Genomic DNA, 108,354 nt, shown 5'->3' on the forward strand with positions numbered 1-108,354 from the left:
TCCACTCATCACAGAAGGCTGAGGCTGGAGGCACCTGAAGGGGCAGAGAGAATAGTGACCACTCGAAATTACTCATGGTCATTTATGAGTCATTTACTCTCAGCTCAGACGAATGTGAGGGCTTTCTAGAGAGCCACTTGGCAATACCTGTGAAAATTGTAATTCATTGTACCCTCTGATCTAGCAATTCTATTTTCATATTAACCTGTAAAAATAGTTGAACTCAGGTATATTGGCATGCCTACAAGAGTGTTATAATAATCTTTATAGTAATGAGAAACTAAACAACTATAAATAGAGCAGAGGTTAAATTTTAAAGTGAGACACCCATATCATGCAATACTATGCAGCCCCCAAAAATGAAAGTGTAGGACTTGCATTTCTGGTAGGATGGAGTATTTTGTAGCTGAAAGATTCTCCCCGTGAGAACAACTAGAAAAGCTAGTGGAACTGGTGATTTTTATGGCTTAAAGGAGTTGCAGAAGCAACAGTAACCCAAGGAAGTGAAGATTATAGAGAGGCTGGTGCAGCTACTGTGGAAAACTATGGAGTTTCCTTAAAAAATTAAATATGGAATTGCCATTTGACCCAGTGGTCCCACTTCTAGGAATATATCCTAAGAAACCCGAAACACTCATCAGAGAGGATACATGCACCCCTATGTTCACAGCAGCACAGTTTACAATAGCTAAGACTTGGAAACAGCCTAAGTGCCCATCAGCAGACGAGTGGATTAAAAAACTGTGGTACATTTACGCCATGGAATATTATGTGACAATAAAAACAATGAACTCTTACCATTTGCTACAGCATGGAAGGACCTGGAGGGAATGATGCAGAATGAAATAAGCCAGTCAGAGAAAGGTAAGTATCACATGGTCTCACTTATATGTGGAATCTAATGAACCCAATAAACTGATGGTCAAAAATAGACCCAGACACATAGAAGCATGAATAGACTGTTGAACCTCAGAGGGAAGGCAGGGGAGGCTGGTTGGGAGGAGAGAAACCAATGAACTTTATGCATATATACATAAGCCCTGGCCACAGTGGGGTGGTGAGGGCCTGGGGGGTGAGGGGGCGGGAGTGGGCTGGAAGAGGGTAATGCGGGGGGTGGGGGGGAGGACCTATGTAATACTTTCAACAATGACGATTTTTTTTATATATATATTTTATTGATTTTTTACAGAGAGGAAGGGAGAGGGATAGAGAGTTAGAAACATCGATGAGAGAGAAACATCGATCAGCTGCCTCCTGCACACCCCCCACTGGGGATGTGCCCGCAACCCAGGTACATGCCCCTGACCGGAATCGAACCTGGGACCTTCCAGTCCGCAGGCCGACGCTCTATCCACTGAGCCAAACCGGTTTCGGCACAACAATGAAGATTTTTAAAAAAAGAAAAGATTGCAGAGAGGAGAGAACCATGGAGAGGCAAGTTGACAATCTGCAGCCACTTGCATTTGCCAATTCTGGCAGGAGGCCAAGGATCCAGGTTTTCCCCAGGCACAAGCCTTCAGGTGGAACAAGAGAAATTAACAGTTTTTAAAGTCTTGCAGCCTAGAGTGACAAAACTGAAGGCTTCTGGGACCTTAAAAATAGGTTCAGGTCTCTCTCCATTTACTGAAGTCTGAAATATTACAAGATGCTCCTACAAAGCTAAAGCCGAACTTTTGTAAAGCAGGCCAGAATTTTGCAGAATCAGTGCCAAGAAGATAAAGATCAGAGCTCAGGACTGCTCAAAAGGAGACTCCTAGTGGATACACCAGGATTTCAGTTGAAAGCCCTAAAGAACCAAACCCTAGGGACCATTTGACAACCACCATAGTAATAACTGCTCAGGTGAAAAGCATCAATAGGCAATAAAAACTCGGTAAACGTTTTGGGGTGTGGTGTGTGTGTGTGTGTGTGTGTGTGTGTGTGTGTGTGTGTGTGTGATGGGAACAGGGTACTCAAATATTCTCAAAGCACCTCCCCCAAAATTAGTTATCTATATATATATATAGAAAAAAAAGGAGTAACTTATGGAGAAACTTGGCTGGCCCAGCCTAACCATATAGAATGGGACAAATAGACGTTATGTGCCCTGTGCTAGAATACATTAAGGACACAACATCCCTTTTGTGGTAATCCTGTCAAAAATGCATAGCCTGAATCTAATCATGAGGAAACACCAGACAAGCCCAACCTGAGGGACATTCTATAAAATAATTGGCCTGCATTCCATCATGAAAGATAAAGTCTATGAAACTGTTCCTGATGGAAGGAAACTTAAAGAGACGTGATAACTAAATGCAGTGTGTGAGCATGGACTGGATCATGGACCAGAAATTGTTTTTAAATCTTGCTCTAAAGAATATTGGTGGGAGAATTGGTGAAATTTGAATAAGATTTATAGATTAAATAATATTTTATTGTTCATTTCCTGATTTTGATCATTGTACTGTGTTAAGCTAAGACTGATGTTTGTTTGATTTCCCATCAGAAATGATGGAAGGCCGTAGCTGGTTTGGCTCAGTGGATAGAGTATCAGCCTGCGGACTGAAGGGTCCCAGGTTCGATTCCAGCCAAGGGCACATGCCTGGGTTGCAGGCTCCACCCCGACTGGGGGGCGTGCAGGAGGCAGCCATCAATGATTCTCTCTCATCATTGATGTTTCTATCACTCCATCCCTCTCCCTTCCTCTCTAAAATCAATAAAAATATTTAAAAAAAAAAAAAAGAAATGATGGAAGCCAGAAGACGATGAAACAACATATTGTGGTGTGTAAAAACTGACAATGTAGAATTTTTTTACCTAATGAAAATAGCCTTTAAAATAAAGGTGTTTTCAGATAAGAGCTGAAAGAATTTGTCACCATCAGTCTTGTACAAAAAGAATCCTAAACAAAAATCCAGGGAAAGGAGAAATTATCCTAGTTGAAAATATGGAAATACATGAAGAGTACTAGAAAGGGTAGTGGTTAAACAAAAATAAATATCTATACAAAGATATAGAAATGTCTTTTTAAATATATATATATATGTTATTGATTTCAGAGAGGAAGGAAGAAGGAGAGAGAAAAGGGGGAAAAAAGGAGAGAGAGAAACATCAATGATGAGAATCATTGATCAGCTGCCTCCTGCACCCCCCGCCCCCCTCGACTGGGGATCGAGCCCACAACCCGGGCATGTGCCCTTGACCAGAATCAAACTCGAGACCCTTCAGTCTGCAGGCCAACGCTCTATCCACTAAGCCAAACAGACTAGGGCAACATTTTTTAAATAATCCAAAAGAAGACAAGAAATAAGAGAAAAAGGAACAAGAAACAAGTAATACAGTAGGTATAAACATAAATATATTAGTAATTACACTAAATGTAAGTGGACTAGATTCTACAATTAAAAGACCAAGATAGTTAGAATGGATTAAAAATTTTAAATATATTCTGCAGTTATTTATTAGCCTTGGAGATGAGAAACTAGACTATGGATTAAAATGTAACAACTTTAGGCCACTAACAAAAGACACATTTTAAATATTAGCATATCAGAAGATTGTAAGTAAAAATATGAGTATAATTAGTGTAGCTAACTAAAATCAGACTTAGTAGACTTTAAGGCAAGAAACATTACTATAGATAAAGATGTACACTTAATGATGTAAAGGCGAATCTATAGGAAGACATAAACCTAACCATACCAATGATCATATTAAAAGTAAATTATCTAAATGCCTCCAAAAGGTCTGGTTGGGTTTTAAAAAAAAGGATCCAACTGTATTTCACCCACAAGAAACTCAAAGACAAAAATAGTTGAGAAAAAGGATGGAAATGCTATACCATGCTACTATGAATTTTTTAAAAAAACTGAAATGGCAGTATCAAAATCAAATAAAGTAGCTTTCAAGGCAAAGAATATTACTGACTATAAAAAGGTTTGTTTCATGTTAAAAGAGTTCAATTAATCAATAAAATGTAATAATCCGAAATACTTATGTACATAACAAGAGTTTCAAAATAAAAGAAGCCGAAGTAATAGAACTGTGTGAAAAGACAGATTAATCTAAAATAACAACCAGCGATTTCAGTACCCATCTTTCAATATTTGATAGAAGTAGACAGAAAATCACCGAGCACACAGGTGACTTTAATAATACTATTAGTTGCCCTGACCGGTTTGGCTCAGTGGATAGAGCGTCGGCCTGCGGACTGAAGGGTCCCAGGTTCGATTCTGGTCAAGGGCATGTACCTTGGTTGCAGGCACATCCCCAGTAGGGAGTGTGCAGGAGGTGGCTGATCGATGTTTCTCTCTCATCGATGTTTCTAACTCTCTATCCCTCTCCCTTCCTCTCTGTAAGAAATCAATAAAATATATTTTAAAAATAAAAATAAAAAAAATAATACTATTAGCCAATTTGTACTAAGTGGTACTTATAGAACACTCCACCCAACAACTGTCAAATGTACTTGGCTTTTCAAGTGCCCATGGACATTTATCAACTTAGACAATACTCTAAGCCATAAAACAAGTCTCAATACATTTGAAAAGATTCAATTCACACAACTATGTTCTTTGTTTATGATGAAATTAAATTAGAAGTCAATAGCAAAGATATTTGGAAAATAAATAGCATACTTCTAAATAACCTATGGGCCAAAGAATCGATCAGGAAGTAAATTGGTATTTTGACCTGAATGAAAATAACACGGTGTGTCAGAAAATGTGTGGATGCTGCTGAGGCTGTCTCTGTAAACAGGCACAGGGATATTATCCACGTGATAAACTGTTCTAACTAGATTATGGTGATAGTTGCACAATTTGGTAAATTTACTAAAAACAAATTGTACACTTAAAATTAGTGAATTTTATGCCTTTTATATTTCTTTATTTTTCTTTATTGATTAAGGCATTACATATGAGTCCTTATCGCCCCATTGTTCCCCCCACCTCCCCACTCATGCCCTCACCCCCCTGGTGTCTGTGTCCATTGGTTAGGCTTATATGCATGTATACAAGTCCTTTGGTTGATCTCTCCCCCTTACCCTCACCCTCCCCTACCATCCCTCTGAGGTTTGACGGTCTGATCAATGCTTCTCTGTCTCTGGATCTGTTTTTGTTCATCAGTTTATGTTGTTCATTATCTTCCACAAATGAGTGAGGTCATGTGATATTTATCTTTCTCTGACTGGCTTATTTCACTTAGCATAATGCTCTCCAGTTCCATCCATGCTGTTGCAAATGGTAAGAATTCCTTCTTTTTCTTTTTTTACAGCAGCATAGTATTCCATTGTGTAGATGTACCACAGTTTTTTAATCCACTCATCTACTGATAGGCACTTAGGGTGTTTCCAAATCTTGGCTATGGTGAATTGTGCTGCTATGAACATAGGGGTGCATATATCCTTTCTGATTGGTGTTTCTAGTTTCTTGGGATATAGTCCTAGAAGTGGGATCACTGGGTCAAATGGGAGTTCAATTTTTAACTTTTTGAGGAAACTCCATACTGTTCTCCACAGTGGTTGCACCAGTCTGCATTCCCACCAGCAGTGCACGAGGGTTCCTTTTTCTCCGCATCCTCGCCAGCACTTGTCATTTGTTGATTTGTTGATGATAGCCATTCTGACAGGTGAGATGGTACCTCACAGTCGTTTTGATTTGCATCTCTCAGGTGATTTGTGACTTTGAGCATGTTTTCATATGTCTCTTGGCTTTCTGAAATGTCCTCTTTTGAAAAGTATCTATTAGGTCTGTTGCCCATTTTTTGATTGGGTTGTTTATCTTCCTTTTGTTCAGTTGTATGAGTTCCCTATAAATGTTGGAGATTTAACCCTTATCGGTGATAACATTGGCAAATATGTTCTCCCAGGCAGTGGGCTTTCTTGTTGTTTTGTCGATGGTTTCTTTTGCTGTGCAGAAGCTTTTTATTTTGATGTAGTCCCATTTGTTTATTTTCTCTTTAGTTTCCATTGCCCCGGGAGCTGTATTGGTAAAGATACTGCTTTGGCATATGTCTGAGATTTTGCTGCCTGTGGATTCCTCTAATATTTTTATGGTTTCCCGTCTTACGTTTAAGTCTTTTATCCATTTTTAGTTTATTTTTGTGTAGGGTGTAAGTTGGTGGTCTAGTTTCATTTTTTTGCATGTATCTGTCCAATTTTCCCAACACCATTTATTGAATAGACTGTCTTAACTTCATTGTATGCTCTTGCCCCCTTTGTCGAATATTAATTGAGCATAGTGCTTTGGGTTGATTTCTGGGTTCTCTATTCTATTCTATTGGTCTATATGTCTGTTCTTGTGCCAGTACCAGGCAGTTTTGAGAACTGTGGCTTTGTAACAGCTTGATATCTGGTATTGAGATCCCTCCTACTTTGGTCTTCTTTCTCAGGATTGCTGCAGCTATTCGGGGTCTTTTTTTATTCCAGATGAATTTTTGGAGCGTTCATTCTAGGTCTGTGAAATATGCTGTTGGTATTTTGATAAGGAGTGCATTGAATGTATAGATTGCTTTGGGTAATATGGACATTTTAATGATGTTGATTCTACCAATCCGTGAACACGGTATGTTCTTCCATCTATTTATGTCTTCTTCTATCTCTTTTTTTCAGTGTCCTGTAGTTTTCTGAGTACAGGTCTTTTACCTCCTTATTTAAGTTTATTCCTAGGTATCTTAATTTTTTTGGTGCAATGGTAAATGGGATTATTTCTTTAATCTCTCTTTCTGTAAGTTCACTATTGGTGTATTAAAATGCCATAGATTTCTTGTATGCCTTTTATATTTCAAAAAAGGTTGTTTTTAAAAACACATACTACTAGAAAGAAAGAAAACTTTCATTATTTATAGACAACCTGATGGTGTATGTATAGTAAATTTTAAAATGGATCAACTGGCTTTGAACAACTACTTCAAAAGTGAAACTAAAACACGGAACGGACATCACCCAGAACCACAGGAACGCTGGCTGAGTGGAAGTCCTACAACTAGGAGGAAAGAGAAACGCATACGGACACTCAGAGGAGGCGCAGTGCTGAAGTCAAATTCTGAGGTGCGGAGTGCGCGGAGCGGGCTGGCGGCGGAGGGCGCGGTTGGCGTTTTCAATCGGGAGGGAGTCGCAGACTCTGAGCTCCAGATCCGGGCGAGTCTTTAGGGACCCAGACTCAAACGGGAGAAGCGGGACTGTCTGGCTTCGGTCAGAGCGAGTGCAGCTTTCTCTCCCAGCTTTGCAGCGGGTGCTGGGACTCAGAGAGGCAGAGCCCCTGGGGACAGGACTGAGAGCCGCCATAACTGCTCTCTCTGGCCCACCCTGTTGATCCTGTGCGACCCGCCCTGCCCACGCCCTGCACAGAGGCATTTGCCGGATAGCCTCAGGCAAAGGCTAGATTAGCACCTCCCTAGAGGACAGAAGTTCTCTCACTGCTGACACAGCTGATTCTCATAGCCACTTGGCCTGGAGGTCAAACCCTCCCTGGAATTAGCTACAACAATCAAGATTTATCTATAAGACTGCGAACAAAGACCACTAGGGGGTGCACCAAGGAAGCATAACAAAATGCGGAGACAAAGAAACAGGACAAAATTGTCAATGGAAGAAATAGAGTTCAGAACCACACTTTTAAGGTCTCTCAAGAACTGTTTAGAAGCTGCCGATAAACTTAATGAGATCTACACGAAAACTAATAAGACCCTCGATCTTATATTGGGGAACCAACTAGAAATTAAGCACACACAGACTGAAATAACGAATATTATACAGACGCCCGACAGCAGACCAGAGGAGCGCAAGAATCAAGTCAATGATTTGAAATGCGAGGAAGCAAAAAACATCCAACCGGAAAAGCAAAATGAAAAAAGAATCCAAAAATGCGAGGATAGTGTAAGGAGCCTCTGGGACAGCTTCAAGCGTACCAACATCAGAATTATAGGGGTGCCAGAAGATGAGAGAGAGCAAGATATTGAAAACCTATTTGAAGAAATAATGACAGAAAACTTCCCCCACCTGGTGAAAGAAATGGACTTACAGGTCCAAGAAGCGCGGAGAACCCCAAACAAAAGGAATCCAAAGAGGACCACACCAAGACACATCATAATTAAAATGCCAAGAGCAAAAGATAAAGAGAGAATCTTAAAAACAGCAAGAGAAAGAAACTCAGTTACCTACAAGGGAATACCCATACGACTGTCAGCTGATTTCTCAACAGAAACTTTACAGGCCAGAAGGGAGTGGCAAGAAATATTCAAAGTGATGAATACCAAGAACCTACAACCAAGATTACTTTATCCAGCAAAGCTATCATTCAGAATTGAAGGTCAGATAAAGAGCTTCACAGATAAGGAAAAGCTAAAGGAGTTCATCACCACCAAACCAGGATTATGTGAAATGCTGAAAGGTATCCTTTAAGAAGAGGAAGAGGAAGAAAAAGGTAAAGATACAAATTATGAACAACAAATATGCATCTATCAACAAGTGAATCTAAGAATCAAGTGAATAAATAATCTGATGAAAAGAATGAACTGTTGATTATAATAGAATCAGGGACATAGAAAGGGAATGGACTGACTATTCTTGGTGGGGAAAGGGGTGTGGGAGATGTGGGAAGAGACTGGACAATAATCGTGCACCTATGGATGAGGACAGTGGGTGGGGAGTGAGGGCGGAGGGTGGGGCGGGAACTGGGAGGAGGGGAGTTATGGGGGGGAAAAAAGGGAACAAATGTAATAATCTGAACAATAAAGATTTAATTAAAAATAAATAAATAAATAAAATGGATCAACTATTAGAATTAATAAATGAGTTTTCAAGCTCACTGGATATTGAAAATAAATTGTATTTCTGCATATCATCTACAAATAGACAAAACAAAAATATCATTCATGATAGCATCAAAAAATGTCAAATACCTAGAGATAAATCTAACAAAATATATGGAAATCCTCCATAATGAAATCTATATAACATTATTGAAACAAATTAAAGAAAATGTAAATAAATGGGGGGGATATACTATATGCATGCATTAGAAAATCAGTATTTTTTAAAATATATTTTTATTGATTTCAGAGAGGAAGGGAGAGAGAGAGATAGAAACATCAGTGGTTTCGCACTGACCTATGAACCAGGAGGTTGCGGTTCCATTCCAGGTAGGGGCACATGCCCTGGTTACGGGCTCAATCCCTGGTGTGGGGCATCCAGGAGGCAGTCGATCAATGATTCTCTCTCATCATTGATGTTTCTGTCTCTCCCTCTCCTTTCCTCTCTAACATCAATAAAATATATATGTTTTGTTTAAAAATAACAGGTTACTCAGGAGAACAAGACTGGAGGGTGACTTTTCAATGTATATTTTTTTAATTTAATTTTTTCTGTATTATCTCAATTGTTTCAAACTAAAATTAAGCAGAAATTGACCAACCAGGACAGACTTTCTCTGGGACACAGTGCGGATTGAGAGCCAGTGGTGAGGGAAGGGAGAGTGTTGTGGTGGTATTGGAGTCTTCCTGAAGAGGTCAGTGCAGCCCCTTAGCGGAGCATGGTAAGAGACACAGGAAACAGAGACAGAATCCCCCTCTACCTCTGACGTCAGAGCTCCGTGTGGGCTTCCCGAGAGACACCGTGAAGAAAGCAAACACAAGCTAAGGAGAGAGGCCTCGCCACAGACCAACCCTGACAACGCCTTGATCCTGGACATCTAGCTTCCACAACTGTGAAAAAATAAATTTCTGCTGTTTGAAGCCAAAAAAAAAAAGCTCAGTGTAGGGCATCTGGTTGTCTGGTGAGGGCGGAACAGATTGTGTTCGATGACACAGCATCAGCATAACCCTTGAAGGGCCCAAAGCACTCACAGGAGCAGCAGTGCACTGGATTCGATTACACTTTGAAGGGAAAAGAAGATTCTGAGAAGTGAGCACTGCCGGGTGTGGCACCGGAAACCACAGCCAGGACGGCTGTTCTAACTGACCCACCGCAGATAACAGCCAGTGGCTTCACCTCAACACCCCATCACAGGCTGTCATTAGAGAGCGTCAACCCTGACCCCCAGGAAAGGCGGGGAGGAAAAGCAAGAGATTTTATCTTTTAAAAGGGCAAAATGTAAAAGCATTACTTTAAAGATAAAGCACGTTGGGGCTGTGTGGCCAGACTGCTACACTCAGCCCCATCACTCAGGGCAGCTCACGGGGTCATCGTGCTCCTCGAAACAATCAAGTGAACCTTGAGTGACTGGTAACAACACAGGTGCGTGGTTTCCTGTGTCCCTTGCACCTGCTATTCTGCCCCCACACCGAGCCCCAGCGACAATGGATCCGCTTTTCCTGCCCCTCTAGGGGGTCTGTGTTAACATGGCTGCTGCGAGTAATCTTTACATTCGGTTCCCCCGTCGCACCGTACTGTGATCTGTCATGAAGAGAATCTGTAATGGACGTAAAGCCCACCCCTACCAGTGTCCGGCTTTGGGTCTGCATTAAACGTGTAATCCATGTTCACGTGAAAACAAAGAGTAAAGCACACCCCGGCCGGCGTGGCTCAGGGGTTGAGCGTCGACCTAGGAACCAGGAGGTCACGGTTCAGTTGCTGGTCCTGACACAGGCCCGGGTTGCGGGCTTCATCCCCAGAGTAGATCCTCATTGATGTTTCTCTCTCTCTTCCTTCCTCTCTGAAATCTACAATAATAAAAGTGTAATATGCTAATAGTTCGGACATCCTTCCGGACGAAGCCAGGGCTGCGAGGGAAGCCCAGGTCCCAGGTGCCAGAGGGAAGCCGGTGCTGGCAGTCGGCAGCCGGGGGAAGGAAGGCCTACTCTTGCAGGAATTTCATGCATCGGGCCTCTAGTCAATAATAAAAATATATATTTTTAAAAAATAATAGAGCACACATATATGTCACTATGTCCTCAAAAAATTGTATAAAAAAGGAAATGGGCCCTGACCGGTTTGGCTCAGTGGATAGAGCATCAGCCTTCGGACTGAAAGGTCCCAGGTTCGATTCCGGTCAAGGGCATGTACCTTGGTTGCAGGCACATCCCCAGTAGGGGGTGTGCAGGAGGCAGCTGATTGATGCTTCTCTCTCACCTGATGTTTCTAACTCTCTATCCCTCTCCCTTCCTCTCTGTAAAAATCAATAAAATATATTTTTTAAAAAAAAGGAAATGGAACATGCATGTTTTTCATTATAAGTAAATTTTACCAAAAGAGAAAAAACACCTTTAAATAAACATCGAACTCTAGCTAATGCTACATAAGCAGAATTATTTGGGGCTGGTTGGCGGGCGGGGCGGGGGTGGTGGTGGTCATCTTCCATTATGGAGGAGAAAGCGCCTAACATGAATCTTTCCACAAATAACCATTATACACTTCGGATAAAATACAGAAAACCACCACCTGAGAGCTCTGGAGGCTGAACAAAAGCAGGCAGTTTGGGATTATCTCCTCAGGGGAGGTTTGATTAGTCTGACATAGGTTTGTAATTAACCCTGACATCCTGCACACCCTAGGAGGGGCCTGTGAACCCAGGAAACCTTAATTCATATGCCACAGCGCCACCTACTGGTCAGTTGACATGGCCAAAGGCATTAAATAAATCCTATTTGATCACTAGGGCCTTAGCCCCATTTCACAGATGAGCTTTTGCTTTCCACTTTTTCCAATTCATTTGATAACCTAAAAATAAAAAATGCCTTTCAAAATGAGAGGCAACAAACATTTTTTTAAATAAAATTTTTTTAAATAAAAAAGAATAACTATTTGGGATACACTGATTCAGGCAGACGCTCTAAGTTTTCTTTTTAGGAAGCAAAGGCAATGTGTATTTATGAGAAGGGGAAGGGGAATAATTACATCAATAGATGACAGAAATTTTTATGGTGCAGATAACATAACAGTGATATTCATTCTAAATAACGTCTTAAATTTACAGTCCACTAGTCTTCATGACTGCTTTCTTGTTATGTTTACAAACAAATATTTGGAAAACAAGGTTACTTTAGGCCCAGTCCAAAGGTTACTTTGCCCTGTTTTAACATTCCAAGTTTTGTTTTGTTAATCCTCACCTGAGGATATTTTTTCCATTGGTTTTTAGAGAGAGTGGAAGAGAGGGAGGAAAGGAGAGGGAGAGAGAGAAACATTGATGTGAGAGGGATACATTGATTGGTTGTCTCCCACATATACCCCAGGGTCAGGATCAAACCTGCAACCCAGGTACATGCCCTTGACCGGGAATTATACCTGTGACTCTTCGGTGCATGGGCAGACATGCTAACCACCTGGGCAGACATGCTAACCACCTAGCCACACTGAGCTTTGAGACATAAGACATGCCATGTAGTTCCTCTAGCATGACAGGATGTCAAATCCAGTGGCAACAGTGGTAACTTAAGAAGAAGGAACAGAGGCTTTCTCTCTCCACCCAGGCCACCACTGCATAATGCCTGTATCTACTTTATCTAGGTTTCCAAATTCTCTTTTACACTCAGTAACACAAGTTTTTTTTTTTTAATATATTTTTATTGATTTCAGAGAGGAAGGGAGAGGGAGAGATAGAAACATCAATGATGAGAGAGAATCACTGATTGGTTGCCTCCTGCACACCGCCTATTGGGGATTGAGCCCACAACCCAGGCATATGCCCTTGCCTGGAATTGAACCTGGGACCCTTCAGTCTGCAGGCCGACGCTCTCTCCACTGAGCCATACTGGTTAGGGCAACACAAGTTTTATATATTATGTCTATCTTTTGTGATGGCAAACACATACAGATGAATATTTCATGGACATGGTAAGAGTAATTAAAGTGTCTGTTTATTCGTTTATAAACCTGGTAATATGAAAAGAAAAACTTAACTGAAGTCCGGCTTGATAGAAATACAGTGCACAACGTTGATACCGTGTTCATGGAGGCAGAAAGGCTCGGTCACCCTGTGCCTGTCACCAGGGCCCTTGAGAGAAGATCCCCTTTACCTAAGTGCCTCAGATGGCTTCAGGACCACATGCTAACGCTACACACCAAAGGGACAGGAAGGGGCGGGACAGACTGCACAGTTATAGATGCGGATAGTGAGCTAATGCACTTGACAGTCATTGCAGTGGCGCTTTGACACATCCTGAGAGTTGACCGCTTTGACACATTCTGAGAGTTGACCGGAGAGGAAGGTGTGAGTGTGCTGCTGGGGAACCCTCACTGAGACGAGCTGGGGCAGCCTCTACCCACACCCACCTGCTCTGGGGAAGGAGAGGTGAGCGGGTGAAGGAACCCTCAGCCTAAAATGGAGTTACCTTTGCCTCCCTCCTGTCTCCACCCACCACCGGACACTGGAGTGTAAGGCACGAGAACTGGGGTGGAGAAAAGATGTGCTCCAAGCCCCAGTTCTTGGTGTGCAAAGGGATTCCTGGCTTAGATCTTTTGAAACAGGTGCTAAAAATATCCTTCCCACCTCTCGTAATTTCTCTCCTTAAGAGACAGAAAAGAGAAGGCAGAAGGATTGCAAAGGACAAAAATAACTACATCTAAATACCATGAGAAAAATGGCCCATGAGAAATGTGTAATTTTGCTCTGGGAAGTCAAGAATCACCCAAGGAATAATTCTGACATTTTATGGAAAAAGAAAAGCCTAAAACACTCATCTTCTTGGAAAAAAACAGAGCACTGGTGCTTATGGGAGCCTACAAAGTACAAGTCAACAATGACAAGGAAAGGAGCTTTTGGCCTTAGCATTTTATTTTTTTTTAAATATATTTTATTGATTTTTTACAGAGAGGAAGGGAGAGATAGAGAGCCAGAAACATCGATGAGAGAGAAACATCGATCAGCCGCCTCCCGCACATCTCCCACTGGGGACATGCCCGCAACCCAGGTACATGCCCCTGACCAGAATCGAACCTGGGACCTTTCAGTCCGCAGGCCGACGCTCTATCCACTGAGCCAAACCGGTTTCGGCTGGCCTTAGCATTTTAAAGTGGGGGCCCAAAAGGTGACAGGCAAGGAAGCAGGCAGAAATCTATACAGTTTGTTCACAGCCTTCTGCATGCAAACAGAATGTAATTAGCACATGAAATATCACTTCATTTCACCCACCATTTCCGACAGCCAGGTTTTCCCCAGATTCCTGTGCATGGAAATGGCATGGGCCAGATGACTGATTCATCAAGAAAACCTGTGAAGTTCTTTTTTACTGAAATGGCCACATCTGGGCATCAGGAAAGGCTTCCCCAAGAATATACCTCAGATCTGTAAACTTAACACCTCTTCTTTTTTGGGGGGCCAGGTAGGTGACCCCAACCTTTAAGTCTTTAGCTAAAGTGCATATAAAGTATGCAGGTTGTGGGCTGGCATGGTACACAGGGGTCCTGGAACTGTACTGCCACTCCCTAAAGGCAGAAGCCCTGTTTCTTGTGCACTGCTGAACCCTGTCTCCCAACAGCGCACCTGGCCGCAAGATGACATCGATAAAACAAGACTGGCTTGCGGGGAGATGGGCTTGACTCCAAAGCACTGAACTTGTGTGTATGGCCCAATACTCAGGGTCAGCTACCCATTCAGTCAAGCTGGTTAGGTTCAGTGGATAGAGCATCAACCTGCGGATTGAAGAGTCCTGGGTTCGATTCTGGTCAAAGGCACAAGCCCAGGTTGCAAGCTCCATCCCTAATTGGGGGCGTGCAGGAGGCAGCCGATCAATGATTCTCTCTCATCATTGATGTTTCTATCTCTCTCTTTCCTCTCTGAAATCAATAAAAAAATATTTTTTAAAAATGCTATCCATTCAAAGAAATATTTACTGGGCAATGGCCCAAACACTGTTCTAAATGTTGAGAATACCGCCGTGCATTAGATTAAGGTTCTGCCGTGAGAGGGCAGGGCTTGCACGCAGCGGGAAATACAATCAGCAAACACAGATATTGTACATCCTAAGTAATACAAACATAATATGCTAAGTGTCCAACTGATTGGTCCACTGCTCAACCAGTCGCCATGACATGCACTGACCACCAGGGGGCAGACACTCCCATCGTAGGTTAGCTTGCTGCTGGGGTCTGGCAGATCCGGACTGGGCGAGATGGCCCCAATCGGCGCCCATTGCTGGCCAGGCCGAGGCACCCCACCCCTGCAGGAATTCCTGCACGGGCCTCTAGTAGTTCTATAAAGGGAAGAAATGGGGCCACGTGATAGTAAGGAGCAGTAGGTGGGGTCCTTCTCAGAAGATCCTGTGGTAATGGATCCCTTTTCCTCTGGCCCAGACAGGCTGGATCGGTGCAGATAACATGTGGCCTGGGCCCTAGCTGGTTTGGCTCAATGGGTAGAGCGTCAGCTTGCGGGCTGAGGGGTTCTGGGTTCGATTCTGGCCAAGGGCACATGCCTGGGTTGTGGGCTTGATCCCCAGTGGGGGGGTGGGGGGGCGCGTGCAGGAGGCAGCCAATCAACGATTCTCTCTCATCATTGATGTTTCTCTCTCCCCCTCCTTTCCTCTCTAAAATCAATAAAATATATTTAATAAATAAATAAAATGCGGCCTGGAACTCGGGTCCTCTGATGCTGCCTTCCAGGGAGTCAGCACAGAAAACCAGATTTCCGATCAGCTCAGCTAGAGCCTCGCCCTGGAAGACCCGAAAGACTTCCAAGAAAAAAGGCGACTGTCAAACCAAGAAGCCTCTTTAACGCCTTGGATTAGAGTGGTTTGGGGTTCCAGACCCACAAGGGGCCAGACCTATACACACCCTCGAGGGTGGAGAGAACCCCGCCACCTCGGCGTCCGGGTTGCACTTGCAGAAATTAACAGCGTCTGAGGCTGCGGTTCCAAAGGGGCCTGGAGAGGAGACGCCACCAGACCGCCTTCACCTGGGCTGAGGCAGAGGCCGGGCACAGCGAGGCCCAACAGGCCCACGTGCAGGGGCGGGGCCGCGGCGGTGACGTCATGGCGCGCGTGCGTGGAGGAGGTCACGCGCGGCGTCCCCTCGCTCGGGGCCGTAAAGCGCGGAAGGTCGCGGCCCGCTTCCCAGGAGCCCCTCACGCCCTCTGCCCCACCCCCTCCCGTTCCCGGCCCCCTGCCCCCTTCCCGGCCCCGAACCGGTGACCGTGGAGGCCGCTGCCGGTCCCCCGCCGGGTGCTGCTGAGCGCGGAGCCCGTGGGGCCCGTGAGGTGAGGAGACGGCGGCGGGCGCTCTGACGTCCCCGTCCGCGCGGCCTGAGCCCCCGGCACCCCGGCGCCCCTCTTTCCGCTCTGGTCTGGCTCAGGGCCGTTCCCCGCGGCCCCTCGTTTCCCGTCGGTTCTGCCGGGTTCTCCCGGGAAGCCGCGGGCCCGGGCGAGAGTGGTCCGCCTGGTCTCGCTCGGTCTCCGCGGCGGTGCTCGGGCCGGCGGAGCTTGTCCCGGCCTCGGGGACCCGGCAGCGGCTGCCGCGCACCCGCTCCCCGCGTGCGGGGTGACCTCGCTGCTGGCTCCCCGCCTCGGGCTCGCACAGCCCCGCAGCGCAGAGGAGGCGTCCCGCCCGGTCTCCCCGCTGCAGGTGGCGGCGTGGTCCCGCGTGGGACGTGCGGTCCCCTGGGCTTGGCTCTGAGGTCGGACTCCGCCGCGCCCTGCGGGGCAGGCACCTGGGGACGCCGAGGCCGGGCGGCGGCTCCTGTCGGCCCCTCGGGTCTGATGCGGGTGGCACTCGGGTTTGATCCCCGAATCTGCAAGTCCATGTTGCCCAGGCCTGTGAGCCCGGCGCTGAGGAGGCAGCGGGGCTCGGAGGTGGGGTGAGGCGGCCCAAGGGGCACCCTTTTCCGGTGCCAGGGATTTATACTCATTTCTTAAACGTGCCTGATCACCTGGCACACTCGTTTGAAGAAAACAGCATCCTGTACCAGGAGGCTCAGACCCCCCAGAAGGGGAGCGGGGTGTGTGTGTGAGTGTGAGTGAGTGTGTGAAGGAGTGTCCCAGGCGGCTCCTGTGCGGAGGCAGGTGTGGGACATGCTCCCCGGGCCTCCGGGGGGCCCGCAGCGCCGTGTACGCGAGGCTGTGTCCCAGGAACAGCTCCGGGGGTTGGAGCTCCCTGGCTCCTCTGGCTCTTGTTGGTGTGAGCAGATCTGAACCAGCCCAGCACTGAAGTTGTTTAGCGGAAATTACTTCTCTCAGCAGAAAATATTATACAGTCAGTTTATATTGTAGTGTAACTTATTTTAAAGTTGAGTATATGTTTTATTTACCTTCAGTTTCTTCTCTACTGGCCTTACCTCCTTTGCTATCAAGCTTTCCTACCAAACCTACTAGAATAGACTCTGGTACCTTCCTTTCCTCACAGTCGTGTCCACGTTAAATAAATTTTTATTTTCACCTCATTACTGACTTGTTTTTGTAATTTTTTTTTTTGTTTTTTAAACATATTTTTATTGATTTCAGAGAGGAGGGGAGAGGGAGAGAGAGAGAGAAACAGCAGTGATGACAGAATCACTGATGGGCTGCCTCCTGCACGCCCCACACTGGGGATCAAGCCCGCAACCCGGGCATGTGCCCTGACGGGGAATCGAACCCTGACCTCCTGGTTTGTAGGTGGACACTCAACCACTGAGCCACACTGGCTGGGCACTGACTTGTGTGTTTTTTTAACAGACCCACGAGGGGCAAGACCTGTACACACCCTCGAGGGTGGAGAGAACCCCGCCTCCCGCACTCCAGCGGGGCTGCAGCCACCTCGGCCGTCCGGGTTGCACTTGCAGAAATTAACAGCATCTGAGGCTGCGGTTCCAAAGGGGCCTGGAGAGGAGACGCCTCCAAACCGCCTTCACCTGGGCGGAGGCAGAGGCGGGGCACAGCGAGGCCCAACAAGCCCCACCTGTATATTATATTAGTTTCGGATTAGACATGTAACTTACTAAGTGATTACCTCAGTAAGTCTAGTACCCATGTGATACCATGCATAATTATTACAGTATTATTGACTATATTCCCTGTGCTGTACTTTACATCCCTGTGACAATTTTTATTATTGGCAATTTGTACTTCTTAATCACTTTCCCTTTTTAAAAAAATATATTTTTATTGATTTCAGAGAGGAAGGGCCAGAGGGAGAGATAGAAACATCAATGATGAGAGGGAACCATTGATTGGCTGCCCCACACTGGGAATCGAGCCCGCAACCCAGGCCTGGGCCCCTTCATTCCTAGGCCCACGCTCTATCCACTGAGCCAAACCAGCCAGGGCAATCACTTCCCCTTTTTTACCCATCCTCCTCTCCCCCAACCTTTCTGCCATCTGGCAACTATCAATTTGTATCTGTGAGTTTATTTCTGTTTTATTTTTGTAGGTTCCACATATAAGTGAAATCATATGGTATTTGATTTCTGACTTATTTTACTTAGCATAATATCCTCTAGGTCCATTCATGTTGCAATGACAAGATTTCATTTTTTTAATCCACTTACCTATCGATGGACACTTGGGTTGCTTCCATATCTTGGCTATTGTAAATAATGCTGCAATGAACATGGGGGGGGGGGAATCTTTTCAAATTAGTATTTGGGATTTCTTTGTATAAAAACCCCAAAGTGGAATTGTTGGGTAATGTGGTAATTCTAGTTTCAAATTTTTGAGGACCTTCCATACTGTTTCCCATTGTGGCTGCACCAAGTTACAAGCCCACCAACAGTACGAGAGGGTTCCCTTTTCTCCACATCCTGGCCAAAACTTGTTCGTTGTTTTATTGATTATTGCCTTTCTGGCGTGTGAAGTGATATCTATTTGCAGTTTTAATTTGCATTTCCCTGATGATTAGTGATGTTGAGCATCTTCCCATATGCCTTTTGGCCAGCTGTATGTCCTCTTTTGAGGAATGTCTATTGAGGTCCTCTGCCCATTTTTAAATCAGATTGTTTGTTTTGTTCTTTTTGGTGTTAAGTTGTGTAAGTCCCTTATGTATTTTGGATAGTAACCCTTTATCAGATGGATCATAAACAAATATCTTCTCTTAATCAGTAGGGTGTCTTTTCATTTTGTTGATGGTTTCTTTTGCTGTGCTAAAACATTTTCTTTCGCAGTAGTCCCATTTGTTTATTTTTTCTTTTATTTCCCTTGCCTGAGGAGACATATTTAAAAACATACTATTAAGCCCTGGCCGGTTTGGCTCAGTGGATACGAGTGTCGGCCTGCAAAGTGAAGGGTCCTGGGATTGACTCCGGTCAAGGGCACATGCTCAGGTTGCAGGCTCAATCCCTAGTGTGGGGTGTTTAGGAGGCAGCTGACCAATGATTCTTTCATTGATGTTTCTATCTCTCTCTCCCTCTCCCTTCCTCTCTGAAATCAATAAAAATATATTTTAAAAAATAAATCTATATTGTTGAAAGTATTACATATGTCTCCTTCTACCCAGTAATCCCACTTCTAGGAATATATCCTAAGAAACCCAAAACACCAATCAGAAAGAACGTATGCACCCCTATGTTCATAGCAGCACAATTCAAAATCACTGATCTACTGATGGACACTTGGGCTGTTTCCAGATCTTAGCTACTGTAAATTGTGCTGCTATGAACATAGGGGTGCATACGTTCTTTCTGATTGGTGTTTTGGGTTTCTTAGGATATATTCCTAGAAGTGGGATTACTGGGTCAAATGACAGTTCCATATTAATTTTTTGCGGAAACTCCATACTGTTTTCCATAATGGCTGCACCAGTCTGTATTCCCACTAGCAGTGTATTAGGGTTCCCTTTTCTCCACGTCCTCGCCAGCACTTGTCATTTGTTGATTTGTTGATGGTAGCCATTCTGACAGATGTGAGGTGATACCTCATTGTCATTTTAATTTGCATCTCTGATGATCAGTGATTTTGAGCACTTTTCAATGTGTCTTGGCCATCTGTACACTTTGGAGAAGTGTCTATGTAGGTCCTTTGCCCATTTTTTAATTGAATTATTTATCTTCCTTTTGTTAAGTTGTATGACTTCCTTATATACTTTGGATATTAACCCTTTATCAGATATATCATTGCCAAATATGTTCTCCCATACAGTGGGCTCCCTTTTCATTTTGTGGATGGTTTCATTTGTTGTGCAGAAGCTTTTATGATGCAGTGCCTTTTGTTTATTTTTTCTTTAGTTTCCTTTGCCTTAGAAGATGTATTCGTGAATATATTGTTTCAAGAGGTGCCCGAGATTTTGCTGCCTATAGTTTCTTCTATGATTTTTATGGTTTCCCGACTTACATTTAAGTCTCTTATCCATTTTGGGTTTATTCTTGTGTAGGGTGTAAGTTGGTGGGTCTAGTTTCCTTTTTTGCATGTACCTATCCAATTTTCCCAACACCATTTATGGAAGAGACTGTCTATGCTCCATTGTATGTTCTTGCCTCCTTTGTCAAATATTAATTGAGCATAGTGGCTTGGGTCAATTACTGAGTTCTCTGTCCTGTTCCATTGATCTACCAGTATATGCGTGTTCTTGTGTCAGTACCAGACTGTTTTGAATACAGTGGCTTTGTAGTAAACTTGATATTTGGTATTGTGATCCCTTCAACTTTGTTCTTCTTTTTCAAGATTGCTGTGGCTATTCAGGGTCTTTTTTTATTCCATATAAGTTTTTGGAGTATTTGCTCTAGATCTGTAAAATATGTCATTGGCTTTTTTAAAAAATATATTTTTATTGATTTCAGAGAGGAAAGGAGAGGGAGAGAGAGATAGAAGCATCAACGATGAGAGAGTATCATTCATCAGCTGCCTCCTGCATGCCCCACACTGGGGATCAAGCCTGCAATTCAGGCATGTGCCCTTGACTAGAATCAAACCCAGGACCCTTCAGTCCACAGGCCGACGCTCTGTCCACTGAGCCAAACCGGCTAGGACTGTCATTGGTATTTTAATAGGGATTGTATTGAATCTGTAGATTACTTTGGATAGTATGGACATTTTAATGATGTTTAATCCTACCAATCCATGAGCACGGTATATTCTTCCACCTGTTTCTATCTTTCTCTTTTTTTTTTTCCAATGTGCTATACTTTTTTGAGTATAAGTCTTTTACCTCCTTGGTTAGGTTTATTCCTACGTACCTTAATTTTTTGTTGGCAATGGTAAGTAGAATTGTTTATTTAGTTTCTCTTTCTGAGAATTCATTATTGGTGTATAAAAATGCCATCAATTTCTGGGTGTTAATTTTGTATCCTGCTACATTGCTAAATTCATTTATTAAATCTAATAGCTTTTTGAGTTTTCTATGTACAATATCATGTCATCTGCAGATACTGAGAGTTTTACTTCCTACATTACAATTTGGATGCCTTTTATTCCTTCTTTTTGTCTGATCACCGTAAGTAGGAATTCCAGTACTATGTTGACAAAGAGTGGTGAAAGCGGACATCCCTTTCTTGTTCCTGTTCTTAGGGGCAATAGTTTTAGGTTTTTTTAAAAAATATATTTTTTTGATTTTTTACAGAAAGGAAGGGAGAGAGATAGAGAGTTAAAAACATTGATGAGAGAGAAACATCCATCAGCTGCCTCCTGCACATCTCCCACCGGGGATGTGCCCGCAACCCAGGTACATGCCCTTGACCGGAATCGAACCTGGGACCCTTCAGTCCGCAAGCCGACACTCTATACACTGAGCCAAACCGGTTTCGGCAATAGTTTTAGTTTTTGCCCACTGAGTATGATGCTGGCTGTAGGTTTGTCATATGTGGCCTTTATTATGTCGAAATATGATCCCTCTATTCCCACTTTGCTAAGAATTTTTATCAAAAATGGGTGTTGGATTTTGTTGAATGCTTTTTCTGTGTCTATTGATAGGATCATGTGATTTTTGTCTTTCAATTTGTTTATGTGATATATCATGTTTATTGATTTGGGAATATTGTACCAGCTTTGCATCTTGGAATAAATGCCACTTGATCATGGTGTATGATATTTTTAATATATTGCTGGGTCTGATTTGCTAATGTTTTGTTGGGGATTTTAGCATCTATGTTCATCAGGGATATTGGCCTGTAGTTCTTTTTCTTTGTAGTGTCTTTATCTGGTTTTAGAATTAGGATAATGCTGGCCTCATAAAAAGAACTTGGAAGGGTTCCTTCCTCTTGGACTTTTTGGAATAGTTTGAAGAGGATAGGTGTTAGTTGTGAAATATTCTTAACAGCTCCCATCTTTAAAAAAACAACCAGCTAGGCTCTAGCCAGTTTGGTTCAGTGGATACAGCATTGGCCTGCGGACTGAGGGTTTGATTCTGGTCAAGGGCACATGTCCAGGTTGCAGGCTCCATCCCCAGTGGGAGGCGCGCAGGAAGCAGCCGATCAATGATTTTCTCTCATCATTGATGTTTCTGTCTCTCCCTCTCCCTTCCTCTCTGAAATCAATAAAAATATTTTTTTAAAAATAAACCACCGCCGAGGCCGGTTTGGCTCAGTGGATAGAGCGTCGGCCTGCGGACTGAAAGGTCCCAGGTTCGATTCCGGTCAAGGGCATGTACCTTGGTTGCGGGAACATCCCCAGTGGGAGATGTGCAGGAGGCAGCTGATCGATGTTTCTCTCATCGATGTTTCTAACTATCTCTCTCCCTTCCTCTCTGTAAAAAATTAATAAAATATATTTTAAAAATAAAAATAAAAAAAATAAACCACCACCACCAACAAAAAAACCCCAGGTAGCTCAGCCAGAGTGGCTCAGTGGATGAGCATTCACCTGTGAACCAGGAGGTTCTTGTCAGGGCACATGCCTGGTTGTGGGCCCCGTCCCCAGTGTGGGGCATGCAGGAGGCCACCAGTGATTCTCATCATTATGCTTCTATCTCTCTCTCCCTCTCCCTTCCTCTCTGAAATTAATAAAAATATATTTTAAGCCCTAGCTGGTTTGGCTCAATGGATAGAGCCTGCGGACTGAAGGGTCCCAGGTTCGATTTCGGCCAAGGGTACATGCCTGGGTTGTGGGCTCAATCCCCAGTAGGGGGCGTGCAAGAGGCAGCCAATCAATGATTCCCTCTCATAATTGATGTTTCTATCTCTCTCTTCCTCTCCCTTCCTCTCTAAAATCAATAAAATATATTGGGGGAAAAAGAATTTAAAAAAATATGTATATATTTCAACACACAAGTAAAAAACCAGCTAGCCGTCTCTGGCCAGTGTGATTCAGTTGCTTGGGTGGTGTCCCAAGCACTGTGGTGGGGGAGGCAGGGGCATGCAAGAAGCAGCTGATCAGTGTTACTCTCTCACATCCATGTTTCTTGCTTTTCCCTTCCTCTCTCCAAAAATCAGTAAACTATTCTTAAAGCACAAAACAGCCAGCTAACCTTGCTGTACCCCACATTCTCCCCACGCTTCTGCTCTGCTTTTCTGCTCCCCATAAGAGCAAACTGTAAGAGTTGTCCCCACTCCCACATCTCGCTTATTTCCAATTTGCTCTTGTCTGTATTTCCTACCTTCCTCTCCCTGAAAATGTTCCTCTTGAGGACATCAGGACCTCCGAGCTGTCAGATCCCAGTGGACACTCTGCCACCTGCTCCACCCTCAGCACTGTCTGTAGTTCCCCACTTTTTGCAACACTTCCCTCTCTTGGCTTCTGTTTTACCTCTGCCTGGGTTTCCTTCTACCTTACTAACAATTGCTCCTTCTTCGTCTCTTTAGCCACTTGCCTTTGTCTGTACACTCTGATTCTGCCACTGCGTCCAGTGCTGTCTCTAGTCTTGTCTTTCTCTTCTCAGTCTGAATGCTGGGGAGCCTCAGAGTTCTTGTTCCTCGAAATGTTAGGGCTTTCAACACCGTGCATATGCTAATGACTCCCAGCCTACTTCCCATTTCAGACTTGTGTATCCAGCCGCTGCTTACTGTTTCCACGTGGATGCAGATGGGTATATTGTACTTAACTCTAAAAGTTGAACGTTCAAATGTATTCTCTTTCTCTTTGTCTCTCTCTTACCCTCAGCATCCCAGCTTCTTTCCCTGTTCCTTCCTGCTCCTTCACACTATAGTAAGTGGCCTCAGTTGCTTAACTCAGACACATAGGCATCGTCCTTAATTCTCCCTCTTTGCATGTACATCCAGTTTGTTGGCAAGTACGTTCTGTCATTTCTACTTCCAAAACGGTCTAGTCATGTCTCTGACTCCACTGCCCCCTCCTTGTCTAAGCCACCATGACGTCCCCTGGAATACCGCTATAGTTTACCAACCCATTGCTGCTATTCCTTCATTCTGCAATCCAGTCTCCACCATGGAGCCACACTGATCTTGGAAAATAGATCAGATCATTTCGTTCTCTCCTTTAGTATTTTCCTGGGCACTTAGAATAAAATCCCCACATCCAAGGGCGGTGTGTAGTGGCTTTCTGCCTGCCTCCAGTTTTCCCTTAGATCCTGGCCCCCTTGCTCCTCACGCTGGGGTCAGGCTGGCTTTCTCTCTGTGCTTGGGCTCATCAAGGTCTGTCTCCCATCAGGGCCGTAGACACTTGTTCCTCTGTCTGGAACACTCTGGTAGCTGCTTCCATTTTGTCCATCACGTCTTTTCACAATGTCACCTTCTTTCCTGACCACGGTATTAAAATTAGTTACTCTTTGTGACTTGCTTTGTTTATTGCCGCCACTTTCGCATACACACTCACACAGTCTCATCCTCTCTCAGATGTAAGTTACTAAAGGCTGGGACCTCCTCGTTATTGCTCGCTGCCGTATCGAAGTTAGCACAATGTATGGGACTCAGTCAGTCTTCACCTACTTGCTAAATGAACAGCGATTGTTTTTATTTCATCCTCTTTTCTCACGAATCGTATGCACTCAGCACAGTAGAATGAAATATGTTTGGTTTTTCTGTCTAGGTCAAGTGCTTGGGAACTCCTCCTGACTGAGTGAGCGTACGCCTCCCGTTGCTGACAGACGTGATATTTTACCGGTTGCTATCGGTGGTCCAAAGACAAAGAACCCAGCCGAGGATGGCAGAACTGGCCCTCAGCCAGAAGCGGTGCATCAGCAGCCGAGGCGCATTCTGTCGCCCTGCCTGCCCAGGCGCAGGTGGTCATCTGTGGCGGGGGAATCATGGGCACATCCGTGGCCTATCACCTGTCCAAGATGGGGTGGAAGGACATTGTCCTTTTGGAGCAGGGCAGGTAAGGATCCACTGGGCATGACTCCCTCCCTCCCTCTCCTCCTTTTGGTGATCCTGTCTCACCACTAGCTAATCAGTGTTGCTAGGAGCATGAGAAAAATCACAGGTGGAAATCCTGTACTGGGCTTTGTTTGGTGATGCTTAAAACTCATGTTTCCTGGTTTTGGAGAGCTGGCAGAGTCCCGCAAACCAAGTGTCTGAAGCATGTGTTTATTCACGTTCAGAGCACATCTTGGCATCTGTTCTCCTTCTCATAGTCAGGCAGCAACACAAATCCGGGCCAAGAGCTCCCTCTAGGAGTCAGAATGAAATTGCCTGCATCCTGCTCTATTTGTTTTTGTTTTTCATTTAAGTAACTTGTTTTGAAAGAGTTTTAGATTTACAGAACAATTGAGAAGACAGGAGGAAGTTCCCATAACTTACCTCCAGTTTTACTTATTATTAACATCCCAGTATTAATGTTACTGTCTCACTAATGAACCAACATTGACACGTTATTGTTAACTATAGTTCATAGTGATTTTGTGTGTATTTTAAAAATATCTTTATTGATTTCAGAGAGAAAGGAAGAGGGGGAGAGAGATAGAAACATCAGTGATGACAGAGGATCATTGATTGGCTGCCTCCTGCATGCCCCACACTGGAGTTCGAGCCCGCAACCTGGGCATGAGCCCTGACTGGGAGTCGAACCATGACCTCTTGGTTCACAGGTCGATGCCCAACCACCGAGCCACGTCAGCCAGGCAGTTCATAGATTTTTTGAAATTCTTCATTTTACCACTAGTGTTCTTACCTGTTTCAGGCTTTTGCCTATAACAAATTGGACATTTAAAGGAATTTATTATTTCTTGAAAGGCAGTAGATTCACATGAGTCAGAATAGAAAATTCTGTAAGTGTCCAGGGAAAATTTCTCCCCCATCTCTGACCTCTGGCCTCAAGTTTCCCTCACTGGAGGCAAGTTAAGTTCCTGGTGTATTCAGATGCTTTCTCCACATAGAAACAGACGTGTGTTCGTCAGTATGTACTGGTGTAAATGGGTGTTCATTCATTTATACAAGCAGTAACATTCCTTACTGTTCCTTGCCTTTTCTCAATAGGATTATTCCACATTGTAGCACATAAACTTTCTCATTCCCTATTTTTAAAAAATGTTTTTAATTTTTTGGTTGTTGTTGTTGTTAATCTTCAACAACATTTGAGGGCATTTTTCCATTGATTTTAGGGAGAGTGGAAGAGAGGGAAAGACGGAGAGAAACATCTATGTGAGAGAGATACATCAATTGGTTGCCTCCTGCACCAGGACCCCAGGCTGGGGAGGAGCCTGCAACCAAGGTACCTGCCCTTGACCGGAATTGAACCCGGAACCTTTTGGTCTGCAGGCTGACTCTCCACTGAGCCAAACCGGGTAGGGTGCTCATTCCTTTTTCATGGCTGTATACTATCCCACTGTGTAGGTGAACTCCAAAATTTGAAATCAGTGTCATGTCGACGGACATGTAGGTGTTTCCATCTTTCGACAGACAGAACAGTGCTGCAGTTGGGACTTGAACTGGCTGCATTCATAGGTATGAGTCCACCTAACAGCCTTTGTGATCCATCCTACAGGCTGGCTGCTGGCTCTACGAGGTTCTGTGCAGGCATCATAAGCACTGCCAGGCACTTGGGCATTGAGCAGAAGATGGCAGACTATTCAAACAAACTGTACCAGCAGCTAGAGCAAGAAACAGGGATCCAAACAGGTAAGCAGGGGTCTGCCATTTTCTGCTGTGCCCGTCCTCAGACTCTGTTCCTGGGACTGTGTGTGGTCCCCAGGAGCTGGCCTGGTGAGTGGTCATTCAGACCTGAGTTGTAGTTTGGGCTCTGCCACTAGTCAGAGTATTACTTTGGGCAAGTCATTTTGCTTATGAGCCGTCTTTGTTTCCCTATTTTTATTTTATTTTAAAAATGTTTTATTGATTTCAGAGAGGGAGGGATAGGGAGAGATAAAACATCAATGATGAGAGAAAATCACTGATTGGCTGCCTCCTGTACACCCCCTACTAGGGATTGAACCCACAACCCTGGCATGTGCCGAGACCAGGAATTGAACCTTGACCTCCTGGTTCATGGGTTGAATGATCAACCACTGAGCCACACCGGCCAAGCTTTGTTTTCCTGTTTTTAAAATGAGGAGATTTAATCATCATTCCAGATCCTTTTCAGATGGTATAATTCTTGTGATATTAAGGTTTTCCTGGGCCATTTCCTGTCTATTTCACTTGAAGTGTAGTAAGTGGCAGCATTGGCTCCACAGGGGGGGAGGAGGAATTGAAGTGAGGTGCTTGGAAGCTAAATCAGAGTTTGACCCATTGAAGTACCAGTCACTAGTAAGGATGTTCCTGACTCTACAGCATTCACACGTTTCTCCTTACCTGTGTAGTTTGGGGAGAAGGACTAGCTAGCTAGCTCTGAAGTGAGTAGGAACTGTCCCAGGAAGAGGAGGACCCATCTACACGATGGTCCCATACGATCGAAGGCAGAAAGAATGGCTGTCAGTTTGTTGTAAGGTGACGGATTAGCAGAAGCCCAGCCTGGAGCCTGCTCTGGTGGCTGATGAGACTGTGGTGAGCGCACTAATCATCGTGAGTGGGTAGCGAGGCCCAGTGATGAAATTCCAGACACTTGCCTATGTCAGGGTCGTTCTTTTGAAGACATTGCATAAAATGAATCAGATAATTCGAGACTAATCCTGACAGAGGGTGGTAGCTTTATCTTTTGCCAGCTGCAGTGGCTCTGCCATGTGATCAGTAGCAGATTATTCAAACAATAGCCTAAGCACAGTGTGTGGTTTACCTCGCCAGCCCTTTTAGAAATCATGTGACCGCTGACAACATTTTCATTAGGGAAAGGGAGATTTGAAATTTTGATCACAAGTAAGGGTTTATCACATTTCCATTTTATATAGTTCATACTGTCAAGAAGTGTAACTTCCTCTGTAAATTGTAGAGGAAGACTGATTGTCTAGTAACTAGGATTTGATAGCCGTGGAAGGAGAGAGATGCCACGAGAGGATCCAGAGGCCTGGAAGAAGAGGCTGTGTATTCTCGGGCACATGGCAGGGCCAGGCCTGGGTGAGACCAGTATGCATCCTGGGTGACCCTGCAGTCAGCGCTGAGTGGGTGCCCCTCACACGGTGTGCCCCGGGCGCCTGGACCCCATGGTGTCATTGCATTTGGCCAGGCCTCCTGTTGAAGGGCAGGGCTCTCCGGTGAACGTGGTAAGAGTCCTTCCTGCTGCCGCACAGTCTCTGGCTTTTACTAGGGAAGATGCTGCTATAGGCAGGACAGGCAGGAAGCAGTCCTTTCGTTGGGTTTAATGATGGCAACAGGTACTTGAATCAGACATTAACTGGGTTTGAGTCAGAATAGGGTCCACATAATGGGCTCCTGTTCCACTGGGCCAGATACTAGTGCATTGCCCGGCCTTGCATCACTCAGGTGGTGCGATTCCACAGGAATCAGGGTTACAGGTTCTTTTCTGCAAAGTGAGTGAGCTTAGCTTGCTTTCTGGATCACCATCTGGAACCTTACAGGCGCGACTTCTCCTTGGCACTTGTGGGCAGTGAGGAAGCCAGGCAAGCGAGAGAAGGGGATCAGCCTCAGCCCCACGCCCGTGGTCGTTCACCATGGCGCAGGGAAAGGTGACGGGGCCCGAGGAGGAGAGGCCTCCTGTCCCGCGTTGTGCAGGTGCCTGCCGTGGTCACTTCACTCATGGACTGCTGGTGGGCCATGAAATAAGGATGCAGTGACATACGTGCACCTAGATTTAAGGGGAGGTATTATCTGCTTCTCCTCTGAAAACAGTCCCTTTACTCGAGATGTTCGTTCACTACCTGCTAGTCAGACTCAGCAGATGACCCCGAGTCCTCATCCCCGACTGTGGTGTTAGTGTCGGCAGTGCTTCAATCTCAGTGTGACTTTTGTCAAGTGAATGAGAGAGGTAATGTAATGGCTTTTATAATCTTTGGAAAGTATTCCATATAGTCCTTGACCTTATAATAAGGGTCATTCTTTTACAGCTGAAGAAACCTAGATTCAGGGAGTGGAGTTGTTTTTCCAAGTCAGTGATCATTCATTTATAAAAAATTATTTAGTGGGATAAAAGGAACATATATACAGTGGTACTCTGCTCTGTGTAATCTATGGTAGTGAGTAGAAAATGACTTCTGAACCTTTTTCTGAAATTCAGGCTGTGTTAGCCACAAGTCATTGGACTACTCTGGTAAACATACTATATTTAAACACCAATCTCTAAAATTTCAGTTCTCCACACTGAGACATTCTTTTGTCAGTGAAGGGTATATTTATATGATGATTTCTAAAGAAACTAAGAAAACAAATTATTCTCATTAATACTTCCTTTGAAAGGATAACTGATTCAACTCTTTCTTCATAAGAACTAAGAGATGGTATTTTAGGGGACTTGAAATTCACCTAGATGTAATAAGGTGGTGTCTGGTATGTTGATTTCAAATAACAGAGAATGACTCTGGCTGCAGTGGGCACAAGGAGTTTGTGGAAGGCTGTTGGGTGCCTATAGATTTGTCAGGAGGTTGCCAGAGGCAGCGTGGAGGCCAGGACATGAGTTCCCACAGCCGGCAGGGCCTCAGCTGGAACAGGAGCCATCTGGCCTGGATGCTCTGCATCCGAGATGAGTGACCTCCAGCCATTCACCTACTTGCTCAAGACCGAATATCCAGGGGGTTACATGCCCCCCAACTCTGGGGAGAAAATCTAAACAGAGTGAAGAATATGAGTCTGGGTTATCTCCACCTGCCCCCCAAGTATTTTTTAGCCGTGGCATCTTTCATTTTTATTTTATGAGTGATTTCATGTGCATTAAAATCTCATTTCATCTTCACAAAACTTTGAGCCAAGAATGTTTGGATGGTGGCAGTGCCAGGACTTACCGCAGGTCTTCTCACTTATAACCCCGGGGGCTTGCCTCTTTGCCACCCCACGCTTGTCCTGGGTGGTCTCAGTCCGGCTGATTGTTCTTACAGGTTACATTCGGACAGGCTCCATCTTTCTGGCCCAGACGCAGGACCGGCTGATCTCCCTGAAGCGCATCAACTCCAGGCTGAAGTACGTGTGAGGCTAGAAGCCTGTGCTGGCTGTACTGCCCCCGCCCTCTGTCAGAGGCCAGTGACGTCATTGTCCCCTTTGTTCCGTGGCAGTGTGATAGGCATCCCTTCTGAGATCATCTCCCCCAAGAAAGTGGCCGAGCTGCACCCTCTGCTCAACGTGCATGACCTGGCGGGGGCCATGCACGTCCCCGAGGACGCGGTGGTGTCCTCTGCTGATGTGGCTCTTGCCCTGGCAAGTGCTGCCTCCCAAAATGGTAAGCAGACTGGGGACAAGGGAGGAAGAGGTTGTCGAAGAAATTGTCTCACAATAGGCAACAACACCAACTCAGCTACTGTGTTGTACACTGGCTCTTTTATTTTTAAATATATTTTTATTGATTTCAGAGAGGAAGGGAGAGGGAGAGGGAGAGAGAGATAGAAACATCAATGATGAGAGAGAATCATTGACCAGCTGCCTCCTGCACGCCCCACACTGGGGGCCGAGCCCACAACCCAGGCCTGTGTCCTGACTGGGAATAGAACCACGACCTCCTGGTTCAAGGTCGACGCTCAAGCACTGAGCCATGCCAGCTGGGCTACACTGGCTCTTTTTGTTTTAATACACTATCTGTTACTATTTTTCCTCGGGGCCACATTTTTCTTATTGAAGTCCTGAGGAACCCTGGTTTAGTGCTGACTTAGTACCCTTCAGACTTCAGGGACTCCTTCCCCACCAAACTGAGAGGCTCCAAGGTTAGTACACACGTTGGGATTTAATCCACAGCTTGGATCATGTCCCAGGTTTGAGTGAACGAGGGGAGGAAACCTCAGTGTCCATGGTGTTATGCACTTTGAATGAACTGATTCATCATGTGGGTAGATAGGATGTAAGCTGTCCTATTTGAACTTTTCTCCCCTGCCCCTTTTATGATTCCTGGAATTGAACTGTGCACTGAATTCCCTTATTAAATTTGCCCGCCATTTTTAACCTTGGGAAAGTCTCATTTACAGTCTCAGGGTGTGGTCCTTAGGGGTGTTTTGTTTTTTAAAATTAAAGCTTTGTGGTACATCTACACGATGGAATACTATGCTGCTCTAAAAAGGAAGGAACTCTTACCATTTGCAACGGCATGGATGGAACTGGAGAGCATTATGCTAAGTGAAATAAGCCAGTCAGTGAAGGAAAAATACCACATGATCTCACTCATTCATGGATAATAGAGACCATTATAAACTTTTGAACAATAATAGATACAGAGGCAGAGCTGCCTCAAACAGATTGTCAAACTGCAGTGGGAAGGCCGGGGAGGGTTGTGGGGCAGGAGGTAGGGGGGTAAGAGATCAACTAAAGGACTTGTATGCATGCATATAAGCATAACCAATGGACATAAGACACTGGGGGATAAGGGAGGCTAGGGGACTGTCTAGGGCGGGGGGGAAAAATGGACACATATGTAATACCCTTTGTAATACTTTAAGCAATAAATAAATAAATAAATAAATAAATAAATAAATAAATAAAAATTAAAGCTTTGACCTGGCCTTTTCAGTATTTCTTATGAGTTGAGAATCTGCTGCAGCTGCCTTAATTGTGGACCATCTGAGGGTCGATGCCCAACTCTTTCTTTACCTTGAACAGGTGTTCAGATCTATGACCGGACAAGTGTTGTTCATGTGATGATCAAAAAAGGTGAAGTTACTGGCGTGGAGACAGATAAAGGACAGATCGAATGCCAGTATTTTGTCAATTGTGCTGGTCAGGTAAGTTAGCAACAATAGCGGGATCTCTGGTTTTCTTATTTACCTTTTATTTCCAGGACTTTTTGGTGTAGAGACTTAAGATTATTTAGGGACAAAGTAAAGGGATGCAGGGGCACACTGAGGGCTGGAACTCGGGGCTCTTGTGCTCGAACTCGGAAACCTGCACTGCTCCCCTGTGGAGCTGCAGTGCCTCCTCCTCCTCCCTGGTGAACTGGTGCTCCCCTGTCCGGGCCCTGGAAGCACTTGTGCATTGACATAAATCCCTGGCATTGGATCTTCCTGTGGTGGTTTGTTTCATTGGACAACCTAGCAGGTAAAGTATTAGGCTGTTCTGTTGTGTCAGGAGCATAGATTCAGTTTCCAGAACACTAAGCTGCTTGTGCTTTGAAGACAAATTGGTCCTTTCTGTCCGCTCTACAGTTTAAGGTGACCTAGGGGTACTTCCCGTTCTGTGAAGCTCATTTATGATGGTGCTTGGGGTTTGTCTTGAAGCCAGGCATTTCGTTATAAGGCCTCCTTGGCTCCCCATGAGCTCCTTTTACTATGGGAAATCTGCCTTCTTTTGATCTAAAAGTAAGTTTTATGACTTAAAACGTCTAGTGTTGTTCCCCATTCAAATAATTAACCTAAAGCAGGCTGAGTCTTGGCTTCCCTCACTGACATTGTTGCAAGAGCGCACACAGGCCACTTGAAATTAAACTGTTTTCAAGCGGTGGAACTTGCTCATGTGTCTTTCTGTTCCTCTTCCACCCACAATCAATCTGTCCATTTGTAGTGGGCATACGAGCTGGGTCTGTCCAACGAGGAGCCGATTAGTATCCCGTTACATGCCTGCGAACACTTCTACCTCCTGACTCGCCCCTTGGAGACCCCTCTGCAGAGCAACACACCAAGTGAGGACCTGCACTTTGTTTTTAATCTTGTTTCCTTGCCACTGTTCTGTCCTTTGAAAGAAGACTCTCTGCGAAGGACAGACTGTGTCCGAAAGAGCTTTTCCTTTCTAGAGCATGTTACAGGGAGGTGGCCCAGTTCTGACTTTTCTTTAAGAACTCTTTATGAAAGGATGGTCAAACGGGCATTCTACTTAAGCAGTTTTTCTGCAAGCTAATTGTAGTCCCAGACAGAGGTCTAAATTGACAATATTTGGAATATAGCCTGGAGTTTTTGACCTGAATGCTATAAACTCAGGGTATTCTGTGACCCCGAGTGCTGTGGAGAGGGCTGATTTCACGTTGAAGGTCTGAATCCCTGCAGTGGGCTCGGCAGTGCCCCCTTTCCGTAGGCTTTATGTGGCACAGTGGCAGTTACGTAGTTTGGTTGTGAGGACTAGTCAAAGCTTCTACGTAACTGATGGGGTAAAGGGTAATCAGAGAAAGTCTCTATTGTGAATCTGCGAGGGGAGACCTCCCGGATGGCCTGGAAAGGTATTTTAAAGCTGATGTGTTCATTAGCAAAGCCAACAGCGAGCGGGTGTTTCTGCTTTGCGTTTCTCTGTCCATTTAGAAAGCTGGCTTATATCTAACCCCTGCTCTTCTCTTCCACTCCCCACTCCCTTATTGTTCCTCTCCTCAGATATTGTGGACGCAGATGGCAGGATTTATATTCGCAACTGGCAGGGCGGCATCTTGTCTGGGGGCTTTGAGAAAACCCCGAAACCAATTTTCACTGAGGGCAAGAACCAGCTGGAGATTCACAACCTACAGGAAGACTGGGACCACTTTGGTGTGTGAACTGTATCTATAATAATAAAAGTGTAATATGCTAATTAGACCAGACAGCCAAATGACCTTCTGGACTTCCTTCCGGACGAAGCCGCTGTGGCGGGGGCCAAGGCAGAGGCGGTTAGGGGCGATCAGGCAGGCAGGCAGGCAGAGTGGTTAGGGGCGATCAGGCAGACAGGCAGGCAAGCAGGGGCATGAGGCAGGCAGGTAGAGTGGTTAGGGGCGATCAGGCAGGCAGGTGAGCACTTAGGGGCGATCAGGCAGGCAGGCAAGCAGTTAGGGGCATGAGGCAGGCAGGCAAGCAGTTAGGGGCGATTAGGCAGGCAGGCAAGCAGTTAGGGGCAATCAGGCAGGCAGGCAAGCAGGGGCATGAGGCAGGCAGGCAGAGTTGTTAGGGGCAATCAGGCAGTCAGGTGAGCAGTTAGGGACGATCTGGCAGTCAGGCGAGCAATTAGGGGTGATCAGGCAGGCAGGCAAGCGGTTAGGGGCAATCAGGCAGGCAAGCAGAGGGGTTAAAGGCAATCAGGCAGGCAGGCAGAGAGTTAGGTGTGATCAGACAGGCAGGCAAGTGGTTAGGGGCAGTCAGGCCAGCGGTTAGGAGCCAGCAGTTCCAGCAGTCAGACATCCCCTGAAGGGTCCCAGATTGCAAGAGGGTGCAGGCCAGGCTGAGGACCCGCCCCTGCCTCGTGCATGAATTTCGTGCACCGGGCCTCTAATAGTAATAAGAATGCCCTGTACTTATCTAAAATGTTATTTTCAAAGTATTTTCAAGAACAGCATCTCACTTGATCTTTGTAACAGCCCCGTGTGGAGGTTAGAGAGGGCAGGCTACAGAGTTTGCTGGGTCTCAGGACAGTTACTTGGTAGCAAATTCAGGAGACTATTCTTGGTTAGTGGACTTTGGCTTATTACTTATTCACCTAAAATTGCTGCTGAAATTTTAAGCTAGGAGGAAACCTTTTCTTAGGATTTCATAGAAGATTAAAGACATTTTTAGAAAGCAGAATTACTTTGTTAATGTCCTATACTCAATTTTAAAATACGTTTAATTTTATTTATTGAATAGTTAATATATTCACATGGTTCCAAATATAAAAGATATGAAAGGATCTATAATGAAGTTTCCTTTCTAGCCTTAATGGATTTTTTTAAAGTAAACTTTTTATAGTAGAAAATTTCAAGCCCCATCTACCTACCAGCCAGCTCCACAGTCTGGTGTCGTTGGTGACCACTGCCCCACTGGCCTGCTCCCAGATGATGGACTCACCTTTAAACAGGTTGAGCATCTGTCCTTGCAGCCATGCCAGCGTAGGGAACCTGCCCTTCATTGCATCTCCCTCGGGCGCCCTGTGAGAGCTTTAGCACCGAGCCCTTCGAGACCCTTATCTGTAACGTGTGTGCTCTTCCATGGCTCCTCTCCTTCCCAGAGCATCTTCTTTGTCAGTCTGCATGCCGGGCACCTCGTAGGTGTGTTCCCTAATTCCAGCAAGGGCTCTGCTCTCTGATAAATGGCCCCGTTGCTGTTCTTAGAAAACCTCTTCCAAAAGAGTTTATGAAAGGAGAGGGAGGAGTTAGGAAGTATGAGGAGTTGGAAGGTTTGAATTCCCTGAAGCTGAGGACTCTGTTTGGCTGTTTTTATTGCTCAGAGCCCCTGTTGAGCTCCCTGCTGCGTAGGATGCCAGACCTGGAGACACTGGAGATCATGAAGTTGGTCAATTGCCCCGAGACCTTCACACCAGACATGAGGTGCATCATGGGCGAGTCTCCTGTGGTTAAGGGCTACTTTGTCCTGGCAGGAATGAACTCTGCTGGCCTTTCGTTTGGTGGAGGAGCTGGAAGGTAAGTCTTTGTCACTCACACTCAGTTCACTGGGCTTCTTTCTAGAATGACTTGTTAACGTACTAGATGGAAGTGTATTGTATACCTTACTAAGGAGGAGGAGGTACATGTAATTTGAGAGTATCTCCCTTAAAGCAGTCAGTTTCGGAGGCTTTCCTGGCATTTCAGAAACGTCACTGCAAATTATTTCTGGAACTCCTTTTTTGGAGTCAGCCACCTAGCCTGTGGGATGTTCTATGTGTTGTAAAAAATGTTGGTCAATAATGAAACTGGACATTAAAGGAGGAGGTTTAGAATATAAGATGAATTGTTACAGACCTGTTACCTATGGATTCCCATATGCGGTTCCTCAGAGAGTAGTTGGATAAACAGTAAAAATAAAGTCCAGTGACTACATTCTGATGGTAGCTGAGTCTAGTGAAAGGTTGCTGGGTGCTTCTCTCATATCATCTTCTTCTCTTCCCACGGGTGTGACCAAGAACACGCACACGCCCTGTTTCCACATAAACATGGGCTCACGGGCACGTGAGTGACACATCAAGTGCCAGGCTTCTAGCGTGAAGTCGGTTGTAAGGCAGGATGTCGAGCCCAGTGACAGGCAGTCACTTCAGGAGGAACGGAGGCTTCTCTCTCCAGCCAGGCCAGCACTGCAGGGAGGGGACACAACGCCTGTACCTACTGCCCCTCGGTTTCCACATTCTGTTTTACACTTGGTAACACACCAATCAATGGTTTTACGTGTGATGTTGTCTTTTGTGATGGCAAACACATACAGATGAAGAATATTTCACGGACATGGTAAGAGTAATTAAAGTGTCTGTTTATTCGTTTATAAACCTGGTAATATGAAAAGAAAAACTTAATTGAAGTCCGGCTTGATAGAAATACAGTGCACAACGTTGATACCGTGTTCATGGAGGCAGAAAGGCTCGGTCACCCTGTGCCTGTCACCAGGGCCCTTGAGAGAAGATCCCGTTTACCTAAGTGCCTCAGATGGCTTCAGGACCACATGCTAACGCTACACACCAAAGGGACAGGAAGGGGCGGGACAGACTGCACAGTTATAGATGCGGATAGTGAGCTAATGCACTTGACAGTCATTGCAGTGGCGCTTTGACACATCCTGAGAGTTGACCGGAGAGGAAGGTGTGAGTGTGCTGCTGGGGCACCTCACTGAGACGAGCTGGGGCAGCCTCTACCCACACCCACCTGCTCTGGGCAAGGAGAGGTGAGTGGGTGAAGGAGCCCTCAGCCTAAAATGGAGTTACCTTTGCCTCCCTCCTGTCTCCACCCACCACAGGACACTCTGGAGTGTAAGGCATGAGAACTGGGGTGGAGAAAAGATGTGCTCCAAGCCCCAGTTCTTGGTGTGCAAAGGGATTCCTGGCTTAGATCTTTTGAAACAGGTGCTAAAAATATCCTTCCCACCTCTCGTAATTTTTGCACTTAAGAGAGAGAAGGATTGCAAAGGATAAAAATAGCTGCATCTAAATATCATGAGACAAATGGCCCATGAGAAATGTGTGATTCTCCAAGGACACTGTTCAGAAAACTCAAGAATCATATTATGAAGAAACAACTCTGGTGTGTAATGAACAAAGAGAAGGCAACACATACAAAAATAGTTCTCTTGTAAAATAGTGCATTTGTTAGTGATGAGGGGCTACGCATGTGAGCCCCACACTGACGATGAAGGAGCCTTACAACTCAGCACCTTACAGTGGAGGCAGGGGGAGGTGCTGACTGGCAGACCTACAGCTTACTCACAACTTACAGTTGGATGTCCTAGTTAATGCAGGAAACACTGTTTCACCTACCATTTCTTCCACTCAACTGTGCTTCTCCTGAACCCATGTGCCTGGAAATGATGTGTGAGATGAAAATTCTTTCCGCACAAGAAAATTTCCCCTATATCGTGTTGATAAAATGCTGCTTATATCAGAGTTTGTGAGGGACGGGAGGGGGGAGGTAATAGGGGGAAAACCCCAGAAGGTTATTCTTTAGCATTAAGCACTGTTGACCAAACCTCTGCCTTAGATACTAGGGAGGATCCTTGCTGCCTACACTGCACAAGGAGCCACAGAGATAAAAATGAGCCTCGCAGCTGACCCCTGAAAGCAGGCCAGTGAGCTTTCCTACTGGGCACAGCCTTCCAGGTCAGAACCAAGACCACAGGTCACAGAAGGGTCCCTCTTACCTGCCTCAGGTTCTGAAAGGATGGTGAAGACACTCAGATGTCCCAAGTGCCCGTGAGTCAGATATCAGGGCAGGGAGTCCTCTCTTAGTGACTGTGCTCTACTCCTGCAGAAATGGGATCTTTGGGCCAAAGTGAAGCAGATTAATCACTGGGCTAAGTGGTCTTTGGCCCTAGCCTGAATGGCACTGCTGAGATGTAGGGGTACAGGGACTCCCCAGAAGAGCACTAGCACTGTGGTGGGAGTTGTTCCCCTGTGCCTCCTGGAGCATGTCCTGCACATGCAGGTATGAGACTACATCACAAGTTAAAGGGCAGCAAACAGGTTATCCAAGTGGGTACCTTTTGTTCTTAAAACTTTCTTAATTAGCGCTTTTCTGACTTCAGTGACAGTATCACAGATGGGAATCTAATAACACGCTTCAATTTAAGGCCACGACAGTGGCAAGAAATAGGACAGACGCGTGCAGGAGGGGCTTAGAAGGTATCTCAAGGGAGGAGGCGGCGCTCGGGAGACTTGCAACCCCTGGGTCTTCATCTGTTTGAGGCTAACACACCTTGTGCTTTTAGGTTAAAGAAGATTCCCTCAACTGAATATGCTGACAAGATAGAAGAGCCGCCCCCCCCACCCCCCCGCCCGCCGCTCCCCAAGAGGTGATGATGGATCCTTTTAGAGAAGAAAGTACCAACCATCTTAAAGTCCATCCCCCCAGTCACAGGAGTCCAAAACCCCGCGAATCCCTAGAGAGGTAAGTTGTCACACAAGACAAACCCTTGGGGCCTCACTGCCCCAGAGATGGAAGTAACATGCAAATTAGGTGTTGAGACTGTCATTTATGCTAGAGGTGGGAGTCAGTCAACCCCTTCAGATTTAGGACCAAATGGAGAAAGCTACCAGATTCACGCTGCCTGTATTGGAACAAAAAGAGACTTCAGGGATAAACTTTGACGTGCCCAAAACTAATGTGTGCTGCAGGGCACTCAATAAACAAGTGACGCCCTCTGCTATGGACAAGAAGAAATTTATGCGTAACTAGAAAAGGTGATTTGGGAATGGTGCAGAGCGTGTAATAGCTGTAGCCCTCTAGCACCTGTTTTCATCTTCTTGGGCCAGTCGGCTCCCTGCTGGTTACCTGCATTGGCACAGCTCCTGTTCTCCAGTGGGGCACACCATCTCTCAGCCATTACATACACATTTGCACCAGAATAGCAAGGCCCGCCAAGCAATTCTAATCACATGCTCCCTTAACAAATCAACTAAGATCTCCTACAAAGGTGGGCACTGGCTGGGGAAATGGCAAGACATGCCTAGAGACAGACAGTCTGATTAAGGGGGTATAGCAGCCAGAGCAGGCTGGCACCTGGAGCACCTTCTTTATTAGACTTACAGACCTAGCAGAGCTAATGTGTCTACGATGTCAATACAACAAACGCTGCAGTTAATTAGTTACATCTCTAGCCACAGTTTATACTTTTAAGAAATCAGCTTGGTGCCAGGGGAAATTAAGAATTAAGTGTTGGGATGAATAGTATAGTCTGATGTCACTCAATTTTCACCCCTGAAAGACACTTCTGAACTGTGCATGACCCTCTTGCAGGCACTCCAGTCACTTTCTATTACAGAAGAGACAGAAAGCAAGGATGGAAAGCAGTCTGCTAGGCTCACACAACAGACACCCTCCTCGCTCAGAATCCACGTGGGTCAGCTGTGGATCTGTCCAGTCCTCTTGAACTAAGTATATGGGCTGCCTTACCTTCCCCTCCCTCTTCCTAAAGGAAAGAAATATTTGCTGAGCAAGTGAGCCTACCACCAAAGGGACAGGAAGAGAAAGCAGCACTGTTGGGTGTTGGTACTTTCTGAGGTTAAGACCCTTTCCTTTCATCTGAAAAAAAGCAACATGGTTTTTCCCTTTCAAATACTGTGGCTTACTTGTTTACTCAACCAAACAAGCAAAGCCCCTCATTACAGAGATTAACAAGCGATGAAGAAATTATAGGCAGGTGTCCCTGGTCCTCTGGTCGAGAACCAGTTGGTAGGGAGGCTGGGAATAATGTCAGCTTGACTTTATCTCTGCAGCCCACCCGATGCCTCTCGTCAGTGAGGTAGATGGTCATCTTGCTCGAGGTATCACGGTGCCAGCCCACAGCACAGCGGAACAGGAACGCAGCTGCCTGGCTGAAAGCACAACTGCCTCAGGGCCGTAACAAGCACACAGCAACTCATCACCGTCAACAGGCGGCTCTGAGAACAGCTGGCCCACGGAGATGGACTCCTGCCTGCACACCACCAGCTTCCCTGGCTTCCCAACACAGCACGTGACATCCGACTGCCACCACACACACTTCTACAGGTGGGGCTCGCTCCTGTCCCCATGGGAATCTGAGATGGGTGGACGGATGGGACAAACAGCTCAGACTGAGTGTGAGGAGATGAAACGACAAGAGAGGCTGCAAAGCAAAAAGTTTAAAATGATACCAAGGAGATAAGAAATGGAAGGTAAAGGTTATACCGAGAAGAGGGACAGGATCAGGACAGAGGCTCCTAAGACGGTAAGACTGTCTGGCATTACTTCCCATGCAAGTCACTTAGCTCCACATCTTCCTTTCGGCGCTTATGGGTGTAGAGGGAGGCGACCGGGTAGAGCCGGGCCTTGGCCTGGAACCGCTGTCCGGCGATGTCAATCTCATACTCTCCCCGGTTGATGAAATCCGCCGTCACCACCTGCTCTTCCCCAGTGTCCTCGGAGAAGTTGTGCACGAAGCCCAGGCAGACATGGCGCTCCAGGGTGTAGCTGTAGGCACTGCTGGTGGTCTTGCCGGCGTACAGCCCGTTCCGGTAAATGGGCTCCCCCCACCAGGGCCAGAGGTCCAGGTCTGTGTCGTGGTCGTCCAGGACGAACATAGCCAGGCGTTTGTACACCCCGTTCTGCCTCTGCTGCAGCAGGGCATCTCGACCAATGAAATCCAGCCCCTGGGGAAGGAAGGCAACACTGAGTCACGAGCAGCAGTGGGCGGGTCCCGTCACTGTGGAGTGCAGCGCTCCCCCACCCCAGGGCAGGCTTTGGGGACACTGCGTCTGCCCACCATGTGAAAAACGGCATTCACAACATAAGAGATGCCTTCGGAGAATTTTTGTAACAACACAGGTACCCATATTTTTTTTCCTATTTTATAAACGGATTTCAATAAGACCACATAGAACAAAATATTTAGGAAGAAAAATCAATATTCAAAAAACACTTGCTAGAATATTTTAGAAAAACAGCATTTTTATATAATCCCAACAAAAAGTCCATGCATATATGTCTGTATTCAATGCATACATGTTTATATATGCATATATACAAAAACAAGAGCAGGATAAAATAAACTCAATAAAGTATGAATCACTTTAGTTTTCTTGACATATTCTATTTTCCAAAATGCATATTCATTACTTTTATATCAGAAAAATTGTTGTCTATAATTTCTCAAAAAGAATACTGTAGATCTATACTGGTAGGGAATGACTATGAAAAAGAGTGGCCAGGGGCCCTAGCCGGTTTTGCTCAGTGGATAGAGCATCAGCCCTTGGACCTAAGGGTCCTGGGTTTGATTCTGCTCAAGGGCACATACCTCAGTTGCAGGCTCCTTCCTGGCCCAGTCCCAGGCACTGGTCAGGGTTTGTGCAGGAGGCAACCAATCGATGTGCTTCCCTCACATCAATGTTTCTGTCTTTCCCTCTCTCTTCCACTCTAAAAAAAATCAATGGAAAAATATCCTCAGGCGAGGATTAAAAAAAACAGAAGGGAAAAAGTGGTGAGGGGAGCACACCCGTGCCATTCCCTGCCTCAACCCCCTTCCCCGGCACATATCCCCTGACCTCTAAGGGACTCCATGAGACTTGCAACCAAGGGAGCAATAGTCAGCGGCAGCTCATCCTGGGCTAAGGCAGCCCAGGCTCCTGTTACTTCTATGTCCTTGTCTCACCTTTTTTGCTGTCGTCAATAAACACACATTGGTTCACAACACACTGAAATTCTAAAGGAGAGACAAGAAACTGCTCCTGGTAAAGGTGGCAGTGAGACAGGTGGGGTTCAGAGGTAGAGAAGTCACAACATGCTCTTCAATTATGACTTTTTAAAAACATCATGTATTACTTTGAAAGGAAACTAAAAATTAGGCAGTTGAATGGAAGGTAACTAATTTGTACAAATAATCATGGTATGTTCATGTACCACTACATTCTACTCAGAAAAACTTCCCCAGAAAGCACTCAGTCTAAAAGAGAGCAAAGTGCTGAAAACAGGTGCTGGCGGTTTCTTGTTCTCATATTAAGATGTTTTATCCCATAGACGCACTAATCATTCTAAGGACATCCCAACCATCACTGTTCACCTGACGCTATCATCGAGGTCTCAGCACTTCCACCCTTTCCTTCCACATCAGCCCGCTTCCTGCTCTAACACAGATGCCCTGCACGGGCAGATGAGTGACAGGAGTGCGCACGGACACAGTACCTTCTCAAATTTCACCCGAGACTCTCGTCCACATTCCAGGGGGGTGGTGAGGGTATTCAGATCCTGACCCCAGAAGGCAAAAAACTTCTCAATTCGGAGACTACGAAGAGCATAATACCCAGCATTCCGGATCCCGTATTTCTGCCCCACACTCATCACTTCATTGTAGACATGTAGGGCATACTAGAGGGAAAGATGAAAGGGTGGTAAGCAGCAGACCTTCAGATTTCAACCTGGAATGTGTCTGGCGTGCCTGATGGCTGACACTATTAATTTGGATAGGGAGAGGTTTGTATAAAATTCTCAGGATGTCTCATCAACAAACCAAAGTGCTACAGCCCAGGAGTATGCCAGGGTTACCCCTAACTCAGACATAAGCTCCATGAAAGCAGCACCCATGTCTTTTCATGTCTCTAAAATGTCTAGGAGACTAACATAAGTACTTACTAGTATATAGCAATTATTAAATTAAATAACTCATAGCAGCGCGCTCAGCACCCAGTAATGACTAAGCTCAGCTGCTTCTCAAATAGCCTGCGCACCCTCTGCTGGCTTTGTTCCCTGCCCGATTCCCTATGCACTGGCCCATGCTACAAAACGTGGTACACATCACTCTACCGTGTGCCCATAACGTGATTTTTCACACAGATGACAGCATATCGTAGAGATCCAGAGTGAGTCGCAGAGGAAGGAGTCAGGGAAGCAGAGCTCTCCTCCCTGCCCCACACCATCAGCCTCCCACAAGGGAAACTAAAGCTGCACTGACCAACTGTTTTGCACCTATCAGCCTAGAGTCTGGCACCTCCATGTGTTGGCACACTCTTGCACACTGCCGAATTTTTATAATAGTAAAGGATTAGAAACACCATAAATGTCTATTAGGACCAGGCTGGTTAAGTAAATTGTGATGGAATAATATGCCACTATAAAAAAAGAAAGGAAGTTCTCTTTAAGTACTCATAGGACAAAGATCTCTAAGATAAATTGTTAAGAAAAACAAAATGAATGCCCAGCTGGCGTGCCTCAGTGGTTGAGCGTCCACCTATGAACCAGGAGGTCACGGTTTGATGCCCAGTCAGGGCACATGCCCAGGTTGTGGCCTGGATCCCCAATGTGGGGCACACAGGAGGCAGCCGATCGATGATTCTCATCATTGATGTTTCTAACTCTCTCCCTTCCTCTGAAATCAATAAAAAATATATGTATTAAAAAAAAAAAGATGAACAGTATGCTTCTGTGGGTCTATAGAGGGTTAAAAATATGTCTTTGAACTTCCAAATTTACAAAAATTTCTGACATGACAAAAAACTAAGATCACATAGTAGAAACTGGTCAAATGGAACTGAATACTTTGGGGGTTTTTTTAAACCACGTGCACATATCTATTTTTTTTAAAAGTAAATACCTTAGTTAAACAGGCTAAAATGTCTTTAACGCAGCCTCTTCAATTACCAGGCACAACAGACTCTAACCCTGCCAGTGCTCAGCAGGTGTGGGACACCAGCACACCTTCCCTGCTTCTCACCTCTATGGGGATGTAAAGCATAAAGCCCGGCTCTCCCGTGTGAGTCATGCTCATCACCCGGATCCCGTTGGCATAGCCCACACTCATCTCCTGTGGAAACAAAGGGAGATAGTCAGCGTCAAAACTCCAAGGGAAGTGGATGGTGTCTGAGGCCAACCCCTCTCCTTAGCTCTGCACCCTTTGACCCTAAAAGACATGTGACTGAAAGACTTCCATCCTCAAAATGATCCGCTTTCAGGTCTCCAGGTCATTAGGGATGGAACAAAGCCTTTACAATGTCTTTTCTTTGAATATCACCAATATCAGGAGTGCTAGCCAAGCTGCTGATGGAAGTGGAGGCAAAGTCTTGACAAAGAGGAAACATTACTTTTGGCAAAGTCCCGCTAAAGATTTGTTTTAGGTGCACAGGGAGCAATGAAGACCAGGCAGTCTCCTCCGGGGCACTCGGAAGACAGTCCTAGGCACCTGCCCACAAAGGATGATGTCTGGTGCCCAGAGAACAAGGTTCACCTGTCATCCTGGGGTCTGATGTTCAGAACGTGTTCACAGCAGCTCCGTTACCTCTGTCTCAATTCCTGTTCCTGTGAAGGAAAGTGCTAAGTCCCAGGTGGCACTAAAGCAAACTTTCCACAGGAAGTCGGGCATCACATGGTGCTCTGCAGGCACACACGGATGCATCACTCATCAAGAAGCAAAAACATGCCCTGACTGGTTTGGCTCAGTGGATGGAGTGTCGGCCTGCGGACTGAGGGGTCCCGGGTTCAGTTCCAGTCAAGGGCATGTACCTTGGTTGCAGGCACATCCCCAGTGGGGGGTATGCAGGAGGCAGCTGATCGATGTTTCTCTCTCATCGATGTTTCTAACTCTCTATCCTTCTCCCTCTCTGTAAAAAAATCAATAAAATATATTTTTTAAAAAAACAAAGACAACCCTAGCCAGTTTTGCTCAGTGGGTAGAGCGTTGGCCTGCAGACTGAAGGGTCCTGGGTTCGATTCCGGTCAAAGGCATATGCCAGGGTTGCTGGCTCAATCCCCAGTGGGGGGCATGCAGAAGGCAGCTGATCAGTGATTCTCATCATTGATGTTTCTATCTCTCCCTCTCTGAAATCAACAAAATTTTTAAAAAGAAGCAAAGACACTGTGAAGGAGTTAGTAATGGCTGACTGAGTTTTCTGTGGCTTTCACTCTGCCGCGGAGGAAAAGGAGAACTAAAATCAATTAGTAGGCGGGTCCCAATTTCGGTTTGAACATCGAAGAGCCCCCTTCAATAACTGTCCCCATGCTGCTTGTTACTGGTTGACAAAAACATCTCTCCATTTGGACCGCAAATCAACCACTTCGAGAGTACGCAGTTATTTCTTTTTTATTCAGTTACAATGTGTTTCACTCAGCTATAGTTGCCAAGTATAAGAAAGAACCTTACATAAGTTGTTTAGGGATTCACCTACACCAGTGGTCGGCAAACTGCAGCTCGCGAGCCACATGCGGCTCTTTGGCCCCTTGAGTGTGGCTCTTCCACAAAATACCGACTTCTGTGCATGGGCCACGAAGTTTCAATCGCACTGTACATACGTACCTGGACGTGGTATTTTGTGGAAGAGCCACACTCAAGGGGCCAAAGAGCCGCACGTGGCTCGCGAGCCATAGTTTGCCGACCACTGACCTACACCATTTATTACCTGAAGATGCCACATACACAGAAGCTGCTCTGCCTCTGGGAATGGGAGAGAGGAAGAGCTACTGGAGAGAAGGGACCTAACCCTGACCGGCGTTTTATTATCCTATTATGTAGAATCTGCTGTTATAGAAAGCAGTAAATATTTAGAACTGATATTCAGAGAAGTTAAATCCACTTCAAATATATCCTAATGCTTATTAAATAAGGAGAACTTGAAGGGGAAAAATAAAGAATTTATTCTGTCATTTTATTAATAAGTCAGCACATTTTGTGGGCGTTACTGCCAGAGTAAGAACATGCAATTGCCATCTCTTAAAAAGATATTCCCTGCCCATTCAAAAACTAGAACCTTACTGGCACCCACCTTGCAAAAGAGGCTTGGGAAGTGGTCTGGAGTTATCGGGGCATAGGACAACTCGGACAGCACATCCACAGCTCGAGGACCAATCAGGTTGAGGGCTAAACAGAAAAGAACAAGCGATGTCTGGCCGCTCCAGGTAAACAGCTGAGCCAATGGGAAAGGTCTGTTGTGGACTTGCTCACCTATAACCAGGCCTGGCTGGCAAGACCACAAGAACATCCCTTTGTTTAGGCGATGCAAGGTGCACCTGATTCTGACAGATACACCTCTCCCGACAGGCCTGCTAAATGCAGCTACTGACTGCTGGCAGAACTAACGGGAGTGTTTCCTCTTCCTAGGGAGACAGGAAGGCAACATTCCATAGCCTCCTTTGCAGTCAGATGGGACCGTGAGACCAAGTCCCGGCTGGACATACTCTCCTGCATACTTCCCATTCCCCTCATCTTCCCAGTGTGGCTACGTGATGGGAAAAGCCCCAATCCCAAATCGGGACCAGGAGGAGAGCTGCCCTCCTGGATCTGTCAGTTTGTGACAGCAGCCTGTGCTAAGTACACTTTATCTTCATTCAGCCATAAAACAACTCTAGTTCAACAAGATTCTGTAGTTTGCCAATCTGGTAGCAAGAGTTTGTAATATTTGCTGCTACAATGAATTGTGAAAGAGGGCCTGCTAGAATGAAGGGCAGGAGTAGGTTAAGTAGGGGGAGGGAGGAATTACACCTAAAATGGTGGGATGGCATTAGAGGAGGGCTGCTCCCCTGACTGAACCACTGAGACCATCAGGAAATTTAAGTCATCCTTAAAAATTATTTACTCATTGCCCAGCCAGTGTGGCTCAGTGGTTGAGCATCGACCTATAAACCACGAGGTCAGGGTTCAATTCCCAGTTAGGGCACGTGCCTGGGTTTCAGGCTCAATCCCCAGTAGGGGGCATGCAAGAGGCAGCCGATCAAAGATTCTCTCCCTCTCCCTTCCTCACGCTGAAATCAATAAAAACATATTTTAAAAAATTATTCACTCATTTTAAAAAAAGCTAAGGAAAATTTTTGAGGAAAATAATACTTAGATAATAAATATAAAAATGCTTTAAAATTACTTACTCTAGAAAACAAGAGAAAATAAAAATTATCTACTCATTCACTCATCAAATATTCACATTCCTAACATGCTGGCTGCAGGGGACATAGTGAGCAAAACAGTAACTGAAGAACTCATTCCACATTTTCCTTAAAAAACACAGGAAGTGCCCTAGCTGGTTTGGCTCAGTGGATGGAGCGTCGGCCTGCAGACTGAAGGGTCCCAGGTTCGATTCCGGCCAACGGCACATGCCTGGGTTGCGGGCTCGATTCCCAGTAGGGGATATGCAGGAGGCAGCCAATCAATGATTCTCATCATTGATTTTTCTCTCTCTCTCTCCCTCTCCCTTCCTCTCTAAAATCAATAAAATGTTAAAAAAAAAAAAAACACAGGAGGTATCAGAGACCAATTTTCTATAACCAGCGAGCCTCTTCCGCTTCTAATCCTGACAAATCTTGATCAGCTCCCCTGGGGGACCCGGAGAGAAGTACCTGTGTATTTCCAGGTGACGTCCTCCAGGAGCAGGTTGCTGTCTAGCTGCATGTGCTTCTTAAGCCAGGCCCAACTGTGGACCTGCTGGTCGGTTGGAGAAATCATGAAGAAACTGAAAGTGAGACCCACAAGCAATCAAAACCAGGCAGCAGAGAAGAGGATCAGGAAGCAATCAAGTTCTGAGCTAGTGTCAAAGCAGTGGGTAAAATACTGGCCAACGAGCTCTTAGCCTCCAGAGGGCCAGGAGCACGGAACTTGAGGATACACCATGTAAGGACAAGCGAAGGCTGACTTCTGTCACTATACAGACTTACTAATACAAGGTAAGACGTCTCCTCCCAGTAGGGTAACTAATTTTCACATCGAGTTTTGCATAACCTGGTGAGTTTTTTTTTCAGGTGATTTTTTTGTCCTGGATTACTAATGGACTGGCCATGAGGTAGTGAGGTGTTCAGTCCTTGGTATGATTCAGGTTTCCTGGGGGAGCTGGGAGCTCTGCTCTGCCGCAGTACCTGGGGCCCAGTGCCGGAGGGAGCCAGCGCGGCAGCTGACCTCACCTGCGCTTGTTCAGGCGTGCTATGCTGCAGTCATTTTCATATCCTCCGCCCTCATTGAGCATGCCAGTATGCACGATGTGGCCCACGGGCACGTCAAGGTCATTGGAGAAGAGGTACTGCAGACTTTCTAATGCCTGATCTCCAGTGGACTGCAGAGTTAAGACAAAGCAGAGAGAGCACAAGAACGTTTGGCTGGTAACACGGCCTCATGAGCAATGTGACTTGCTACGAAAATTCAGTTAGCCAGGACTCCTGCAACAGTATTTGCAGATTTATGCCACTGTAGGAAGCACCAGAGAAAGCTAGCTGTTGATTCTAATGATAAATGGGCCTCTGTAAGCAGATTAAAAACCAGAAACAAAGAGCTACAAATTCAGAAAAATGTAATAAAGATATGATATTAAAATATACCAGAGTTCTTACAGAGTCAGTTTTAAAGAGACAGATGAAAAAAGGAGGCACCGTTTCCTAGTCCGTTATATTGGTTTCCAATTACTTACTGTTATTTCAAACTTTGTGAAAGAAGACATGTCAATGACACATACGGCTTCCTTACAGCACTTGACTTCAGACTCCACAATGTCAAACCAGTCCGGCTTATAGAAAGTCTTGCTCTGCTCCAAAGCCAGGAGGTCTGTAGACCAGAAAAACAAAAGATTTATACTGGGGAGTCTCCTGTATAGTTAGGTTTTTATTACTTATTCTCCCAGGAACACATTCTAGCCATATACATTTAAAAATAAATTATATTAATTCTTAAAAGCAAAAAAGTGAACAAAAATGAGAATGTGCCTCTTTACCCTTGTCTGGTGGCACAAAGTACTTTGGCCTCTCAAATCCATGCTTTTCCATCCACCTGGCTCCTTGTGCGTCCAGCCGGTCATAGAGAGGGGATGTGCGTAACTGCCTCCCTGTCTGGAAGTCCCAACGAGGAACCTTTAACTCATACAGCAGAGCTAGAACAGATGAGAACAGTCCATGGAAGCCCAAGCCACTGAGCTGCGTGCAGATTACCCACTAGTCCAGCCTTGGGCCCGTTTGAAATGAATAAAACTAAAAAAAAAAAAAGACCGTACCCTTTTATGTAATGATGTTTACTTTGAATTTATATTAGTTCACACCAACACTCCATCCATGCTTTTGTTCCGGCCCTCCGGTCCAGTTTAAGAACCCACTGTGGCCCTCGAGTCAAAAAGTTTGCCCACCCCTGCACTAGACTCTGGAGTTGCTCCCATTCAGAAGAGCATCCTTTCCAGGCTAATGTAGCGTAACTTGCCAAACGGCACCCAGTAGAACAGGCATGCTCCAGGAGAAAGAAGAATACTGCAAGAGCTGGTGTCACCCCTTCATAGTTATACAGCTGTGAGTCACATGACAACTCTGCATCCCTGTTTGCAATTATGGTTCCAAATTCGTAGGTAGAAACAATGGGAGACGGGTCATAGATCTAAACTCTGCTAAGCTCTGTGGGAGAGATGAAGGAGATAGCAAAGGTCACAGGTGGTTACAAAGTGTGAAAAATGGCCCTTGACTCTTTACATTACAGGGCCTGTGCTGTGGGATCTCAGACCCAACACAGACCTTTCCTCGGCCATTTCTGAAGTGAAAGGGCACACAGCACACCTGATTTGGTAGCTCTGAAACCTGGCAGCTTGCACAGTATTGTCCCAGCGACAAGCTAGGGTCAGAGTTCAATTTTCCCAATGTCCAATCTGCAACAGCAACGAGTAACAATAGCCAGAAAGAGTGTGACCTCTAGTCCCTTCCAAAGAGACCTGACCTCACACCATTCCACACAGGAGGTACCTTGGGGTACTGGGGGAGGTTGGGAAACTAAAAATCAGGAAACTAAAACCCTGGTTTTCTTATATTGTGACAACTTGCCCATCTCTGGTATTTTAGGTTCTACTCTCCCCATTTTCTATCATGCCTGCAATTTCTATTTTATGAGAATCAGAAAATGCCATCTAACATGTCATGGCATCAAGGAGAAATTCAAGCTCTGTTATGATTTGCACAGGTTCTAAAGTAACTATGGATGGGAAACCTGGACTTACGATAGTTCAACATTTTAACCAAAATATTTGCTAAAAAGAAGGAAGCTTGGCAATTACACATACTGCTGCCAGGCCCCAAATCTCCCCCACATATGAGTTCTCTGCCACAGGTCATACAGGCGTTAAAGGTCACCAAATGCTCATGATGAATGGAACCACCAGCTGCTAAACCAGCAGTTCATTCTTTAAAAAAAAAAAAGTTTTTATTGATTTTAGATAGAGGGAAAAGGGAGAGAGAGAGAGTGAAAGAAACATCGATGTGAAAGAGAAACATTAATCGGCTGCCTCCTGCACATCCGCTACTGGGGATCAAGCCCACAACACAGGCACATGCCCTGACCCTTAATCAAACTGGCGACCTTCTGGTGCACAGGACAATGCTCAACCAACTGAGCCACACTCGCCAGGGTGAGCAGTTCATTCTTAATCAAGAACAATGGTCACAGCCAATGTAGAAACTCAGTCCTGAGCATAAATATGCCCCAAATATCTGTATCTATATATATCTATCTACACTAATAAAAGACAAACATGCAAATTGACCATACCTTCGCTACACCTTAAGCCACGCCCACCAGCCAATCAGAGCAACTATATGCAAATTAACCCAACCAAGATGGTGGCCAGCAGCCACGGAGCTGGAGTGAGCAGGAGGCTTGGTTGCCCCAATGATGGAGGAAGCCAAGCTTCCTGCCTGCCGCAGCAGGCTCTGAGCTCCACTCAAAGCAACAAAGTTTCAATTATAGAAAGTAAATAAACCCCAGATACCTGCTTTCAGCCGGCCATGGCCATGGAGCTGGAGCAAGCCGGTGGCTTGCGTTGCCCCTGGCAATGGAGGAAGCCAAGCTTCCCTTGCGCCCGCCCTGGCTGGCTCTGAGCTCCTCTCAAGGCTACAAAGTTTCAATTATAGAAGGTAAATACATCCCAGAAAAAAAAAAAAAAGAAAAAAAGGAGAGACTGGGAGCTTCTGTCGCCGGGGGGCTTGGCCAGCCTGAAAACGGCCCTCAGCCCCTCACCCAGACTGGCTGGGGACCCCCCACCCTAAAGGGGGTGTGGCCAGCCTGAAAACAGCCATCAGCCCCTCACCCAGGCTGGCCAAACCTCCATGGGGTGGGGGTCCCCACTGGGGAGGGCTTGACCAGCCTGTGAACAGCCATCAGTCCCTCACCCAGGCTGGCCAGGCACCCCAGTGGGGACCCCCACCCTGAAGAGGGTTTGGGCAGCCTGCAAACACCCATCAGCCCCTCACCCAGACTGGCCAGGCACCCCAGCAGGACCCCCACCCTGATCTGGGACACCCTTCAGAGCAAACCAGCCGGCCCCAACCCATGCACCAGGCCTCTATCCTATATAATAAAAGGGTAATATGCAAACTGACCCTAACAGCAGAACGACTGAGAATGACTGGTCACTACGACACACACTGACCCACCAGGGGGCAGATGCTCAATGCAGAAGCTGCCCCCTGGTGGTCAGTGCGCTCCCACAGTGGGAGCTCTGCTCAGCCACAAGCCAGGCTGCCGGCTGCCAGTACAGCGGTGGTGGTGGGAGCCTCTCCCGCCTCCTCAGTAGCACTAAGGCTGTCCGACTGCAGCTTAGGCCTGCTCCCCGCTGGCAAGTGGACATCCCCCGAGGGCTCCCGGGCTGCCAGAGGGATGTCTGATTGGGCCCAGGGAGCGGGCCTAAGCCAGCAGGTGGTCATCCCCTGAGGGGTCCCAGACTGCAAGAGGGCACAGGCCGGGCTGAGGGACCCCCGCTCCCCGAGTGCACAAATTTTTGTGCACTGGGCCTCTAGTATACTTATAAAAGCCTAAGCAACCTGCTGACCAGCCGACTGGCTGGTAGCTATGACGCACAATGACCACCAGGAGGCAGATACTCAACCCACAGGCATGAAAACATGGAACAGACTGATGAATCTCAGAGGGAAGGGGGAAGGAGGTAGGGCGGAAAGAGATTAACCGAAGATCTTACATGCATACTAGGCCTGGTGCACGTCCCTGGGTCTGGCCTGCGGGGATCAGGCTTAAACTGGCTCTCCGACATCCCTGAAGGGTCCCAGATTGAGAGAGAGTGCAGGCCAGGCTGAGAGACCCCACCAGTGCACGAATCTGTGCACCGAGCCTCTGGTTTAGACATATTTTGGCAAAGTCTGAAAATAGTTCCCCAGTGTAAGAAAAATGAAATTACAGCCCTAACCGCTTTGGCTCAGTGGATAGAGCGTCAGCCTGCAGACCGAAGGGTCCCGGGTTCAATTCTGGTCAAGGGCATGTACCTGGATTGCAGGCACATCCCCAGTGGGGGGTGTGCAGGAGGTAGCTAATCAATGTCTCTCATCGATGTTTCTAACTCTCTATCCCTCTCCCTTCCTCTCTGTAAAAAATTAATAAAAATATATTTAAAAAAAAGAAAAATGAAATTACAACCTGATTTGATTTAATTCCTAAATAAAAGCTAGAAAACAAATACAAGGAAGAGTACCTAGTGAAGTTAAAATGAAGAGCTGGATACTTCAAAGTTGGAGTGAAACAAGAACAAGGAGAAAGAGCAGTGACAAATGTTTTGTATGCACATGAGAAGTGGTTTTCTATCTTGCCAGAGTATCATGGATTAATGACAGAAGTCACTGAGAAGCTTGAAGCTTTGAGAATAAGTTGGCAAGTTCTCTGCATTAGAAAGCAAATCGTGATCCCAAAGACCAAGTGGGGAGCCGGAGCACTCACTCTGACATGGGCTTTCCAGGCGCAGTGGGAAGCAGGCACTGCTGGGAACATACTAGAAGCTGCTGCCCAGGACTGGCAGGAACTACCACCTGAAAGTCAGCCCACTGTCCTGCCCCCGAAGTAAAGAGGCACAAGATGCGAGAGAAAACGTTCCACAAACATCACAGGGACACCATGTCCCTGACACAAGCCTGAAACAATTAAACATCAGAAGCTCAGCTTGAAGCATTTACTGAAGAACTGAGGAAAACCTGCCCCCTGAATGACAGAAGAGGCACTAAAGAGACACCTGCAAGCAGATGCGACAGAATAAAGCTCCACTTACGCATGACTTCCATGACCCGGTGGCGCAGAAAGGTGCGGCTGCTCTGCAGGGCTCCGAAACGCTTCAGGTCTAGCTCCCAGACGTTTTCTGAGGGATAACCATGCACCATCCACTCAGCGAGGTACCTGTTGGGCGGGGGGGGGGGCAGTAGTAGTTGGGCCTCAGATGGGATACACTCAGTACTGTACCAGGAATCAAGAACCAACATGATCAAAGATCCTGTCTTGTCAGGGACTGGGTGAGCAATTCTGGGCAATTTCCTTAACTTTCTGGAAGAAACAAATATGGATCCATCTGCTGTTCTCACAAGACCACTATGAGGATTTTAGCTCTAAAGGTGATTCCCCAGAAGGTGTTTAAGACACAGGCACATCCAGGAAGCAGCATGACTGAGAGGTCTACAGATGTGCTGTAACTTATACATCCGTGTGTTTGTTCTTGTCTCTGTAAAACAGGTATATTATCTGAACACATCTCTGCTCCAAAGGTTTTTTATAACTCCACTTCCATAACTGTTTTCAGAACCATTCTACAAGTCACTCAAGAAAAATGGCCTCATTCATTTTTTTACAAGTTTTTAAATTGTGAATACACATAACATAAGCTGACCATCTTAACCACTTTCAAGTGTACTGTATACTAGTTCAGTGCCATCCGACATTCACATTATTGTGTAACCTTCACCACCTTCCATCTTCCCAAACTAAAACTCTTTATTAACCAATCACTCTCCATTCCCTGCCCCAGCCCCTGGCAACCAGCATTTTACTGTCTGTACCATCCATTATGAATTAGACTACTCTAAGTACCTCGCAGAGTGAACTACACAGGATCTGTCCTTTCATGACCAGCTTGTTAAATTTTTATTAGTATCAATTCAATAAAACTAGTGATACTCAGCATGATCATTGATCTCACTCACCACACTTGGATGTTCCCAAATTTAAATACACAAAGAACCCACATTTGTTACAGCTGAAAGCATTCACAGGATTCCCACCCCCAGGCTCAGTGACTAACTCCAAACTGGGCCAGAGACACTCTGCACATTTCAGGGACATGAGGAGAGCCTTCCACGGCAATTACTTTGACGGGGCTTTAAAATGACATGCGTCTTCCTATAACAACATACCAGATTAAATATATTATTTGCCATTTAACAAGTCATTCTAGAAAGAAGCCCAGTGAACTGAGTGTGAGTGACAAAGACTTACCTTCCAGCTCCTCCACCAAACGAAAGGCCAGCAGAGTTCATTCCTGCCAGGACAAAGTAGCCCTTAACCACAGGAGACTCGCCCATGATGCACCTCATGTCTGGTGTGAAGGTCTCGGGGCAATTGACCAACTTCATGATCTCCAGTGTCTCCAGGTCTGGCATCCTACGCAGCAGGGAGCTCAACAGGGGCTCTGAGCAATAAAAACAGCCAAACAGAGTCCTCAGCTTCAGGGAATTCAAACCTTCCAACTCCTCATACTTCCTAACTCCTCCCTCTCCTTTCATAAACTCTTTTGGAAGAGGTTTTCTAAGAACAGCAACGGGGCCATTTATCAGAGAGCAGAGCCCTTGCTGGAATTAGGGAACACACCTACGAGGTGCCCGGCATGCAGACTGACAAAGAAGATGCTCTGGGAAGGAGAGGAGCCATGGAAGAGCACACACGTTACAGATAAGGGTCTCGAAGGGCTCGGTGCTAAAGCTCTCACAGGGCGCCCGAGGGAGATGCAATGAAGGGCAGGTTCCCTACGCTGGCATGGCTGCAAGGACAGATGCTCAACCTGTTTAAAGGTGAGTCCATCATCTGGGAGCAGGCCAGTGGGGCAGTGGTCACCAACGACACCAGACTGTGGAGCTGGCTGGTAGGTAGATGGGGCTTGAAATTTTCTACTATAAAAAGTTTACTTTAAAAAAATCCATTAAGGCTAGAAAGGAAACTTCATTATAGATCCTTTCATATCTTTTATATTTGGAACCATGTGAATATATTAACTATTCAATAAATAAAATTAAACGTATTTTAAAATTGAGTATAGGACATTAACAAAGTAATTCTGCTTTCTAAAAATGTCTTTAATCTTCTATGAAATCCTAAGAAAAGGTTTCCTCCTAGCTTAAAATTTCAGCAGCAATTTTAGGTGAATAAGTAATAAGCCAAAGTCCACTAACCAAGAATAGTCTCCTGAATTTGCTACCAAGTAACTGTCCTGAGACCCAGCAAACTCTGTAGCCTGCCCTCTCTAACCTCCACACGGGGCTGTTACAAAGATCAAGTGAGATGCTGTTCTTGAAAATACTTTGAAAATAACATTTTAGATAAGTACAGGGCATTCTTATTACTATTAGAGGCCCGGTGCACAAAATTCATGCACGAGGCAGGGGCGGGTCCTCAGCCTGGCCTGCACCCTCTTGCAATCTGGGACCCTTCAGGGGATGTCTGACTGCTGGAACTGCTGGCTCCTAACCGCTGGCCTGACTGCCCCTAACCACTTGCCTGCCTGTCTGATCACACCTAACTCTCTGCCTGCCTGCCTGATTGCCTTTAACCCCTCTGCTTGCCTGCCTGATTGCCCCTAACCGCTTGCCTGCCTGCCTGATCGTCCCTAACTGCTCACCTGACTGCCTGATTGCCCCTAACAACTCTGCCTGCCTGCCTCATGCCCCTGCTTGCCTGCCTGCCTGATTGCCCCTAACTGCTTGCCTGCCTGCCTAATCGCCCCTAACTGCTTGCCTGCCTGCCTCATGCCCCTAACTGCTTGCCTGCCTGCCTGATCGCCCCTAAGTGCTCACCTGCCTGCCTGATCGCCCCTAACCACTCTACCTGCCTGCCTCATGCCCCTGCTTGCCTGCCTGTCTGCCTGATCGCCCCTAACCACTCTGCCTGCCTGCCTGCCTGATCGCCCCTAACCGCCTCTGCCTTGGCCCCCGCCACAGCGGCTTCGTCCGGAAGGAAGTCCAGAAGGTCATTTGGCTGTCTGGTCTAATTAGCATATTACACTTTTATTATTATAGATACAGTTCACACACCAAAGTGGTCCCAGTCTTCCTGTAGGTTGTGAATCTCCAGCTGGTTCTTGCCCTCAGTGAAAATTGGTTTCGGGGTTTTCTCAAAGCCCCCAGACAAGATGCCGCCCTGCCAGTTGCGAATATAAATCCTGCCATCTGCGTCCACAATATCTGAGGAGAGGAACAATAAGGGAGTGGGGAGTGGAAGAGAAGAGCAGGGGTTAGATATAAGCCAGCTTTCTAAATGGACAGAGAAACGCAAAGCAGAAACACCCGCTCGCTGTTGGCTTTGCTAATGAACACATCAGCTTTAAAATACCTTTCCAGGCCATCCGGGAGGTCTCCCCTCGCAGATTCACAATAGAGACTTTCTCTGATTACCCTTTACCCCATCAGTTACGTAGAAGCTTTGACTAGTCCTCACAACCAAACTACGTAACTGCCACTGTGCCACATAAAGCCTACGGAAAGGGGGCACTGCCGAGCCCACTGCAGGGATTCAGACCTTCAACGTGAAATCAGCCCTCTCCACAGCACTCGGGGTCACAGAATACCCTGAGTTTATAGCATTCAGGTCAAAAACTCCAGGCTATATTCCAAATATTGTCAATTTAGACCTCTGTCTGGGACTACAATTAGCTTGCAGAAAAACTGCTTAAGTAGAATGCCCGTTTGACCATCCTTTCATAAAGAGTTCTTAAAGAAAAGTCAGAACTGGGCCACCTCCCTGTAACATGCTCTAGAAAGGAAAAGCTCTTTCGGACACAGTCTGTCCTTCGCAGAGAGTCTTCTTTCAAAGGACAGAACAGTGGCAAGGAAACAAGATTAAAAACAAAGTGCAGGTCCTCACTTGGTGTGTTGCTCTGCAGAGGGGTCTCCAAGGGGCGAGTCAGGAGGTAGAAGTGTTCGCAGGCATGTAACGGGATACTAATCGGCTCCTCGTTGGACAGACCCAGCTCGTATGCCCACTACAAATGGACAGATTGATTGTGGGTGGAAGAGGAACAGAAAGACACATGAGCAAGTTCCGCCGCTTGAAAACAGTTTAATTTCAAGTGGCCTGTGTGCGCTCTTGCAACAATGTCAGTGAGGGAAGCCAAGACTCAGCCTGCTTTAGGTTAATTATTTGAATGGGGAACAACACTAGACATTTTAAGTCATAAAACTTACTTTTAGATCAAAAGAAGGCAGGTTTCCCATAGTAAAAGGAGCTCATGGGGAGCAAAGGAGGCCTTATAACGAAATGCCTGGCTTCAAGACAAACCCCAAGCACCATCATAAATGAGCTTCACAGAACGGGAAGTACCCCTAGGTCACCTTAAACTGTAGAGCGGACAGAAAGGACCAATTTGTCTTCAAAGCACAAGCAGCTTAGTGTTCTGGAAACTGAATCTATGCTCCTGACACAACAGAACAGCCTAATACTTTACCTGCTAGGTTGTCCAATGAAACAAACCACCACAGGAAGATCCAATGCCAGGGATTTATGTCAATGCACAAGTGCTTCCAGGACCCGGACAGGGGAGCACCAGTTCACCAGGGAGGAGGAGGAGGCACTGCAGCTCCACAGGGGAGCAGTGCAGGTTTCCGAGTTCGAGCACAAGAGCCCCGAGTTCCAGCCCTCAGTGTGCCCCTGCATCCCTTTACTTTGTCCCTAAATAATCTTAAGTCTCTACACCAAAAAGTCCTGGAAATAAAAGGTAAATAAGAAAACCAGAGATCCCGCTATTGTTGCTAACTTACCTGACCAGCACAATTGACAAAATACTGGCATTCGATCTGTCCTTTATCTGTCTCCACACCAGTAACTTCACCTTTTTTGATCATCACATGAACAACACTTGTCCGGTCATAGATCTGAACACCTGTTCAAGGTAAAGAAAGAGTTGGGCATCGACCCTCAGATGGTCCACAATTAAGGCAGCTGCAGCAGATTCTCAACTCATAAGAAATACTGAAAAGGCCAGGTCAAAGCTTTAATTTTTATTTATTTATTTATTTATTTTTATTTATTTATTGCTTAAAGTATTACAAAGGGTATTACATATGTGTCCACTTTATCCCCCCGCCCTAGACAGTCCCCTAGCCTCCCTTATCCCCCAGTGTCTTATGTCCATTGGTTATGCTTATATGCATGCATACAAGTCCTTTAGTTGATCTCTTACCCCCCTACCTCCTGCCCCCTAACCCTCCCCGGCCTTCCCACTGCAGTTTGACAATCTGTTTGAGGCAGCTCTGCCTCTGTATCTATTATTATTCAAAAGTTTATAATGGTCTCTATTATCCATGAATGAGTGAGATCATGTGGTATTTTTCCTTCACTGACTGGCTTATTTTACTTAGCATAATGCTCTCCAGTTCCATCCATGCCGTTGCAAATGGTAAGAGTTCCTTCCTTTTTAGAGCAGCATAGTATTCCATCGTGTAGATGTACCACAAAGCTTTAATTTTAAAAAACAAAACACCCCTAAGGACCACACCCTGAGACTGTAAATGAGACTTTCCCAAGGTTAAAAATGGCAGGCAAATTTAATAAGGGAATTCAGTGCACAGTTCAATTCCAGGAATCATAAAAGGGGCAGGGGAGAAAAGTTCAAATAGGACAGCTTACATCCTATCTACCCACATGATGAATCAGTTCATTCAAAGTGCATAACACCATGGACACTGAGGTTTCCTCCCCTCGTTCACTCAAACCTGGGACATGATCCAAGCTGTGGATTAAATCCCAACGTGTGTACTAACCTTGGAGCCTCTCAGTTTGGTGGGGAAGGAGTCCCTGAAGTCTGAAGGGTACTAAGTCAGCACTAAACCAGGGTTCCTCAGGACTTCAATAAGAAAAATGTGGCCCCGAGGAAAAATAGTAACAGATAGTGTATTAAAACAAAAAGAGCCAGTGTAGCCCAGCTGGCATCGCTCAGTGGTTGAGCGTCGACCTTGAACCAGGAGGTCGTGGTTCTATTCCCAGTCAGGACACAGGCCTGGGTTGTGGGCTCGGCCCCCAGTGTGGGGCGTGCAGGAGGCAGCTGGTCAATGATTCTCTCTCATCATTGATGTTTCTATCTCTCTCTCCCTCTCCCTCTCCCTTCCTCTCTGAAATCAATAAAAATATATTTAAAAATAAAAGAGCCAGTGTACAACACAGTAGCTGAGTTGGTGTCGTTGCCTATTGTGAGACAATTTCTTCGACAACCTCTTCCTCCCTTGTCCCCAGTCTGCTTACCATTTTGGGAGGCAGCACTTGCCAGGGCAAGAGCCACGTCAGCAGAGGACACCACCGCGTCCTCGGGGACGTGCATGGCCCCCGCCAGGTCATGCACGTTGAGCAGAGGGTGCAGCTCGGCCACTTTCTTGGGGGAGATGATCTCAGAAGGGATGCCTATCACACTGCCACGGAACAAAGGGGACAATGACGTCACTGGCCTCTGACAGAGGGCGGGGGCAGTACAGCCAGCACAGGCTTGTAGCCTCACACGTACTTCAGCCTGGAGTTGATGCGCTTCAGGGAGATCAGCCGGTCCTGCGTCTGGGCCAGAAAGATGGAGCCTGTCCGAATGTAACCTGTAAGAACAATCAGCCGGACTGAGACCACCCAGGACAAACGTGGGGTGGCAAAGAGGCAAGCCCCCGGGGTTATAAGTGAGAAGACCTGCGGTAAGTCCTGGCACTGCCACCATCCAAACATTCTTGGCTCAGTTTTGTGAAGATGAAATGAGATTTTAATGCACATGAAATCACTCATAAAATAAAAATGAAAGATGCCACGGCGAAAAAATACGTGGGGGGCAGGTGGAGATAACCCAGACTCATATTCTTCACTCTGTTTAGATTTTCTCCCCAGAGTTGGGGGGCATGTAACCCCCTGGAATATTCGGTCTTGAGCAAGTAGGTGAATGGCTGGAGGTCACTCATCTCGGATGCAGAGCATCCAGGCCAGATGGCTCCTGTTCCAGCTGAGGCCCTGCCGGCTGTGGGAACTCATGTCCTGGCCTCCACGCTGCCTCTGGCAACCTCCTGACAAATCTATAGGCACCCAACAGCCTTCCACAAACTCCTTGTGCCCACTGCAGCCAGAGTCATTCTCTGTTATTTGAAATCAACATACCAGACACCACCTTATTACATCTGGGTGAATTTCAAGTCCCCTAAAATGCCATCTCTTAGTTCTTATGAAGAAAGAGTTGAATCAGTTATCCTTTCAAAGGAAGTATTAATGAGAATAATTTGTTTTCTTAGTTTCTTTAGAAATCATCATATAAATATACCCTTCACTGACAAAAGAATGTCTCAGTGTGGAGAACTGAAATTTTAGAGATTGGTGTTTAAATATAGTATGTTTACCAGAGTAGTCCAATGACTTGTGGCTAACACAGCCTGAATTTCAGAAAAAGGTTCAGAAGTCATTTTCTACTCACTACCATAGATTACATAGAGCAGAGTACCACTGTATATATGTTCCTTTTAACCCACTAAATAATTTTTTATAAATGAATGATCACTGACTTGGAAAAACAATTCAACTCCCTGAATCTAGGTCTCTTCAGCTGTAAAAGAATGACCCTTATTATAAGATCAAGGACTATATGGAATACTTTCCAAAGATTATAAAAGCCATTACATTACCTCTCTCATTCACTTGACAAAAGTCACACTGAGATTGAAGCACTGCCGACACTAACACCACAGTCGGGGATGAGGACTCGGGGTCATCTGCTGAGTCTGATTAGCAGGTAGTGAACGAACATCTCGAGTAAAGGGACTGTTTTCAGAGGAGAAGCAGATAATATCTCCCCTTAAATCTAGGTGCACGTACATCACTGCATCCTTATTTCATGACCCACCAGCAGTCCATGAGTGAAGTGACCACGGCAGGCACCGCACAACGCGGGACAGGAGGCCTCTCCTCCTCGGGCCCCGTCACCTTTCCCTGCGCCATGGTGAACGACCACGGGCGTGGGGCTGAGGCTGGTCCCCTTCTCTCGCTTGCCTGGCTTCCTCACTGCCCACAAGTGCCAAGGAGAACTCGCGCCTGTAAGGTTCCAGATGGTGATCCAGAAAGCAAGCTAAGCTCACTCACTTTACAGAAAAGAACCTGTAACCCTGATTCCTGTGGAATCGCACCACCTGAGTGATGCAAGGCCGGGCAATGCACTAGTATCTGGCCCAGTGGAACAGGAGCCCATTATGTGGACCCTATTCTGACTCAAACCCAGTTAATGTCTGATTCAAGTACCTGTTGCCATCATTAAACCCAACGAAGGGACTGCTTCCTGCCTGTCCTGCCTGTAGCAGCATCTTCCCTAGTAAAAGCCAGAGACTGTGCGGCAGCAGGAAGGACTCTTAACACGTTCACCGGAGAGCCCTGCCCTTCAACAGGCGGCCTGGCCAAATGCAATGACACCATGGGGTCCAGGCGCCCGGGGCACACCGTGTGAGGGGCACCCACTCAGCGCTGGGTCACCCAGGATGCATACTGGTCTCACCCAGGCCTGGCCCTGCCATGTGCCCGAGAATACACAGCCTCTTCTTCCAGGCCTCTGGATCCTCTCGTGGCATCTCTCTCCTTCCACAGCTATCAAATCCTAGTTACTAGACAATCAGTCTTCCTCTACAATTTACAGAGGAAGTTACACTTCTTGACAGTATGAACTATATAAAATGGAAATGTGATAAACCCTTACTTGTGATCAAAATTTCAAATCTCCCTTTCCCTAATGAAAATGTTGTCGCCGAAACCGGTTTGGCTCAGTGGATAGAGCGTCGGCCTGAGGACTGAAAGGTCCCAGGTTCGATTCCGGTCAAGGGCATGTACCTGGGTTGCAGGCACATCCCCAGTAGGAGATGTGCAGGAGGCAGCTGATCGATGTTTCTCTCTCATCGATGTTTCTAACTCTCTATCTCTCTCCCTTCCTCTCTGTAAAAAATCAATAAAATATATTAAAAAAAAAAAAAAAAAGAAAATGTTGTCAGCGGTCACATGATTTCTAAAAGGGCTGGCGAGGTAAACCACACACTGTGCTTAGGCTATTGTTTGAATAATCTGCTTCTGATCACATGGCAGAGCCACTGCAGCTGGCAAAAGATAAAGCTACCACCCTCTGTCAGGATTAGTCTCGAATTATCTGATTCATTTTATACAATGTCTTCAAAAGAACGACCCTGACGTAGGCAAGTGTCTGGAATTTCATTACTGGGCCTCGCTACCCACTCACGATGATTAGTGCGCTCACCACAGTCTCATCAGCCACCAGAGCAGGCTCCAGGCTGGGCTTCTGCTAATCCGTCACCTTACAACAAACTGACAGCCATTCTTTCTGCCTTCGATCGTATGGGACCATCGTGTAGATGGGTCCTCCTCTTCCTGGGACAGTTCCTACTCACTCCAGAGCTAGCTAGCTAGTCCTTCTCCCCAAACTACACAGGTAAGGAGAAACGTGTGAATGCTGTAGAGTCAGGAACATCCTTACTAGTGACTGGTACTTCAATGGGTCAAACTCTGATTTAGCTTCCAAGCACCTCACTTCAATTCCTCCTCCCCCCCTGTGGAGCCAATGCTGCCACTTACTACACTTCAAGTGAAATAGACAGGAAATGGCCCAGGAAAACCTTAACATCACAAGAATTACAGCATCTGAAAAGGATCTGGAATGATGATTGAATCTCCTCATTTTAAAAACAGGAAAACAAAGCTTGGCTGGTGTTGCTCAGTGGTTGATCATTCAACCCATGAACCAGGAGGTCAAGGTTCAATTCCTGGTCTGGGCACATGCCCAGGTGGTGGGTTCAATCCCCAGTAGGGGGCATGCAGGAGGCAGCCCATTGATGATTCTCTCTCATCATTGATGTTTCTTTCTCTCCCTCTCTTTCTGCCTCTCCTTTCCTCTCTGAAATCAACAAGAACATATTTTTTTTTAATATATTTTATTGATTTTTCACAGAGAGGAAGAGAGAGAGATAGAGAGTTAGAAACATCGATGAGAGAGAAACATCGATCAGCTGCCTCCCGCACATCTCCCACTGGGGATGTGCCCGCAACCCAGGCACATGCCCCTGGCCGGAATCGAACCCGGGACCCTTCAGTCCGCAAGCCGACGCTCTATCCACTGAGCCAAACCGGCTTCGGCAAGAACATATTTTTTAAAAATAATAAAATAAAAATAGGGAAACAAAGATGGCTCAAAAGCAAAATGACTTGCCCAAAGTAATACTCTGACTAGTGGCAGAGCCCAAACTACAACTCAGGTCTGAATGACCACTCACCAGGCCAGCTCCTGGGGACCACACACAGTCCCAGGAACAGAGTCTGGGGACGGGCACAGCAGAAAATGGCAGACCCCTGCTTACCTGTTTGGATCCCTGTTTCTTGCTCTAGCTGCTGGTACAGTTTGTTTGAATAGTCTGCCATCTTCTGCTCAATGCCCAAGTGCCTGGCAGTGCTTATGATGCCTGCACAGAACCTCGTAGAGCCAGCAGCCAGCCTGCAGGATGGATCACAAGGCTGTTAAGTAGACTCATACCTATGAATGCAGCCAGTTCAAGTCCCAACTGCAGCCCTGTTCTGTCTGTCGAAAGATGGAAACACCTACATGTATATCGACATGACATGATTTCAAATTTTGGAGTTCACCTACACAGTGGGATAGTATACAGCCATGAAATTGGAATAAGAAAGCTTTTATCCCACAATGTGGGACAATCCTATTGAGAAAAGTAAGACAAGGAATGCTACCGCTTGTATAAAACAGGGAATAAATAAATGGACACCCATTTACACCAATATATACTGAAGAACACAGATCTGTTCCTATGTGGAGAGAGCATCTGGTCCAATTCATCAGGAACTTAACTTGCCTCCAGTGAGGGAAACCTGAAGCCAGAGGTCAGGGATGGTAGAAAGACTTTCCCTGGACACTCTTCTACAATTTTCTATTCTGACTCATGTCAATGTATTGCCTTTCAAGAAATAATAAACTTTGATGTTAATAACAAGTGAAAGTGGAGGTAAGTTCGATGGAACTCCCTCCTGTATACTCAATTTATCTGTAAATCCTAAATTCTTTCAAAATAACTTACTTAAATGAAAACAAACAAAAAATAAAGCAGCCTGGCCTGCGTGGCTCAGTGGTTGAGCGTCAGCCTATAAACCAGGAGATCATGGTTCGATCTCCAGTCAGGGCTCATGGCCAGGTTGTGGGCTCAATCCCCAGTGTGGGGTATGCAGGCAGCAGCCAATCAATGATTGTCTCTCATCACTGCTGTTTCTATTTCTCTCTCCCTCTCCTTTCTTCTCGGAAATCAATAAAAAATATATATATATATATTAAAAACAAACAAACAAATAGAGCAGGATGCAGGCAATTTCATTCTGACTCCTAGAGGGAGCTCTTGGCCCGGATTTGTGTTGCTGCCTGACTATGAGAAGGAGAACAGATGCCAAGATGTGCTCTGAACGTGAATAAACACATGCTTCAGACACTTGGTTTGCGGGACTCTGCCAGCTCTCCAAAACCAGGAAACATGAGTTTTAAGCATCACCAAACAAAGCCCAGTACAGGATTTCCACCTGTGATTTTTCTCATGCTCCTAGCAACACTGATTAGCTAGTGGTGAGACAGGATCACCAAAAGGAGGAGAGGGAGGGAGGGAGTCATGCCCAGTGGATCCTTACCTGCCCTGCTCCAACAGGACAATGTCCTTCCACCCCATCTTGGACAGGTGATAGGCCACGGATGTGCCCATGATTCCCCCGCCACAGATGACCACCTGCGCCTGGGCAGGCAGGGCGACAGAATGCGCCTCGGCCGCTGATGCACCGCTTCTGGCTGAGGGCCAGTTCTGCCATCCTCGGCTGGTTCTTTGTCTTTGGACCACCGATAGCAACCGGTAAAACATCACGTCTGTCAGCAACGGGAGGCGTGCGCTCACTCAGTCAGGAGGAGTTCCCAAGCACTTGACCTAGACAGAAAAACCAAACATATTTCATTCTACTGTGCTGAGTGCATACGATTCGTGAGAAAAGAGGATGAAATAAAAACAATCGTTGTTCATTTAGCAAGTAGGTGAAGACTGATTGAGTCCCATACATTGTGCTAACTTCGATACAGCAGCGAGCAATAATGAGGAGGTCCCAGCCTTTAGTAACTTACATCTGAGAGAGGATGAGACTGTGTGAGTGTGTATGCGAAAGTGGCGGCAATAAACAAAGCAAGTCACAAAGAGTAACTAATTTTAATACCGTGGTCAGGAAAGAAGGTGACATTGTGAAAAGATGTGATGGACAAAATGGAAGCAGCTACCAGAGTGTTCCAGACAGAGGAACAAGTGTCTACGGCCCTGGTGGGAGACAGACCTTGATGAGCCCAAGCACAGAGAGAAAGCCAGCCTGACCCCAGCGTGAGGAGCAAGGGGGCCAGGATCTAAGGGAAAACTGGAGGCAGGCAGAAAGCCACTACACACCGCCCTTGGATGTGGGGATTTTATTCTAAGTGCCCAGGAAAATACTAAAGGAGAGAACGAAATGATCTGATCTATTTTCCAAGATCAGTGTGGCTCCATGGTGGAGACTGGATTGCAGAATGAGAGGAATAGCAGCAATGGGTTGGTAAACTATAGCGGTATTCCAGGGGACGTCATGGTGGCTTAGACAAGGAGGGGGCAGTGGAGTCAAAGACATGACTAGACCATTTTGGAAGTAAAAATGACAGAACGTACTTGCCAACAAATTGATGTTAACATACAAAGAAGGAGAATTAAGAATGATATCTATGTTTCTGGGTTAAGTAATTAGGGCCACTAAGGAGCAGGAAGGAACAGGGAGTGAGCCTGGGAGGCTGAGTGTGAGTGTGTGTGAATACATTTGAACGTTCAACTTTTATTTTTTTATTTTTAATTTTTTTAAATATTTTATTGATTTTTTACAGAGAGGAAGGGAGAGGGATAGAGAGTTAGAAACATCGATGAGAGAGAAACACCGATCAGCTGCCTCCTGCACACCTCCCACTGGGGATGTGTCCACAACCAAGGTACATGCCCTTGACTGGAATCGAACCTGGAACCTTTCAGTCCGCAGCCGGCGCTCTATCCACTGAGCCAAACCAGTTAGGGCTGAACGTTCAACTTTTAAAGTTAAGTACAATATGCCCATCTGCATCCACGTGGAAACAGTAAGCAGCGGCTGGATACACAAGTCTGAAATGGGAAGTTGGCTGGGTGTCATTAGCATATGCACGGTGTTGAAAGCCCTAACATTTCGAGGAACAAGAACTCTGAGGCTCCCCAGCATTCAGACTGAGAAGAGAAAGACAAGACTAGAGACAGGACGGGACGCAGTGGCAGAATCAAAATGTACAGACAAAGGCAAGTGGCTAAAGAGACAAAGAAGGGGCAATTGTTAGTAAGGTAGAAGGAAAACCAGGCACAGGTTCCAAGAAATGGTTAAGTATAGAGGGTGCTAAGGGTGGGGCAGGTGCCAGAGTGTCCACTGGGATCTGAGAACACGGAGGCCCTGATATCCTCAAGAAGAACATTTTCAGGGGAGAGAAAAAGAGGAAATACAGACAAGAGCAAACTGAAGATAAGCAAGATGTGGGAGTGGGGACAGCTCTGTTCGTTTGCTCTGACAAGCAGCAGAAAAGTGGGGCAGAAGTGAGGGAAGGATGCGGATAGAGCAAGGTTAGCTGATTGTTTTTAAAGATGGGAGTTAAGCATATTTCACTGGGCCGGCCAACGTGGCTTAGTGGATTGAACATCATCCCATGCACCAAGAGGTCACTGGTTCAATTCCCAGTCTGGCGATATGCCTGGGTTGTGGACTCCATCCCCAGTAGGGGGCATGCAGGAGGCAGCTGTCACTATTTCTCTACCAATGATGTTTCTATCGTCTCACCATCTCCCTTCCTCTCTCTCTAAAGAAAATCAATAAAAACATATTTTAAAAAATATACTTCACTGCTATGGGACGACCCAGTACAGGCAAAGAGATGGGTGAGAAAGGAGAGTCAATTAGAAGACTGAGATCCTGGAGAAGGAAAGAGAGACAAGGGGCGCAGGCCTAAGTGAAGGATGGCCTGCCTCGTGTTTCCACAGGTGATGTGGTGCAGATTTAAGGCAGATGTTTTTTCCAGAAAAGCAGAGGATGATTAATCAGGTTGATCAGTTACACGAGACACAGGTTATAACCAAGCACACGTCTCTACAGATGACTAAATGTAAGTTAGAGAAGGAAGAGCAGTCATATAAGAAGTAGGACTTGCCCTAACCGGTTTGGCTCAGTGGATGGAGCCAATGCCTGCAGACTGAAGGGTCCCGGGTTCAGTTCCGGTCAAGGTCATGTACCTCAGTTGTGGGCACATCCCCAGTAGGGGGTGTGCAGGAGGCAGCTGATCGATGTTTCTCTCTCATCGATGTTTCTAGCTCTCTCTCCCTCTCCCTTCCTCTCTGTAAAAAAATCAATAAAATATACTAACAAAACAAAAAAAAAAAGAAGTAGGACTTAAGCTGAGCCTTGAAGGGGTAAGATCTGGACAAAGAGCGACAAGAAGCACACACAATTGTTACAGCCAAGTCCGACCACGGGTACTTGCGGATGAGAGTAAGGGACCAGGCTTGGAGGCCTTGGTCTCTGAGTGCTGGTAGCAGGGACTGAAGTCAGGTGGACCCAGACCACGGAAGACTCTGGATGCTTGTCCGACTTGGCCCACTCTACCGTAATGGATTGCTACAGGCTGAATGGGACAAGGCAAGGTTTGAACAGAACTGCAAAACAGAATTGAAGTAAGACCCGCTGGCGGACTATGCAATCATTGAGGTATAAGATGAGGATGTAAGATGACAGGGTGCAAACAAGTGGACATCAGGGCAGCACATGGCTAGTAAACTCACCACCATCACCTTCCATACCAGCCTCAGCACCCACAGTCGGCTCCACATCAGCCCAAACTGTCTAAGGCCAAGATGTTGACACCCATCCATCAGAGAGGACTCCCAGAACTGAGACAGTGTCCTAAGAGAAATCCCATCCAACTGGGGACTAATTATTTTGGCCACCATGCCTCCCATCCATGGTCCCTGTGAAACTGTCTCAAGATAGCCGCTTCTCCATACAGCTAGTCTCCCTGTAAGCTATAATCTGGGGCCACTTCACGTGTACCAACAGTCTCATCATGGGGGTGCCAGAACAGGAGAGAGAGAGAAAGAAATTGAAAACCTATTTGAAAAACTAATGACAGAAAAGTTCCCTAACCTGGTGAAGGAAATAGACATACAAGTCCACGAAGTGCAAAGAGTTCCAAACAAGATGAACCCAAACAGGCCCAAATCAAGACACATCATAATTAAAATACCAAAGGTTAAAAACAAATAAATTTGAAAGTAGCAAGAGAAAAGTAGTTGGTTACGTGCCAGGGAGTTTCCATAAGACTATCAGCTGATTTCTCAACAGAAACTTAGCAGGCCAGAAGGGATTGGCACAAAACAACCAAAGGGATGAAAAAAAGCAAAGACCTACAACCAAGATTACCCCACCCAGCAAGACTATCATTTAGAATAGGAAAAAGTTTCCTAGAGAAGATAAAGGTAAAGGAGCTCACTACTTTACCAGCATTACCAGAAGTGTTAAATATACCTCTGTAAGTAGAAAAGATAAAAAATATGAATAAGAAAATATAGCACAGAAAAATGCTTACTGAAAAAGGCAAACATTTAGTAAAAGCAATCCATCAACCAACTATAAAATATAAAGGTAAAAGTAGGAAGTGTAGGAAGGGCTCATGGCTGGCGAGCACAGTGGCGGTGGTGGGAGCCTCTCCCGCCTCCATGTCAGTCGGACATCCCCTGAGGGCTCCCGGACTGCAAGAGGGCACAGGTTGGGCTGAGGGAACCCCCTCCCCCCGAGCGCACCAGGCCTCTCGTCTGTCTATCTATATCTATGTATCTATCTATCTATCTATCTATCTGTGTGTGTATATGTATGTATGTGTGTATGTGTGTATGTGTGTGTGTGTGTGTGTGTGTGTGTGTGTAGCTAATATGTAAAGTGTCCCCTGGGGAGTTAGACCCGGAAAATGGGAGTTCAATTGCTCGCTATGACTTGCGCTGACCACCAGGGGGCGGCATGGAACATGGCAGGCGACCAGTGGCGGATGGTGCTGAAGAAGCGAGGGAAGAAGGTGGCGTGGAGAAGAGGGGAACTGTGTGGTGGCGGTGTGCGGGTGGCAAGGGAAGGAAGAGGCGGGGAGGCAGAGAACCTGCTTGGCCCTGATCGCTGGCCAGGCCTAGGGACCCTACCCATGCACGAATTTTGTGCACCAGGCCTCTAGTACAAGAAATAAAGAGAAAGGAATCCAAAATACTTTAATGTCGCTATTTGCCCTTTCTCTATAATAGAAGTGTCAACCAAATTCACAATGACAGATGGAAACGCATGCGTGAGTCAACTTAGACTTTTACATATGTAGAATAAACTTGCTTAATTAGACCTCCTTTGTGATGTAGCTTAACTATTTCCAGCTCAGTGAAGCACCCCAACTTCTCTTTCAGGTAATTGGTACCAAAGCTGAGGTACCAATACTTATATTGGGCAAAATAGACTTTCTTTTTAAAAAATGTTTTTATTTATTTCAAAGAGGAAGGGAGAGGGAGAGAGATAGAAACATTAGTGATGAGAGAGAATCATTGATATGCTGCCTCCTGCACACCCCCTACTGGGGATCGAGCCTGCAACCCTGGGCATGTGCTCTGACTGGAAATTGAACTGTGACCTTCTGGTTCAAGGGTCTATGCTCAATCACTGAGCCATACCAGCTGGGCAAAATAGACTTTCAAACAAGGAATGTAACAAGAGACAAAGAAGGGCATTCCATAATGATAAAGGGATCAATCTAATAATAGTTATAACTCATAAACATCTACACACCCAATGTGTGTGTGTGTGTGTGTGTGTGTGCGTGTGTATATATCTACATATATAAAAGGCTAATATGCTAAGTGTCCAACCGTCCGACCGGTTGCTATGATGCACACTGACCACCAGGGCACAAACGCTCAATGCAGGAGCTGCCATGACATGCACTGGCCATTTACAAAGAAACGGCACCGTGGACCTGGCGCCCATGAAGCAACACTCGGCTTCCCCCAGGTGAGACACAGGCCCCACCAACATCCCAGAGTGACAGTCCACCAAATCGCAGCCGACGCTGCCGAGACCCATGGCACAAGATGCAGCCCACAGCCCAGCCCAGCCGGGAAATGGACGCCTATTAATGATGTCACATAGCAACGCCCGGCTTCCTCTCTCTAGCAACGACTAGCCTCCTTGCAGTTTCTTCAGCCCAGGAACATGACTTGCTTTATAGCCAGGTGCAAACATTTCACACTTTAACCAAATGTCTGTGTAGCATTTTCCCACACCTCATCTCATTTGATCCTCACAGAAATCCTGGAGTAGCTAGATAGGAGACTCAGTGAAATCCTATTTTCTTTTCATGAGCCGGAAAACAAAGATTTAGAAAGTTCAGAAACTTGACCCGAATGAAAAGAAGTAAGAAATGATGGACCTTGAAAATGACTTTAGCTTTTCTCACTACACAGAACATAGTCAAACACTGCTGCAGTTAAATATTTTACCCTTTGTTCTGCCTGCGTGATCTACAATAATAATCTGCTTCATGTTGATATTTACTGCGTGTTGCTGACAATTACCTGAAAGAGAAGTTGGGGTGCTTCACTGGGCTGGAAATAGTTAAGCTACATCACAAAGCAGGTATAATTAAGCAAGTTTATTCTACATATGTAAAAGGCTAAGTTGACTCACGCATGCGTTTCCATCTGTCATTGTGAATTTGGTTGACACTTCTATTATAGAGAAAGGGCAAATAGCGATATTAAAGTATTTTTTCTAATTAATTTCCTTTCAATGTGCATGAATTCGTACACCAGGCCACTAGTGTGTGTGTGTGTGTGTGTGTATTTAAATATATAAAACAAATATTCACAGATATAAAGAGAAAGACAGACAGTAATGCAGTCATAATAGGGATTTAACACCCCATTAATATCAATGGATAGTCGTCCAGGTAGAAAATTAACAAGGACACCGTAGCCTTAAATGACACATTAGACCAGGTAGACATGATTGATATTTTTAGGACAATTCACCCAAAAGCAGCAGAACAGACATTCTTTTCAAGTGCACATGAAACATTTTCTAGGATAGACCACACAACAAGTATCCATAAATTTAAGATGATTGAAATCACCAAGCATTTTCTCTCACCACAATGGTATAAAACTGGAAATCAATGACAAGAAGAAAACTGAACAGCCCGAACCAATATGCTCAATTAATATTTGACAAAGGAGGCAAGAACATACAATGGAGCCAAGATAGTCTCTTCAATAAATGGTGTTGGGAAAATTGGACAGATATATGCAAGAAAATGAAACTAGACCACCAACTTACACCATACACAAAAATAAACTCAAAATGGATAAAGGACTTAAATGTACGACAGGAAACCATAAAAATACTAGAAGAATCCAAAGGCAACAAAATCTCAGACATATGCCGAAGCAATTGCTTCACTGATACAGCTCCTAGGGCACTTGAAACTAAAGAGAAAATGAACAAATGGGACTACATCAAAATAAAAAGCTTCTGCACAGCAAAAGAAACCATCAACAAAACAACGAGAAAACCCACTGTGTGGGAAAACATATTTGCCAATGTCATATCTGATAAGGGCCTAATCTCCAAAATTTACAGGGAACTCATACAACTTAACAAAAGGAAGATAAACAATCCAATCAAAAAATGGGCATGGACCTAAATAGACACCTTTCAAAAGAGGACATTCAGAAAGCCAAGAGACATATGAAAACATGCTCAAAGTCACTAATCATCCGAGAGATGCAAATCAAAACAACAATGAGGTACCATCTCACACCTGTCAGAATGGCTATCATCAACAAATCAACAAACAACAAGTGCTGGAGAGGATGTGGAGAAAAAGGAACACTTGTGCACTGCTGGTGGGAATGCAGACTGGTGCAGCCACTATGGAAGACAGTATGGAGTTTCCTCAAAAAACTGAAAATGGAACTCCCATTTGACCCTGTGATCCCACTTCTAGGAATATATCCCAAGAAACCAGAAACACCAATCAGAAAGGATATATGCACCCCTATGTTCACAGCAGCACAATTCACCATAGCTAAGATCTGGAAACAGCCTAAGTGCCCATCAGTAGATGAATGGATTAGAAAACTGTGGTACATCTACACGATGGAATACTATGCTGCTCTAAAAAGGAAGGAACTCTTACCATTTGCAACGGCATGGATGGAACTGGAGAGCATTATGCTAAGTGAAATAAGCCAGTCAATTAAGGAAAAATACCACATGATCTCACTCATTCATGGATAATAGAGACCATTATAAACTTTTGAACAATAACAGATAAAGAGGCAGAGCTGCCTCAAACAGATTGTCGAGCTGCAGCGGGAAGGCCGGGGAGGGTTGGGGGGCAGGAGGTAGGGGGGTAAGAGATCAACTAAAGGACTTGTATGCATGCATATAAGCATAACCAATGGACATAAGACACTGGGTGATAGGGGAGGCTAGGGGACTGTCTAGGGTGGGTGGATAAAATGGATACATATGTAATACCCTTTGTAATACTTTAAGCAATAAAAAAAAAATTAAATTAAATTAATTCAGCCAGTGTGGTTCAGTGGTTGAGTGTGGACCCATGGAGCAAGAGGTCTAGGTTCACTTTCCTGTCTGGGAACCTGCCCAGTTTACAGATTCAATCCCCAGTAGAAAGCGTGCAGGAGGCAACCTATCAATGATTCTCTCTCATCATTGATGTTTCTATCCCTCCTTCCCTCTCACTTCCTTTCTTTGAAATGAATAAAAACATACATATTTTAAAAAGAATAAAATGATGCCCTAGCTGGCTTGGCTCAGTGGATAGAGCATCAGCCTGCGGATTGAAGGGTCCCAGGTTCCATTCCGGCCAAGGGCACATGCCTGGATTGCGGGTTTGATCCCCAGGGGCGTGCAGGAGGCAGCCAATCAATGATTCTCTCTCATCATTGATGTTTCTCTCTCTCTCTCCTTCTCCCTTCCTCTCTGAAATCAATAAAGAAATATATATTTTTTAAAAAAGAATAAAATTAGAGTAAAGAAGGGTAGCTACAAGGACAGAACCACATGACACATCCCCAACAGAGAAAAGAGAATTGCAAAGATGACAGAAGAAACATATTAACAAATGAGTTCATCATGACCTTCAACAGAGTCAGTAAAATGCAAGGGGGAGAAAGGAAGAAAGGGAAGAAAGGAGGGAGGAAGGAAGGAATGAAGACAGATTCAAAATAGATACAAACAATGAAGGAATAGAAGGAACTAGAGAGTCTATTCTAGTAGGTTTGGTAGCAAAAGCAAAGCAAAGATTGATAGCAAAGGAGGGAAAGCCAGTAGAGAAGACACGTAAGATGTCAAAGGCTAAACAACTTCAGTGCTGGGCTGGTTCAGATCTGCTCACACCAACAAGAGCCAGAGGAGCCAGGGAGCTCCAACCCCCGGAGCTGTTCCTGGGACACAGCCTCGCGTACACGGCGCTGCGGGCCCCCCGGAGGCCCGGGGAGCATTTCCCACACCTGCCTCCGCACAGGAGCCGCCTGGGACACTCCTTCACACACTCACTCACACTCACACACACCCCCGCTCCCCTTCTGGGGGGTCTGAGCCTCCTGGTACAGGATGCTGTTTTCTTCAAACGAGTGTGCCAGGTGATCAGGCACGTTTAAGAAATGAGTATAAATCCCTGGCACCGGAAAAGGGTGCCCCTTGGGCCGCCTCACCCCACCTCCGAGCCCCGCTGCCTCCTCAGCGCCGGGCTCACAGGCCTGGGCAACATGGACTTGCAGATTCGGGGATCAAACCCGAGTGCCACCCGCATCAGACCCGAGGGCCGACAGGAGCCGCCGCCCGGCCTCGGCGTCCCCAGGTGCCTGCCCCGCGGGGCGCGGCGGAGTCCGACCTGCGAGCCAAGCCCAGGGGACCGCACGTCCCACGCGGGACCACGCCGCCACCTGCAGCGGGGAGACCGGGCGGGACGCCTCCTCTGCGCTGCGGGGCTGTGCGAGCCCGAGGCGGGGAGCCAGCAGCGAGGTCACCCCGCACGCGGAGAGCGGGTGCGCGGCAGCCGCTGCCGGGTCCCCGAGGCCGGGACAAGCTCCGCCGGCCCGAGCACCGCCGCGGAGACCGAGCGAGACCAGGCGGACCACTCTCGCCCGGGCCCGCGGCTTCCCGGGAGAACCCGGCAGAACCGACGGGAAACGAGGGGCCGCGGGGAACGGCCCTGAGCCAGACCAGAGCGGAAAGAGGGGCGCCAGGGTCCCGGGGGCTCAGGCCGCGCGGACGGGGACGTCAGAGCGCCCGCCGCTGTCTCCTCACCTCACGGGCCCCACGGGCTCCGCGCTCAGCAGCACCCGGCGGGGGACCGACAGCGGCCTCCACGGTCACCGGTTCGGGGCCGGGAAGGGGGTGGGGGGCCGGGAACGGGAGGGGGTGGGGCAGAGGGCGTGAGGGGCTCCTGGGAAGCGGGCCGCGACCTTCCGCGCTTTACGGCCCCGAGCGAGGGGACGCCGCGCGTGACCTCCCCCGCGCACGCGCGCCATGACGTCACCGCCGCGGCCCCGCCCCTGCACGTGGGCCTGTTGGGCCTCGCTGTGCCCGGCCTCTGCCTCAGCCCAGGTGAAGGCGGTTTGGCGGCGTCTCCTCTCCAGGCCCCTTTGGAACCGCAGCCTCAGACGCTGTTAATTTCTGCAAGTGCAACCCGGACGCCGAGGTGGCGGGGTTCTCTCCACCCTCGAGGGTGTGTATAGGTCTGGCCCAGGGAGGGACCGCAGCCTCAGCTGAAAGCCACTCTAGTTCAGGGCGTAAAAAGGCTTCTTGTACTGACAGTCACTTTGTTTCTTGGCATCATTCAGGTTTTCCTGGGCAAGACTGCTGCCTGCGACTGAAGGATCCCCGAGGTTCGATTCCGGTCAAGGGCACATGCCCTGATTGCGGGCTTGGTCCCCAGTAGGGGGTATGCAGGAGACAGCCAATCAATGATGTTTCTCTCTCTCCCTCTCCCTCTCTGAAATAAATAAAAATATATTTATAAGTCAACCAATCAAACAAATCCTGCCTGCTGCCCTGCTCCACCTGGGAGGCAGGGTCTTACTCTGCTCCTTTCTAGCCTGGGAAAGAGGGGTCATTCACTCTGTCATCTTAGAAGCCCCCCGCCCCCACCCCTTACCATCACATCGCCCTGTTTTCTTTCCTTTATAGAGTTCATCACTATGGAAAGTGTTTGTTGACTGCCTTACCAACTAGTTGCACGCCCTGCCCTGTCACACCAAACCTTAATCTCAGCACTTAGAATAGTGTTTGGCACATTGTTCAGTAAAACTTCCTTTGCATGGAAAGCAATCTAATGGTATAGCCGCCCCTGAGTGTTGGGCCACACCCTCCTGTTCCATTTCTTGGATTCAAGCCCATCTCACCACAACAGCCAATATAGATTATATATATACTAGAGGCCTGATGCACAAAATTCGTGCTAGGGGCTTGGCCCCTGCCGCCAAGGCAGCTGCCTCGTGGCCCCCGCTGCCGTGGCTTGGTCCCAAAGGTCATCTGGAAGGATGTCCAGTCTAATTAGCATATTATGATTTTATTATTATTTATATTTACATATATAATATATAGTTTATATATACATATATACATATGTATGTATACATATATATGTGTAACATATATATATATTAGAGGCCCGATGCACGAAATTTGTGCATAGGTAGGGTCCCTAGGCCTGGCCGGCAATCAGGGCTTATCGGGTCCCCTGGCCACCAGCTAGGGCAGCCGTGGGCAAACTACGGCCCGCGGGCTGGATATGGCCCATTTGAAATGAATAAAACTAAAAAAAAAAAGACCGTACCCTTTTATGTAATGATGTTTACTTTGAATTTATATTAGTTCACACAAACACTCCATCCATGCTTTTGTTCCGGCCCTCCGGTCCAGTTTAAGAACCCATTGTGGCCCTCGAGTCAAAAAAGTTTGCCCACCCCTGAGCTAGGGTCTTCCTTCATTCCACGCCACCCCCTGGTGGTCAGCACACGTCATAATGAGCGATCGAACTCCCAATCTCCCAGCTGAACTCCCGAGAGGACACTTTGCATGTTAGCCTTTTATATATATAGATTTTTTTTAAGAGAGGGAGGAAGAGAGGGGAAAAAGAGAGATTGAGAGAAACATGGGTAGGCTGTCTCCTGCATGCCCACTACCAGGGGTCGAACCTGCAGCCCGGGCATATGCCCTGAGCACAAATGGAACCAATGGCCTCTTGGTGCATGGGACGATGCTCAACTAACTGAGCGACATTGGCCAGGGCACACAAGCCAGCCTTGTTTTATCGATGGCCTCTTGTTTTACCCCAGGCACTCTGCTCAGTGAGGGGGTGCAGCAGTGCACAAGAAACAAGGGCTTCCACCTTTACGGACTGTCAGTAAAGTTCCAGGGACCCCTGTGTCACCATACCAGCCCACAACCTGCATACTTTATTTTTGCTGTTATTAATCCTCATCTGAGGATATTTTTCCATTGATCTTTCTTATTTTTCAAAATATATTTTTATTGATTTCAGAGAGGAAGGGAAAGGGAGAGATAAAACATCAATGATGAGAGAGAATCATTCACCAGCTGCCTCCTGCACGCCCCCCACTGGGGATAAAGCCCATGACCCAGGCATGTGCCCTTGACCAAAATCGAAGCAGGGACCCTTCAGTCAGCAGGTCAACGCTCTATCCACTGAGCTAAACCAGCTAGGGCTTCCATTGATCTTTTTTAGAGAGAGTAGAAGAGAGAGGGAAAGACAGAGAAATATCAATGTGAAAAAAACACATTGATTGGTTGCCTCTTGCATGCACTCTGGGGCTAGGGAAGAGCCTGCAACCAAGGTACATGCCCTTGACCAGAATCAAACCCGGGACCTTCTGGTCCGCAGGCCGATGCTCTATCCACTGAGCAAAACCGGCTAGGGCAACCTGCATACTTTATACACCACACACTTGCCAATTAACTCACACAAGACAGCCCACATGAGGTCTGGCTGCCTGAGAACAGTAACTCTGCCTCTTGCTAATTCTGCTTCATGAAAAGTTCAAGCCATTCTGGGCTTCTGTCTTAGATAAATACCTTAATATTTTAGCTAAAGGCTTAAAGCTTGGAGTCATTTAGCCCAAAACTCTGCCCCAGAAAAGAAGAGGGGACAGACTAATGAATCTGAGGTATATTCTTGAGGGAGCCATTCCTGGTGCCCAGAAGTGGCTCTTTCAGGAGAAAAACTTCACAAGTTTTTATGTTGTTGTTTTTTTAATGAGCCATCTGGCTCATGCCATTTCCAGACATAAGAATTTGGGAGAAAACTAGTTGTCTATAGGAAATGAGCATCAAAATGGTATTTAATGTGTTGATAGTCAATGTGCTTTCTTCCTCACCCATCGCCAATTTTGGCCTCCACTTTGAAATGCTAAGTAAAAAAAAAGCTAAGTCCTAAACGTCTTTCATTGTCACTGTTGACTTGTTAGCCTGACTTGTTAGTCTACTCTGGTAGACTCTCATAACCAGTGCACTGTGTTAAGAGCATTAAGTGTGTTTACGTTTTCGGCCTTCCTTTTTCCATAAAACGTTAGTAATTCCTTGTGAGATTCTAGACTTCTCAGAGCAGAGCATCCCTTGAAGAATTACGCATTTCTCATGGGCCATTTTTCCCGTGATATTTAGACGCAGCTATTTTTATCCTTTGCAACCCTTCTTGTTTTCCTGCCTCTCAAGGACAGAAATTAGGAGAGGTGGGAAGGATATTTTTAGCACCTGTTTCAAAAGATCTAAGCCAGGAATCCCTTTGCACACCAAGAACTGGGGCTTGGAGCACATCTTTTCTCCACGCCAGTTCTCATGCCTTACACTCCAGAGTGTCCTGTGGTGGGTGGAGACAGGAGAGAGGCAAAGGTAACTCCATTTCAGGCTGAGGGCTCCTTCACCCGCTCACCTCTCCTTGCCCAGAGCAGGTGGGTGTGGGTAGAGGCTGCCCCAGCTCGTCTCAGTGAGGTGCCCCAGCAGCACACTCACACCTTCCTCTCCGGTCAACTCTCAGGATGTGTCAAAGCGCCACTGCAATGACTGTCAAGTGCATTAGCTCACTATCCGCATCTATAACTGTGCAGTCTGTCCCGCCCCTTCCTGTCCCTTTGGTGTGTAGCGTTAGCATGTGGTCCTGAAGCCATCTGAGGCACTTAGGTAAAGGGGATCTTCTCTCAAGGGCCCTGGTAACAGGCACAGGGTGACCGAGCCTTTCTGCCTCCATGAACACGGTATCAACGTTGTGCACTGTATTTCTATCAAGCCGGACTTCAATTAAGTTTTTCTTTTCATATTACCAGGTTTATAAACGAATAAACAGACACTTTAATTACTCTTACCATGTCCGTGAAATATTCTTCATCTGTATGTGTTTGCCATCACAAAAGACAACATCACACGTAAAACCGTTGATTGGTGTGTTACCAAGTGTAAAACAGAATGTGGAAACCGAGGGGCAGTAGGTACAGGCGTTGTGTCCCCTCCCTGCAGTGCCGGCCTGGCTGGAGAGAGAAGCCTCCGTTCCTCCTGAAGTGACTGCCTGTCACTGGGCTCGACATCCTGCCTTACAACCGACTTCACGCTAGAAGCCTGGCACTTGATGTGTCACTCACGTGCCCGTGAGCCCATGTTTATGTGGAAACAGGGCGTGTGTGTGTGCTTGGTCACACCCGTGGGGAGTTTTCAGAACATTATCTGTGAGAAGCAGCCAGTGCTCTCACTACACCAACTTCCATCCACACATCCTGGTGTGTTTATGCAGTAAAACACCTGCTAGGGACTCGTGCTGTGCTGGGAGCTGTAGAACTATTTCATAGAGTCTGAGTAAGACAGAGTAACACTGCAGCTCGCTACTGTGCCAGGCACTGTGCCACCTGCCCTAACGGCCTTACCTCATTGAAATGTCACCACACCTGTGTCTTAGAGATGAGAGTATCCCTGACTCACCCATGAGGGAAACGAGGCGTAGAAGTACATTCTCAAGTTGCAGATAATAAAAACCAGGACTCACATCTAAGTCTTTTCACGCATGAAATAGTGACCTATTCAAGCAGGTGTTAAGTGATGTGCTAGAGACTCTAATACATTAGAATCACTTGGGGAAATTTAAACCAAGACCTTCGAAATGAAGTGAAATCGACAAGGCTGGAGGGCAGATCAGAACTTCTAAAGAACTCTCCAGGAACTTCTCTTGTATGGAGAGAAGTTGCCTAGATGCCAACTTAGAAGAAGAAATGATAATTATTTAAAACTATGTGGATGAGGGAGAACTTAAACTGGTTCTTTTTTTTTTTTTTTTTAATCCTCACCCAAGGATATTTGTTTTTCCCATTGCTTTTTCAGAGAGAGTGGAAAGAAGGGAGGGAGGGGGGGAGAGAGAGAAAGAAACATTGATGTGAGAGAGCCACATCGATTGGTTGTCTCCTGCATGCCCCCAGACCTAGGATTAAACGTGCAACTCAGGTACATGCCCTTGACCATGTCCTTGACTGGGAATCGAACCTGTGACCCTTCAGTGCATGAGACAACACTATCCACTGAGCCATGCCAGCAAGGGCCTTAAGCTGTTTCTTTAAGAGTGTGCTTTACACAGGACAAGGGTTTATCACATACAGCATCCCTTTTAATCTTTATGACAATCTTATGAGGTAAGTTTTTAGTAGATGATGTAGACTCAGATGTAATGTGACTTTTTCTTTTCAAATATTTTTATTGATTTCAGAGAGGAAGGGAGAGGAGGAGAGAGATAGAAACACCACTAATGAGAGAGAATCATTGATCGGCTGCCTCCTGCACACCCCCTACTGAGGATCGAGCCTGCAACCCAGGCATGTGCCCTTGACCGGAATCGAACCCCGGACCCTTCAGTCCCCAGGCCAATGCTCTATCCACTGAGCAAAACTGGCTAGGGCTGTGACACGACTTTTTCAAGATCACACAGCTAGTGGGAAAGTCTGGGAATGGATCCAAGATTATATATCTGAATCCAGTGATCTCTACAGTTTCCGGTAGAACAGGTGGCCAGGAGGGCATTTAAGGCTGAGTTGAGCCAATGACTGGAAACAGAGAGACAGAAAAGAGCAAACAATGTAAGGAGCTTGGCTGGCTGTAGTAGATTGAATATTGTTTTCAATTCCTTATTCCATCTGCCATGTGACCTTGCAGTGCATGTAGGACTGTAGTATCTATTTGTAAATATATTTTTGTATTGACTTCAGAGGGAAGTGAGAGGGAGAGAGATAGAAACATCAATGATGAGAGAGAATTGCTGCCTCCTACACACCCCCTAGTGGGGATCGAGCCCAAAACCCAGGCACGTGCCCTGACTGGGAATTGAACTGTGACCTCCTGGTTCGTAGGTCGACACTCAACCACTGAGTCACACTGGCCGGGCTGTAGTATATTGTTGTCCCACTGATGTCAGTTGGCTTCAGCCATTCATATGACATTTTTTAAGCTGGGCATTAGCCATAGCGTACAAGTGTGGAGCCAGGCCTTACGAGGCATTGCGCATTTTCACTAGCCCTTGTGGACTCTTGCTATTCACCATAAGAAGATGAGGCCCTGCCTAACCGGTTTGGCTCAGTGGATAGAGCATCAGCCTGCGGACTGAAGGGTCCCAGGTTCGATTCCAGTCAAGGGCATGTACCTCGGTTGCGGGCACATCCCCAGTTGGGGGTGTGCAGGAGGCAGCTGATAGATCTCTCTCATCGATGTTTCTAACTCTCTATCCCTCTCCCTTCCTCTCTGTAAAAATCAATAAAATATATATTTAAAAAAAGAAGACGAAGAAGATGAGGCCCTAACCGGTTTGGCTCAGTGGATAGAGTGTTGGCCTGCGGACTGAAGGGTCCCAGGTTCGATTCCAGTCAAGGGCATGTACCTTGGTTGTGGGCACATCCCCAGTGGGGAGTGTGCAGGAGGCAGCTGATCAATGTTTCTCTCTTATCGGTGTTTCTATCCCTCTCCTTTACTCTCTGTAAAAAAATCAATAAAATATATATTTAAAAAGAAGAAGAAGATGAAGATGAGGGCATCATACTCATGGCCCTGGATCATGAAGGATGAGAGGTGTGTGAAACAGACCTGACCTCTGCCTGAAGCCACGCCCACTGACCCACACCCTGCAACAGAGGTCCCCGCCAAACCACAGCCACCTGCAGGCCCATGAGCACGAGACTAAAGGCTTGTTGAAAGGCACCATGGTTTTGGCTGCTTTATTATGCAGCCTTTTTGCACCTCAAATAAGGAGCTTTGAATAGTGTCATTATTTAGGAATTACAAAACCAAGGCCTACATCCCCTGAAGGAATTCTTCGCTGACTGCAAACTTTGAAGTCAATGGTCGTCATTGACGAATATTTGAACAGCTACATGTGGGAGTCCCACAGGGCTAACATGTCAAGAACAACCTCACCTTCCAAATCTGCTCCCTTATTATTTCCAGTACGTGAATGGCCAAGGATCCTGGGAGTCAGCTGGTCACCCCACTCGCTTCGCCCTGCACCTCCAGTTCCCCCAGCCCCACAGAATCCATCTCCTCCCTGCCTCCTGTCTCCCCTGACCTCTTTCCCCACTTTCGTTGCTGGAGTTCAGAGTTAGCATCCATGCTTCGGTGATAATCTCTTAAATGATTTTCCCGATGCCCAGCTCACCCTGTCCTCAATCTACAGGGTTACTTTTCTAAAACACATCAGATAATTCACTGGCTTAACACCCTCATGTGACCCCTTGTTGGGGAGATAGTGTTCAGACTCCTTACCATGGCAGACAAAGGTCTTCACAGTGGGAGTGGAGGAGGCTGACCATGGCCCACACTGTGCTTTGTGCTGGAGCCTGAATCCTGGGCCATTCTCCACCCCCACCCCCACTCCCACCCGCCACCCCTGTGCAGCTGTTTCTCCGGTCGCACTAAGATCTTTGCCATACCCACATTTTCTCACCAAGATGCCCTTCCTGGCACACACTGTGCTGTGCTTGTGGGATAGTTCTGAATTTAGAATCAAATGACCCCCCACAACCCGCCCCCATCAGCCTGCCAGACCCCTCCTGGATTTCAAAAACTCAGTCCGGTGTCACCACCACCTCCTCAGGGAAGCTTTTTCTTCCCCAAGATGGTTTGCCTCCCTTTGGTGTCCCCACTGTACCCTTTTTTGTCACATATGTCGTTTTTCTCCCCTACTGGTTCCGTAAATCCCTCTAGTGAGGACTTAGCATCTTTAAAGCCCCAACACCTAGCATTGTGCCTGGCATTTAATATATGATTAGATGAATTGGGAAAAGAGATGAGCAAAAGCTCTGTTTGCCCATCTGTGAAATGGGGCTAATCCTGTAGTGATGGGATGAGTTTACCGCCTTTGGCCATATTAACTGACCAGTAGGTGGCGCTGTGGCATATGAATTAAGGTTTCCTGGGTTCACAGGCCCCTCCAAGGGTGTGCAGGATGTCAGGGTTAATTAGAAACCTATGTCAGACTAATCAAATCTCCCCCAGAGGAGATAACCCAGCGTGGTTCCTGTGCTCGGCAAGGACTGAGAAGCCTTGAAGGAGGGGTGGGCCAGTCCCCGCCCACTGTCCTTCCCAAGCGAGGCTCCGTGGAGTTAGGGACCCTCAGACACTTGGATCTGGGGCATCCTTGGACTCAAGGCCCTCAGAGGCCAAGCTGGAAGGGTTGGTTGAGGTTGGTCAAGAGAATGACTTTGGAGCTGACCCGGCCTGGGTCTGAATGCCAGCATTCAAGTATTCAGTATTCAGATATTCTCTACTGACCTGGAAAATGATTGGCTCTCATACCACACACCCTCTTTCTCCCCACTTGCCACCTATTTTTTTAACTTTGTTTTTATTTTGCTTTTTGGATTAAATCATTATTATTTACATTGTCTGACTTCATAAAAGCTATTCTCAACTTAACCATGTCATGCCCTATAATTACATTTCTCTCATTTTATTTATTTACTTAAAATATTTTTATTGATTTCAGAGAGGAAGGGAGAGGGAGAGAGAGATAGAAACATCAATGATGATAGTGAATCACTGATCGTCTGCCTCCTGCACGCCCCCTACTGGGGATCAATCCTGAAACCCAGGCATGTGCCCTTGGCTGGAATCAAACCCGGGACTCTTTAGTCTGCAGGCCGACACTCTATCCACCGAGCCAAACCGGCCAGGGCCTTTCATTTTATTTTTAAAGATTTAAAATATACTGCAAAGTTGAAAGAATTTTACAGTGAACACCCAAACACCTAATTCCAGGTTTTATCATTTTACTAAACATCCTTTATCACAAATTGATTCATCTATTAATTCCTATATTCATTCATGACTCTATCTTGGTTTTGGTTCATTTCAAAGTACATTGTAGACACCAGTATACTTCACCCTAAATTATTTTCTTAGAATATTTTTGGTATCGGTGTACTGCTAGAGCAGCTGGACTCATAAAATGAGCTGGTTAGTGTTTCCTATGTTTGTTTTTTAAACAGCTTCACTGGTATATAGTTTACATGCCATGAAATTCACCTGTTGGCTACGTGTGATTGGCATTATTTCTTCCTTAAGTATTTGATAGAATTCATCAGAGAAGCGATTTACACCTAAGCTTTTCTTTGTGGAAAGACTTTTAATCAATCATTCAATTTCTTTTATCGTGATATGTCTATTCAGATTTTCCATTTCTTCTTGAGTCAATTTTGGTAATTTATCTTTCTAGGAATTTGGCCACTGTGCTTACGTTGTTCATTTTGTCGACATTTTCTTACAACTTTCTGTTTTCTGGAGTATCAGTTGTGATGATGTCCCCTCTTTTCTTCCTGATTTGGGTAATTTTGTCTTTTCTTCCTTTTCCAGGTGTTTATTACAAGAAAAGAAGCCCGGCTAGTGTGGCTCAGTTGGTTGCACTGAGAGGTCGCTGGTTCCATTCCCAGTCAGCACATGCCCGGGCTGCAGGCTCGATCCCCCGTAGGGAGTGTGCAAGAGTCAGCTGATGGATTTATCACTTTCACATAGAAGTTGCTCTCTCTCCCTCTCCCTAAAAATCAATAAAAAAATATTATTTAAAAAGAAAATTTTAAATTGTACACTCACAGCAACTTTATTGATAATAAAAGTTTAAAACAGTTCAAGTGTCCATCACTAGGAGAATGGAAATATGAAATACTATCAGCAATGAAAAACAAGAACAACAAAAACAACCTACTGATACAGGCAACAACATGCAAGAATCTCACCGACATGATGTGAAGCAAAGGAATCCGGGCCTAAAGGTGTGCATATTCTATGAGTCTGTGTATATGAAATTCAGAACAAATAAAGCAAATCTATGCTGACAGAGACCAGAACGAGGTTGCTGCCCTGGCCAGGTAGCTCAGTTGGTTAGAGCATCGTCCAGATATGCCAAAGATTCAGGTTTGATCTCCAGTCAGGGCACAAGGGCACATACAAGAATTAATCAATCGCCCTAACTGGTTTGGCTCAGTGGGTAGAGCGTCAGTCAGCCTGTGGACTGAAGGGTCCCAGGTTCGATTCCGGTCAAGGGCATGTACCTTGGTTGCGGGCACATCCCCAGTAGGGGGTGTGCAGGAGGCAGCTGATTGACGTTTCCCTCTCATCAATGTTTCTAACTCTCTATCCCTCTCCCTTCTTCTCTGTAAAAAATCAATAAAATATATTTTAAAAAAAATTAATCAATGAATGCATAAATGAGTGGAATAACAAATCAATGTCAGTTTCTGTCTCTCGCTCTCTCTAAAATAAATTTAAAAATAATAAAATAAATATGTAAGGATTTCAGCCTTTTAAAAAAAGGGAGGACATTCTGACCAAAAAAAATAGAGGTTGCTTATTGGGGAAATTTGCCTTACAAGAAAGGGGATACTCAAGTGCCCATCAGCAGGTGAGTGGATCAAAAAGCTGTGGTACAATTATTCCATGGAATACTATGCAGCAGTAAAAAAGGATTTCTTATCCTTTGAGACAGCATGGAGGGACCTGGAGAGTATCATGCTAAGTGAAATAAGCCAGTCAGAGAAAGACAAGTATCACATGATCTCACTCATATGTAGAATCTAAGTAACAAAATAAAATGATGAATGGAGTAGATCCAGAGACATAGAAGCATGAAACAGAGCACAGAATCTCAGAGGGAAGGCGGGGCAGGGTGGTTGGGTAGGAGGTAATCAACCGAAGACCTCGAATGCATGACCCGTAAAAACAGACAATAGGATGCTGAAGGCCTGGGGCTGGAGGGGGCCAATGGGGGGAAAGGGGGACGTAGGTAATACTTTCAACAATAAAGAATTATTTTAAAAGTAAACAATAAGTTAATGCACTAAACGCTAAAAATAATAAAATAAATAAATAAAAATACTATACAATATATTTTTAAAAAGCAGGGCGGGGGACACCCATTCTCAAAACCCACCCAACCACACAGCAGGATCCTGTAAGAAGTCTGGATCCATGAGGCACTCTCATGTAAACTGAAGTGCAGCGCCCTGGTGAGGGAGTCCCGCAGAGGACGTCATCCCTGCTGCACACACTGGGCCGTGAGGCCAGGGTTGGAAGTGACAACCCCAGTGTCATACAGAGTCTGGGTTAGAACCCAGGCCCTCAGAGGTCTGGTCTGCTGTTTTACCCACCCTGGCCTCCTCGTGCAGTGAACCAGGGCCCCTCGAAAGTCGCTCCACCCCAGGCCCCAAAATATACTTTCCTACCACCTGTCCCAAGTGCCTGCATTGTGCTACGACCAGAGAGCTAGCCACATTGGTCATCGGAGCCCAGGGGCGGGAATTGCGTCCTTTGTTACCGTAGAGCAGGGCTGAGGAAATTGAACCCACGGGGCCAAGATGTGAATTACATCAGATCTTCACCAGCGTCTGGGAATGTGAAGACAAAGACTCCGGTTAGCTGGCACACACCACGCGCTTGCCGGGTGCCCTTGGACGAGTCCCTCAGACACGCTGAGCCTAGCTTCCTCATCTACAACATGGGCACCGCGTCTCACAGGGTTGTTGTGACAATTACATGAACTCACATATGTGAACATGCATTGTCAGCTCTACAGGAAAGGCTACAGTTATTCAGCGCTGCTGGGATCTGGACGGGATACGTGTGAGGTTGTCTGGTCGTGCTTTGCAGGAGTAGAAGCTCCTGAGGTCCCGCGTATTCGGGGGGACTTGCAACCCCCGGCTGGCTTCGGGGTCCTTGTGCCTGCCTGGCCCCACGCCCCAGTACCCACAATGACATCCATGTTCCATCAGCTTCCCCGGGAAGCCAAGCCCACTTGCATCTCAGCAAAGCTCCCAGGAGTTGACACCTGGCTCTTAGAGAGTGCCGCCCAGGGGTCAGGGGTCCACAAACTCCAGAAGGAAGAGGTAGTTGGCTGGCCAGGCTGTCCTTTGGCACGGCTGAACAACCTTTGATCCGCGCTGTGGGGAATGTGATTTGCCTGTGGCCTGCAAGACAGCCCTTTATTTTCTAAGGAATGTGAGCCGTGGTGCAGATCTGCTTCAATATACAGCGGGGCCTTGACTTACGAGTGTCCCGACTAATGAGTTTTTCGAGATACGAGCCGTCTCTCGGCCAATTTTTTTGCTTTGAGTTGCGAGCTAAAATTCAGGTTACGAGCCAGCTTCAGATACCCCACCGCTAGTTGGCGCAGCGAACGTCACAGTGAACGCCACAACATCAGCCCAGCATCACGGGTCTCACGCCTTCACTTTTTGATTTGACATACGAGTAATTTGAGTTACGAGCTCCGTCACGGAACGAATTAAACTCCTAAGTCAAGGCCCCACTGTACTCTTGTTGGATTGTGTAGCCGAGGCCAGATCTTGAGCATCATGGCAATGTGCTGCCCCCTAACCACACCGCCTATTTGTCTAGGGGCCAACCTGTTCCCTGCAGGACTCAAGTCAGCCAAGGGTGTCACATGCTCTCCTGCCTCTTGCCTTGCCTTCTCCTGGCCAGTAGTCACATGGGAGACCGTGGGGGAGGGGGTGGTGTCGGGGGACCCAACCCCCCCACTGCCCAGACGGACTCTCCTACAGCACCCTTTCCTCCCAGCCCACTTCCCTCGAGCCTACGGCCCCAGTGCCCACCCACCGATGGCACCTGTCTGGTGTACAGTTACCACCTGCCCATGTTTAATTCATGGCTGGGGGGTGGGGGCTAGCTTCCCAAGAAAGGAAAGAACTCCCCTGGGGTCTTGCCCAGTTCCTGCCCGCACGCAGGGCACACGGCTGAGGCCCCAGCCTCCTGCCTGGGCTGGGGGCTGGGAGTGGAAGCCACTGATGAAGGACGCTGTCCTGGCCAGGACACCGCCATCACTTGTTAATCCGCAGCCCTGGAATGTCTGTGGGCCAATCAGCAAGGTCTGCGAGGGCTCCCCGAGGGCTCTAAGAACCCTGCAATGATTAGCAGGGGCCACGGGGTCAGTGCACACCGCTTGGCTGGTAGGTCGGCTGTCGGAGGGGCGGCCGGGATTGCAGCTGTCTCTCCTTTTTCATGCCAGCCTGGATGGGAGGCTTGTTTGGACACAATGATTACTCACCAGCCTCCTCCTTTTGTCTGCCAGCCCAGCCTGACTCCTCGAGATTGTGAATAGCTCCGTCCAGCCTGTGAAGCGAGCTGGACGTGGACGGCGGAGCCAGGCTGCTCCCAGGCCGCCCTACGGACCCATGCTCCGGCTGGAGCCCTCCTCTGGGCTGGGGGGCCGCGGGCCTGGCCTCCTGCCTGTGCTCCTGGCTCTCCTCTGCGTGGCCTGGGCAGAGGTGCGGCCAATCCAGCTGCGGGGGGAGCAGGCTCCAATGCCTGGAGGTAAGGGGCCCTGGGTGAGGCACGGTGGAGGAGCTGTGATGTGGCACAGGGGTGCTAGGGGGCTTCTAGAAGCTAGTTCGAGGCCTGAGCCCTGGGCAGGCTGATGTGGTCTAAAGAGCAACCCTCGGCCAGTCCAGGGGCCGAGATGAATGGGGGAGGCTGGGCCCGGGAGGAGGACGAATGAAGGGGAGTGGGCCCAGGCGTGGGGGTCAAGGAGGAACACAGCCTAGAGTTTGCATTTGGAGCCCTAGGAGAACCACAGTGGCCAAGAGGAGTCGGAGCCAGGGGGCTGCTGGGAGCCCAGGGCTGGCGTCCTCCCCACACCCAACCCCCAGCCCCATTGCCTCTGTCTTGCACGCCCAGCTCTCAGCCCAAACTCCTTTACACCTGTCCTCTCACCCGACTCTTCTCCACCTCTTAGTCCCCCCCTCGCTCTGCTCCCGGTTTCCCACACCTGCTCCTGTCCAGCCTGAGGTCTTGTTTCCTAAGGGCAGGATTGCATTCTCACCTGGCCGTGGTGAGCCCACCCTATCAGCCAGGACACAGGCCCCGCCACTCAGGTGGCCCTGACCTTGTCTCCCCTCCCAGCCCTGAGCAGGAAGGAGGGTTTCCTGCTCCTCTCCCTGCACAACCGCCTACGCAGCCGGGTGCACCCCCCCGCGGCCAACATGCAGAGACTGGTGAGTGCCCGGCCCAGGGCCCGGCTCCCAGAGGGGGCGGCTGGAGGGGCATCCCGGAGAGGGCTCAGGAGGCCACGCTGGCACCAGGCGCCCTTCCACCTGAGCTGGGCAGAAGGGGCAGCCAGTCGCCTTGCCCGTAGCGGGCCGGGCCTGGTTGCTGGGGGTCCACAGCTTCCTGCGTCCCAGAAGGGCAGTCCTGTGGCCTTTCCTCACACCCATCCCGTTGTCCTGGAGACCAGGAGGCATGGACGGAGCTCACAAAGGAGTCCCAGCAGGATGGAGGGAGAAGCATCCTGCTCAGGGAGGGGCTTGTGTGGGGCCGGGACCCAGTGCTTGCTTCCTCACGGGCTTGTCTGGGTGAAGGGGCCCCTCCAAGTGCCCTGCTCATTCACGGGGACTGCGGAAGGCGGTGCAGGGTTTCCCATCAGCCCTGACTGGGGCTCTGGGGTTGGAGGTGTCATCCTGGGGCCCAGAAACTCTGCCCCCATGGTGTGGGACCTCCGCTACCCCAGCCCCTGCTGACAGGCCTGGGAGCGAGGGAGGGGCAGGGTGGGAGCGGGCAGGGTTCCCCATGACTGCCTCCCACAAACTCCTCCTCCGCTGGCTGAGCACCGGTGACCTTGAGAGCTCCTGGGTCAGTTTCCCAGGAGGTGGGGGTGGGACAGGCAGATGGGAGGGGTCACTTCTCCCCCTTCCCCTGGGCTGCAGCGGCTCTGCCCCTCCTGCAGGCCCAGGTCCTGGCTCCCTCTCCCCCTCCCCCTCCCCACACTCTGGTGTGAGGATACCCCCCTCCCCCCCATCAGCTGTTTCTACACTTTTCATGCCCTCTTTGCCAAACTCTTAGAAAACAGAACTTCATAAAAGGTGCAAAAAGAAGTCCCCAGTCAGCCTCCCTCATACCTATGGCTTGGTCCTGGGCACCCCTGTGGGCTTCTACCGCTTTTTCCCGTGGGGCTGAGGCCCTGGGGGTGGCTCAGGGCTGCTGAGGAGCCCCAGTGGGCCCTGTTGCTCCCAGCTGTAGCCCCCATCGCAGTAAAGTCACTATGGCCCCCTGCCCAGGGCCTGCTGTGAGTCAGGCCCTCACAATGCACTCTACTCCCTGCATCCATTTATTTTACTTTATTTTTAAAAATGTTTTTATTGATTTCAAAGAGGAAGGGAGAGGGAGAGAGAGATAAAAGCATCCAGGATGAGAGAGAATCATGGATCAGCTGCCTCCTGCACGCCCCCTATTGGGGATCAAGCCCACAACCTGGGCATGTGCCCTGATTGGGAATCGAACCCTGACTTCCTGGTTCATAGGAACCACTGAGCCACGCCGGCTGGGCCCTGCATCCATTTAATCCTCACAACAATCTCAGCCTATAGGTCCCTTAGTGTTCCCATTTTACAGATGAGGATGTTGAGTCTTACGCAGAGTAGGGGACTGCCGGAGGTCACATAGCTGTGATGAGGTGTCTAGGTGGACCAGGGCATGGCGACAGGATCATATACCTTATCCCGCCTGCAGAGGGCCTTGTTTCAGAAGAGGGGGTGCTGCAGGGCCGGGGTGCGGGGAGGTCAGCTGGTGCCTGGGTAGGGAGAGCAGATTACACCTGCTCCAGAAAACTCTGCTCTCTGGGACCAAAGCCCTGGGACCAGGAGACCTCCAGCACCCTCGCTGCCCCCTTCCCTGTGGGTGCCCTACACACGCCAAGGCTGGGGTGGGGGGATGGGGTACAGAGGCCCGGCGGCTGCAGCTTTTGGCATCACAGAAGGGAAGCCGAGTGGGAGCAGCTGAGCATGGCCAGGGCCAGGGGTACCACAGGGCAAACACAGAACCAGTGTGAAAGGCGTGGGCCCTGCCAGGGCTCACCTCCCTGGGTGGAAAAGATTACCGCAGAAACCCATCCCATCGCCTGGGCTAACATTCCTCCCTCCGGGGCACCTGTCCCCCCAGATGGTGGTGCCATGATCAGGGCTAAGGGTGCCCACAGGAGTCAGGAGGATGGAGGCTCCCAGTCCTGGGTGGAGCAGGCTCTGGGCTGGGGGTCCAGACAGCACCAGGGCCTTTCCCAACACACCTTGGAGCCCTCTGTGCCGGTCCGATCTGACCTTCCCTGGCCCGGTGAACTGGGTAAAACCTGCTCAGAGTGGTCAGGCAGCCAAGCAGGACATCTGGCCCAGTGCTCTCTGCAACTAGCAACCCGGGAGTGTGTGGGCGATGGCAAGGGAGGGCCCTGCTGATGTTCCTGTTTGTACTGCCCCCAGGACTGGAGTGAGAGCCTAGCCCGACAGGCTCAGGCCAGGGCAGCCCGCTGTGGCGCCCCGGCCCCAAGCCTGGTGCCCACCACGGGGGCCACTTCACAGGTGGGCTGGAATGTGCAGCTGCTGCCAGTGGGCTCGGCGTCCTTCGTCCATGTGGTGGGCCTGTGGTTTGCAGAAGGCCAGCGGTACAGCCATGAGGCGGCGGAGTGTGCCCTCAATGCCACCTGCACCCACTACACTCAGGTGAGGCCAGGGTACTGGCTCAGGAGGGCTAGAGTTTGTCCTAAAATTAGTGGTTGCTTTTCCTCCAATTTGTGTGGCTTTACTTTTTTAAAAAAAAAATTTTTTATTGATTTCAGAGAGAAAGGGAAAGGGAGAGAAAGATAGAAAAATCAATGATCGAGAGAATCATTGATCGGCTGCCTCTTGCATGCCCCACACTGGAGATCAAGCCTGCCACCCAGGCATGTGTCCTTACCGGGAATCGAACTGTGACCTCCTAGTTCACAGTTGACCCTCAACCACTGAGCCACGCTGGCCGGGCGGTTTTACTTTTTTCAGGGCACATACGTAGGTTGTGGGTTTGATCCCTGGTTGGGGTGCGAACAGGAGGCCACTGATTGATGATTCTCTCTCTCTCTCTCTCCCTTCCTGTCTCTCTCAAAATCAATAAAAAGATATCCTTGGGTGAGAATTAAAAGTTTCATTACAGAAAATGTCAAATATATACAAAATGGTCAGAATGATTAATGAACCCCCATGTACCCATCACCCAGCTTCAACAATTATCAGCTCATTTCTTTCATCTATATCCTTACTCAATTCCCTTTCCTCCCATATTATTTTAAGCAAATTTCATACATCATATAATTTTATCTATAAATAAGTACTAGAATATATCTCTATCAGATGACTTTTTAAACATATATATATTTTATTGATTTTTTTACAGAGAGGAAGGAAGAGGGACAGAGAGCTAGAAACATCAATGAGAGAGAAACATCAATCAGCTGCCTCCTGCACACCCCCCACTGGGGATGTGCCCACAACCAAGGTACATGCCCTTGACCGGAATCGAACCTGGGACCCTTGAGTCCGCAGGCCAACACTCTATCCACTGAGCCAAACCAGCCAGGGCTCTAACAGATGACTTTTAAAAACATAACCACAATACCAACATTTATATGTATTTTTAAATGTGAATTCTTCCTTGCCTTCCTATTTGCACGGCTGTAATTTATCTATGCACCATGTGTTATAACAGTTATGCAAATGCTAAAGCACTTATGTATTAGTAAATAGTCACTACCTCAAATTCCCAGAATGCACCTGGCCTAGCCCCTTCCCTGGGACCCCTGGGATCTCTCCTATGATCTAGAATGCAGCCCAGCATCTGTTTCCATTGGCAAGTACCCATGCCTCGTGTTTGTTAAATACTTTGAGTATCTGCCTACTTTGTGTGTCACGTGATGTGAAATAAGTGTGTGTGTGGGTGTTGTTTTGTTTTTAACTCATTGCTGGATTTGGTTTGCTAAGTATTATTTGATAGTGAAATTGTCTTCTGATTTTCTTTTCTTCTACTGCCCTTACCGGAGTTATAGCGATGTTATACTGACCTCATAAAATGAGCTGGAAGCTGAGCCTCATTTTCCATTTCCTGGAGTAATTTCTATAATATCTGCTATAACTCTCCTGTAAAACTATTTGGGCCTTGTTCGCGTTTTTGGTTGCTTGTTTTGTGTATGTATTTGTGTATATGTGTGGATTTTTAACTACTGATTCAACTTTTAGAAGTGGTCATAAGCCCTAGCTGGTTTGGTTCAGTGGATAGAGCGTCAGCCTGCGGACTGAATGAAGGGTGCCAGGTTTGATTCCGGTAAAGGGCACATGCCCGGGTTGTGGGCTTGATTCCCAGTGGGGGGCATTCAGGAGGCAGCCAGTCAATGATTCTCTCTCATCACTGATGTTTCTATCTTTCTCTCCCTCTCCCTTCCTCTCTGAAATCAATAAAAATATATTTTAAAAGAGGAAAAAGAAGAAATAGTCATAAATCATTTCAGATTTTCTGTTTCTTCTTGAGAGAGTTTTGCCAAGTTCTATTTCGTAGGAAACTGTCCAGTCTGTGTTTTCTTTTCTTTTTTCTTTTTTTTTTCATGTATAGGGCTTAATGTCACAGGAAGGCCATAGTATTCTGCCACCCGGGAGGAGTAAGCCCAAATTGCTGTTGGATGTGTTGTACACAGAGAAGCCATTCTTCAGGCGCTCTGCTCTCTCCACACCCAACAGTCTGTGTTTTCTAATTTATTGGTCATAATTGTTCTTTTTAAAAAATTTGTTGCAAAGTTTATTTTATGAGTTAGTTATAAATAGATAGCCATCCATTATCTTGACTTTTAGAACTCCTAGTCTTTCAGATTCTAAAAAAATGTATTGGTAATAGAAAAAACTGAGTTGGTGGTTTGCTTTTCATTAACATCCAATTCTAAAGGTAATATAAGCGCTTTGAATCTGTACAATAGAATGGCAGTTAGATGGTGACAGTGAGAAAACAAATACTTCATAGTTGTTCATTATTTAACAGAGATTTTTAAAACTAGAATTAAACAGATTTTAAAGTATTTACTGTGTAGCAAATGTCCTCTTAAAGGTCCCACATTTACTTGTGCCTTCTCTCTTTTAGTCTTGACCAATTTCCCCAGAGGTTTCTCTATTTGAACAAATCAGCTTTTTCTTTCTCTTCATTTAAAATGTTCGTTCATTTCTGTTCTTATTTTTATTTTCTGTCTTCTATTTTATTCGACTTACTCTATTATCTCTTTTTATATTCGTGATATGGGTTCTTAGCTCATTAATTTTAAGTATTTTTCATGCTGCTTTATGCATTTAAAGCTATGGATTTCCCCCTAAACTTTGCTAGCCACATCCTATAAGTTTGATAGTGTTTTCATTGTCGTTTAATTTCTAAATGTTTCCTATTTTCCATCACGATGTTGCCTTTGATTTTAAAATGTATATTTAAATTTCCAAACAATGCTTTCGTCTTTACTTACTTCTAAATTACTTACTCTGGATTTTATTGCATAGAAGTCATAGATCATGGCCTATAGGATATTGATTCTTTGGTAATGGATGAATCTTTGTGGTTTACTGAGGGGTCAATGTTTGGAAAAATTCCATGAATTCCTAAAAAGAATGCATATTCTACCCAGCTGGTGTGGCTCAGTAGTTGAACATCAATTTATGAACCAGGAAGTCATAATTGGATTCCCAGTCAGGGCACATGCCTAGGTTGTGGGCTGGATCCCCAGTAGCGGGCATGCAGGAGGCAGCCGATTAATGATTCTCTCTCATCGTTGATGTTTCTCTCTCCCCCTCTCCCTTCCTCTTTAAATATATATATTTAAATGCATATTCTTTAAATGCATATTCTTTAATTGTTGGACACATATGTATGGCCACATGTTCATCTCTTCCTGCCTCAGACCTGTCTTTTGTTTGTTTGTTCGTTTGTTTGTTAATCCTCACTCAAGGAAATTCTTTCGTTGATTCTCAGGGAGAGTGGAAGAGAGAGGGAAAGACAGGGAGAAACACAATGATTGGTTGCCTCCTGCCAGAGCCCTGACCAGGGCCCAGGTCGGGGAGGAGCCTGCAACCAAGGCACATGCCCTTGACCGGAATCGAATCCAGGAGGACCCTTTGGTCCGCAGGCCAATGCTCTGTCTACTGAGCCAAACCAACTAGGGCCATACCTGTCATTTTTAATGGCTACCAATTTGCTTAGCTCTTCCTGTGTTTTGACCATTTGTTCTATTTCCACATTGTCACTGATTCTAAAACTTTAAATCTAAGTTTTGAATACTGTTAACAACCTGTATCCATTAGCTTTTGATGCACACACACTCCCCCCCGTAATGTAGCATCTTACAATTCTGCAGGTGGACAATTTGGGTTGGGATCAGCTGGGAGGTTCTTCTGGTCTTGGCTGGACCCACTCATGCAACTCAATCAGCTGCGGGGTTGGCAGAAGCTGGCTGTCTAGAGTGGCTCTAACTGGCTCCTCTCCGCCCTCGGAGGTCTTTCAGCCTCCAGGAGGCTTGCTCATGTGGTGGCTTGAGCACGATGTTATGAGAGTGAGTAGAAATTGCAGGGTCCCCTGAGGCCTAGGTTCAAAACTGGCTCAATATCACCTCTGCTGCAAGCCACAGGGTGTGGGAAAGAGAGTCCTTCTCTTGATACAAAGAACTGCAAAGCCACATTTAAAAGGGAGCTGGAGCGAGAAGTGCGGCCGTTTTTGCAACCTGTCACAAGGTTTTCATGTCCAAGTCTTGCTGTAGCATCTCTTCTGCCCCCATCCACAATCTCCCCTCCTTTCAGGTGTCTGCCTGCCCCCACCCTCCACTCCCCCGAACACCCACACAGCCTTCCTACACTATTCCCACCCACCCGTACAGCCCTGCGCATCCCAGCTGCTACTCTTGAGGCCCCCCAGGGAGGTGAGGGAGCTGCCTGCCTGCCTCGTTTGGGGCCAGAGCTATGCTCTCCCTCCCAGGTGAGCATCACCTGTGCTGCTGGCCCCAGTCTGGGGGTGGCCCAATCGGACTTCTGAGCCACTGTCTCCCACAGCTCATGTGGGCCACCTCGAGCCAGCTGGGCTGTGGGCAACATCCCTGCTCTGGGGACCAGGCGGAGATGGAAGCCTTTGTCTGTGCCTACTCTCCTGGGTAAGCCTCCGCCACGCCTGGGCTGTCAGCTGGGGTGAGGGTACTTTCCCCCTGGGAGAGGCGTCTACCCACTCACCCAAAAGGCCTTTACCTCTAGATCTCCACCCTGTGGGAGAGGGAAGAAGTGGGTAAAGGATTGGGTGCAGAGGTGGCAGCACCCATGGTCCTGGCCGTGCAGGATGTGGAGGCCCCTCGGATGCCTCCTCCTGGAAGCACTCCCTGCTTGCAGATTTCCCAGGATTCATTGGGAGGTCTTCTTTTCTTTACTAGGGAATCTCCCCTTCTCACCCAGCTCCCAGACCCCCTGGCTGAGCTGAGGGGCGGCTGGGGCAGGCAGATGGCCAGGTCCTTCCAGCCCTCTCTGGTGCTTGCTCCCACAGAGGCAATTGGGAGGTCAACGGGCAGACAATCGTCCCCTATAAGAAGGGCGCCTGGTGCTCGCTCTGCACGGCCAGCATCTCGGGCTGCTTCAAAGCCTGGGACCATGCAGGGGGGCTCTGTGGTAAGTGTCCCTGTACCTGCTTCCTCCTGTGGGAGCGGGTATCGGGGAGCTTGATGGGTGATTAGAGGAAGTGGCAGCGTCCTGAGGAGCTGTCCCAGAAGCCTGGGCCCAGCACCCAGGAGGCACCTGCCTGGAGGAAGCCCCTTTCAGAGGTCCCTCCTTATCTGACCAGAGGTCCCCAGGAACCCATGTCGCATGAGCTGCCGGAACGGCGGACATCTCAACGTCAGCACCTGCCACTGCCACTGTCCCCCCGGCTACACGGGCAGGTTCTGCCAAGGTGAGGAGCCCGGGAGTTGCAGACCACAGCGGCCTGAGGGACCCAGCGAGGGGAGTCTAGGCCCAGCACACACGCAGACAGGCCCTGGGGGTGAGGGGGGGCTGAGCCCAATGCCTGTGGGCGCATGCGTGCACACAGACGCTGTGTGGTGCGTCCAGGGGCTGTGTTGCACTCAATGAATGCGTTTTGAGGGAGTATCAAGTGTGCTAGGGGGGTGCTTGCTGATCTGAGCACTGCATATCGTCATTCAGCAAGCATCCATTGAGCACCGACTGTCTGCAAGACCCTGAGCTGCGCAGGGGGTTCAAATCAGAATCAGGAGTGGCCCCATACATCCTGAGGTGGTGGAAGACAGAATTAGGATTCAGAAGTGGATTCCTCTCCCATTGTCTCCCGCCCCAGCTCTGTGACCACGGGCAGGTCACTTCCCCAACCCCAATTTGCTTCTCTCTACACGATCAAACCAAAGATGCCAAGAGGGACAGCAGTTGGGAGCCCTGTGGAGATGATCTCTCTGTGGTTGGCCAGTCTCTGCGTGTCCGCAGCCTGGCCTGTGAGGGGCAGCACGGGGTCCAGGCTTGTGGCTGAGCGCAGTCCCCTCCCACCCCGTCCTGCAGTGCGGTGCAGCATGCAGTGCGTGCATGGCCGGTTCCGGGAAGAGGAGTGCTCCTGCGTCTGTGACATCGGCTACGGGGGAGCCCAATGTGCCAGTGAGTCCTGACCCAAGGCCCCCAACAAGCCGGGCCCTCCCAGGATCCCCTCGATAGGGTGCTGGATCTGGGCCACCTCACAATTGCCGGTTGCACACATCTCTTCCCAGTTCCATGTTCAGTGATATTGGTAGCTTGAAATGGGCCATGGTATGGGTATTTACACCACGGGAAGTGGCAAATGCTACAAACCACAGATTGATTGATTTATTTTTTGAGGCAGAGAGCTGGCTGTTACACATTTACCAGCACACCACTGACCCCACCCACTCTCCGGTGGGTGGTACCTTGAGCTCAGCTCCCTGGCAGGGTGGGAGGGGTGACGATTTTGACGAGAGATGCTTACACACAAACTCACGCTCCCTCGCCCCAGCCAAGGTGCACTTTCCCTTCCACACCTGTGACCTGAGGATCGATGGCGACTGCTTCATGGTGTCTTCAGAGGCAGACACCTATTACGGAGCCAAGATGAAATGCCAGGTGACAGCTGACCCCTGCCTTCCCGGGAAGCCCCTCCCCTCTAGGGTCTCAAGGACTAAGGAGGGATCCTGGACTAAGAGATGGCTCCTTCGACACCTTCTCATCATTAGCATAAAGCAGGGGTCCACTCGAGGCCCACGGAAACCAAGAGGTCACGTACTGAGCTGAGGGGCCAGGAACGAGGCCCCCACCCAACCCCCCTCTAAGGAGCTGTCCTGACTCAGCTCCAGCTGCTGGCTGCCAACAGGGATACGAGTCGGGGAGGCCAGAACTCGGGATTTTTCAGAACCAGAAACCCAGATTTTCACTGGCATCTCTAGACTTATTAATGTTGGCGGCCAACTCAAATTATGTAAGGCATTGAGCAAGTAAACCAAAAGCCTCCCAGTGGTAGGACCCTGCCAGGCTGGGCCCCGGCGCAGGCAGGGGAGAGTGAGGGGGACCCCTCGTCTAAGAGGCAGGAGGCTGTGGGGTGGGGGACGACGACAGCACAGCCAGCACACGTACTTGTCATTCATGGCCGCGGTGGGGTGGCAGGAAGGGCTGCCTGAGCGCTGGGTCCCGGCCGGCATGACCCAGAGTGGGGGTTACAGGGAAAGGGCGGGGTCCTCGCCCAGATCGAGAGCCAGAAAGTACAGGACATCCTCGCCTTCTACCTGGGCCGCCTGGAGACCACCAACGAGGTGACTGACAGCGACTTCGAGACCAGGAACTTCTGGATCGGTGAGTGTGGGGGCTGGGATGCCCCCAGGAATCTGGGCCGTGGAAACCAGAGCACCCACCAGCGGACAGTCAGGCGGGGTGAAGGCGTGGAGCCCAGTGGGGCCGGCAGCCAGGCTGGCTCCTCCTGCCCTGGGGAGAGAGCGGCAGTGAGAGAGAACCTCCAGGGGAGCACGAGGACTGGGGAGGGGCTGAAGGGCAGGGACCAGGCAGGCCTGAGGCAGCAGGCTGAGGCTCCGGCCCTCCTTTCTTGGGTCGTGGGGCCAACCTTGACTGCCCGGCCCAGGGCTCACCTACAAGACCGCCAAGGACGCCTTCCGCTGGAACACCGGGGAGCACCAGTCCTTCACCAGCTTTGCCTTTGGGCAGCCTGACAACCAGGGGTGAGTCTGGGGTGCCCTCCCTCCTGGGCCCACCTTCTCCGCTGGGCCTGCTCACTAAGCCTTGAGATGCATTGAAGAGCCTCCCCCAGCCTGCTGCCTGGCCGAGCCCTCTGAGGGTCTGAGCCGCCCCTGCTACCCGGGTGCCCAGGAGGTCAGGGCACAGCTGGGTGTGGGCATGGTGCTGAGATGAGGCATGCTCCAGGGAACCCAAGAAGGCTTTATCCGTCCACCATCCCCATGGTCCCCCCCATCTATCGTCCGTTCCCCCTCCCCAGCCCTGTGTCTGTGTCACTACACTGATTCCCGGATTCTGTAGCCACCCACCCGCCTGCATCCATTCACACAACATCCACCCACCAGCCAGCCTGTACGGAGGGCCTTCTGGTTATGTGGCCCCTGGTCTTCAGAGCCTAGGAATGCCCAGGGCGGGGTCACAGGGGTGGAGGTAGTCAGGCTGTGTGGCCACCCAGGGCTCCAACTATCTCACCCAGCGCCCCCTCGACCTCCTTGACAGCAGCCAGGCCTATGCCCCTGGCCCATCACCTAGAGCAGCGGTTCTCAACCTGTGGGTCGTGACCCCTTTGGGAGTCGAACGACCCTCTCACAGGGGTCACCTAAGACCATCAGAAAACACATATATAATTACATATTGTTTTTGTGATTAATCACTATGCTTTAATTATGTTCAATTTGTAACAATGAAAATACATCCTTACGATCCTTAACAGTAGCAAAATTACAGTTATGAAGTAGCAACGAAAATAATTTTATGGTGGGGGGTCACCACAACATGAGGAACTGTATTAAAGGGTCGCGGCAGTAGGAAGGTTGAGAACCACTGACCTAGAGGAAGGCGGCCTGGCTGGGCTCCCAGGCACAGGCTCCCTCCTGGGAGGGAGGGCCTGCCTGTTCCAGGTCCGCTCCCCACCCGTTGGCTGGTATTGACTGGTGTGGCTGGCGTGGCCGGCATGGCTGGTGTGGCTGGTGTGGCCGGCGTGGCTGAATGCCGGCAGTGGGCAGGTGGAGTTGCTGCCCCAGGCAGGCGGTGGGCCAGAACCTCCCAGATCTTCTGAGAAGCACTGCAGTGGTCGGGGGCAGGGATGGGAGCTTGGGTTGGTCTGGCTTTTAGAAGCCCCACATACAGGCTAGAGGCACCGAGGCCTCTTACATGCAGGTGGCCTGTTGGGGAGGAGGATCTGAAACTCCCAGACTCCTAACATCCCACCTGAGCACTCGACATCTTGGCCCAGCAGGTTTGGCAACTGCGTGGAGCTGCAGGCCTCAGCTGCCTTCAACTGGAACGACCAACGCTGTAAAACCCAAAACCGCTACATCTGCCAGTTTGGTGAGGGCCCTCCCGGCTCCCCTCCCGTGGTGCCTGTCCCCGGGGGTGGCTGCTGGCCAGATCCAGGCGCCTGGATACACAGATCGCAGGCCTAGAGAGCGTCTGAGCTCACAGGGCCTTGGAGGACGCCCAGCGGGGAAGGTGCGCCAGCCTCACACCGCACATCCACCCGTGGCAGGACCAAGTGCAGCCTGGCAGGGGGTTCTCCAAGGTCCCGTCCTCCTGTCACTAAAGCTGCTATTTGGGGGCCTATCGGGTTCCTCGATGTTACCTGATTCTCTAGAGCCCAGTGGTGGGGGGCAGAGGTGAAGCCAAGCCCGGAATTGGCTCCCAGCAGCGCCTGCTGGGAGGGTCCTGAGCTACACAGGGGACCACGGCCCTGGGTGCTTCTGGACCCGGTGCAGCGGGTCCCCATCCCAGGATGCCCTGGGCTGCCAGGGACCCTCGCTCTGTTCTGCTTCCTTCCCAGCTCAGGAGCACATTTCCCGGTGGGACCCGGGGCCCTGAGATGCAGCCAGCCCTCTCCCCTGCCACTGCCTGGAGGCACACCAGCCCTGCCTGCCTGCCCATCGGTCCGGAACCGAGCCAGGCCAGGACCTCAAGCCCAAAGAGGTCTCAGACCTTGCGGGAAGTGCGGCAGGCCCAACAGGAAGCCTGGCATAGGGGGAGGGGCCCCTCAGCCTGCTTTTGATTGGGGAGATGGGCCTTAATTAGGTGCTGAAACCGGAGCAAGGCCAGGGGTCAGATGAGACCGCTCTTCTCCATCTGGGTGGACCCTCTGGGGCAGATGGAGGTCCCTCGCTGCCCAGGATGCACCCCACAAGAGATTAAACTAAGTTATGAAACAGCCAAACCTGTGACTGCTCCTTTTGAAGGGGATTCAGATGAGCCGGGGGGTCCCTGGGAGACCAGAGAGCCCGAGGCTCCACTGCCGCTGCCTCCTGCCGGCCAAGTCCCTGCCCTGCTCACCCGAGTGATGTTCTCAGGCTCTCAGCCCCTGAAAAACGCACAGATCTAGAAGGCTCACGCGTGTCCCTCATGTCCTGTTCCAGCTCCTCTCAACGGCCTCTGTGGCTTTGTGCGTCGATCACACCCTCTCCCTTTATTCTCTTTTCAACTCCACGTGTATCTTTTTTCTTTGTGATTAACTACACCGGGGTCTCTGTTGCCCTCCTCTCCCTGCAGTGGTGCCAAGACCCACGCAGGCACTGTCGTTCGGGTCCAGAATGTTCCACGGCCCACGGACACACTGCCCTATGCCCACGTCGAGTTGCTTTGCTGGTTGGAGGTCGAAGGGTGGCCTGGGACCATGGATGGGGAGAAGTGTATCCGTCATAATTCTTAGTTGCAACCAATAGAAACAGTTGTGGCTAATCCTGGCAGAAAAGAATGTACTCTAAGGACAGTGATTTAGAAATGGGTGCAGGACTTGCATAGGTAGTTCTCCAAAACGACAGACGAAGATGTTCAACATCATTAGCCATTGGAAATCCAAACCAAAACCACAAGGAGACACCACGTCACACCCATTAGGGTGGATGTTTCCAAAGAAACAGACAATCACAAGGGTTAGTGACGATGTGGGCCAACTGGAGCCCCCATGCACGGCTGGTGGGACTGTAACATGGTGCAGCCACTGAGAAAAATAGGTCAGCAATTCCTCAAAAGTTCAGCGCAACGACCCTATGACCCAGCAATTCCACTCCTAGGCATGTACACAAGAGAACTGAGAACAAGAAAATCCCTACACACAAAGCTCAGAGCAGCACTGTTCACGATAGCCAAACGTAGAAAAGTCCCAAATGTCACCAATGGATGAACACATAAGAAAATGGTGGCCCAGCTGGTGTGGTTCAGTGGTGGAGCATCAACCCATGAACCAAGAGGTTGCCGGTTCCAGTCAGGGCACATCTTGAGTTGTAGTGGGGGGTGTGCGGGAGGCAGCCGATCAATTATTCTTTCTCATCGATGTTTCTATCTCTCTATCCCACTTCCTTCCTCTCTTTCTAAAAATCAATAAAAACATATTTAAAGAAAATTGTGGCGGATACATATAATGAAATCCTATCCAGCCATTAAAAGGAATTAAGTACTGACCCATAACCCAGGTGGACGAACCTTAAAAACATATTTTAAGTGAGAGAAGCTAATCACAACAGGTCACATCTTGCATTATTCCACTTATATGAAATATTCAGAACAGGAAAATCCACTGCAATAAAGTGGCCGGAGAATGGGAATAGCTGCCTTGGGGTACAGATTTTGTGTCAGAACGATGAAAATGCTGTAGGACTTAGGTAAATATGGAACTTAGGTGAATCTCAGCATTGTCAATGTACCAAATGCCACCTTATTGATTTCATGTTACAAAAATTTCACCTCAATTTAAAAACAAAAGGATGATGATTGGTCGCAGGATCCCGGGGAGAGTCAGAGAGCCAGGCTGGGTGTCTCTGTGGCCAGAAATAGTGGCCCAGACTCTGCTGCACAGCCCGTGGGGGGACTCCCACCTGCTGCCGGCACGGGAATGCAGTGGACTCCAGCGGCCGCGACTCTGGCGCCACCTTGTGGCAACCCCACCTCCGCTGGGGCTCTGACACTGGCAGGCCAGCGCCCTTGGAGCCACAACCACACGTCCCTCGCAGGACTCACCTGTGGGGCCATCGCAGGGTTCGTGGGTGGAGGTGGCCATCAGCTGGTCCCACCGGAAAAGCCGTGGCAACCTTGGGCACGTTAGCATAATGCCGTGGTTCTCCGTGTCCGTCCACCGGCCGGCAGCATCGGCATCACCTGGGGACAGGTGAGAAAAGCAAATTCTCAGCTGTGTGTCCCCAAACCTAGCTTTGTCCCGGGGAACTCTGACGGCGAGGAGGGTTTTCTCCTCAGCTACTTCAAACACAGGCTCTAGCTCGAAGGAGGCTTGTTTGGGGCGCTGGGTTCCCCCGGGATGGAACAAGGACCCCAGCTCAGGCTGCGTCCTACTCACTGTGGCACCCGAGGAGGGCCTTCCTCCCCGGCCTCAGGTGCGGTCTGTATGCTGAGGGAGTCGACCGGCTCATTCCCAGGCCCCTTCCCACTGACGGCACCAGCCAGCATCCTGCCGGCAGACCAGGGTGCCCCTCCTCCCAGGGGAGCCTCGCTGTGGGCCCTGGGGGGCTTTTCCAGGTTTAGGTGTTGGAGAAGTAACAAATAAGAACCTTTCTGGATGAAATCTTGGCTGTAAACGTGGGAAGCTTAAAGAAATCTTCAAGAAACCTTTAACTACTTTCAGAACAGGGATGACCAACCTGTGCCAGCCAACGGGCCACTTCCACAGGCAATAGGAGGGTGTGTGTGAACACGCTGGCTCCTGTGGCTGGGCATCTGTGTTGGCTGCGCTGAGCTCCGGGCCCTTGGGTGGGCAATTGGGTGCTTCTGTCTGGCAGGCGGGGGAGGCGGAGGCAGCGGGCGGTGGTTGCTCTTAGGCACGGCATCCGTGTAAACACCCCGGGGCCTGCCCAAGGTTCCGGCTGCCTTTGGGTTCTGCCCGGCTCATGTCCCCGGAGGTGGGATGCCAGGTGGGATGGCAGGGCTGGGCGGGGCTGCTCTGATGAGTCTGCACCTCCAGGTTGACCTAGAGAGTACAGGCCAAATCTCTCCCTGCCCGCGGCAGCCTGAGGGTCTGTGTGGGCAGCTGTGGGCAGCTTTTTCACTGCGTTTATTTGGGGTTATGAGCAGAGGTGTACTCGTGGGTAACCCGGTTTTTTTAACTTGTGTTTCTCCAATGATGCAGAACTGCACGTGGGTGTTGGTTAGCTCTCGTGTGTGAGACTCTTATGCCTGTTTTGCGGGGAGGTACCTGTTGGTGCAGTTGTGTAATTATCTGGTGGGAGGTCCGTGGTTCTCTCCCACAGTTCTCTCATGTGTGTGTGTGTGTGTGTGTGTGTGTGTATGTTTAAATTAATTTCAGACAGGAAGGGAGAGGGAGAAAAACAGCAATGAAGAGAATCATTGATCAGCTGCCTCCTGCACGCCCCCCACTGGGGATCGAGCCCACAACCCAGGCCTGTGCCCTTGACTGGAATTGAACCCTGGACCTTTCAGTCCGCAGGCCGATACTCTATCCACCGATCCAAACCAGTTAGGGCTCTCATGTGTTTTTTAACGTGGGTTAGCTCTTCAGTCCCAGTTGCTGTCTCCAGGTCTCCTATTCCTCCACCGCCCCCTTGCCCAGCAGGCTCAGCCCCAGTCCTGGTGGCCCTCTGAGGTGCAGGTGCAGGAGCAGCACCAGGGAAGCAATGGGGGCTGGGACTCCATTTAGAGGGGCCCTGCATTCAAGGCCCGGGGCAGGGGTGTCCCCAGGGGACTCCAGGGGGGAGAAGGAAGCCTTCCCCAGGGTTTGGGGCCGCAGGGGGAGGGCGCAGGCGCAGGCTCTGGCTCTTGGGATGCTGCCCTGAGGAGGCACAGGTTCGGGATGGGGTTTGGTGGCCTTTTCCTGAGAACTGGTCCTGCCCCCACTTGCTGCCTGTCTTTAGGCTGTCCACATGGTACTATGCTCCCCGAAAAGCTGTGGAAACCCACCTTCCTAGATGGAGCAGATCCAAACCTGGATCTGCTGACAGCCCCTTTGTGCAGCTTCAAAGAGCCCGAATGTTCCCTGCCCTATCGTATCCTCCTCCCCCACTGGTGGTCCCTGAGGCGGGCCAACCCCGTGCTGTTTGGGCCATCTCAGCAGAGCTGGGGCTGCTGGGGAGCAGGCAGAGCCCAGCTCTACCCCTTGGCCTCTGGGCTCCAGAGGGCCCTTTCCTGCCCAGGCCTCGGTCGCATCTGGGAAGACGGGCTGGATGGAGAGAATGCTCTTGTCTGGTGGTTTGGGGTTCCCAGGTCTCAGGAAGAACCTGAGCTGCCAAGAAAGGGAGGTGGGGGGGGGGGGGAAGACTGGGGTGTGTAGTGGATGGCCCTCTTTCCTGGCCATACCATGCTCCCCAGCCCTCTGGGCCAGGGTCCTGCTTGTTTTCCCTACAAGTGAAGAATCGTGCCTCACACCAGGGCAGCCAGTAGGTTAAAACCCCTCCAGGGCTCACCTGCTCCAGTACCTTCCCAGGCTCTCTTCCTTGCCTTGTGTGTTAAAGGCCCCCCAGTAGCACCTGTCGCTGCAGGCACCCACTGTGGAGGGCCATGACGTGGAGGCACAGCTGTGCCAGACCAGCTGGGAAGCCTCCCGTTATGTGGCTTTAGCTTTGGAGGTCATGCTTCCAGGTGAGTCTGGGAACTGGCAAGGATGGGATGGGGTGGGATGGAGAACAACTGCCCAGCACCAGCTCACCATCCTCACCAAGCAGAGGCCATCTTGCAAGAGGAAGCTGGACAGGGCACCCCCCCCCCCCCAGCCCCATCAGCCCTCTCCGACTGTAGGTACTGTTTCAGATGCTCCTCCCCTCCAGTCCTACCTGAGCGTGGAGCACCCACAGCAGTGGGCCCACACAGCCTTCTCCAGCCACAGTGGGGTACAGGCAACATCCTACCGTTCCCCTTCGTCTGAAACTGAGCTTTAAGGTGCTTAGGCCCCATATAGGGGGAGAGTACAAAACCATCCTTCAGAATAAGATTGTCTTTATGTCCTCTTTCTACCTTGTCTCTTGCTGGTGTGATACTTTGTATATCAGATCTGCTCTGGAAATAGGTGTCAGAAGGAGAAAAATTAAATTTGTATTTTTCCCTGGTCACCAAGGTTGTCTCTGAGCTTCACTCTGGTCCTTGGGCTGCTCCAGGCCAGCCCTTCCAGAGGAGCTGAGCAGACCCAAGACACTCAAGTTCAGAGGCTCATACCAAACCCAGGCACAGAGAGGGACTAGCTGCCCTGCCTTCCTCCAACAGAGACATGAGCACAAGCCCCTGGGCTCAGGAGCCACCAGGGAAGATCCTGTCCTTGTGGCCAGTCAGCCAGGCCGGCTTGGCCCTCCGGAATGGCCAGGCTGCATCTGGATCCCCAACATCCAGCTCTCACTCCCGGCAGCTCACCGCCCTCTCCCGGGGCCGAGACTGGGTAAGAGACACCCATAATGAAGCCAGTCCAGGCCCTCAGGCTGGCTGTGCTGCTCTGCACAAGGCCAAGGAAGGGTGGGATCTGGCTTCCGCGGAGAGCCACACCCTTCCCGGCACCAAAACAGACTGGTGCACCCAGCCCTCCCGACGCGCATCAAACCTCAGCGGCGGCCCGGACGCCGGTACTTGAGGGGCAGCTTCTCGTCCAAAGCCCCGTTTCCCCACATGAACCCCTGCAGCTCCTTCCGTTCCAGCCTCTCTTCTGCTCCTGTTACACTCAGGGGCAGAGCACATTTAGACCTTGCTGCCCGTAGCCCTGACACCGGGAGTCCAAGAACACACTACAAAGCTCGAGAGAGCCTGGCTCTTCTAAATCCCGTACCAAGAACCACGACAGAAGGCTTTGCAGATAGAAAAGGGTTTTTTGTTCTGTTGCAGCTCAGATATAAGTGAGAAGGCACAGCCCCCTTGTCCGCTCTCTCCACAGCAGCCGCGTTACAGAGGAGGGAGTCACCGGCCCGCCTGCACGGGGTCCATCCCTCACAAGGCAGCAGTGGCGTCGGGTCCCACCTTCCACCTCTGCCCGGCCGACGTCCTTTCCAACGGGGTCGGGGCGAAGAGCCAGCTTCAGTAGAAAAGGATCGCTAACCAGCCCGTGCGTACGAAACTGTTCCGGCACAGCTGTCCAGTGCATCAGTCCCGGCGCGTCTCCCCAGAGCCTCTCAGGGGCTCCGAGTTCTCAGGGCGGCGCAGCCGGGTCCTGGGCGTCCGTCTTTCCTCCGGCTTCTGGTTCAGGACGGGGTCGCGGCGCCCCTCCGGCGGGCAGCCCGCACCAGGCACTGCTGCAGCACAGGATAGAGGCGCTGGCAGCCCTCGAGACCCATGCGCACGGCTTCGACCCAGCTCTCGGTCGGGCCCCCCTCCCCACTGCCCAGCAGCCCGGCCACCTGGTTGAGCACCGGCATGAGCGCCACCGTGAGGCCGGCGGCGGCGCGCTCCTCCTCCAGCCGCGTGGGGTCCAGCAACCAGGTGGGCGCGGGCCCCGGCGCGCGGCTCAGGCCGCAGCCCACCACCAGGTCGTACATCTCGATGCCCGCGTCGGCCAGGGCGAGCGCGGCAGCCGTGAGCGCGGCGGCCAGGGCCGAGCCGCCGTCTTCCAGCAGCAGGGCGGACACCTCGAGCTGCGCGCGCGGGTAGCGGCCCAGGCGCACGGCGGGCTCCAGGGCCTCCTGCAGCGCCAGCGCCAGCTCGCGCTCCTCCCCGCCGCCCTGGGGCGCGCGGCGCCGGCGGCCCGCGAAGGGCGCGCGGCGGAAGTCGCAGAGCAGGCGTCCCCGCAGCGCGGCCGGGGCCTCGCCTCCCGCGCCCGCCGGGCCGCCGCCGCGTTCGCCTCCCTCGACCTGGCGCGGGCCCGACACGGCGCACAGCACCTTGGTGCCTCCCGCCTCCAGGTAGGCCGAGCCTTTGGCCTGGCTCAGCAGCCCGGCGCGCGCGTAGACGGGCCGCAGCCGAGAGGGGTCGCGGGGGTCGGGCGCCTCGTCCTCCTCCGCCGCGTACAGCTGCGGCGGCTGCGATTCCTCGGGCCCGCGGATGCGGCGATGGTCCCCCGGCATGGCGGCGCCAGGCGTGCGAGCCGCTTCCGCCACGCGCCTCGCGAGGGCTGTCGGGATAGCAGCGAGCGGCGCCGCACTGCCCCCTGCAGTCCCGGAGGGAGAACGGCGAGCGCTGCACAGCCCCGGGCCGCCGCGAAGGACGTTTCAGGCTCCAAGGGTGGACTCACCTAGCAGGCCTGCAAAAGTGGGACCTGAGCTCGCCGGGCTGACTTCTAGCTTCCTGGTCCAGGGCAATCCCAGGACGTGTGTCTTCTTCCTTTCACTTGTGAAGATTGTATTTATTTAATGTTTTAAAATATATTTTTATTGATTTCAGAGAGGGAGAGAGATGGAAACATCAATGATGAGAGAGAATCATTGTTTGGCTCCCTCCTGCACGCCCCCTACTGGGCATCAAGCCCACACCCGGGCATGTGCCCTGACTTGGAATCTGTGACCTCCTGATTCATGGGTTGATGTTCAGCCACTGAGCCACACCGGCGGGGCAAGATTGTATTTATTTTAATTCTACACTTACTTGTGTGACTGTTCTGTATTCCCCACTGCCTTACCCAAGAGGGCAATGACTTTTTGTCTTGCTCACTCCTGTACCCTCAGTACCCTGGCTGCCAGTTGAATGATTGGAATGTTCTCTCTGCTGCCTGGATTGTGAAGCTCTTTCCCCAGCATGTGCTTGAATGCAGGGTTTTGGCACCCTCCTCCTGCCTGTGACACTG

At 48.3% G+C, this 108,354-nt stretch overlaps 4 protein-coding genes, 1 long non-coding RNA gene and 1 other non-coding gene across 11 annotated transcripts; 3 read left to right on the plus strand and 3 right to left on the minus strand.

Annotated features, from left to right (window-relative positions):
• The first annotated feature begins 15,965 nt into the window (after positions 1-15,965).
• On the plus strand, positions 15,966-38,323 carry LOC132217357 (pyruvate dehydrogenase phosphatase regulatory subunit, mitochondrial-like). The gene is made up of 10 exons (XM_059667480.1): positions 15,966-16,103; positions 24,726-25,013; positions 26,619-26,752; positions 30,055-30,136; positions 30,229-30,392; positions 31,757-31,878; positions 32,654-32,771; positions 33,451-33,600; positions 35,246-35,438; positions 38,203-38,323. The coding sequence occupies exons 2-10, from the start codon at positions 24,943-24,945 to the stop codon at positions 38,288-38,290; spliced, it is 1,122 nt and encodes a 373-aa protein (XP_059523463.1). The 5' UTR covers positions 15,966-16,103; positions 24,726-24,942; the 3' UTR covers positions 38,291-38,323.
• PDPR (pyruvate dehydrogenase phosphatase regulatory subunit) lies at positions 36,238-74,522 on the minus strand. Of its 4 annotated transcripts, XM_059667462.1 has the most exons (18): positions 74,383-74,517; positions 64,594-64,880; positions 63,270-63,403; positions 59,405-59,486; positions 59,149-59,312; positions 57,669-57,790; positions 56,776-56,893; positions 55,947-56,096; positions 54,139-54,331; positions 52,925-53,049; positions 48,620-48,775; positions 48,320-48,453; positions 47,820-47,968; positions 47,262-47,374; positions 45,698-45,792; positions 43,657-43,746; positions 42,132-42,314; positions 36,238-40,603 (listed from the first exon to the last, which is right to left on the minus strand). In XM_059667462.1, exons 2-18 carry the CDS (start codon positions 64,815-64,817, stop codon positions 40,199-40,201), a joined length of 2,637 nt encoding a protein of 878 aa, XP_059523445.1. In that variant the 5' UTR covers positions 64,818-64,880; positions 74,383-74,517; the 3' UTR covers positions 36,238-40,198. The 4 variants fall into 4 exon arrangements, with proteins under 4 accessions (XP_059523445.1, XP_059523446.1, XP_059523447.1 ...); XM_059667463.1 differs by lacking the exon at positions 48,620-48,775; XM_059667464.1 differs by lacking the exons at positions 59,149-59,312; positions 59,405-59,486 and having other exon boundaries at positions 74,383-74,522.
• On the plus strand, positions 40,601-43,073 carry LOC132217361 (uncharacterized). Its single transcript, XR_009448880.1, has 2 exons — positions 40,601-40,778; positions 41,967-43,073. It is a non-coding gene; the product is annotated as an uncharacterized LOC132217361 (long non-coding RNA).
• A 12,816-nt stretch (positions 74,523-87,338) lies between the features above and the next one.
• Positions 87,339-100,609, plus strand: CLEC18C (C-type lectin domain family 18 member C). Of its 3 annotated transcripts, XM_059667454.1 has the most exons (13): positions 87,339-87,572; positions 87,695-87,936; positions 88,525-88,616; positions 90,867-91,106; positions 95,487-95,584; positions 95,965-96,086; positions 96,259-96,366; positions 96,984-97,076; positions 97,450-97,556; positions 98,150-98,279; positions 98,563-98,659; positions 99,913-100,004; positions 100,474-100,609. In XM_059667454.1, the coding sequence occupies exons 2-13, from the start codon at positions 87,798-87,800 to the stop codon at positions 100,509-100,511; spliced, it is 1,356 nt and encodes a 451-aa protein (XP_059523437.1). In that variant the 5' UTR covers positions 87,339-87,572; positions 87,695-87,797; the 3' UTR covers positions 100,512-100,609. The 3 variants fall into 3 exon arrangements, with proteins under 3 accessions (XP_059523437.1, XP_059523436.1, XP_059523438.1); XM_059667453.1 differs by lacking the exon at positions 87,339-87,572 and having other exon boundaries at positions 87,583-87,936; XM_059667455.1 differs by lacking the exon at positions 87,339-87,572 and having other exon boundaries at positions 87,583-87,936; positions 98,174-98,279.
• LOC132217714 (small nucleolar RNA SNORA11) lies at positions 93,017-93,145 on the minus strand. Its single transcript, XR_009448980.1, has one exon. It is a non-coding gene; the product is annotated as a small nucleolar RNA SNORA11 (small nucleolar RNA).
• Positions 100,610-106,430: 5,821 nt separating the features above from the next.
• Positions 106,431-107,690, minus strand: EXOSC6 (exosome component 6). The gene has a single exon (XM_059667486.1). It carries the CDS (start codon positions 107,636-107,638, stop codon positions 106,820-106,822), a length of 819 nt encoding a protein of 272 aa, XP_059523469.1. The 5' UTR covers positions 107,639-107,690; the 3' UTR covers positions 106,431-106,819.
• Between the last annotated feature and the right edge of the window lie 664 nt (positions 107,691-108,354).

This window comes from Myotis daubentonii, chromosome 15 (assembly GCF_963259705.1).
Source record: "Myotis daubentonii chromosome 15, mMyoDau2.1, whole genome shotgun sequence".
NCBI classification, from domain to species: Eukaryota; Metazoa; Chordata; class Mammalia; order Chiroptera; family Vespertilionidae; genus Myotis; species Myotis daubentonii.

Coding starts and splice junctions, on each gene's coding strand:
- LOC132217357 (XM_059667480.1), top strand. CDS start 24,943: ATGGGCACATCCGTGGCCTATCACCTGTCCAAGATGGGGTGGAAGGAC. Junction 30,137..30,228: donor CGCATCAACTCCAGGCTGAA/GTACGTGTGAGG, acceptor GTTCCGTGGCAG/TGTGATAGGCATCCCTTCTG. Junction 35,439..38,202: donor TTTGGTGGAGGAGCTGGAAG/GTAAGTCTTTGT, acceptor TTGTGCTTTTAG/GTTAAAGAAGATTCCCTCAA.
- PDPR (XM_059667462.1), bottom strand. CDS start 64,817: ATGTTTTACCGGTTGCTATCGGTGGTCCAAAGACAAAGAACCAGCCGA. Junction 59,313..59,404: donor CGCATCAACTCCAGGCTGAA/GTACGTGTGAGG, acceptor GTTCCGTGGCAG/TGTGATAGGCATCCCTTCTG. Junction 43,747..45,697: donor TCCCAAGCCTCTTTTGCAAG/GTGGGTGCCAGT, acceptor TTGTTTCCACAG/GAGATGAGTGTGGGCTATGC.
- CLEC18C (XM_059667454.1), top strand. CDS start 87,798: ATGCTCCGGCTGGAGCCCTCCTCTGGGCTGGGGGGCCGCGGGCCTGGC. Junction 96,367..96,983: donor CACGGGCAGGTTCTGCCAAG/GTGAGGAGCCCG, acceptor CCCGTCCTGCAG/TGCGGTGCAGCATGCAGTGC. Junction 98,280..98,562: donor GACCAGGAACTTCTGGATCG/GTGAGTGTGGGG, acceptor TGCCCGGCCCAG/GGCTCACCTACAAGACCGCC.
- EXOSC6 (XM_059667486.1), bottom strand. CDS start 107,638: ATGCCGGGGGACCATCGCCGCATCCGCGGGCCCGAGGAATCGCAGCCG.